The 118,816-nt window shown below is 41.1% G+C and overlaps 2 long non-coding RNA genes across 2 annotated transcripts; both read right to left on the bottom strand.

Moving 5' to 3' along the window:
• Positions 1 to 10,901: 10,901 nt before the first annotated feature.
• LOC110088711 (uncharacterized) lies at positions 10,902 to 83,033 on the bottom strand. The gene is made up of 5 exons (XR_013543284.1): positions 69,357 to 83,033; positions 42,369 to 42,599; positions 21,683 to 23,466; positions 21,450 to 21,499; positions 10,902 to 11,027 (listed from the first exon to the last, which is right to left on the bottom strand). It is a non-coding gene; the product is annotated as an uncharacterized LOC110088711 (long non-coding RNA).
• Positions 24,052 to 33,341, bottom strand: LOC144587994 (uncharacterized). Its single transcript, XR_013543285.1, has 2 exons — positions 33,168 to 33,341; positions 24,052 to 28,347 (listed from the first exon to the last, which is right to left on the bottom strand). It is a non-coding gene; the product is annotated as an uncharacterized LOC144587994 (long non-coding RNA).
• Positions 83,034 to 118,816: the final 35,783 nt, after the last annotated feature.

The following is a 118,816-nucleotide window of genomic DNA, read 5'->3' as shown; positions in this document are numbered from 1 at the left end:
CGGCAATTCACATGCCCAGACAATAGGTGCACTACTTAAGAACACTGGAGATCACAAAAAAATTGGAAGAGGAATTAGCTTTAAATAAGATGATCCAGATGTCAAACTCATTAGGATACACAGAGAATTTAGATCATTTCCTCACAACCATGTTACTAAAACCATCACCTTTAATTCCATGCACTCACCCCAATTGAAGAATTAAGCCAGCATAAGCCTACCGCTGTAAATTCTAGCAGCAAATTGCTGCTAGTTAAAAAATTACAGTAGGCATTTGTTCTTATGCATCAAGTCATGAAACTGGTGTACAAGACACTATGCCTTCCCTGACTTCTTAACTAGCAGCAAATTACATCTGAGATTTATGCTGATGGACTAACATCAGCAGACAACAATAGAATTTTGGCCAGTCTGAAATACCTGGCATGCATTTTCTGTATGTGTAGCCATCGGTGATTTGATTATTATTATTTTAACAGCTGGGGTTCACCTTTACCTCAAAGAGGCACATGAAGATTCGCAACTCAAGTTGTCTGTCATAATTTTTTTTAACAGCAGCAACATTGCAGATACAAACCACAGTGGGCCACAAATATATCCCAGCTTGCTACTTGGCAAGTAATGCAGAAATGCCTTAGTCCCCATAGGAGCACAACCTCTCCTATTGCCAGCTGCCCTCAAAAAATACTCTGAGGTTACTGCTAGCACAAAGCCAAGCAGCCAGACTGGGCATTGAATCAGCCACACTGACTTCCAGTTTACTTCTGAGCTCAGTTTAAGATGCTGACTTTGATCTACAAAGCCCTAAATAGCTTGTATGTACTGTATATGATGGATGGAAGAACCTTCTGAATCTGTCTTCCTGGTATTTAAACTCCCCTATACCATGTCCCATCACACAAAACTAGGTTGGTCACTACACTACTGGTCAGTGGATCAGCAACAGCTTTTTCTGTAGCAGTGCCTTTATGATGGTACTCTCTTCGAAAAGATGTCAGACTGGTTGTATTCCAGCTGAGCTTCTAAGCAGGCAACCAAGTGTGTATTGATTTGCATGGTCTTTTGTATTCATCAACCCATTCTAGAAACTGTTTTAAGACTATTTTAAATCTGTTGTTAAGCAAAGTTTTAATCTCTATTCTAAATCATTTTTGTACCAACTGTACATCACTTTGGGAGCCCCGGTTGTCAGAAAGGTGGTAAATAAAATGAAACATGTTATCTCAAAAGATGAAGTGCTATGGTCATTGTGGCATCCACCCTTGTGCCCCTTTGCTTGACCTTCAAGCCTCAGAGCACACGAAGGCAAACACACTTCCCTTTTACACTTGCTGCCACCAGGTGATCTCTAAATCACCATTTACTTCAGAAAGATTCAGGTCCACAATTCAAGTCCTTTTAAATAAAACTTTAGTTTATTGATTACAGAGATTTATAAATATCTTCAGTAGCTAATCACTCCTAAATTTCCCAAACTACACATTCTATTACACACCCTGACTCTGCTCTCACTGACTCAATCTTAATCTCCACACACTGACTTGAACTCACTTAATCTCACACTCTGACTGAAATATTCTCTCAGGCTCCGCCTCTTATGGCATCTGTCTTGGCTCCACCTCTCTGCAACATTAATATTCATAAACCATTATATTATACAACAAGAACCATAGATCAACTAAATAGAGAACGCTACAGTCATGTTAACAAGTGACATTGCTTCATCGCTGTACTATGGCCACAGAAAGGTGAGGGATTCTGGTAATTGTAGCACTATTTCATAGGTGTGGTTTACAAAAAAAAAGAAGAATTGAGAAGTGTGCTACAATCGGATATGCAAATACTATGTCAATACAGTCATATCAGCCTATACATAACTTCCTTCACAGGACCACAGAGGTTTTAGAGCATAGGAAGTAACACCAGAAAAGAATTAGGTCAATGCCAGCTTTGATTGCATTAAAAACAAGCTTTATATCCAATATTTATGAGGCCACAGCAGTACGCTGCACACAGATAACACCTTATCTTGTTTTCTGCGCTTGAATACAAAGAAGAATATTGACACGCAAAAGGAGAAAAGGTAGAATGTTATGGAGACAATGAAGGGACTCCAACATTCACTGAAAGAGCCTCGTGGCGCAGTGGTTAAAACGCTGTACTGCAGCTAAAACTGTGCTCACGACCTGGGGTTCAAATCCCAGGTAGCCGGCTCAAGGTTGACTCAGCCTTCTATCCTTCCGAGGTCGGTAAAATGAGTACCCAGCTTGCTGGGGGGGGCAATGTGTAGCCTGTATAATTAAATTGTAAACCGCCCGGAGAGTGCTTGTAGCGCTATGGGGCGGTATATAAGTCCATATATAAATAAATAAATAAATAAAAGGGAAAAGCAACTAGTTTAAAACAACATATATTTTGGTTAAATTTAACTTAAACACATGCAAAAAGAGCTCCCTGATTTTCTAAGCATAAGTCTAATCATCTTGATATCTTAATTAATTTCAAGTTTACCAGTATTTCATATTTGTATATAATTTTAAATTCCGCAACACTCTGATACAAGTAAGTAAGTAAGTAAGTAAGTAAGTAAGTAAGTAAGTAAGTAAGTAAGTAAGTAAGTAAGTAAGTAAGTAAGTAAGTAAGTAAGTAAGTAAGTAAGTAAGTAAGTAAGTAAGTAAGTAAGTAAGAGTGAAAATTCTAAGGCATCTTGGAACAGAAGCAGTTCCCTATGGAGAGTATGTTCTTGTTGTTTAGTCGTTCAGTCATGTCCTACTCTTTGTGAACCCATGGACCAGAGCACGCCAGGTTCTCCTATCTTCCACTGCCTCCCGGAGTTGTGTCAAATTCATGTTGGTAGCTTCAATGACACTGTCCAACCATCTCGTTCTCTGTCATCCCCTTCTCCTCTTGCCTTCACTCTTTCCCAACATCAGGGGCTTTTCCAGGGAGTCTTCGCTTCTCATGCGATGGCCAAGGTATTGGAGCCTCAGCTTTAGGATCTGTCCTTCCAGTGAGCACTCAGGGTAGATTTCCTTCAGAATGAATAGGTTTGGTCTCCTTGCAGTCTCCTCCAGCACCACTATTCAAAAGCATCAATTCTTCAGTGGTTAGCCTTCTTTATGGTCCAGCTCTCATGGGGACCTTTGTGGGCAATGTGATGTGTCTGCTTTTTAAGATGCTGTTCAGGTTTGTCATCACTTTCATTCCAAGAAGCAGGCGTCTTTTAATTTCGTGTCTGCTGTCACCATCTGCAGTGATCATAGAGCCCAAGAAAGTAAAATTTGTCACTGCCTCCATATCTTCCCCTTCTATTTGCCAGGAGGTGATGGGACCAGTAGCCATGATCTTAGTTTTTTTGACATTGAGCTTTTTGCACTCTCCTCTTTCACCCTCATTAAGAGGTTCTTTAATTCCTCCTCACTTTCTGCTATCAGAGTGGCATATCGGAGGTTGTTGATATTTCTTCTGGCAGTCTTAATTCCAGCTTGGGATTCCTCCAGTCCAGCCTTTCGCATGATGTTTTCTGCATATAAGTTAAATCAGTAGGGAGACAATATACAGCCTTGTCGTACTCCTTTCTCAATTTGGAACCAATCAGTTGTTCCATATCCAGTTCTAACTGTTGCTTCCTGTCCTACATATAGATTTCTCAGGAGATAGATAAAGTGGTCAGGCACTGTCATTTCTTTAAGGACTTGCCATAGTCCACAAAGTCAAAGGCTTTTGCGTAGTCTATGAAGCAGAAGTAGATGTTTTTCTGGAACTCTCTGGCTTTCTCCATAATCCAGTGCATGCTAGCAGTTTAGTCTCTCGTTCCTCTGCCCCTTGAAATCCAGCTTGTACTTCTGGGAGTTCTTGGTCCACATACTGCTGAAGCCTACCTTGGAGGATTTTGAGCATAACCTTGCTAGTGTGTGAAATGAGTGCAATTTTACGGCATTTGGAGCATTCTTTGGAGGATCTTTTCCAATCCTCTGGCCACTGCTGAGTTTTCAAAACTTGCTGGCATATGGAGTGTAGCACCTTAACAATGTCATCTTTTAAGATTTTAAATAGTTCCACTGGAATGCCATCACCTCCACTGGCCTTGTTGTTAGCCATGCTTTCTAAGGTCCACTTGACTTCACTCTCCAGGATGTCTGGCTCAAGGTCAGCAGCCGCACTATCTGAGTTGTCCCAGACATCCAGATTTTTCTGGTATAATTCCTCTGTGTATTCTTGCCACCTCTTCTTGATGTCTTCTGCTTCTGTGAGGTCCCGGTCATATTTGTTCCTTTAATAACTCCAGTTTTCTTGAACAGCTCTCTGGTTTTTCGCTTTCTATTATTTTCCTCTATATCTTTGCACTGTTCATTTAAGAAGGCCCTCCTGTCTCTCCTTGCTATTCTTTGGAAGTCAGCATTCAGTTTTCTGTAAATTTCCCTATGGAGAGTATAGAATCTTTTATTTCAGTGAAAATGTATTAAAGAGCCATGTGGTCCTTGTACACAATATGAATGTAATGGTAGGTAATGCATTTATTAGATCACTAAAATATCACAAATGCAAATAGCAAATCCAATCAGAAAACACAAATCACACATGTCTGTGATTTTCTATTGGTCTAGTAAAGATACCAACCACCCTTGCTTTTGGATTTTCTTTCAGTGTTCCATAGAAGTACATGGAATGGATTCTTTCAGACAAATGATACTCTGAAGATAGGATTTGGAATATATTGGAATCTCCTATCACGAGTCTTCCTAAAAAAATCTTTTACTACAGAAGTGATTTTTGTACATGCAAGTCTTTCATCATTATTGGTCAAATTTGCATTCCAGCTGAATCTGTATCACACTCATGTATGTAGAGATTTGGTTTGGTTTGCAACATGGAATGCCTTATGTAGTGTACTGGGACACATTCAAAACTGCAAGGCTGTTCTTGAGTTCAAAGCACTGGGAGTGAAATGAACTCTCAGACACCCTGTTGGTGCTGAGTTAAGCCAGGCCTGTTCAATTGTTTACTTGAATAAAAGGGTCTTGTTCTGCAGCACCTTACTTGTTGTCATGGTGGGGGACCAGGATGCCTCCTACAGATATATTCAGAACTATTTGGCATTACTTGATGAATTCTGAATAATTCCAAATCTGAATGCATATCCCAAATATACAGCCATTTATCAAATTGTAATTCACTGCTACGAATTTGTGGAAGTTCCCCAGCTTGCTTTGTGCCTGAATACAGGCGCAAAGCAAAGGGCATACAGATTAGCCCCCACAACCTTTAGGAGGCATTCTGACATGCATTGTCCTGGGCTTTGGATATTATTTGTGTATTTCTGGTTCTCCATTATAAAAAAATTCTACCTATGGGTGAAGAACACAAATGGTTATAACTTGGAGAGATGAGTTGTGCAACATCCTAACTATGACCTACACTGTCAAAGACCATACTGCAGTAAACCTTCCACAATCACACACATACTCAGTCCTCAAGTTATAATATTTCAGGGGTAGAATGCGTAGGAAACTCAGCTGTGTGCGAAAAAGAATATCATCAAATGCAAAAAGGCTATCTAAACAGTGATATTAGTCTTTATCTTCACCCTACTGGTGGAGAAGCTGCAATGGTGTGTCTATACCACATGGTGATGTAAGTCTAAGCCCTTCCTAGTTTTTCAGTGGTTGGAGTGTCCAGGAGGGATTTGGGGCTTTATTAGATGTTTCTGCTGCCACTCATCTTCTTTAGTGCCAGCAGCTCAGTCTACTGTCCTAATTGCAGGTTCTTCTGTCCTCCATTCAAATTGCTAATTCTTTTTAAACCCTATAAATGCTCAGTGGGATACAAAAGCTCACTTGAGACCTTTCTCTGCCCTGTGATCATCCTGTAACAGCATAAATACTCATGATATGTAGTAGCTAGCACTGATAGGAGCTGCAGTTCAGTAATTTTGGGGGAGCCAAACATTGCCTGCCTTGCCTTAGACAGACTCAACAGAGGAGCTCATACCCTGACCCCTTTGCTGTTTCTCCTGCCTGAGATCCAGACCCAAAAGTTGCAAAGATTATAGTTTAGATAGTGAACAACATCATCTTTTTCTTCTGTGCCTCATTATAAGCACACCCTTTAAAACCTGAAGCAAGGAAAAGAATGGTGGGTCCACTGGATGAAGAGGACACAAGTCAAATGTTTTCCTCCTGCTCACCTTTTATTTTCTAATCCCCACCCAACTCAAAGACAGAATCTTGCAAGCAATTGCCAGCTTCAAAAAGCGGAACAAATTCATGTGGAGAGAAACATTTTGCATGGTTTCTTTCACCAGTTTATGCATTCCCTCCTGCAGGATTGCCTTGGGCCTGGATGTTGGAGTTAATATTTCATTTCCATACGACAGTAGGAAAGACCTGTGAAATTCACGGCTGGGCAAGAGTTAAGGCTCCAAATATACAGTACCGCAGGGGTCCATCTTGCTTCCTCCCAAGAGGTTTTTAAAGGAAAAGTAATCTCAGGGAAAGGCAGCTATGGGACGAAAGAGAACACAAATGGTAAAGTGGGGGAGGGAAGGAATTAAGCATACCCTTCTCTCACCACCACCATTCCCCAATGGAGATTTTTAATGACCTTCTTTTCCAGGGGCGGGGGCAGAAAGGATAGTGTTTTAAGCATCTCCCCATATAACTTTCTAGTTTGGTCCTATGTTTTTTCAGCAATTCAGGAAATGTATATGGGAAGAGATGGTGGGAGATAATGGCCCTGTCACTAGGCAGAATTAGGCAACTAACAGAATGAGGCAGTTTCTAACTTTGAGTATTAAAAACAGGTATCAGATTGCTATTTATTTATTTAATTTATTTACTTTTGACATATTTGTACTGGCAGGAAGAGGAATGTGTGTAAGATTTTCTGTCGTTGGTGTGCAAAGACTTGGTATTCACCCTGAGCCACACTACATGCCCTCCCTTGGAAGGGAAGTGCCGTTGTTGCCCTTCCTCGGGCAGTGAAGTGACTTAGGCCACCTCCACCTGCCAAAATCCTATGGCTGCATTTCTCCAGCTGTTATGAAAAGTAACATTCTAATACTATAGCAGTGTCATTCAAATGGAAGGAGTATCCAAGAAAGCTATATACCTGGCATAGAATACTCACATGCAGAGAGAAATACTTTAGCTATGTTCCCTGCTATCCACAGCTTTCTCCCACTTCTACACATGTGGGGAGTGGAGTGACAGACGGAGACCTCTGCTATCTTAGGGACCATGATTTGCCAAATATCCTAACAAAGGGTGTCCGTAGGAGGTTTTCTAGGAGAAGGAATTGCGTAGTGGTACATGGCCATCGTTTTGAGGCAAAATGTGTGACACTAGAATACACTACATCTCTCTGAGTACCACATTTTGACTAGGTGGGACTGAGGAAGTAGAGGGTAATATGACCTAACCTCTTCAGCAGAGCTTGGGAAAGTTTTGTAAATATGACTCCCTTGATAGCTGGCAGATTTGGAGAACCTTAACCCCAAAGAATAACTTTCCCATTTCTATGAAGGTATTGGTTTCTATTCAGGCACAGAAACTACCGCAGTCACTAAGCTGTATGTGTTCATTTATCAAGCCGCAGTGCTGTATGACGAGCTGGTAAGTGTTCATCACGCACTAAACAGCTGAGCCTGAGACTGCCACTGAGCTGAACAGCAGTGGATGTGGTTTCCAAATGTCACTTGCAAGTTATTTTAGCAGCTTTTCCTTCCTTTTAGAAACTCATATTCAGGGTGAAGCCACACTGTCACATTGTGGTAGAAAACCACTGCTTCTGCATTTCTTGTGCTGAAATACCCCAAACTGCTTGGTTTATATATACCTTTAAAGGCGTTTAGGGGTTTGGTTGCTTTATATATATATATTTATTATTTATTGAAGAAATACATAGCCAGCTCTTCTTCTCTGAAAAAGGAGTTTCTCAAAGCAGCTTTGTGGTATAAATGCATGGCATGCATACAGCAAGTGTAAAGCAGTTGCAAGAGGAACTGCGCCCCCTCAACCCAGGTAACCATCAGTCTGTACATTTCAGCAATAGCAGACCAGAATGATTCTTTTAAAAAGTAGTGTCTGGGTGGGACTGAGGAAGTAGAGGGTAATATGACCTAACCTCTTCAGCAGAGCTTGGGAAAGTTTTGTAAATATGACTCCCTTGATAGCTGGCAGATTTGGAGAACCTTAACCCCAAAGAATAACTTTCCCAAGCCCTGCTTTTGGGGTGGAAGGGTCCATATTTGGAGCTGTCACAAAGAACGCTGTCTGCACATTGCCAATTACAATTGAAAGTAGGGGTGTTCCTTCAAGCAGCAGTTGATTGATTAGTTTTTCTAATTATGTGCCCATTATTTGGCTAATTTTATTACAACAGAATTGTAATTAAGCAGGCAAAACATGCTGGTGTAGTGTAAATCTTACTTGCCTGGTGCGTCTTCGGAGAAACATGTGAATTCTGAGGTTTTGTGAGGAGAAACACCAGCAGAATCCTTGGCAGTTTCCTTAATTTCATTTAAATAAGGCTAAGGCTGTTATATATTTTTTTAAACAATACTTTTCAGCACTTCCCCACACCTGGTCCCTTTTAATTGCTTGTGAGATCAATGTCTTTTAGAAAGTTCAAGAATATTATAAAACTGTTAAGTCTTACATTTGATTGAAGTTGCAGGGAGGGCAGCATTACGCGACGTACTGTCAAGGAGAATTTATCTGGGACCAAAGGATGACTTAGGACAAAGGGTCCTCTAGTCCTGCATATATGGCAGTAGGTGTGTACTACCAGTTTGCCACAAGCTAGCAGTCAGCATGCAGCAGTTTCCTGCATGCTGACTGCCAGCACTGTCTGAATGCTCTCTGAGCTAGCCATCCAGATGAGGAGTGCTGCCTGTAAGTGGCTGGCTTCTGCAGGAGGTGGAGAAGGGAAGTCCGGGCTCTTGCCTGGACTGGAAGATCATGCAACGGGAAGGGACAGAGCTACTCATGCCAGCTGGTGAGTGGAAGTGCAGGCAAAAAGGATGGGGAAATGGAATGTGCAACAGCTATGCTGCCACACACACAACTTAGGACAAAAGGGCACAAAGTACTTCGTGCTCATTTCTACGCAGGACTTAGCTTTTGGCAGATAATAAAATGTGGTTTGCCAGAGGGTGCTGGTACTTACATGAAGTTTTGGATTCACATGGAGAGCCACGAAAGTGGATTTTCAGGGAGATATCTGCATCCTACAAGTCAGCTATTTTAGGAAATGTTGTGAGTTTTGAACTTCTGGAAGTGTCAATGCCATTCCACTAGATACAGGGCAGTTTTGAATCAGAAAGGGCATAGGAGACAAAAGAAGAGAGAACTGCTGATCTTTGGAATTGTTCATGGGCTGGCTTCCAGCAGAATTGTTGGTATGGATGTATATGCAATAGAGAAATAATGTACTTGCACCAATTTGTGCCCCCTCTTACCAATTATTTTTGTCCCCCTAAGGTTCCAATTGCTCTTCAAATGCCCTTGTCCATATAGGAATGCATCCTATTTCAGTGGATGCCGTTCTGTCCCTTCAGCGTTGCCTGGAGGCTGTACTGCAATGGATGCAGGAGAATGGGTTGAGGCTGAACCCGGACAAGACGGAGGTCCTGAGGGTGGGTGGCCCCTCCATTGGCAGCTTGAGAAACTCCCGCTCTTTTTGGGGGGGTGGCTCTTGCCGTGAAGCATGAGGTTCACATCTGGACCCAGCACTCACCATGGAAACCCAGGTGGCGTCAGTGGTCTGCTCCACCAATTACCATCTGTGGCGGTTTGCACAGCTGCCTCCCTATCTTGATGGTGGGGCCCTCACCACTCTGGTCCATGCGCTTGTAATCTCGAGATTAGACCACTGTAATGCGCTCTACGTGGGGCTACCTTTGAGATTGATGCGGAAGCTTCAAATGGTGCAGAATGCGGCAGTCAGATTACTGAGTGGAATGGGAAAATTCCAGCATATCTCTCCCATTCTGGCTGCTTTACTTTGGCAGCCCATTCGTTTCCGCATTGACTTCAAAGTGTTAATGATCACATACAAAGCCCTAAACGGTTCAGGACCTTGATACCTGGCAGAACATCTTCTCCCACCTAGATCTACTTGAGTCACTCAATATAGCCAGGAAAGACGGCTGAGGGGGCCTGACGCTGAGAGAGGCTCGGAAAGAAAGAACAAGAAACCAGGCCTTCTTAGCAGTGGCCCCTTGTCTTTGGAACAGCTTGCCGCCAGAGATCTGTCTGGCACTCTCGCTCTTCAGGTAGGCCTTCCCTCCTGCAAATACTTGATTTCCACTTTTCTTGTATTTTTTGTGTTGTTTTCTTCCCATCCTGAGTATATTATTATTGTAGATTTTAATTGTTGTTTTTAAATCCATTATGTGTACAATATATTGTGAGCCGCCCTGAGTAGACTCCTGTCTAGAAGGGCGGAATAAAAATCTAATAATAAATAAATAAATAAATAAATAAATAAATAAATAAATAAATAAATAAATAAATAAATAAATAAATAAATAAAATGCAAAAGGTGAGAAGGGATTCTTTCATCTCCGCCAACATTAATCCATACCTTTATGGTCATACCATAACCTTAAGAAAAACAAATCCTCAGACAACATTCCAAGAGTTAAGCTGCAGGAAATGGAACACTAGTGCTGCTGGTTTCTTCCAGTTCATATTGCCAATCTCAGCTTTTCCACTGGTCAGGCAAAAAGCAACCAATCAAACGTACAGAGCCAAAGCAACCAAACAAATAAGAACCACGTGGACAAAATAACGGAAAGATTTGAACAAGGTTCTGATCTTGGAAATGAATTGAATAGCAGCATAGCGCTAAGTGTTTTCCCACCTTCAAGATAATCCAGGAAAACAAACTCACCTTGCAGGAGGGACATTTCCCCATGGTTCCCGTCTCTTCTGCTTGTAATAGGTAAAACCTTTTGGAAAACATGTTTTGGAAAAAAAACCCGGAATGTCAGGGACCAGTCACGTAAATTTTGTGGAGTAATCCTAGGAGAAGAAAAGAGTAGTCAGAACTGGTTGGGAAGAGCCTGTTTGAGATATTGTGTTTATAAACACAATTTCAAAAGAACACTGTAGAAGAATTTTCAGTGAACAGTCAAACCACACCAGATCAATAAGCCAGAGTCTCAGCATTCACATTAACACATTTCATAACCAGCTCTGCTCTCTCTCTCTCTCTGCTTCTTTGATTATTATTTCAGCATGTAGCAGCTGCCTTACAAGTGTTATGGCCTGTAACACACCAAGGGACTTGGTTAAATGTAGATTATTGACCTGCGAGAACTCAAGAATGCACCTCAATATACCATCACAGACTCTGGCAAATCTATACCAAGGACGTTATTTTTTCCCAAAGGAATGATCCTTATCGGTTTTGAAAGCTATGAAGGATATTGCTCTTGCTCTTTCCACTTGGTGCAGCTACTGTCTCAATATGTCCAGTTTGAAATGTTCTTTCTCGCTTCTTCCAAACTTCATTATCCATGTGACACCCTTTCAATATTTCTAAATTCTGCATGACATTGTGCAAGGGTAGAGTAACCTATGGTAATGTGCCATTTGGAATATACTACATTTTGGTTGTTGATAATTCTGTAGTTGGTTCTTGCTCATAGGCTAGAAGGGTTTTTTTAAAAAAAAAAAATAACAGGAATGGTGGCTTGATACTATGTTACACAAAAATATTCTTATTGTAATGAAATTCAAGCCTAAAATACTGTTTTTAGTTTTGCTTCTCATTTGAGCCAGACAACAGCAATGTGAGTTCCTTTAGACTTTGGTCTCCATTGACTGGTACTGAAAGATATTGTTAATAAAGCTAGTCATACGCATCCTTCAGTCTCGAGAGACTATGGTAGCGTGCTCTGTATGGAGGACTTGGAACAGCGTCTAGTGTTTTGATGCTGTACGCAAAGCTGGAGTTTCCTCTCCAGAGCATGAAGCCTGGGTGAAATAATATGGAGGATAGGCTGTTACCCAACCAGCAAATCCCCCCTCTCCATGTCACTGAAATAGTCCAATGGGAAGGCAAGAGCCAATACAACTGGTTTCAGCAACGTTGCAGGAGTTGGCAGAATGACACAAACTGCCTCCGGGATTCCGGCTCCGGATTTTGCCTCAAGGTTAACTCCTGAAGCCTTTTCCATCAGTGGATATAGCCACAAGGCAGTGGAGGTTTGAAATCAGAGTTTTCCTTCTCTTAGATGGGCTGTCTTCCAGGGCTGAACCAGTCCCACCTACCCGGCCTGTTCCCTCACGGCATGGAGGACAATGGCGGCACCTCTGATCGTCTCCGCCGATCAATAAAGCTAGTATACTGGACTTAATCAAATGCAGGTAAAATATGGTTCCAGAAACTTCAACTGAATATGAATGCAGCCACATTTCTCTGAATTATGTTCCACTGAAATCAATAGAACTCATGCGTTAATCAGCTAACTCTTTACTTCTTTAGTTATACAATGATAAATTTACAGCATTTTGTCTCTTATCTTTTGCAATGTTCTCTTTGCTATCATTTTGGAAAGCTGAAGTGGAACAATATTTTACTCCACTCTGTTTTTATTCCAGGGATGGCATGGGATCCTTGCCTGAATATTTTCAGTATGTCTTTCTGGGGCAATGTTTCTAGTGAAAGAGAACAGCTCTGTGTTGCTTTGCTTATTGATACCATTGTTTCAAATATTTATGTTTTGGATTGCACTTGTATCCCCAGAATCTCTCAATCCACTGGGATTCGAAAAGTTGCAGCTCAAAAATGTGATATTCTCAGTTTTCAGGCTATTTATTAAATAGGTAACTGACTGGAAACAACCTATGTTCTATTTGGATGTTTTTTTAAAAAAAAGGTTGATTTGAAAGTATGAGGAAGGAACTCTCATGTAAGTTTGAAAGTTCTAATCCCACCTCCCGCTGGCCACTGTCTTCATAAGGAAAGGGAGTGTCTGAAAAGGAAAGCTTCTGCTACACATGGAATTTCTCTACATGGTTGGGAATGTGAAATATTAAGGTTCCCAATCATGCAGAGAGACCTCTTTGTGCACCAGACTATCTCCTTCTCAGACTGTCCATCTTCACATAGAGGCAGGAGGTTGATCTAGAACTTTTCCCCAACTCACACCTTCAAATTACCCCCCTCTTTGAGTGAATGACTAAGACTATAATTTCTGCTTATCTTCCCAAGGAGACAAAAGAACTGAACAGAGAAGGTTCTTAGTGGGGGAAATTTGGGGGCACCTCCTTGAGATCTCTTGGATTCCAGTAAGCTGATGGTTCCCCTCTTTTGATCAATCCCGTTCAACCCATGTTTACATCTTGAATGGAAGGAATCACCTTACCATTTGTGGCTGCTATAGTTTTTTAGAAGGAAATAATAGAAAAAATGATTTGCAGACATTGGGAGCAGTTGGAAATAGAGTCCATGGTTTGTATGAAGGTCCCTCACAAATAATTTTAGCTGTTATTTGCCATTCTTTGTTGACCTATATGCAGAGATGCAATTTCCCCTACCTGTGTCACCCACCACTGCCCCAACAATTTTCAACCCTTTCTCTTGGTCTCAAGGATCCCATTGTTACAAAGTATTAGGAAGGCTGATAGAAATCGGACCTGTATTTTGGAATTTTTCATCCATTCTTAGGAAAAGTTCAAATGTAGGTCATCCATGGGAGGAAGAATTGAGTTACTATCACTCACAGAATGAATAAAACTGTTGGAAAATTACACACAAGAAGGTGGTGCTGAGTTTTATCACTGTCTGCTCAAAACTTTCCTCCCAAGTTGATTTTCTTCACATGAGAAATGACTGTTTTGAAGGGAGACACGGTCAGTTATGAAGGGATTAAGCATATTTTTTCCATGCCATTGCAAGTTCTGCTCAAAAGCGCAGGTTCTCAAGCTAACTTTTCAGTCATAGCAATTGCGACTGGTATGCTGTAACTGTAAATGTGGAAGACATAGGCACAAATGGGAAAATTTACTTTCTTAAAATCACAACTTCCAGAAGTCTCTATGCTGTCTTCGGCATTCTAAACATTGCAGTCTCAAAACTTGTCATTTTGCTGTTGATGCTTCACATGTTCAGTCTACCACTAAGACAGATCCCTACAAATAATTTGGAACACATCATAAAGAGGGACTTTTAGACATCTGAGCTGACCCTTTATCTATATCCTTCCTTGATGTTTCACTGAAGGTACCTCCTTGCCCCTAAAGCAACAATTAAGAATACAACCAGTATGACATAAAAAGCCAGACAATCTTTCTAAGCTTGGAAATGTGGTCTTTTCAAAGAAGCTTTCTAATTTGATTTACAGAAAATAGAGTATTCTAGAATTCCCTACTGCAAAGAACACATGTCCTGTTTGAATGCCTCCTCCCATTTAGAATTCCAAAAGGCCTAAGTGGCTGTGAGAGGCCCCATAATGGTACAAGAAAAATACAGTATCCCAAGATTTCACCCACGGCTTTTTAATTTTGATTTTGGAAGGCTGAGTGTTTGTTTTCTCAGAGCCAGGGAATCTCAATGTTTGGTAGGATGTGACTTTCTCCCAGAGCCTGCTGGCTGCCTGCAAGACACTTTTCCAATTCATTGGAGACTGCTTTCTTCCTGCTGGTTTACACTTGCTCTCTCTTCTTTTTTTCACAGGGACAAAGCTGAGCTGCAGCGATTGTGCTGTGTGTGTGAGAAACCTTCCTCGCAACTCAGGAATGCGGCGGTGTTGTCCTGCTGAGCTGAGGCACCACAATTCAGCCTCACCTTAGCTCCGGATGATGTTCTCGACCTGTGTAACCAGAGCGTTATTATGAATCGTGAATGCGGCAATTTGGAAAGGCTCTGAGTAACAGAGCACTCTGTAAGTAGCTGGCCTCATAACACAGGAGGCTTAGAGTCAATATAATTACTTCAAATGTTATTTGCAATTTCAGTGCTCAGTAAAAATCAATTGCATAATGGCAGAGAAAGAATTTGCCAATATATATATATATATTGCTTAGCACATAGAGGTCCATAAATGCATTACATGTCTATAGATCCCAGAGAGTAGCTGCTAGATGAGATGTCCTATTATATTTTATCTCATCATTGAGCAATTTCCATTTCGAGTAGTAGTGACTACAAGAGATCATAGAAACACATGAAGCTGCCTGGTTCTGAGTCCGAGAGCAAGAAACGGCAGCATGATATTGCCAACTCTGACTGACAGCAGTGGCTCTCCAGGGTTTGTGGGCCATGTGGGAGGCGATCATTAACACTTCTTGGCTGCTGCTGGCCTGTTCTTCTCTCTGCTGCCGGCCAGCACTGTCTGCTTGCTGCCGGATTAATGCCAGCGAGTCGATTGACTGCGCTAATGTGCACGCAGGCAAACCGCCTGCAAGCAACACCACGGAGAGGTTGCCTTTTGCAGACAGGCAAGTGGTTGATTAGATTTGTCAGCTCTGAGAGCCGCTAAAGAGGAACAAGAAGCCTCCCCCACTGCCTTCCAACGAGGAAGCCCAAAGAAGCAGAGACAAAGTGTTCTCAGTCAGTCATTGGGTGGGAGAGGCAGTCTCTCACCAAAGACAGCACGTGGGGCTTGAAATGCTTAAAAGACTGGATAAGAGCAGAGTGGGGATGTGTGTGAAATCTCTCTGTTAAGATTTCTTTACTGATGGCCCCAGTCTGCATCTCCCACTGAAACGGACACACTTTGCTACTAAAACATCTACACACCACGATGCAGTCTGCAAAAGAGGGGGAAAGTGTTTGACAACATGAAGACATTTAAAATATGTCCTGACATATTTATAAAATCCTGGCAAACACACAATAGGGCATGTCTCCATGTGCAAAATGCACACACAAATATAAAGATTCCTCACCCCACCCTTTTCTTCTGTTCACACAGTGGCTAGCTGGAATTCCACAAGCAAAGCATACCTGAAAGAGCAAAATAACTGCTCATGTGTTCCTGCAACTGATTCTGAGAGGCGTATAGTCCCTGATACTGGGGGTGAGATGGAAGGGTTGCCATTGATGCCATTAACTCCCATGAAATTTTCTAGTCCCCTATTTAAACTAAAAGTTGGTAAGCATCATGATATCTTGGAGCAGTGAGTTCCACAGTTCATCCATGTAATATTTGAGTGATACTTCTTTTTTCCTGCCCAGAATCCCCAACCATTCAGCTTATCACCAGAGCGTGGGGAAAACGTCATGCTATTTTGTCTGCACCATGCATAATTTTAGAAAGCTACCCCACGTCTTCTTTTTCTCCCTTTTTATTTTACCCTCAGCAGAAAAGAGAGCAAATCCCTGTAATGAGTGTGCCCATATGGAACATGTTTAAAAACATTTTGACTAATTTAGAAATTTAGGTGTAAATCTTAAAACATATGCCATCTTTGATGTGCACCTGGGGAGAAAAAAAACCCAGTTAAATTGTGAATTAGTGCTATTTGTATCATTTCTCCTGAAACAGACATTAGAGTAAATAATTGATGATTAACTTAAAGTGCATGTGCAGAGTAATTATTTGGCCCTTTTAGCTTCCATTTTGCAAAAACGTGGTCTCAAAGCACCTAAAGGCAATGTTCAGCAAAATTTCCACATAAAGCTAAAATGGACAATATCTTCTGACCAAAAGTGGGGGTGCCACAAAAGGATCACACTTACATTATGTGGATCAATACTGTAAGTCTTTTAAGAGTATCTGTTCCATATAACCACATCATAGATGTTATTGTTTGAGAAGTAGTATATGGCTGTATTGTTTCTAACAATTGCTTTCAAGTTAAAGAAGTGGGTGTGGCCAACCATTCTCTTTCAAGATAAGCAAGACTGGCCTTTTCAATTTATTTGATCTGTTCTAAATCTGGGGATGTTTGAGGTGCTTGCTTCTGCATGGGGGGGAATACTTTTACCTTTAAAAAAATTCTAACTCAAAAACCCTTTGTCCAAACATCTCCAAATTTGATACAATGCAAGAGCAGACTAACTTCTACAGCTGTGCCATGTTTGGTGCTGATCCGAGGTCCAGTTTCAATGTTATAATTTTTTGTTTGGGCTTCTCCCACTTTTAGAATTGCCTTACAGAATATCGCTTTGATCTGAGGCATAATAACATAGTTGCACTACCATGCAGCTATAATCTAACATTTACACAAAATTGCCTGATATCCAAAAATCTTGAGGCAGTGGGGAAATATTGTAGACACCAGGAGTCCTGGTGCATTTTAGATGTGTTACAGTAATGCATAAACATGATTTTCATTTCTGAAAGCATCTTGTTCAGCTGCCGCTGGGGATTCTATGACAGTCCAACGCCACCTGGTGGACATTTCTCAGTTAATTATCTCTGCTATCATATTCTTAGAAAACTCTATAAAACCTAGACGTCCAATTTACACAATATACTGTATGTGGCATGTCAAACCAGGTTCTGTCCTAGTGAGAGCAATGTTTTGGGAGGTGCATAGTTGAATCATTCTACCCAAGTCCAGGTGGCCATTCATCAAATCTCTATTCAAAAGTTTTGTCAGATTGTCTTAATCCTGCACTCATGATGAAAAGCTGAAAGAGCTGCTTCTAATCTACTGGCCAGGCCTTCACAGTAATAAAGATTTTTTTTTTTGCACAATACAGACCATTAGAATTTTATTTGAGACTGGAGGTTATTTTAAAAAACAACTATTTCTATATCTCCCCTCATTTTAAAATTTCATTTATTTATTTAAAATATCTTCAGGGCATATGGGGGTTAATGTGTCTTCTGCTGCCCACACCTAGCATGGCTTCCAGAACATAAATTTAAAACAGAACATTTCAAAATCTACATAAGTTAAAACAAATGTTCTGTTTTACAACCGGTCATTCCAGAGTAATAATGGGCTCAAGTCACCGGAAGCAAGATTTCAAGTTAAATATCAGGAAACACTTCTTAATTGTTAGAGCAGTATGACAATGGAACCAATTACCTGGGGAGATGGTGAGTGCTCTAATGCTTGAGGCATGCAAGGGAGAATTAGACAATCATCTGTCAAATATACAGTGGTGCCCCGTATAGCGAGGTTAATCCGTTCCAGATTAACCCTCGCTATACGGAATCATCGCTAAACGGGTAGGGGAAAGGTATTGGAACGCATTAAACTTTGTTTAATGCGTTCCAATACCTTCGTTACTTACCCGTTCAGCGAGGATTCCAGGTGCTGGCAGCCATTTTCGCGCCTTCGCTAAGCGAGGGCAGGGCGCGAAAACGGCTGCCGGCAGCCATTTCCGGGCTTCCGGCGGCCATTTTGGAACCGCCGATCAGCTATTCGGCGGCTCCAAAATGGCCGCCGCAATACCCGATCTTCGCAATGCGGGTTTTCCCCATTGCAAAGATCGGGTATGTTTCCGTATAGCGATCCCGAAAAAGGGATTGCTATACGGAAACATCGCTATACGGTGCACTCGTTAAGCGAGGCACCACTGTACTTTTATTTGCATTCCTGCATGGAACAGAGAGTTGGACTAGAAGGCTTTATAGGCCCTTCCAACTCCATAATCCTATGAATCTATGATGGCTGAGGGATTCTGGGAGTTATAACCCTACACATCCCCTCCAGAGATAGCCCCATTAGTCTATTTCCGCATGAATAATAATGAAGCAAAACAAAGTGTGCTGCTTATCTTATTAAGCCCCATAGTTTTTAAATTACTCTCTGGACAGTTTACAATTATTATTCCTTTTTTAATAATGGAGTCTACATATTGTCCCCACCCCTAGCAAGCTGGGTACTCAATTTACCAACCTCGTAAGGTTGGAAGGCTGACACGGGGCATTTAGCATAATGTGCAAATTGGCATTCAGTCAAGCTGGAGAAACAGGGCCAGCCCCAGACATTCAGCAGCAGTTCCTGCCCCCAAAGGCAAGGTGCTTGGGTGATATTCTTTAAAGTCAAGTTAGTTCTTTTGTCATGGGAACCAAAAGGTCCTACAGCTGTCTCTTTCCAAATCTGACAGTAAAAACAAAATAGTCGCTTACTGAAGAAATGGGTAAGCATCAGATGACGCTTCACTCTGCCTAATGGTAGGACTGGTCTTGCGGAGAGGTAAACTTGGGAGTGAACTCCCATTTCAGCCGACAGTTTTCCTAGCCCTTTCACCCCTATGATGGTGAGAGTCTAAATGTCAGAGGAAAAAGTGTGTGTGTATGTGTGCGTGCATTTGTGTGCATGCACTGCAAAGGATACATATCCCCTTAGAAATTACAGCATTAATATGACCTACAATACCAGAGATCCACTGATTTACTTGATTCATTTTAATTATGTTGTAGCCCTGGGTTAGGAACATTATTCTTCCCATGGTTTAAATTTTGTCAGTGTCTCCTTGATTAAGCTATTCTCTTTTTCTCTGCATTTGCTGCAACCACAGATAGCTGACTTCCTATTCCTTTTTACAGCTTCCCTCATTAGTATGAGGGGGGCTGGCAGAAATACAAGGCTATGCCTCCAGCAGCACTGCCTGCACAAATGGACTGGCTTATAAATTAATTCATAAGTTGAAACTGGCCCATAATGAGAGCCGTATTGAGCAAAACTGGCTGCTAGCTGTCGACCACTTAGGAATCTGAACTCTCCATACGTTAAACGAAGCCGAGGAGAATGCTGAATGAATTGAGCAAAGCACTTAGCTTTGTTGCCGTTTACAGTGGAAATGCATGCTGACTCGCTTACACTAATACAGATGTGCTTAAAATCTTCCTTGTCTCTTGAGAAGTGCAGGGAAGCGTGTGCTTGCATAGGCACAGGAAAGACCAGACCGCATAGCTGATCTACATTGACAGCTTGATTGAGGCTGTACTCATTTCCACCCTTAGAAATGTTTTTTGTAATGCATTATTTTACCCAAAGGGTATTTGGAGCAGAGGATCAAAGGGCAGAGGCCATATTCACAGTGCTGATGTGAGATGCTGGAAATGAACACGTGTCAATATATTTGTATTAGACAATTGAAAACTCTTAGTATACCTGGTGCTGTTGAGGTAGAGATAAGCAATCTACGACTTGCTTTCAAAATGCCTTACTGCTAAAATCTTTTGGCACACAATGCCAAATCCACACAATGAGCAGTTCAAGAAGCCGGTGCCAGACTATTATATCTGTCTGGTTAAAAAATAACTTTACTGATACCGTAAACAAGTCAAAAACCAAGAAGTGTGGTGATAAAGTGTTAAGACAGGAGCTATGAGACTTGGGTTGACCACGAATCTCACTGGGTAACCTTTGATCAGTCAATGCTTTCTCAGTCTGACCTGCCTCATATGGTTATTTTGAGAATAAAGGGGAGTAGGAGAGCCATGTATGAACCTGCAAGTTCATTAAAGGAAAGGTGAGGTATAAATATAAACAGACAAGCAAACTTAGTCTTGGCTGGCTGTAAACAGCAAGTGACCATGTGACCTAATTTCAGGCCTGAACATGTGTCTAAATGCAGTTCTTGACCGCAGCATGCGGAAATGTTAGCACTCAGTGCCTAAAACTGAAAATAACAGGGCCGAAGCTCTCTACTTCTAGTTAAATCCTGCATTGCAAGAGATAGCAATAAAAACCCACTCTGCACTTTCTCAGAAGAAACTTTTGTATAGACACATCAATGGATTTTAAGAATATTTGCTGACAGGTTCTGAAGCAACCTCTGCAAAATCCTAGCTCAGTACAACTCCTAAATACTAACTCTTTGGCTAGAAATATGTACTAGGCCAATTTGGTGAGGCTGCTTTCTCATGTATTTCTGAGATTCTTGCGGTTCTTTTCCCATCTCTCTCTCTCTTTCTCCAGCTTCCTTTCTCTTTAGAACTTACTAGCCTATTCATTCTACATACTGTCATAGGCAAGTATTAAATATTTTCTCTAAAAATTGGCCTGGGAGATCCAAAAATGGGTTAATAACATCAGTGTAGAGCATATTGGCACCAGTATTCAGCTGGCATAATAGAAAGCTAAAAAGGCTTTTGAGCAGCATCTTTTTAAAATAGGGTTGAGGGGGAAAGGCTGCCAAAAGTGGAATGAAGAAAATAACTGTGTTGTATGTGTGTGTGAGAGAATTAATCACATATTACCTCATAATCTAGTTACATATCCGACATATCATAGAACACATACAAGTATATTCATCAGGGGTCTCACACTTTGGGGCCCAAATCTGATGGACAGGATTATCTCTACATAACGCTCTTTGTAATGCAGCCTATGATTAACTAAGGTGGGAGTAATAGTAAATCAGGGTGGCAAATCACAGCCTTAGTATGTGGCTGGATGGCAACTCCCAGCATTTCCCACTGTGTTGGCATGATGGGAGTTCCTGTCCCATAACATCAGAAGGGCCACACTTTAATCACCCCTGCTTTACAGTCTTTCATGGACCAATTGTGTTCTCACACTTACCAAGTCTTTTAGACAGAGTAGTGTGGAAGTTCCAGCATCAAAGAAATATCCTTGATAAAGAAAAAGAAAAAACACAGTGTGCTGCTTATATATCACCTTATAGCACTTAAAGCACTCTCTGAGCAGTTTACAAGTTAATTATGCAGGCTACACATTGATTCAGTCTGGTTTGCACATTTTCCTAAGACGATGCACAAATCTGATTTCACTACACACATGCATCATCTCTTTACCTTTTGCAGGACTTGTGACCACTGCACTCCCATGTCAGCCTATGAGATACCTCATAGGTATCTTGCCTCATTTCACTTTTCTGTCAGCTGAGACTCCTGTTTCCTTTTTCTCGCCCACATTTTGGAAAGCCTCGAATCCTGCAAAGAACAGAATCAACTATGTTTACTTTAGGGCATGGCTATATATCTGAAGTAGATGGGATCTCGGTTGTTTGGTTTTGCTGCAATGCTCTTTCTTTTTCCTAAATATCTGGGCAGTTGGCTCCCTGATGCAGCAAGTGATTTTTGTGCTGTGATTTTCCATTAAGTGATTTCCACACAGTTATTTCCCACTAAGTGGTTCCCTCACATGGCAGGAGCCAAAGATCAGCCATATATGCTTTCTTGTCCCTTTCAACAGCTCAGTTTCCGTTAAATGACTTGACCTCAGAGAGCAGTCAGTGACTGACTGCTTCACTCACTCTCTTACGCTCACCATCTCTACTACCTTGTTTCGGCGGCTGTCAGGCTTGCCTGTGCAGCCCTAGATAGAGATGGGCTGTCGTGCTCCTTGGCATTTAATTGCAGAGTGACAAAGCTGACTTCTGTAAAGCATCCATTTCAACTTGTCTATTGCCCTCTTGTTCTGTGTGAATACTGTGGGCTCCTTGTCATCCTGGAGGGCTGCTGAGCAGCACAATCAGCTAAATCATATGATGCAACCCCTGATGGATGGTACCACTTCAGTTAGCAGATGGGAGGATATGTGCTTTGAATGATCTCCTGTTGTTGTTGTCGCTGCTGCTGCTTGAAATCATAACATGTAGAAAGCTATTATGACAGGAAAATAATGACTATTTTAAAGTTTTCGAGGTCACTGTGTTAAGGCGTGATCACACTGGAAAATAGATCACATTTCAGACTGCTCATGGAGTGGCCTGGTGTAATCTGTTTCCCAATGATCACAAGGCATATGGGGGGATTGTGTTCCAGACCAATCCATGACCAAGCTGGACCTTTTTGGTTCAGCAATATAGCTTCTATTTTTGGAGGCTAGGTTGTAAGGCTGTTTTAAGAGAGACCACACCCTGCGAACTGCCCCTTTCTGGTGCAATGGGACATGTGCCTTTCCCATCATCTGATCACACCCTTCATTTTTTAGTCTTTTTAAAATTTTGATTTTGAGTGTTTTTGACTGACAGACTATTTACAAGTCTGAGTTCTGCATAACCTGGAGGCTATACAGCACAGCATGCCAAATATTTCACAAATCGGGAGGTGTCCATGGTGTTGAGAGCCATGTGTTTTGACAGGCCCACTCTCCACTCAACTCACTGCCTCAAAGTAGGGTGTCAAAGCCAGTTCTTTGTGGTTTTGTTTACCCAGGGCTTGATTTTTATTTTGCCTGAGATGCTTGAAATGGTGCACTCTGGAAACCACAGCCACCTATATAGTATAAAAGGGAACCAAACTTGTTGGAGAATGTGGCATTCTTCCTGTCTTCATTATGCATTTTCATTGCAATTTACACAAACATCCAATGCAGTTAGACAATCAGATTTATTCCCATAGTGCTGTATTTCTTCACAGGTAGCATACTGTAGTTGAATCTCATATTGCACATCATATTAATTCTGCCCATTTTGGTTCCATATTTTTTTTCTGGAACTGCCTAAGCAAAAATAAGGGGTGCTCCTGTAGTCCTCCAGGCATTGCTGCACTGCAACCCCTGTCTTTCCAAACCACTGATGGTATGCCACAGAGCTGGATTTCAACCATAGCTAGAAAGCCGCAGTTTCTCCATCCTGCAATAGATGAAAGCAGCAGCTGTCATGTTAGAAAAATTGATCTAGCACATCATATCCAGATGATCTTGTCTTAAGCTTTCAGCTGAGATAAAGCATGTTTCGCAAGTCTAGGAACTCTCAGGGCTTATGGCCTGTTCAACAGCTAGTCTGAAGGGTAGGAGACCATGCCGTTCTACTAATTTGGCATTTCTTCCAGCAGAGGGTAGCAGTTCTGCATTCTTAAGCCCAATAAGGTTTAAGATATAGCTGAGAATTGCATTTGGTCCTTTTTTCTCCACCTTGCATTTGGTCCTTTTTTCTCCACCTTTCATATAAGTACTTTCTAAACTGTGCATATGTAAGTATAAATTTGTCAGAAGGGAATTAAGATATCACTATCAGTCTCTTGATAGATAGATAGATAGATAGATAGATAGATAGATAGATAGATAGATAGATAGATAGATAGATAGATAGATAGATAGATAGATAGATAGATAGATAGATAGATAGATAGATAGGTAGGTAGGTAGGTAGGTAGGTAGGTAGGTAGGTAGGTAGGTAGGTAGGTAGGTAGGTAGGTAGGTAGGTAGGTAGGTAGTATTTTATCTTTTGGATGTAAAGCTGAGAAGCCCAAATGTCATGGTTGTGTTGCCAGTCCGGACACATTATGAATGATCCTTTCAGTCTCCTATGTGCAGGGTTTACAAGCTGGATCCAGTGCCTCGTGAATAGGGTAAGTCAGAGCTTCAAAGAGTCGTATTTTGGAATTACAGTTCCCAGCGTATCCCAGCCAGTTATAGGAGTTATAGTTCAAAAATGTACTTTATTATAAGTGCTCACATCTTTCTGAAAGAAAATATATGTGTCTCTGCACCCATTGAGTTCTGCTTTCCTGGATGGAACTGCTCGCGCAGCATCTGGAAATGTAGAGAGCCTCTGGGCAATGCAAGACATTTACTTATAAGATATGGGGCAGAGGAGAGAAAATACCATGACAATCTCTTAGCAACCAGGCTATTTCCTGTCATTTAGAGACACTTAAACAAGTCAGCAGAATCTGCCATTGCCCCAAACCATGGCCGGAGAAAGAATGCAGAGTGTAGGAAAATTTTGAGGTTCGATGGTTTGCAAACAAGCCCGAGGTTACAATTACTTCTCAGCCTTCTTGCCATTCTGTATGAGATTATATATATATATGCACACACGAGAAAGCCTGTCTTAAATACAAAAATAGCTCTACTCTGCCCCCAGGACTGGTAGATTTACTATGAGGAAATTGCACTTGCTGTGAAAGGTAAAGGCTACTCAGACAACACAACAGCAAATAATAGAAGACTCTTAATGTACTTCCACAGGAGTGGGACAGGGGTGAACCCATGCAACAGTGCCGCCTGGGCTAGACCTGGGAAGACTATTTGTGTCTGTGGCGAACGGTGGCCTCAGGTTCTGGATTGGCTTGACTGGTGTTCCAGGCCAGTGAAATGGCTGCCTGCCAAGTACTTGTTAAAAGCACATGTACTCTAGCAGTCGGGGGAGAGAATAGCAAGTTGCAGTTCTGTCATTTTACACTGTTATAAATGTTAAATAAAAACACAGTCATCATTCATTCATTCATTTATACCCCTCACCATCTAGCAACCAGGCCACTCTGGGCGGCTAACAATAAGATAAACAGCACAATATCAAAGCAGGATAAAAATAATAATAATAATAATAATACGTACATACATTCTACAAATATAATAACCAGCAGGATAAATTAAAACTGATGGCAATGAAGGTGGTAAAAAGGATGATGAAAAGGATGGCAAAAAGGATGGTAAAAGGGAGGCCAAGATCTCAAAAACCTAATGCTCAGGGAAAGCCTGGCGGAAGAGCCAAGTCTTCAATGCTCATTTGAACCCATCCAGTGAGGGTGCCAGGCGGATCTCAATGGGAAGGTTGTTCCACAGGTGGGGAGCCACCACCGAGAAGACCTGGTTTCTTGTTCTTTCCCTCCAGGTCTCCTTCGGGGTCAAGGCCCTGAATAGCCCTGCCTGTGAAGAGTGGGTATTACGGAAAGATCTGGCTGGGAGCAGACATCCTGATAGGTACTGTGGTCCTAAACTGTTTAGAGCTTTAAATGTTATAATCATAACCTTGAAGTCGATGTGAACCACTAGCCAATGAAGGGCAGCCAGAGTGGGGGAGATGTGCTGGAATTTCTTCACCCCAGTTATTAATCTGGCCGCCAAATTTTGGACCAGTTGAAGTCTACCCTCAAGGTTAGCCCCATGTAGAGAGCACTGCAGTAGTCTATTCCTGAGATTGAGAGGGCATGAATCAGTGTTGTGAGCACCCCTGTGTCTAGATAGGGTCACAGCTTGGCAATCCTCCGAAGACAGAAATGGGCTGTCTGGACCACAGATGTCACCTGGGTTTCCATGGTGAGATCCGGATCTAGTCAGATGCCCAAGCTATGAACCTCGTTCTTCGTGGGAAGAGTCACTCCCCCAAAGGAAAGGGAATTTCCCAACCCACTGATGCCACGTGCAAGATTTCCGTCTTTTCCGAATTCAGCCTCAGTCCTTTTGCCCTCATCCACCCCAGGACGGTCCCCAAGCAGGGTTCAAGGGCCAGAACTACATCCCCTGCATTTTGAAAAAAAGTAGAGGTAGATCTGGGTGTCATCAGTGTGCTGATGGCACTGGGCCCCACCACTCCGGACGACCTCACCCAGTAGCCTCATATACTGTAGATATTAAATAGCATTGGCAAGATGATTGACCCCCCCCTGCGGAACCCCACAATTGAGGATCAATGGGGTGGAAGTCATCTCACCAAGCTGCACTCTCTGGGGAGGGTCCTCCAAGAAGGAACGGAGCCATGCCAAAGCAAGACCACTGATCCTGAACTTAGAGAGCTGCCCCAAGAGGATACCATGATCGATGGTATCAAAGGCCACTGAGATATTAAGGAGGACCAACAAGGATATATTGCCCCTGTCAACCTCCATCAGGAGGTCATCTTGCAGGGCAACCAATGCTGTTTCTGTACCATGCCATGGCCTGAAGACCAAAACTCTATTAGCCTTTGCCCTGCTTCATTTTGAACTCCTAGGTCAAACTTCCCTATTGTTCCTTTTATCTCTTGACTCCCTGCTTTAGCATTCCAGTCCCCTATAATGAGAAGAACATCTTTCTTTGGTGTCAGTTCTAGAAGGTGTTGTAAGTCTTCATAAAATTGGTCAATTTCAGTCTCCTCAGCAGTGGTGGTTGGTGCATAAACTTGGATTACTGTGCCATCTGTTATTACAGAAGTGTTTGAAGGAACAAAAGAGCCATTAAGTTGTTTACACAGGAAGATTCATTTAGTTTGTGCAAGACTATTATGCAGCTGAAGACTGTGTTCTTGAGGCAGCTGCAAAGACTCATTGGAGTAATCTGTGGAGGCTTTAGCCTTGCTAGCAGATCAATTAAGAGCCTTGTTTCTACAACCCAGCCTGTTGAAACATTGCCATCCTGTTGACTGGAATAATCTTGCAAGGTGGTTGCTGTAGGTTTTTCAGGCTGTTTGGCCATGTTCTGGAGGTTTTCCTTCCTAACGTTTCACCAGTCTCTGTGGCCGGCATCTTCAGAGGACAGGAGCTAGAACTCTGTGTTCTGATGTAGTGTGGGGGATTGTTGAGTATCTGTACCTGTGGGATCAGGTTTTTGTCATTCTCAGGAGAATGGGTGATTATTGTGATCAGGGTGTTTTTTGTTATTTGTGTTTTGTTGTGATAAGGGGGGAGATGATCTGTCACTGTGGTTGATGGGTGTTGTTAGCTAGTACAAAATGGCCTCCCGCTGTGTTTTCAGGACGGATTCCCCGCTTTACAGGCAGCAAAAACGGCTGCCCCTATGGAGGATCTTCGCTGGACGGTGAGTTTTCAGCCCATTGGAACGCATTGAACCAGTTTCAGTGCATTTCAATGGGCTTTTTCGTTTCGCAAGATGACTGTTTTCGTAAGAGAGCGATTTTCACTGAATGAATTAACATTGTCTTGTGAGGCACCACTGTACTTTGGTCAGCATATCTGAATTTTGGTTTAGCCCAGTATATCTGCCAGGGCATCACCCTGTCAACAAAAGCATTGTGTAATGTGCCTCTGATCGTCCAGGAAATGCCCTTATGTAAGGGTTAACAAGGACTTCTCAAATGTCAGAATAAAAAACACAATGAAGTAATGCATGGGAGACAGATTCAATCTCACCAGAGTTACAGGGACATATACGCAGAGTGTAAGGGGTGTTGTTATACTTCGCTTCCTGGACTGCTGATGGAAGTGCATTGAAGCAGGCCAGAGTAAGAACTTTGTGTTGTTTAGGTGTTAAGGGTAAGTAGAGATATTTAGCCAGTTTGAGTGGGAGCAGTGTGTTGTCAAGTATAAACCTATTTCTGGTAATACCAAGGTCCTGCTTCCTTTCTGTCTCAATAATACGCTGCCTAAGATTACTCTTGGCCTTAACATATCCCATTTGTTGGATACTTTCTACTGAATAGCTGTATCTGTTCATTTTATGGTATATTGCTCTCTTCCAAGGTGACTGATGGTTATCCTGTAATACCATCCTGTAATATCCCATAGTATGCACCAATTTCCCTACCTATCCTCTAAATTTGTCATCTCCTGCACCATTGTCTTCTCTCAAGCCTTTGTGTTTGTAGCAGGCTCTGTTTACTTAGCAGTGCTGCACCTAAGGCTCAACAAAGCTTTGAGCAGAAGAAATAGAATTCAAGGAAGCTGCCACTCTTAGGAAGACTTTAATAGGATTCAACTCACTTCTGCCACGTTTGCTGAGCATGCTGTAATGGTGGCTCTCTTGTGACCACCTCTGAGAGAGAGATTGTGGCTCTGGTTTCACATGGCAGCACCTGCAATGTTGATAATGTCTTTTTAACAGCATTCTGTGGTTCAGCAACACCTTTTCTCTGAGGTTGACAAGAAACTTCAGTCAATTAATTAATTGAGCTACCAAGTACTTCTTCAAGGAAAGGAAAGCACATGCATATCATGCCATTACAATCTGACATTTGACACTATTGAAACAATAAAGAAAAGGAAGGCATGGGGAAAGAGCAAAACAGTGTACTGTGGTTTCAGTTGCATATTCACAGTCCTCTTTATGGACTAAATCAATAGCCTTGGGAAAATTTGCCCAGATCTAAGCATTAAAAGACTCAAAATAATATAGTTTGTTACACATGAGTTCCAGTAATACTAGCAAAAACTGTGAATTGCCCATAGAACTGGTCTCCTGCCCAGGCCTCAATAGCCCCACTAAGCTATTTAACATTAAGTACTGGCATGGAGGAGAGGGGCACAACTGTGTGAATCAGTCTGTCTAGTGTAAGGAAGGAATTAGTGGATGCATCTCTCACTGTACGTGGGGGCGCCAGGGACAGAACAAGCTGGTAAAACAACCACATACTATTTACCTGTTGCAGGTGTACCTGGAGACAAAGCCAAATGGAAGAGTCATTGAGCGGGCAGTGGACTTTTGACTTGCCTTGAGATGGTAAGTCTGAGTGAGTGAAAGTCATGGGACAGGATTTTATCACCGTGGTTTCTGCATACGTAATATACGTTTACACATTTTCTCCCATCTTCTAAATGGGGCATAACCAGACCTCTCCCTTCTCCCTCCCTCCAAGGAAGGATGATAAAATACAGGTGTGTGTGTGTGTGGGGGGGGGAAATTAAACAGACTACAATCTGCTTATGAGGGAGATAAAGAGGCAGAGGGGAGGAGTCTGGGCTGTGTAAATGTAAGGTCATTTGTGGCTGTTGGCTAGTGGTCTCATGGAACTCCTGTGTTTCTGTGAATCAAGATAGAGAGGCAAGGTGAGGGGTGCTGCAGAAGGAGAAAGTTGGATTATTTGGGTGTGAAGTGAGTTTAAAGCCCTTACCACTCCTAACTAGCTACCATTATAATTTTTAGTAGTTCAGTTCAAAAATGCTTGTGTATGTTTTGAACAATATACTGTATTGGCATACCAAAAAACCAAGATTAAGGGGACAGGAACAGGGAGAGTGCTGATGGGTGCAGGCAGTTGGGTCTATACTGCCACTTGGAGCAAGGCAAGGAGCTGAGCACCAGTATCAGGACTCACCAGCTTTCTTGTTTCAGAAGACTTGCCAGGAACAGCCTATAGGGCCTTGAGAAAAGAAGTCCTGTAAGCTGGCAGTGAGCTTTCTGCAAGTCCCACCAGCAGTGTAGGGCCTGGAAAAACTCCCCATATGTCTTACGTGCTGAAAGTATTGCCACACAAAACCTGGCAACCCTCTTACTATATACCAGCATAATATTTGGATGCTTAGTTAAATGTAACACCAAGGGTGGGTAATACCTTTATTGGAAAACTAAATTATTACAGAACAGTCTAAGAGGACCCTTCTTCAGGATGTCTGTTGCAGAATTTTGGGGATCAGGGAGAGAAACAGAAAAGCCCATAAATCATCCTCACCATGTCTTTTATTGCCAGGATCCAAATCAAAGTACCGTAATCTCCCAAGTTGCAGTCTGCAGACCAGCTGAATGAGGCTAAATGTCAGTTCTCACTTCAGGCAAATGTAAGATCACTGTAGGATTACTGCAGTGTCAGGATCTGTGTTAAAAGTACTTTGCAGCACAATTTACATGTGAGACATGCCCAAGGCAATGGGCAGATCTTCAGGGGCCACAGCCAGGCTTCTGTCCTCCTGACTAAAGACAGAAGAGGCTGGAAACTGATACAGTACTTCAACACCTTTGTGATAAAATTAATTACCACCTATTGTCTGTTAATGATTTTCTTCACCCAGGATTGAAACACTCCATTGTTGTCTTCCCCTGATACATTATCTTTGCCAACAGTTTTAAACTTCCCTCCTCCCCAGAGAACAGCCATTCCATTCATTTGAAGAAGTGTGCTTGGACACACAAAAGCTTATGAAAAATACAAACCAATTAGTCCTAAAGGTGCTATAAGATTTCTGGCCCCTCTTAACACCCTAGCTTTATACTGACTCTGCAATCTCCGTATTGCTTTGCTAGCAATTTGGCTTCAAAAACCAAATCCATTACATTTGGCCTGATTTTTATGGACTTTTGTCTGTCCTCCAACCATTTCATAACATATGTGTATGAAGAAGCATTCTGGAGAAACCAAAAGCTTTACTTATTTGTAAGCTTTCAGTGGTTCAGTGAAGGTATGACCAAACTCAAGTCAAAAAATAAAAATAAAAATTAGTGCACATAACTAAAAAGAACACACATCCTTAGTAACTGCTGTTCAATTAGCAGAAGTCCACCTGAGGAAAAACTCCATCACTGCTAGCGATCTTTGCTGGCCCTTCTTGTGAGCAAAAAGACAGCAGAAAAGAGGTCAGCTTAGCCTCCCTTGGTAGGAAGTTCCAAAAACTGGGGGTAGCCACCAAGAGAGCCCTTTTATATCTCTGTTTAGGGAGCCTTCCCTTGCAGATTTTAAAGCTTCCCCTCTGCAGATTTGAAAGCTTGGGCACAACTGTATGGGAAAACATGGTCCTTCAGGTACCCTGAAGCCAAAACCTAAGAGGCTTTATAGGTTATAACTAAACCATAATGTTGTGCTACATTTCTCCCTTGTTCTGTAGTACTCTGACTGATAAGAAAAAAAATGCAGAAGACGGACTCCTTAGAGATACAGTTCTGTCTTTTTCTTCTCCTCCATGGACCCTGCAATGCTGATGCAATCTTTCCTGTTCCAGATTACATGCAAAGTTAAAGATTTCTTGTATTAGAATGAATGTAAAGATTTCCCCATTTGCTCGACAGTTTTGCCACTTGTTGTTTTCCCACACACCTTTTTCCACACATTCACCTGCATTCATTCATGTAGTCCCAAATCTCTGCATTAATAATCCATTTGCATTCAACACACAAGGAAAGGCTGTATAGATGCAAATTGTACCACCAAGAGAGGGCGTTGAGGCACTGCCAGTAGAAACTCTGGAAAGAAGATTGCTCAAGGGAATATAGAAGGGGGTCAGGAAGAGCAGCAGCCACTGACTTCAAGACCAGCCCTTCTTTAGTTAACCATAAGTGAGTGTTTTGTGCAGGATTGCTGAGCTCTTTCACGTCAGGCATGCTGCAGAAAGACAGTGTTAACCTTTCTGCAGACGGAACACCTTCTGCTTGTGATATGCTAAGCACTGGTACTAACTGTTCTAAGTCGAGATGGAAAGAAAAAGGAGCAACTGTGAGGTTGTCCAGAGTTGTCATATAATCAGCTGCAATCCAATTATCAAATTGCAAACAAGTCACCCTATGGAAAATAGTGGGCATTAGTTTCAGTTAATATTCCTAGGACTGCACTATGCAACGGTGGAACACAGGGTGCTCCTTTACACTGAATTTGGGTGTTGGTCCCATTAGCCATGGCTGCAATTATAAACTGAATCACATAACTTTTGGAGGCACATGCCCTCATGTTAAAGAATCACCATAGACATCATCTGTCATATACTGGATGAAATCCTGTTCCATAAGTTTCATCGCATAAAGCTGACAGTATCATCCCTGTAGTCATTTTTCAGAAATAAAGCTGTTCTGATTTCCCCCCCAATAGACTTGAAACTTCAATGTGATCTCTTTCATTGTGAGGGAGCCACTGGATGGGGGTGATTCTTTAATTTCCAAAAATCATTGCCGGAAGAATATAGAGCTTTGGGACCTTCAGGGAAGAATTGGAAATGCTTTCAGAAAAAAATAGCTGCAGTTCATGATGCCATCAACCTTATGCAGTGTAACTTATGGAACAGGATTTCAGCCACTGAGTCATATAGCTCAACATTTATTTATTTATTTATTTATTGGATTTATATACCGCCCCATAGTGCTACAAGCACTCTCCGGGCGGTTTACAATTTTAATTATAAAGGCTACACATTGCCCCCCCAGCAAGCTGGGTACTCATTTTACCGACCTCGGAAGGATGGAAGGCTGAGTCAACCTTGAGCCGGCTACCTGGGATTTGAACCCCAGGTCGTGAGCACAGTTTTAGCTGCAGTACATACAAATAATGTCCATGGCAAATTCTTAATTTCAGATTATTCGCCTTCAGAAGCTACTCCATTTATGCTATGTCAATACAGAATCTAAATAAGGGATTGTTTTGTTTGTTTGTTTAACTGAGTTAAATATAACTCTACATACAATCAAATGACACAATAAAAATGAAGTAAAAGCTTCCACATTGTATAAAACAATTAAGACAGAAATAAACACATTCAATACAATAAAAGTAGACAATGACACTAAAGTACGATATAAAGCATCATATGTCATTAAAGACTCAACAGAACAGGAAAATCTTCCGTACAGGCCTAAATATAAATAGAAAAGAAAACTACTGTACTGGGACTTTCTAGGGGAAACGGCCAGTTTAAGATATTTTGCTACCTGGAGCAAAACTGCAAAAGGTATCGCCCACTCACACAAATCAAAGAATAATTTATGAAATGTAGTCAAGTTACTCTGGCCCATGAGGCAGATCTTACAAATATCTTTCCCTTTATCTAGTACTGAACACACAACAGCAACAATTTAAATATATGAAGATTTGCCACCCTTGACAAATGGTAGGGAGGGAATTCCATTACCATGGTGCTGCTGAATCAAACCATACTAGTGATGTCAGGTATGTATTTTGTGGTGTCTTTCGGCATGCACTACCTGTAAGAGTCTTCCTCTGATGATAAAAGCCAGGATGCCATGCCTCAGCTGAAGAGACTGGAGTTGGATGAAGAACATAATAACCCAGCTAGTAGCTTGTTGCCACTGAACAGAGCCTGAATCAGAGTTGAGAACCTTCTGAAAAGATCCACCCACTCAGGTGAAGAAGGAACCTGTAGGGGGAAATGACCTGGGGAGAGAATGTATTTCAAGATTCAGCAGAAATGGGGGTGGCAAGGAGGCCCTGCAAGGCTATGACAGAAGACACCTTAGGTGTAGGGTTTTGCCAGAGAAGCTGCAGGTATGGGAGGGAGCCACCCAAGCCACAGATGCATAAGTATGCACTCACTTCAGTTTCTGAGATCAACCCTCCAATTTTGCCTGGTTTGCTCCTGCTCTCAATGGTCCTTCTATTCCTGTTTGATTGACTGCTTGGCAAGTTGGCCTTCATGCTCTAGTGACTACTTTTCTGGATACTCTTTCTTTGTACTGATGACAGTAGGCCCCTGATTTTCTTGTACAACCACCACTTGTACTCTCATTACCCTTTCTCCTGCCTGCTTGCACTGTCTGCTCTAACCTCGCTTATGTACTGACATGGCCTTGCTTTTGAAATTTCTTTACCCCCTTCCGAGAGAGACTGAGCTCTTGAAAGGTGTGCTCCTTGTCTGGTTGGGCACTTACGGCCAAACAGCAGGGCAGCTTTCTGAGTCTGACATCCTACCTGTAACCTCAATCTTGCCCTGAATGATGTAATGCATGTAGCAATAGGGTATAGAGAACCAGCATAGTGTCGTGGTTAGAGTGTTGGGCTAGGACTTGGAAGACCTGGGTTCAACCCCAACAAACCACGAAACACGCTAGAGGATGTTGTGCGTTTGCCTTACCTCGAGGAGTTGTTGTGAGCAAGGTTCCTGTTAAGATGTGCGACTGTGCGCTCACAATTTTATCAATATAATAAATAAATGCAGACATTGGTAGTGTAAACGGGGGCCATATGGCCCCCTGAGAAGCCCTTGCATATTTGACAGGGGCCACAAAGTGGAAGCAATTTTTCACACACCGCCTTATAATATTTGTTATGTGACTTACACAATTCTCATTCAACCTATTTTTTTAATATTGTGCTTATGGTTGTGGACAAAACAACAACAGCAGCATTGAGAATGGCTGGTCTTCAAGTGCTCACCATGAGATAAGTTGCCAAGATGTCATTTGCATTACAGCTGCTGCAATTGCAAAATCACCTCCTTGCATGAAAGCTGACTTCCAAAAGGATCAAAATGCTTGATTAAAGGTTAGAAACGTAGGCGCATCAACAAGGATAAGTCATGACTGGCACAGAAGAGGCAATTGTGGCCTCTATTCCTTGCCATATGGCCCCACACTAATCTCATACAACCCTGCCTTTGCTTGGACTCTAGCTGCATTTTCACAGGCCAGTAGGCCACTATCGGCTAAAGGTGACAGAGCCCTGATTCAGAGGCATCCCATGAGTAAGCAGTAGGGTGACTATGTGCTCTGCTTTACCAGGGGCAGCCCTCTCTTTGAGGGTGTCGTCTGCATGAAAAGCTGTCCAATTCAGACCCAGTTCATAGATGAAGAATGACAAGAATGGAGAGCAAAAAAGTATCTTCAGCTTGCCCATCAAATGTAAGCATCTGGACGGTAGACCAGTGTGACGGACAGGTCAGTAACCACTCCTGTCCATCACAATGGAACCCTGATCCAGGAGCCAATGGTTGTACAGAAAAGGCGGGACTAAGGAAATATAAGGCGAATGGAAGTCAGTTAGAGTTTCAGTTAGGGATGAGTTAGGGATATGAGTTGAAGAAAAACAGTTTAGGCAGTTAGGGCCAGTCTTGTGTTAAAGAAGAACAGAGAGATAGAGAAGAAGATAAGAAATGAATAAATACCTTGATTAACATGATTATATATAAGCAAATATAAATGTTACCAAAGCACAATTTCTTGAATGAATAAAATAAGACCATCCATGATTTACTTTACATGATTTACTTATGAACACTTAAATAAACATTGTTTAATTGAATAACACTGATTTAAGAGTCATATTTGATAGAGTGAGGAGAAATCCTCTGGTGGCAGCGGAAAGGGTTTAAAAGTAAATGTCATACCCGAAAGTGAACCTGGGTTGTGTGGAAGAACAAACAGGGGAACTGGGTGTGTGTGACAACCAGCAAGCTAACTTAGAGTACTCGACACAACAATAAGAGGTTTTTCTATTTAAAGTACAGCTATTACTCTGAATGTCCATTGATAACTATGAATTAATGTATGCATACTTAATGCACATTTGTAGTGTGTCTTGTTCTACAGGGGTAGGTGAAGCATTTCTTTGCAGGGTTTTGCATGCGTAAAAGGCAAGGCAATTCTTGGTGTCTTGGTATTGTGGAAGGAGAGGCAGAAAGAGATACATAGGCCTTGAAAATGGTAGAATGCTTAATATCCAGGAACTCCCTCCAGCTGGGAACCTCCCAGCCTCTGACTCCACAGTCAGATACCTGACTCACTGAGTTTAGGTGGTTTAGTTATCCAGCTGTGGATGCAGAGGTTGGAAGTTCGATTCCTCACTGCGCCTCCTGCGAGTACAGCCAGCCTGTGCAGTCTTGGGCAAGCTGCACTGAACCAGGACATCCTCAGAGGAAGAATATGGTGAGCTATTTCTGAATATTCTCTACCTGGAAAACCCTGAAAAGGGTTGCCATGGGTTGGAATTGACTTGACGACGCACAATTATTACAGAGGAGATGTTTCTCCTTTCTTCCCTCCTGTTCCACCTCTTCTCTTAAGACAAAGACTTTTGGCAGCTTCTGCTATTTTCCCAGAACCAAAAAGCAGAAATGGAGCAACAGCTTCAGACTTGTGTGAGGCCACTCACAGGAAATAAGAAATGGAAGAGTACAGAGTAGAAAATAAACATCTTGCTCACCTCTCCAAAAGCCCGAAGATTAATTGGAAATAGAAGAAGGAAATGTTACGTACACCAGCTGGTTCAGTCTCTTGCCATTCTTAACCCTTCCAGGCATGTGGCCATGTGTCCTCCTTTATATAGGACTTGAGCTGCTAGAAGACAGTTCTCTCTCTCTGAAGTATACAGTATTTTATTTAAAATCTGGATTAAGAGGGGGGTGGAACCTGAAGAAGGACATCACAGTGGGACACTGGAATTGCTCATCCTCAGTTGGCTCGCGAACAACAATATTCAGGAGGTGAACAAGTCACCTGGACACAATCTTCTCCATGATAGTGTTGCTTTCCTATTTACATTATTGGGGCTATTTCAAAATGTTCATCTTTACACAGGAATTAACATATAAACATATTCTGCAGACTCATGAGTCCCAGTTTTTGATGTAGATGTGTAGATGGGTAGCATATCTCCCAGCTGTATGTATCAGTTGCTTTGTGTTCTGAAAGGACTAGGCTTTATGTCCTTACCCCCCGCTCTCAGTGTACAGAGCAGGGGGCTGCCATGCACCTAATTAAAGTTGATACTGCATTCCTTTGAACTAAAAACATGTTTGTTTCTTGACAAAAAAGGCAAAGCAAACAAGTCATTGATACTAGGAAAATAAAATAATAGCTCAACTCATTATGAATCAGCAAATGATGGACTCAGTGAGTGATGGATAGTTGGAGTGCCTCTCTAATTAAAGGCAATTAGGAAAAATAGCAAATTAAAGTGACCATCTGCAACTAATTACCTAAGCAAAAATGAGAACATGGTCGGTGCAAACGACAAGAACCACACAGTGCTGCATATGCTTACCTGGCACAAGGGACCAGCATATTTAACTGATCTAAAGATGATGGTACACCATGGCCAAAACTCAGTAATAAGTTGCAACAAAAATAGGCCCACTGAATCAGTGGAATATACAGAGGAGTTGACTCACCAAATCCCCACTAATTTGATGGACCTACTCTAGATGCAGCTTAATACTGGATTTTAGCAAAATATTACACAATGAAATCTAGTCAAAATGAAGCTGCTGTGATTTGTGCACTCAGCAGTCAAATTAGCACTGGACTACAATTTACGTTAGCAGAGCAAGCAGCTCAGGGAGTGAGGTACTGCTGACTTGACAACCTGATCTGGTTTTGGCATTCATCCTGACATACTGTATAATACCTACACTTCTACCAACAGGTCCAGATCTACTCTTTTCCCAACTTTGGTTTCAAAAATTGTATTTGTTTTCCTTTTAGCTCTGCACACCTTTGCTCTGCAAATATATCCCAACACACCTAGAAGGCAGATCTTGGTAACATTGTTTCATTAGCTTTCGAATTCATCACTGCATCTCCACAGTTTTCCAGAGGTTGCTGAAAGGTCTTCCATATGAGATCACAGAGGTTAGGTTTTACACAGTTTAAATTAAACAGTTAATCAACTAGCATTGATTAAATGTTTAATTTTTGAATAAATTGTGAGATTTAGAGAGGATGGCATGTGGATCATCATGGTTGGACCCCTAGTGGCATATTTCTTATTGGCTCTTTCAAATGTTTTTATGTCTCTTTGAAATTGCCTTTTCCCAGATAGACAACAAATCTCCCTGTACAGTTTTGATCGTGCAGTCCAAAACGTGTGGAAAATGTCAGGTTTGGGAATGCTGTCTGATCATAATCTTACAACTTGTTGAACTTTGTCTTATCAATGATTCACTTATTTTGCACACACAAAGACATGTACATACACACATAGACTCACATGCACACATATGCACAAACAAAATAAAAGGACTATTGACAAGACATAGTTGGACTATTGACAAGACACACACACACACGCGCACACACACACACACACACACACACAATAAGACATCATTAACAATAACAAAAGAAAAAAACCTAGAAATACGTGCTTGCACGATGTATTTACCAGAGCTGTCCACTAAAGGGCACCAGAGACCACACTATTCTTGTTGTTGAAAAATACATAGCATGGTTTCTTGCTCCCTCTAAGGGCCAGTTCTGGTAATACATGGTGAAATACTTTTTTATGGATTTTTTCTTTTACCATACTATGTGTAGTATTCACTATTATCTGGAGTTTTCAGCAACTGTGGGGAGGCTTGGAAACAATCCCCTATGTGTTTACTGCATAACACACACACACACACACACACACACACACACACACACACACACACACACACACACACACACACACACACACACACACACACACACAAACCATATACATAAAAATTAAAAAGGGACATTATTTTATTCTATACTAATAAGCAAATGGAAAAATTCCTCTTACTAGGATTGCAATTGATAATTTTTAGGCGTTAAAGGCTCCCCCTATCTAGTCATGAGGCACCCAAAGGCTTAGCCAGGTCAGAAAGGATCCTGAGGAGCCTCAGAACCTAGGGGAGGAATATGAAACAGTCAATGAACAATAAAAGGCTGTGGCTGATGACATTATCAACTTTTGCAGGCATAAATTTAATCAATATAATTTCAGTTTTAAATATAATACCACATACTGGAATTGCTCTTAACAAATAGGAAGCAGAATGTGGAAACAAACACAATTTTTTCTCTTTAAAAGTACATTTAAAATTCATAAACTAACCTAGAGTAATCATGAACTAAAATGAACAAGTTTCTTATAATTATCTCAACAGGGGGGGACAACCTGATGGCAAAGTTAATAATTAATCACAGACAAGTGTTCTGTCTTTGGACAAACATGCAAAAATGGACAGAATCACGAGTATTTGTTCCACAGTGAAGTGTCTATGAGAAAAAGCAAAGAGCTGTTCTTAACCCCACCCCACCCCCAAGGTAGAGCAACAGCTCAATGGGTATTTATTTCATTTGGCATCTGTAGGGTTAAAATGGTCCATGAAGAATACACAGTACTGGTATACTTAGTTCCTGCTGTTGAAGTAAAAGCTGAATGCTCTCAATGAAGTCCAAGAGTCACCCTGCATATTCCACAGAGGTATTAGGGAGGGCTCAGATGAAACTCCTGGGCACTAAATGCTCTTGCAGCCATGGTGCCAGCTGGTTCATAGAGCTATACAGAGGGCTTAGATGAGATCATTATGTGCTAAGTATTCCCTTGCAGCCATTTTTGCAGAACTGTAGGGCCAAGTGAAAGCCTTGCATTTTTTGCTTAGATAGCCTTTTTGCATTCTGGACTGTCCTCACCTTTCTCCTTTCATTCAGCTTCGTTTACTAAGCTTCATAGAAATATTATTACGCCATTAGAAGTCCGTGTGTGAGTAATTTTGGAATAATTGCTGTACAGGCTTTGATTGGATAGGTCAAGCAATTTGAGCATCAGGATCCTTTCTTTTTTCACTTTTTGCTGTGGGGATGCAAATAACAATCACTGCCTGCTGGGATTCTGGCCACACTGTTAAAGTGGATCGTCTCATCAAAATGGATGGCTTAACTTGGCCTCTCTAGGTCACAGCTATTTACAATTCTACCCTGTCAATGATGATGTGTTTTGTTTCTGTTTTTTTAAAATGGAGAAGTAGAAACAAACACAGAGTGCAGATGGAAGAGATGGAATGGATCAAAACACCTCTTAGAGCACTGGTTCTTAACCTTGGGTTACTCGGGAGTTTTGGACTGCAACTCCCAGAAGCCTTCACCACCAGCTGTCCTGACTGGGGTTTCTGGGAGTTGCAGTTCAAAAGCATCCGAGTAACAAAGGTTAAGAACCACTGTCTTAGAGGATAAAAAGTAGGTTGTAATGCCCAATATTCATGCACAGAGCAGGTGAGAGGGCCTTCTGTACCTTTCTAGTGAATGACATTCTAAAATGAATCTGCACTTTGCATACACACCGAAGCAGTGTCTCCCTTTGTTATCACACACATTGATGTGTTTTATAAACTCCATACATCTCCTGATTTAAAAAAAAAATGGCTAGTAGGATGTGTAAAGGCTACCTGTGTGTTGTGCCTTATGTTCCATCAAGTTGGAACTGAGTTATAGTGTCACATACAGGGATTTCAAGGTAGGTGAGATATTTAAGGAGGGGTTTAACCAGTTCCACACCCCCAGTGAGTTTCCATGGTGGTCAACTGGGGATCTGAACCTAGATCTTCTGTGTTCTAGTCTATTACAAGGTACCTACAAGACCTAAAAACATATTCTGCTGTATCAACTGGAAAAATGAGCCTACTCAAAATGAAGGCATCCAACATCCTATATCCACTTGGTCCAAAGACCCACTGAACTCAGTGGGATTTGCTTTCAAGTACGTTTGCATATTAATATGCTACATTTCAGAGGGTTTTTTAAATTGACAGAACAAGGGAGGATAGAGCATCTGTTGTATCCCTTTCCTTCAAAATCATATATTACTATAAAGCCACTGGGGACGGTATTTGAAATAATAAGTAGAGGTCAGTATTACAGTCCATAGTAAGCAGATGGACTTTTACCCACCAATTAAGTTTTTCAATTGCTGTTTGACTTTCTTCAATCCTGGATTGGAATAAGTCAATCCCCACCACTCCCCACCTCTCTTTTAATTAAATGCCAGAGGAATTACCATGTCTAATGATCTTTAACAATAAAGGGGAATCTGCCCAGCTTGTGGCCTCTTAGGCAGAGGGCACAATAATGATGAAAAAGGAATAATGTGAGAACCTTGCTAATGCTACGCAGAGAACATTAAATTAGGTTTAAATGCTTAATTGCTGCCATTATGCTTTTGTTGGGTTAAAAAAAAAAGAGACTTACATTTTAGCCATATAAAATCAATAAATTATTTACAGGTTCTGAAGCAAACTGGCAAAGGGATGGCGTTCAGACTGCAGCTTCTCGTGCTCTCACCCTTTACCACTGCAATGGTAAAAAGCCTTGGCTCTGAGGAAGGACAGACTTCCATATGGAAGACGTTTCCTGTGCTGTATAACAACACTGAGTCTTGGTGGGAGATGTGCAGCTGAATAAGCCTCCTCCTTCTCCTCCTCTGGCCCCGGGTTTGACTAACATGCACAGGTGGCCTTGCTTGAGTGTGCTGCCTGCCTTCACTCATCATTCCGGTCACCACTTGCCTTTTCTTCAAAGCAACCACCTTTTCCTGTTCCTCTTCTCTGTCTTTGTCACGGAGAGTGAGGAGACCTGGATGTGAGGTGAATGGAAGAGCGAGGCTGTCCTGCCCCCAATGAAGTGGCCAGGGCGGGGGGCAGAGGCAGGAGAAGGTGAAGAAAAGACGAGGCAGCAGCCATGGACATTCTTATTTACTTGTCGTCCCCCCTGTCTTTATCAAGTAGCACATGTATAGCAGCACTGTTCCCCTCACATCTACGTTTGCTTATGAAGGAGCGGTGCACTCACCACAACCAATGCTTAATCACCTGAGGTGACCACCTCACCCAGCCTAATGGCAGGGCCAGCCACACACTTGATTGTTTCCCCTGCATTCTGCTTATCTTTTGATTTGTTTTTCAGTGATGTTTAGCTTGTTTCTTAACCCTGCCTGTGGTTACTACTGCTCTGTCCCATGATTCTGGATTCCCTGCTTAACTCAACATGCAGTTCATGACCCAGCCTTAACTGTTAGATTGTCTGATGAACTCAAAACCATCTGAGTGATTTCTGGCCTGCCTGGTTTCCTCAGCAGTCCTTATCTGTGCAGGTGGCCACATATTCCTTGTCCCTTGAAAAAAAGGGGGGGCAGTAATGCTTGAAGGCCTGTTTATCTTTTCCAGTGAAAGAAGAGTTGTTTGTGTCACTGCCCTGTGACATAGCATTTCTGCACGGTTACCTGTATAGGAAATTTAATCAGATATATGACAATATGTACTTCACATACATGTTCAAGGTGAAGCCAAGGCCAACCTGATTCTTGGAAGGAGATCTTGACATTCATCGAAATATGAAATATTTTCTGGCTGCCTTCGTGTGAAATACTGTGTTCCCTTGCTGGTGCATCAATAAATTTTGTTAGCATGTTATAAATGTACTTTTCAAAGGCAGTTAAAAGACTGGTGGAAGGGAATGGCTTTAGAGCCTTTTAGTGGCTTAGGAACAATCAATGTCATTGCACTTTTAATGGAGAAATATTGCACAAGTTAAAACATAGCTATGGTTCTTCCAAAAGTATTTGCTCTCAGCCATGCAACTATTACTCATTAAAAAGATACAGCTTCAATACTTCTGAAAAGTGAGCCGTCTGATATATATACGTACCCTGTTTCACCAGATGTTTTTTCTTCTGATGCTGGCTCAGGCTATGTTTTCTGTGTCATTGTGCTCAACCATTTCCATCTTCAGGGCGAGTCCTCTCATTAGGCAGAATAACTAGGGCCCTGTTGTTGCTGCTGCTTTGATCACTTCATCACTGTCTAGGCCACCCTGCCATCACCTTGCTGCCGAGCCTCTTCCTCTCTTCTTCTTGCTCACTTGCCAGCTGCCACACCTCTGTGTAAGGAAGCACAAGCAGCTCAAAGCATCTTTACACATCTTTACCCTTTTTGAAAGAGCAAGGGCTAAATGAGATGTAGTAAAGGAGGCAATGAGTGGGCTGATGGGTGATGAATGGTTGCACATACTGTGGTACTGGAAACGGTTCTTCCTCCCTCTAAGGTGTTGGGATATTATGGGCTGCTGTTAGCTATCTGCAAAGTAAAACTAAATGATGATTTTCCATTTATTTTGACTGACTCTTAGTGAGAGGAGACTACCCCCCCGCAAGATTAGTAAGTATATGATAAAAATATGGTGATTTTAATACTTCCACATTTTGTAATGTTTAATGCTGCTTGTGTGTTGTTTTAATTCCAGTCTCTTTTAAGGAGCACAACAATACACCCACAACAAGACACGCTAATCACCCATCTACAGAAAAAGACAAAAGCCTATCTCACAGCCACAAATACTGCACTCTCAAGCCAACTACACCAGAGCACAGAGTGCTGTCCTCTGAAGATGCCGGCCACAGAGACTGGTGAAATGTTAGGAAGAACAACCTTCAGAACATGGCCAAAGAGCCCGAAAAACCCACAACAACCATTAAATCCTGGCCGTGAAAGCCTTCACGAATACATCAAATCCACAATATTTCCCCTGAAATATTATGGTCACAATCACAGAGCATATGACATCCCATTACATCCTGAGGTCATCATCTGGAAAGCTCTCCTCTAAACTGCCTTGTTAACCTTTCTTGAAGCACCTGCTGCTTCATCAGTTACAGCAGGAAAGGGGTTCTCCCTTTCTACTCTCCTTTACACCTGGTGTTTCACTATGGCTGTGATTAACATGCCAAGAGTCCTAAGAAATGTAGTTTCCCCTTGGCATCCATCCTGTGAACATCATAACATAGGAGTCATAATGCCCACAATGACCTTCCCAATGTTCATATTCCTGTCTAAGAAATTACAGTTTTCTATGATGCAGTCACTGAAACTCTATTAAGCATTCATGAGTTCTGAAAATTTCTGTGGACAGTAAGGTGATAATTACCCGTTCTCTCAGCAATAAATGGAGCAATAAATTTTATTATGCCAGTGTGATTCCAATTTCAATGCATCTTGGTTTTGATTCAGACCTTGCTGGATTCCATGGGAAGTATTCCCATCCTGTTCATTAGTCATAATGAAGTCATAATGAGGCAGCCACACCCTGAGCTTAAACTTGGATGAGCTCTTTGGCACAAAACTGATGTAATTATGAGGACAACCTACTTGTTTTTATGGGATGAGTTCTTGGAGTATCATGCTGCTTCTGCCCCCAAAGACAAGATGCATGCATTGTCATGGTAGATTTCTCCAGCTAGTGATTTTCAAATGGTGTTATCATTAACAGCCCTGATCAGGTCTTACCAACCCAAGACCATGATTACTTTATTGAGTCAATACACAAGGTTAAAGTAGAGAATAACAGTCTGGACATCCTGTTTTGAACAAAGTAACATTTTCAAATTGTCTCTGGGGGCAGACCTACATCTGACAAGTTGAAATAATTCAGTGCAGATAATGCAAGATAACTATTGCAAGGCTATCTCTGGATTCTAGGAGGACCTACGCTCTGGATGTAAGAAAGCTGATTTCACCCATCTTCCAGAACTGCTGGGTGACACCCTATGGTGAGTAATATTCATCAGAGGCCAGAGTTCAGGGGAATTGGGCACATATGAGAGGCACACTTGCAAAAAATTCCAACAAAGAAAAGTGTGAGAGATTTGAAGAAACTAGGCTGTCTGCCTGAGGAGCTTTCAAATGTACTGAAATTTAAAACAGGCAATCATAAGAAATGGAAGCACAAATCACCAAGGTAGAGTACAAATTAGTCGGAAGAGGGTCAGGAGGGTTACAGCTCAGAGATCCAGCTTGAAAGAGAAGTTGAAAGTAATAAAGCAGTTTTCTCCTTGGCTGTATTCATAGCTAGATGAAGAAGATGGAGAAATGCCGATGGATGACAGTAAGAATGTGGAACAGGAATATTTCGCTGCTTTAGATTAATTCTCCAAAGACAGATGACCTGCGTTGGACACCTTGCCCAGAGGATATAGGCTTGCTTAGAGTTTGGCATCCCCAAAGAAGAGGCAAGGCTTCTCCAAAAACCAAAGGACACCAATTTCCATAAAATGAGCCTATGGTAATTTTCTATGTAGGGATATCCAGAATACTTGCTCTGTAACATTATTTATTATTTATCAGCCATTATTTGCTAATTATTTACAACAATTTTAAAATTTGTTATTTAGACTATTAAATGCCAGTGACATGGATGGACTATGTAATGATTAACTTGTTATGTAAATGTGCTTAGATTTGTCCCCATTGAGGGTCATTGCTTTTAGTAACACTAATTCTTTTCTTTTAAAAAAATGAAACTAAGATGTTATGAGCGTTGTTGTTTACTCGTTAAGTCATGTCCGACTCTTCATGACCCCATGGACAAGAGCACGCCAGGCCCTCCTGTCTTCCACTGCCTCCCGGAGTTGGGTCAAATTCATGTTTGTAGCTTTGATGACACTGTCCATCCATCTCATCCTCTGTCGTCCCCATCTCCTCTTGCCTTCACACTTTCCCAACATCAGTGTCTTTTCCAGAGAATCTTCTCTTCTCATGAGATGGCCAAAGTATTGAAGCCTCAGCTTCAGGAGCTGTCCTTCCAGTGAGCACTCAGGGTTGATTTCCTTCAGAATTGATAGGTTTGTTCTCCTTGCAGTCCAGGGGACTCTCAAGAGTCTCCTCCAGCACCACAATTTAAAAGCATCAATTCTTTAGTGGTCAGCCTTCTTTATGGTCCAGCTCTCACTTCCATACATCGCTACTGGAAAAACCATAGCTTTGACTATGTGGACCTTTGTGGGCAATGTGATGCGTCTGCTTTTTAAGATGCTGTCTAAGTTTGTCATCACTTTCCTCCCAAGAAGCAGGCATCTTTTAATTTTGTTGCTGCTGTCACCATCTGCAGTGATCGTAGAGTCCAAGAAGGTAAAATCTGTCATTGCCTCCATATCTTCCCCTTCTATTTGCCCAGAGGTGATGGGATAGTTTTTTTGATGTTGAGCTTCAGACCACTTTTTCCATTCTCTGTCACCCTCGTTAAGAGGTTCCTTAATTCCTCCTCACTTTCTGCCATCAGAGTGGTATCATCTGTATATCTGAGGTTGTTGGTATTTCTTCTGGCAATCTTACTTCCAGCTTGGGATTTATCCAGTCCTGCCTTTCGCATAATATATTTTGAATATAAGTTAAATAAGCAGGGAGACGATATACAGCTCTGTTGTACTCCTTTCCCCATTTTGAACCAATCAGTTGTTCCATATCCAGTTCTAACTGTTGCTTCCTGTCCCACGTATAGATTTCTCAGGAGGCTGATGAGGTGGTCAGGCACTCCCATTTCTTTAAGGACTTGCCATAATTTGCTGCAGTCCACACAGTCAGAGTCAACTTACTTAACAACATGGATTAATTTCAGATTTTTCACCAAAACAGTTAACACCAGTGATCTTATTCCAGCATTCAAGGTAGGTGTGACAAATTAACTCGAGTGCTAACTTTTCCAAGTTCTGACTGGGAAGATGGCTCAAGTGGACAGAGCCTCTTCCCCTCTCTAATTGTTTCTTGTCGTACCTGTAGAATTCATTTTAGAGTGACTTCATTTTATTTCTGTGTGATGAAGCAAAAGTATTTTGAGTTGCATTTGTTGATTTTCTTTGGCTCTCTTGTACGAGAAATTTCTTTAAGAATAAAGCATAAAAAGGAGTGTTTGTGGGTCCCAAAGGGGATATGGCTTTTCTCACACGGCAAGCTAATAATAAGTATGCAGCTTATTTAGACTTGCAAATGATAGGAGAGGAAGTCAGTAAACAGAGGAAGCAGCAATCAGCTCCCTGGCTGAAAGTCAAGAACATTAAAGGATAGCATTAGCCATGGCTTGAATTAAAGTAACAGCCACTGGATTTGCATCAGTGATAAAACCCCAAGAAAATAAACCAGAGGCAAAGTTGCACAACTTTGCAAACATTTAAGAGTCTCAGTTCATTAAAATCAAATCAGAAATAAACTATAGATATAATATAACACGTATAGCAATATACACATGGCTGCACAAAAACATTAGTTTTAGAAAATGTTTTAAGTCTTGCTTTACAAACTGGTTCTTACATAGCACGCAGTTAGAATGCCTTCTGAGATAATGATGACAGGTTGTGTTTGAATCTGGTAGCAAAGAATTATTCTGGGTGCCTATAATAGATGTTTACAATAATTTTACCCAACCTGTCCCATGCAGGAGACATACATAGCCAGTTAAGAGAATATTTATTCATTTATTTGCTTATTTCTTTAATATGTATGTACATAAAGCCCAGATAAAACCCACCAGTTCAGTTCAGTCTTTATTGTTTTGACCACTTTGGTCATCCAAATTCCACCAATTTAAAACATAAGTACAATAATAATATATACACAAGCACGGTGCCAGCTGAGCAGACATAATGCTAGCAGATTAAAAAGTACAAATATAATACATTCTCTAGAATGCTGGGTTAAAAACAAAATACAAAATACAAAAAGATTAAAATATAGTTTCAGTATTAAGAATCAAGTCATTTCATGTGGGTCTTCAGATGAAGTATGAGGTATTCCCATGACATAAAAGTTTATTATAACTACTGGCCATTGAACATATACATATACATTAACATGCACAATAAAATGATATAACAATAGTAAGGTTTTACATGTGATAAACTATATAGGCTTTAATCAGCATTATATACTATACCACACACAGTATCTAGTTCTTCCTATTCTATCCTTGTTATTTAGCCAGTTATCCCATAGTTTTATCACCAGCCAGCCAAATTTGGCCACTCTGTTTGTTACCTCTTTATTCTTATCCACCAAAAGCTTCTGTAGGCACTCCTTTCTATCTCTGCCATCTAAGGAAGGAATACTAGGTTTAATGAGCCATTCCTGAATCTGCTCATAAATTTTACACTATAAGATAACATGACTCAGTGTCCGTATATTCCCCTCACCACATACACACAACCGACTCTTGTAGGAGGTATTATTGTATCTTCCCAGCAACACTGCAGATGGCAACAGATGGCAACACTAATAAAACCCATCAGTATTTTACTGGTATTGCAAGGACCAGGTCTGTGGCTGAAAGAGTACATGTTACAACAGTGTTGCAAAGTAGCCCAACTGAGGTAGAACAGTGTATGATGCCCCTGAGAGGTAGGCCAGTACTATCCTGGCATCTGAATTTGATTGTAACAGGATAGCAACTTTAACTGAGAGGTTGGAGTGAGTCTGGGAAATAAGAAGAAGGTTTCAGCTAATGGTGGAAAGATGTCTGTGAGGGTTCTGTCTTCCTATCAGTTCTTTTCCTTTATCTTTGGGAGTTTCCTCCAATAAAGGCATGTTCTCAAGATTCAATTTAAAGGTAAAGGTAAAGGTTCCCCTTGACAATTTTTGTCCAGTCGTGTTCGACTCTAGGGGGCGGTGCTCATCCCCGTTTCCAAGCCATAGAGCCAGCGTTTTGTCCGAAGACAATCTTCCATGGTCACATGGCCAGTGCGACTTAGACACGGAACGCTGTTACCTTCCCACCGAGGTGGTCCCTATTGATCTACTTGCATTTGCATGCTTTCGAACCACTAGGTTGGTGGGAGCTGGGACAAGCGACGGGCGCTCACTCCGTCGCGTGGATTCGATCTTACAACTGCTGGTCTTCGGACCCTGCAGCACAGGCTTCTGTGGTTTAGCCCGCAGCGCCACCACGTCCCAAGATTCAAGTTAACAACATTTATTTCAGATAATTCCAAAAAGCTATTAAAATTAACTCATATAAAATATATAAAATTAACTCATAGCCGCCTAGAGTGGTCTTAACCGACTAGATAGGTGGGATATTAAATAAACAAACAAACAAACAAACAAACAAACAAACAAACAAATAAATAAATAAACTGTCTCTCTTCCTCATGCAGTGGCATGTGAAAAGGGTTGATGTCTTGTTCTACAAACGGGTAAACAACGTCAGATTCTTGACTGTCCAAACTAGACAGTTAAGAGTTCGTGGGTCATCGATGACCCAGGAATTGCCCCCCAGTGGCCAACAAACCACGAATCAATTTGTTGGTTTTCCGGGTCTCTCTCTCTCTCTTTTTTTTTTTTTAGAGAGACAGCCCATGGGGCTATCTAGCTATATAAAAAAAACATGGCCCCCACAGCCTTCCTATTCCATGCAGGGGCTGGGGGATCACTTTGATCCTGCTTTAATCCCTTCCTCCTCTTCCTTTGCCACAGGTGCATAGGAACAGTAGGGAAAGGGGAACCAAGTGATTCCCCGGTGCTGCTGCCTTTGCAAAGACAGCAGGGCTGGGGGATCGCTTTGATCCCTTTGAGGGCATAGGAAGAGGAGGGATCCCATGGGGGCATAGGAAGAGGAGGTAAAGGATCAAAGTGGGATCAAAGTGATCCCCCCAGCCACCTGTCGTTGCAAAGGTTGGGGGATCGCTTGGGTTCCTCTTCCCTCCTCTTCCTATGCCCGCTTGGGCATAGGAAGAGGGGGGAAGCCTGATAGATGAAGGGACAAATATAAAAGGGTTATATTTGTTGCTTCATATTCGTCAGGGTCTCTGGACCTCAAGAATACAAAGCAATGAATATCTGATGAGTCAGTGATATCCGTTGAATATTGCAATTCGTTTTATATTCTTCCCCAAGTCTAGTTCAAACCCTAGAGGGGGTTTGAATGGTATCGGCAACTTGGGCATTCTGGGGTTTCTGGGTGTCTTGAGCATGCTGGAGTCCTCTCTCACATCCGAGTACCTCCAAGGTCCATTCTGGTATCCCTCTTGATATACAGGCCCCTCTGCCATCCTGTCTTCCCTCACCTCTCTCTGGCCAGTTTGGCCTCTTCCTTCCTTATCCTCGACCCCACTCTCTTGCTTCCTTTTTGCCCCAATAAGAGGGTTTGACTGGCTTAACCCCTCGCCGCCTCCTCTCGGCCTCTGCCTTAGGCACCATCAACTACTCCAAATTGATGAGCCCAGGGGTTTTCCAACCAGATATATTCTGATCCTGGGTGTAGCATTTTAGGTCATTTCTTGGAATCTGCTTTCCCAGCTTTTACCACTCCCTCTGATCTGTCCCCTTTATATATTACCTCTTTCTCCTCCCCTTTCTGCTGTTCCTTCTCCCCTCCTCCCACTCTTTCTAACAGTCTTGCCCTGACTCCTACTTCTGTTTGTGCCTTTTCTGATAGACCTGTCATCTTTCTCATCTTCACTTTGGCCTTCTCTAACTGTCCTGTCACCTCATTTATCTTTCTTCTTGCTTCACTCTAAGATCTTGACTCTTCCCTTTTGCCCACAGGTGTCATTACCCTCCATTCTATTTTGGCCCTTCCAGGCTTGGTTTCTTCACCTGGCCTAAGAGGAAGGGATGGTGCTTGGATAGAGATGTGGATGGATCTGCCTTCAGTCTCACAATGTCATTTAGGTGTTGGTTTATCTATTGATGGACAGCAAGTCTAATTACTGAGAAACAACAGAAGATCTTTTATGCATGTTTCTTGGACTCCACCTATGCTTAGCTCAGTAGATATGAAACCTCACTGCTTTGCTTCTAGATCTATCTGTTCTGAATGTAGATAAACTTGTATGAATACTGGTGGGCTTTATCTCAAGTGGTATTGATATTCTTAATTGTTTAGAAACTCAGGGGAGAAAAACATTTGAAGAAATGGAATAAGGCCTCATTTAGACAGTTCACAAACTCTTGTCTTGTTGCTACCTTTTGCTCTTAGGTAGACATGTTACAGGCTAGTCTCAAGCATGTTAAAATTCTGGATTTCTGAATACTTTTCAGTGGGCAACAATCTTGGAGATTACAGGTATTTTCACAGGATCTAGATCAGGGGTTTTAAACTCAATTTACCTGGGGGCCGCTAGAGGTAGAGTCTGGGTGAGGCTGGGCTGCATCAGATTTTCCGCCAAGTGGTGCAAGAGCCCGAGGAAGCCGCCCAGGAGTTTCCTTAGCCGACAGACAGGTGGGCTGGCTGGCAGGCTGCAGTTCTGGATGGAGGGTGCAATAGGTGCTGTCTTGGGAGAGAGCCGGCGAGCGAGGCAAGGCTTTTTTTTTTTACTCTTGACAGCAGAGGATGTGTGGGCGCTTTGGGGGGGCAGGCAAGGCGAGGGCCACAAACTATGATCTGGGGGGCCACAAATGTTTGAGACCCCTGATCTAGATCATTATTTCCTAGCCCAATTCCCTTGGAATGTTTGGTACTACAACGTCCATGAACTCCAGCCAGTATGGACAATAGATCTTAGTAATATGTGACTATTTTAGTAGTTTTAGCAAGATAAACAGCCTGTTTGTGTCACAACGTTGACTGGATTTGAAAGATCAAAGAACACATATGTTTACACATTTGTAAAAATGACATTTTGAAACATGTTGTCATTACTGTCCTGCAGAATAGCTTTGGTTCAAATTATGTTAGGGCAAGCACAATAGAAACAACTTGGGAGATGGGATCTGGTAGCTAAGGAAAGTTGCTTTCACACTACAGTTCTCAGAACATCCAAACCAGGATGGCCACAGAGATAACATTCCAAGCTGCCTTTTTTTTCACCAGAGACCCTAGTATCACCACTACCCTGACAACTGTAGATTCCTTTATTGGATTAACCAGTCTCATTTTAGCTCTTTCTCAACTGCACCCTGCACCACATTTTCAAAAAAATATTATATTTTCTGGTCAGTTCTATATCCTCCTTTTATGTGCATGGTAGGGTAGCCATTTGCTCTAGTGAGAGTTCTGGCTTGGCTTGACTGAGCACCTGCTTTTCTGCCTTTCCGGCTGTCTGTGGGTGCTTTCTTACAACACCACCTTTCAAATGAGTTGATTTTTGTTCCTGACTTTCTTCACTGTCTTTCTTTTACACAGTATTAATGTTTTTGACCTCAGTTTTCAATGACAATCTGCTAACTCCCATGTCTCATCTATTTTATATACTGTATTTCTAATGGTGAAAGGATATCTTTTGGAAAACATGCACACGTGTTCATAGAGCTTTTGATCCATTACAGCTATCTTTCTCAGGTTTCCTGCCCAAATATTTATCATTCACACTTTCAAAAAACGGTCATGGCAATTGCCTTTGTGTTTAGGTGAGAAGTGGTTAACAGATTAAAAAGGAGTCCCCCTTCTGGGATTTTCCCCTGGTTGGTGTCACTTTGTGAATAGTGGCAAGCAGAAGAGGGTATCTTATAGACCATCTTGACTACTGCCATTGGTGTTGTCAACATTTAGGCTGCTCCTTACTATATAAGTTTGGGATCCTTTTTCCTCATGGCAACGGGGCACAATATTGTGCACCAATATTGGGCCATTTCCTGGCATTTTGAATTGTGGATATAGGAATACAATATCCCACATTCATGAACCAGAGACTTTTTTTAAAAAGGTAGAAAAGACTCAAGGTGGGTACATGCAGCAATGCTTTGGTGGATAGAATGTGACAGTGCACGTTCCACACACTCCATACCCTGGAGGAGAATGGAAAGTTCCAGTTTCTGGCTAATCCAACATAGTTTAATGTAACAAATTGTGGGTATTGCTAGATTTATGGTTTTGCATATAAATATATGGAACCTGATATTCTTATAGTTTAACACTCTTGAACTAAAATGAAGCAACAAGCATTGAGATTTTATTTCTTTTCTCCAAAACAACTTATTCCCTCCCTATTCACATTTTTAATGTGCACTTCTATCATTTAAAAAACAAAACAAACCACTAGATTTCAAATTAAAGGTGCTTTTATTTTAAGACCAAAAGTAACTGTTTACTAGCCTGGGATAGTTTTCATAAGATGGCAATTTATCAGTGTAGCCTGAGGCACATCCCACAGGTGGGAGAAAGCTTTTAAATAATCATGAAATAAAGATTTGAAGGTAAGAAATGTTCCTCATTTCTAATAAAGGTAACTATTACCTCCATAATTCAGACAGCCTTTTGCTTATATAGGAAAACCTGTGAATAACACTTGAATTTGGGGGAGTGTGCGCACGCGCGTGCGTGGGTGCGTGCGCGCGTGCGTGGGTGCGCGCGCGCGCGCACACACACACACACACACACACACACACACACACACACACCAGTTTTTAGTAGAGAACTGGAACAAAGGATTTGGCTAACCTGCCCTACCATTGGGCAAAGTGAAAAGACTGGCTCAGGCAGCACATGTTGAGAGTCAATCTTGATGGCATCTCACCTATACCTGGTGGACTCCCCTGCTGTTTTTCTCTGCCAGGGAGGTCAGAGCTTTTATGCCACCAATTGGCCTGCTCACAGAGCCTGAAAAAGTTGTTGTTGGACTACAGCTCCAAAAATTCTTATATTAGTACAACCAATGGCTCAGGAATTCCGGGAGTAATCATCCAAAAGTAATTTCTCCAAGGTTGTTGCTGTTTCAGCATGAGGAGGACTCTATCCCATTGACAGTATGAAGTCTGACTCTATTGCTATTTTAAAACATATTGCACATGCAATAGGGAAGGAGCATCACCTTGTACCCTTCCATAGGCAGTGGATATAGGAATACAATATCCCAGTGAAATCTCTTGGAACTCTTCTTGAAGTGAGAAGGAGAGAGAGTCTTGCAGAACAGGACGTCAGCACAGGTACCTGGAACCCTGTTCAGCAGAATGAGTTGGAGAGTCCTCAAGCTCAGAAGGTGACATTTTTCCAGCAATTAGAAAACCTTATACCTCCAAAGTCTTTGAGACTGCCATGTTTGCATAATCAAGGTGAAAATGGGAGCCACTGTTTTCCTCCTGATGACCAATCACCAAACAAAAGCTAGGTGATTTCCGGTTTTGAGACCTGCAAGATCTTGTTGGAGAATAGCAAAATGCCCTTTGCTTCTTCTTCATTCCTAATTATGAAACTGCCATCTTGCTTAGTTCAACCCCACTACTTTAGCACACTTTGAAGCAGAAAGATGTATGGAGCTAACAACTTAATTCAGAACCAAATATGACTAGTAGGCTTGTAGATTCCATCAAGAGCCTCTTTGTTTTGTTCTTTTCATTCAAGCATCACCCAGTCCCATCTCCCTTCCACAGGACCAGTGTAGTCATTTCTTTTGTTCACCCTTCTCTTGAAGGGTATGACCTGTACTTGTAACTCCTTATAACCTTCCTGTAAGGTTCTTACTTCTTTCCATTGAGACAACAGGGAAACAACCTTTTCCCTCCCTGTGGGAGATCTCTGCTAAGAGAAACCTGTATAGCAAAGGGTTGCACAGAGCAATGCCCACATTTTGTTTATCTGTTTCTTTCGCATCCCTCAGTTGGCCATGAGGGGGGAGATTTCCATTTATGAAACCAGACAGTTCCTCAAGTCCTGCGGGTACAGCAGCTGCTTGTTGCTCACAGAAAATGAAAACATATTAAAGTTAAAAACTGCTGCTGTAGTCATTTTTCAATTCCCCTCTCGGAGAACTGGCTTCCCTGGAAAATAGGTCACTTACATAAAAGGCACCTTATTACAACATTGCAGTGTTGAGGTTAGAGCAATGGCTCAGGAGACGCTTTCATTCTGAACCCCTGTTTTCAGCCACTGCAAAATGCCTGAAAAATTGACCCTCTGGGCTGCAATTTCTCATCCTCATTTTCAGCACAAAAACGTGAAAGCCATAGCCAGCAACCCTGCCTCTCTTGTTTCTGATCTAGCTGGCTGTGGAGTAATGTATTCTAGACTTTAACCCTTGGGTGGACTTTCCCCCCATGAAGATAATTGTGTAGAAAGGTTGCAGGGAGACCTCCTCCTCCTCTCTGTATGCCCTGTCTTGCTATCCTCTAGGGCAGTGATCCCCAACCTTGGGCCTTCAGAGGTTCTTGGACTACAACTCCCAGAAGCCTTCACTACCACCTCTTCTGGTCAGGATTTCTGGGAGCTGAAGTCCAAGAACATCTGGAGGCCCAGGGTTGGGGACCTCTGCTCTAGGGCACTGGTTCTTAACCTTGGGTTACTCAGGAGTTTTGGACTGCAACTCCCAGAAGCCTTCACCACCAGCTGTCCTGAGTGGGGTTTCTGGGAGTTGCAGTTCAAAAGCATCCAAGTAACAAAGGTTAAGAACCACTGCTCTAGGGAACAGGAATACTTGTTTATGTGCCCATTTGATCCTTAAGATCAATTGCAGAGGCCCTCCTGGTGGTGTCACATGTTCTTCAGGTCTGCTGCGTGGTAGTTCAGAGCAGGGCATTCAGTGCTGTGGTGCTCCCTGTGGGGAATGCCCTTATGGACTCCTACACTTTCTAGTTTCAAGTGCCAGTTGATAATATTTCTGTTTATGCAAACTTTTCCTGCCATGTCCAACCTTACCTCTCTCTCACGGAGCACATGTTTTGCATTTTTGTATTTGTCTACTATGAACTGTGATTAGTGTACTGTGCATATATGTTAATTTTGTACAATTCTTTGAAATTTTTGAACTTAAGTGTTCTATAAATACTCATGCATCAACAGATCAGAAACAGAATCTCCTTCTCACCAGAAAGAGGCACCAGTTGCTTCAGTCCAGTTGTTCCCATTTTTACTGTGGAGTCAAAACACACATTAAGAGAAATTAACATTATTATTTTTTTGCTTCTTGGCATGAAGATCTTTGAAAGACTTCTGCCCGAGCAATCAGAATGAAAACCAAAATGAAGGGACAAAGGCATGAGAGGTGGCTATAAATGGGCTCGTGATCAGATACCAGAGAGGAGAGGTTTGGCTGCACAGCTAATTCTTCGGAATAACAAACCAATATTTGAACAAAGCTTGCACAGAGCCAGCCAAAGCTCTCATAGGTTATGCAGGCCCAGCCAAGAAAATAAATTGCAATATGTTCCCTGGCAGATGCAAACACTTTGGTTCCTATCAGAATTTATTATATGCTAGCCTTACTTTCTATGCTAGTCTTATTTCTCCTTTCTTGCTTCTCCTTTTTCCTTCCCCCCTTCCTCTTTGGTCATGCTGACATAAAGTCTATCGTTTACACTCTGGTATGTTAAGGGACTCTGTGGATTATATGCAAGACTGCCAGGGCCTTCTCTGTCTCATGTGCCACAGGACACACTCACCTCCTTTATGGAGGTGCTTGCTGAGGGCTGTTGTGATAATTCTTGATAATATCATGCTCTCTTACCATCGTGTTGACATGTCAACATACCAACAGGGAATGTACACTATGAATCAAATACATATGAAGTCAGAAGTGGCATTAGGAGCTCATGCTACTATGCCAAGGGTTGATTGTGGTTTTCATGTTGTTGTAACAGTATGCACTGTCAATGCCAAGCTGACAGAATAAGAGTACATTTCTAATGTAGATGGATTCAGACTAAGCATGAAACAGCAGCATTTAGCTTATTAGGCAGAAACAGAAGAAAAATAAAAAAAAATAAAGAAGAGAAGAACATTGTGGCACCTTAAAGACTAAGTATTATATGTCAATGTCAGCTTTCATGGACAAGTCCACTTCTTCAATCTGATTTGGACCAATGTATAAATATTTGTCATGTAGTCCCACTCTTATGTCTGAGGAAGTGGACTAGTCCATGAAAGCACACATTAAAACATGGCAGTTAATTTTTAAGGTGCCACCATGTTTTTGTCTTCTTCTTTTTTCTTTTGTTCCTGCCTGATATGCTGGCACACACTAACACGGCAATCTCTTCTAAAACAGTATTTAACTGTGGCATGAAACCAATGTTCAGCATAAGCCAATAGCAGAGTAGGGGAATGGCTAGGAAGATTAGAAGTACAAATGATCCAGCAGAATATTGAAACATGTCATTAACCCTACCAAGATAGTTCATCATGTTATTTTTTGCTGGTTTAAAGTGGGGGTAACAAACTAGGGCTCTTTGTGAGACATAAATTTAAATAAGGAATATGTTGTATTTCTAAAATGGCATTTTATGTTGGGTTGCTGCTGCACATTTTTCCATAATGGAAAGAAATATTTGATTAAATAGGCAAACATTTTGTCATGATTAGTCATCTCTACAGATAACTAGACACTTTGGAATCATGCAGTGAATTTAAATTATGCACTTCTAACTAGTAAGATCAGTGGTCCATTGCATACACAACTAAGTGTGGGGAAAAACATTCCCTTCATAAGCACCTGCAGAGCTGCCCCATGTCCAGGAGTCTTGTACTGACTTCTTAACCGTTAGAGCTGTACGACAACGGAACCCATTACTTCAAGTGAGCACTTAAAAGCTGGAGGCATTCAAGAGAACGTTAGACAGCCATCTGTTGGATATAGTTTGATTTGGATTTTTGCCTTGAGCAGGAGGTAGGACTCAATGGCCTCATGACCCCTTCCAACTCTATTATTCTATGATACTATGATTGTTGTTCTTTTGCTGTCTAAAGACAGAATCATAACCTTATTCCAAAATGTAGGAAATATTAAGAAATTGAAATGTTGTTGTTTGTTGTTGTTGTTGTTGTTGTATGCCATCAGGTTGCCTCAGACTCACAACACTTATGAATGAGCAGTATCCGAAAGGTCCTGTCTTCAACTGCCATGCTGAGGTCTTGCAAACTCAAGCCTATGGCTTCCTTTAGGGAATCAATCCATCTTGTATCAGGTCATCCTCTTTTCCTGCTGCCTTAAACCTTTCCCAGCACAATTGTCTTTTCCAGACAATCCTGCCTTCTCAAGATGTACTCAAAGTAAGACAGCCCCAGCTTTAGCATTTTTACCTCCAGAGTTCATTTGATCTAGGATCCACCTGTTTGTCTTTCTGGCAGTCCAGGGTATCTGCAAAGCTCTCATCTGACACCATATTTCAAATGAATCATTTCCCCCCAGCTTTCTTTACTGTCCAGCTTTCATTCTTGACTGGAAATACAAGAACGTGGATGATCTTGGTCTTGGTCTCCAGTGACACATCCTTACACTTGGTGATCTTTTCTCATCCCTTAATTGTTGCCCTTTCTAGTCTCAGTTTTCTGATTTCCTGGCTGCAGTCTCCATTAGGATTGATTATTAAACCAAGGTATACAAAATCTATGAACTATTTCAGTTTCTTCATTGTAAATGCTAAAGTTTGTAGTTCTTCTTTAGTCATGATTTTTGTCTTCTTAACAGTCTTGCTTTGCCACTTTCTTCTTTCACATTCACTAAAAGTCATTTCAAGTCATTGCTGCTGTCAGTAAAATCACTGAATAATTGAGTTGGAAGGGGCCTATAAGGCCATTGTGTCCAGTAGGATGGTGTCATCTGCATATCTTAAATTATTGATGTTTCTTCCACCAATTTTAACTCTTTCATCTGACTGTAGGCTTTCCATACAATATGTTCTGCATACAAATTGAACAGATAAGGGGATAAAATATACCCTTGTCAGACATCAATGCCTATAGGAAACCATTCAGACTCTTCATATCCTGTCCTAACTGCAGGTTCTTGTTCACAATACAAGTCATGCATCAAGAAAATAAAGGGCTGAAGCTTACCCAATTCTTTCATTAAAATCCATAGTTTCTAATAATCTACAAGGTCAAAGACTTTGCTATAGTCTATAAGGCATAGACTGATCAGAAATTCTTTGGTGCTGTTCAGTAGCCAATGGATATTTGCAAAGTGATCTTGAGTGCCTCTTACTTTAGGAATCCAGCTCAAACATCAGGCGTTTCTTGCTCCAGATAAGATGAAGGCTTTTGTTGCAGCACGCTGAATATCATTTTGCTTGTTATGAGACATCAAAGCAGTGGTTCTATTGTTATTGCACTCTTTGCATCTCCTTTCTTTGGATTGGAATGTACATTGAATGTTTCCAGTCTGTGGCCCATTGTGTTGTTTTCTATATTTGTTAGTATATTCTTGTTAGGATTTTGACAGATTTGGTCTCTGCGGCTTGAAACGGTTCTATTAGTATCCTGTATACTCCTAATTTATTTCTTCCCTATGCTTTCAGAGAAGCTTTCACTTCACTTTCTAGAACTGCATGATAGGATTCCTTCTCAAAGGAGTCTGCCATCCTTTTATCCCTTCTGCACTGGTCTGCACTAAACTGTTTCCATATTCTCTTTATTTTCTGCTGGTCAGATAGCATGTTTCCCCATTGTTCATTCAGCATTTCTAATCTAGGCTTGCATTTCCCTCTGATTTCTTTGATCTTTTGGAAGAGATCTTTTCCCCACCTTCTGTTGTTGACTTCTGTTTCTTTGCACTGGATGTTGTAGTAGTTTTCTTTGTCTCTATGTGACAGTTACTGAAAAACTGCATTCAGCCATCTGACCCTATGTCTTTCACCTTTTACTTTTATTTTATTCCCTGTCCTTGCAATTTTAAGTTTTGAATTTTAAGAAACACAATAGCCAGCAAAAAATATCCCAGGTGGGCAGGGAGTTTCCTCCCAGGTAGATACCCCTTCCAGCAGGTTTTAGGTTTATCTAAGCTCTTACTCAATAGCTGAAACAACAGATAATTGAGCTTTAAGCAAACATCTGATGATGATTTCCACTGCCTGTTGGCTGCACCCTGAACAGCCAAATTCAAGCTTTTGTCAGTCACAATGGGCCTGACCTACTATAACATTCCTTTCAATATCAATGAAAAAGTCAGTGCAATGAGAAACTGGTTTGAAAACGTATTAGCAATTTCTTCAGCAAGTGAGCATAATTTACATAGCAAGAGCTGGGAGATAGATGGCTCTTTAAACTAGATCTGTCACTCTCAGCTCTTCCTCAGTACTTTGATGTTCCTCTTTGAAGAACTCTGCATTTGCTTTGCCTCTCTCCCTTGGCGCAGCTCTGTTTCTCTGCTCCACCGCCACCCACTCCCTTCCCTCTCTTTTCACTGCTACACACTGTTACTTCTGCCCCTCAGCGGGAGGTACTTTGCCAGCCTGCACCCCTTGAGGTAGCTGAAGCAACAGCTTAAAAAGGGTGGGGGGAACCCTCCACTAGGTTCAGTGACATGAGTTCAATGACAAATCTGGCACAGTTTCAAAGAGTATCCTATAAAATAGTTATAATCGTATGGAGCATAGCTATCTCACTTTCCCCAGTTCTTCTTCTTTTCTCTGCATGATTGGAGTGTTGGAAGTAAATACAATACTTGTGTTACAAGTGCAGGCTGCAAAAGAACCAAGCCTAGTCTTTATGAGTGCTCTCTTTCCCTTGCTCTTCCCAGATTTGGCTCTGGACCACCAAGCAGAAGAACAAAATGGTGGCGTTCTGTGTGTGTGGATGGAAGGATGGCTGTAAAAAAGGAATCCTATATAGTACTATGGTATGCTGCAATATTAAAAATCCCTTGAAACAGAAGAATGGGACGGCAATGCACAAAAGCCTCGTCTTGCTTTAACTACTGACAGGGTTTTAAAAAGAAAAATGTTGGGGAAAATTAGTGACAGTCCAAAATGGTGTTGTAACCTTATGGACAATAGGTTGTAAGAATCTGTTCTAATTCTGTTTTACTGTGAAGCATGTTTCCCACTGCATGTGGCGTTCTCCCTTATTATGTTAAATAGTCATGCATTATTCATGTTGCAGGCTAATTTTGTTGAGAGGTGGAGCCAAGAGATAGGTAAAAAAGGTGGAGCCTGAGAGTAAACAGTCAGTCAGAGTGGGAGAGAGTGTGGAGTCAGGAGAGATAGAGTGATATTTGGGAGATCTGAGGTGTGATTAGTCAGAAGAGTGTATAGTAACTGTAAGATCAAATAGAAGATTGTTATTGTTGATTTAGAAACCTGAAGAAGATACGTGTGAATTATTATCAAAACATCTGTAATAAATAAACCTGTTTTATTTAAAAGACAGTGATGAATGGACCTTCATGTTTCTTTAGAAAAGAATGCTGATTTAGTAATCAACTGGTGGCAGTGTGTGGCGTGTGAAGAGGAGTTTGGGTTGCCTTCAAATGCTCTGTGGTGGGAAGATAACCAGGGCTAAGTAGGGGCAATCGCCACACCGCACTTCTGCTACCTTTGTCATGACATGAGGTTTACACAGAACTGAAGTGAATGAATAATCCAGCTTTTGATACCTGCCAAATCTGTGCTAGAAAGGAAACAAATGACTTCCATAAAATTTAATTCCATGTGTGCCCTGCAGGGAGTGGGAGAAGCCATCAGATGTCTCAGAAAAATTACCTCATACTGGAACAAAAATTATTGTGTTAAAACACCATAAAACAGGCCAACTCCTATAGGAGAAATACATTAGAGGAAATTGTGACAAAAGAAGCTGATGAGATTCAGGAACTTTCCAGTCATAGCCACAGGTCTGATGCCCTTTGTGTCATAGATGGAAGTTTATGCCATGTATTCTAGTTATATTGAAGAACACTGTTTAAGTTCACCATGCTTGTACTTTATTGAGCTTTAGTCAGAAAGACCAGCTCTGGAATGTCTCCACAAGAGGCATTTATTTTACTTCATAGAATTATAGAATAATTGAGTTGGAAGAAACCTATAAGGCCATTGAGTCCAACCCCCTGCTCAATGCAGGAATCCAAATCCAAGCAGATCTGATAGATAGTTGTCCAGTTTTCTCATTAACGCCTCCAGCGTTGGAGTGCTCAATACTTCCCGCAGTAATTGGTTCAATTCGGGCACATACAGTATCACATAGCTTCCCACACCAGTGAGTGTGTTTCTTACTCTCCTTGTGAGTTAGAACAAAGGCAATAAATGTTGATCCGTGAAGAAATTTGTTTGTTAACAAACTTGAGGGAGCATATTTATTAACCAAACAAAGTTATACAAGGAAACTTGAGAATTTGTGACTTTTGGAGAATCAAAAGGAATTTAGATTTTGTTACTCTGTGACTTATTTCACTATAGTAAGAGGCAGTAAGAGTGGACCCATTTGAATCAATGGAACTTACAGAGGAGGTCACTCACTAAATCCTCAGTGATTCAAAGGGCATGCTCCAGTGAAAATTACACAATACTAAGCAACAGGATTTTCACTTAGGTTAGGTATTAATCATTATTGTTATTTTCAAAGTGTTGCATTGGGTGTCTTTTTTTTAAGAGTGAGGCATTCCTAGCGTTTACTAACATGTTACATTTTAGTTATTAAAAAAACAATCCAGGTATTTTCTAAAAATGTGAAAGCCTCCAAATACCTCCCAAATAACTCTCTAATCCAATGTTTTGGAAACAAGTAAATATTATTTATTACAATTAAAAAGTAACAATGTTACCAGTCATTACATTACCGTACTCTAAACAATTGCTTTATTATGTCTTTATTACCTCCAAGGTAACGTGTTAATGGTCAAACTGTTACTTATGTTGCTTCCAAGCTTTGATATTAGAAGTCCTCAGTGCTATCTCAAGCACGTGCATGAGCAATCAGGGTCACTGGGAGCAGTGAAAGCTATATGCCCCGTGGTCCTATTGGCCTTAGATTCTGCAGCAGCAACTTGCAAGAGCGTGTAGGGATTCAAATCCTGATACAACAGCTGAAATCTTTTTGGTAGAGTAAGCACAAGCATAACTTTCCATATCTTCCTGTCTGGCAAATAAACCAAGGCTGCTGTACGCCTTGGGGTGCGTGCACACGTGCACATACACACACACCAGCCAATGTGCACCCTCCAAGAATTGTGGCAGGGGAGTTGTTTACTGGGGAGCTATAGACGGAATGTTACACTTTCATTTGTGCTCTGAATAGGATTTTAGACAAGATGTAGAAGAGACAGAAATAGAAGAGGCAGTTCTTAGCAGAGTGAGTCAATGGACAGTAGAGACTCCATATTGACTTGGGACTGGTCAAATATAAAACTGAATAAATGTTCAAATATTTGGTGGATATTCTGTTCTAATTCCCATCCTGGACAACTCACACTGAGGGAAATCAGGTGAGCCACAGAACGTGACTTCAGTGCTGGACTTCGCTGGTTCAAATTCTCATTTGACCCAGTTGGAAAGTTAGGCTTAAATTCACTTGGTTCTGATGTTCAATAAAAAGTCATACACAAATTATCTTTTATCATTTAGACTTATATACTTCACAGTGGTATCAGACTTAGTAGCTACTTCATACTTCTCAGAGGAAAAGTGACAGCTGCATCCAGGGGTGGATTAACCATTAAGCACAATAAACACATGCTTAGGGGCATCAAGGGAAGAGGGAGCACCACAGAAATTTTCCATCGCTGAATTTACCATGGGCCATATGGTGCAGTACTGCAAACGGTGCAGCCATGAAAAAAATTACATACAGATATATACAGTAATAATAAGAGCACTCAGAGAGTGTAGACCTCTGCCAAGGGTCATGAAATCAAAGGGGGGGAATCCCCCCTCCATAAATGAAAGCAGGGGAAACTTTGTATGCAGTCTGTGAAATTTGTGTACAATCTGTACAATGTCAGTAGAAAACACACACACACACATACTCCAACAAAAACATAACCTCCTCGGTGGACGTAAAAATAATAATAGTAATGATAGAGGTTAATGATAGACATTAATCTTGGGAATACAACAAAATTAGAATCTGGTAAATTTAACTGCCCCACGGTCCACGGAGGCTCACGTGATTGTTTCCACATCAACCCCAGCTGACCACATTCCTCTCTTTTTTCATTCCCCTCTTCTTCTTTTCCCTCTTTTCCTCCATCTGCTCTGGGATTAGTCAGTGTCATGTGTTTTTTTTAGAGTTATTGCTGTTTTAATATTTCTATTTTTATTTTTGTTTTCTGTTTTACGAGATGTAACCCACCCAGAATAGTGCTGTGACACAAATAGGAGTGGGATATAAAACAAAGTAACTTTTTAAAACTTTATTGAACAATTTTGGGGATAAAGGACGGTTCAGTTGGTTGTAGCACAATAGTCTTGGTGTAGCGTGAAAGAGTGAATATAACTGCCATCCGATGCATACCTTACAATTCTTAAAGAGTAATCAAGGATTGCCAAGCTGTGTTGGGTATGGCTGCAGTAGTTAGACCACTAGGGGAACCCATCAGCATTCCTGGGGTCAGGGCTGTGGCAACTCCCCTGAACAGGGCATGCCCCTTCCAGCCCCCGCCTCCAACTTCACGATTCCATCCAGGAATCTACAACTTTGGATAGGACCACAGCCCATCTTCTTCACCTGGTATCCACTTCTATGTGCAACCACCACCTCCTTTCAATTAATTTGGCCATTGAATTGGCCCCACTGCACATAAGGGAAGTAGCCTAGCTTAGGTGGGGTGGGTAGATGATGCTTTCGTCATTCTTCTTGCTGTCTCACCCATTTCTTTCTCCTCCATACTCTTGTAGAGAAGTTCTAATCCACTGACAGTTTTAGTCATTATTTTGGTGTGAGAAATCTCTCTCTCTTATTCAATCACACACACACACAAAATACACAAAATACATAAAAATGAGTATATGAAGCATGACAAGTCCACATTAAATATAAAGCATGGAAGCATCCCTTGGAGACTCTGTTTTTAACCTGGAAAATGAATAGCTTCATTTAAAAATCTATCTTCTTCAACTTGAGATTACTTTGGCCAGTGTTCATCAACACTTCTTATGGCAACATGTTTCATAAGTTAATTACACATTGCATAAAGAAATGCTTCTTTCTGGTTCTCTGCATATTCAATCTTGCTTGTTTTAGTGGTTGGCCTTCCCATATTGGCACGTTGTATGTAGTACTCTTTCTGCAATCCATTCCATTCATAATGTTATTAACTGTTTCATATGGAATCTCCTTTTAGCCATCTATGCTTTGAACAAACAAGTTCCAACCCCTGATGTCTTTCCTCAAGCCCATAGAGCTTACAGCTTGCAGTTCATGTTAGTTATCCCTTCTCTATATTTTGCCCTTGGAAATAATGAGTTACAAATAATGAGTTGCTTGTAACTGATTCTTTTTTACAATAACTGAGGAGAATGTTTGTAAAATAGTGGATTATAACTTCACTCCTAGTGCAGTGTAACTACACAACTTTACTTTGGTAATCAAACAGAGAATGCAGCCTTCCCACTTAAGTGTGTGTTTCACCACAGGTCTACATCTTAAAGCATTTTTTTTTGGTAAAAGTAGCTTAAAGTAAACATTTTACTTACTTCTAATTAAGACGTTGTAGCGAACACGGGTTCGAAAACACACGTGTAAGCTTGGACAGAGAGCAATCAGGAGTTTGCACATGCTAAAATGAGCTGAAAGAGTCCAATTCAGCCAGCCATGCTACAACACTCCTTCTCACAGGTCTGCCCACATAAGAACACCCTGGTACTCTCAGATATTATTGTGAAAAGGTCAAGTGGGCTTTGTAGTCCTTAGACTTAACTTGCACCACTGACAGGACTCTAAGTAAGCTAGGCCGAGGCAGCACTCTCAGATGACCCTATGACAAGTGTACTGTTCAGGAAACCAAATGAGTTTTATAATCTTTATTTTATTAAAGAAAAAGCATGTTACTAAGCCAAATTAAACCAAGACAAATAAACTAGCATTGTGCTGTTTAGTTACACAGATGTAGTGAGGCAAAGAAAACATGAAAAATAGAAAAGTATTCAAAAACCTTATTAAAAATACAAAAAGACATTAAAAAGAATCAAATCAGTTCCAGTCCAGGAAATCATTAGTAAAAACAAGTTAATCCAAGTAGGTTATGAAAAGGCTATAGTCCTCAGTGATCCTATAGAATAAAAACCCCTAAACAAAAGTAAAAATCCATTATATGTCCCATAGTCCTTAGAAAAGAAAAATCCAGTAAATATACCATAGTCCTTACAAAATTACAAGAGCATAGTCCATATGGAGTATTCCAAGAAAAGAAGTCCATAAAGAATATTCCATAGAACAGTCCATAGAAAATAGTCCATGCATAGTCCTTAGGAAAAATCCCATAAGTCTAAAAGTAATCCAGCAAAGCATAGAAACCAGTCCATGCAGGTAGTCCCAAATGGCTGAAGAATAGGTCACGAATCACTGAAAGGTCGGTCTTGGAAAGACAAAGTCCATAGAGAAAAAGTTCCTTTTTTCAAGAGTAACTGGCAAGGGCTTAATGCACCTTCCCACGATGTCATCCAATCAGAGTTCGTTACTAGGCAAACAGTCCTGTTACATCACATGAATTCTTTCTCATACACAGCAGATGTTATTTGGGTTAACTGTGGTTTCTCAAAGAGTCACAACAATTCCCATCTATCTAATCACACCGAGTCCTTCTCAGGCTTTCAGAATAACATTCTGTCGGCTCGTCTGGAAAACACTTGTCAGCATAGCAAAGATACTTTATACAAAGAAACAAGATGGAACCTCTCTGGCTTATTTCTTAATTACAAAACCCATATGCCTTAAAAAGATTTTAACTCAAAAACCCTTCTCATCACAGACGTCACTTTTAAAATGGGCAAAAGATTAATATACAATTACTTGGGGAGACTTTCAGGCTATAACAGTAAATAATTAATTTAAAAATAACTTTCTAAGCTCTGATTGTACTGTCATGGTCATATTTTTTCTGAGATGAGACCATATGTTTTATAAAATTGGACTGTCAGAACTATGTTGTTGTTTAGTCATTAAGTCGTGTCCGACTTTTCGTGACCCCATGGACCAGAGTACGCAAGGCCCTCCTGTCTTCCACTGCCTCCCGGAGTTGGGTCAAATTTATGTTGGTAGCTTCAATGACACTGTCCAACCATCTTGTCCTCTGTCATCTCTTTCTCCTCTTGCCTTCACACTTTCCCAACATCAGCGTCTTTTCCAGGGAGTCTTCTCATGAGATGGTCAAAGTATTGGAACCTCAGCTTCAGGATCTGCCCTTCCAGTTAGCACTCAAGTTTGATTTCCTTTAGAAATCCTTTAAGGTTTGTTCCCCTTACAGTCCAGGGGACTCTCAAGACTCCTCCAGCACCACAATTCAAAAGCATCAATTCTTCGGCAGTCAGCCTTCTTTGCGGTCCAGCTCTCACTTTTATACATTGCAATTGGAAAAACCATAGCTTTGACTATGCGTACCTTTATTGGCAAGGTGAGGTCTCTACTTTTTAAGATGCTGTCTAGGTTTCTCATTGCTTTCCTCCCAGGAAGCAGGAGTCTTTTAATTTCGTCACTGCTGTCACCCTCTGCAGTGATCATGGAGCCCAAGAAAGTAAAATCTGTCACTGCCTCCATATTTTCCCCTTCTATTTGCCAGGAGGTGATGGGACCAGTGGCCATGACATTAGGTTTTTTTGATGTTGAGCTTCAGACCATTTTTCAGACCTCTTTCAAACTCATTAAGAGGTTCTTTAATTCCTCCTCACTTTCTGCCATCAGAGTGGTATCATCTGTATATCTGAGGTTTTTGGTATTTCTTCTGGCAGTCTTAATTCCAGCTTGGATTTCATCCAATCCTAACTTTTGCACGATGTATTCTGCATATAAGTTAAATAAGTAGGGGAACAATATATAGTCTTGTCATACTCCTTTCCCAATTTTAAACCAATCAGTTGTTCCATATCCAGTTCTAACTGTTGCTTCCTGACACACACACACACACACACACACACACACACACACACACACACACACACACACACACACACACACAATGCTAAATGTGACCACTGTGCTCATTTGTAAAATGGAATTATTATGCTTGCCAGTTTATTTCCAATCACTTCCCTCTTTTCCTAATATTAAATTGATTATTGTGCCCCTCGCCACTGTTGCACCTCACTGAGCTGATATTTTCAGTTAGCCACCCACTACAGCCCCAATATTTCTTTCCTAATTAGGTACAGCCAATTTAGACTTCACTGCCGTATATGTCAGGTTAGGCATTTCTGCGCCCTCGCCAATGCCTCACTTGGTGCTTACTTATTGTGGAGCTCATTTGCTGTTCTGTTGCCCATCACCCCATTTAGACAGCGACAGTGTGCATGGAGTTTTTACCATCATGAATAAATGCAATATCCCTGCAGTGGAAGTGGCACCTTGAGCAAAGCTCACTCTCCTGGAACCATAAATTACTACTCCACATGTACCATGCAGTATTGATATGATAATAGTAACCCTCTGGGACACCAGGCTTCAGGAGAAGTAGGAAAAATCCATGACCTTCAGTATCTGACCGAACAACCATGGCAGGGGTTTTTCCTTATCACCTGCATTACAACAACCTTACAGCCATTCCTAATCGTCTCCTCTATTCAGTTGTCCAGATAAAAGCTGTATTTATGTTTTAGTAACAAACACAGCAAACACTTTCCTTATGAAAACAGCAGACTGCAGTGCAATATCTCATTAGGTTTCAGTGTAAGAACCAAATATCAGCATAATGAGAAATCAATTGTAATCTTATGACTGACCAGCAGGTCTCCTTGTACTGAAGTAATTATGCTATGTAAACTTTACAAGAAGTTTCTTTTTTTTATCAAGGAGCTCCAATAATGTTTGCTTATTGATGATATGTCTTCAGCAATAAACAATGCATTTAAGTCTCCCTGGTTGAGCTCTGGGGAAGTATAGCTGTTTTGCTAATGGAGGAAATGTCTAACAACTTCCTAAATCAATTAACTTGAAAGGCACAGATATAGAAGCATGAGGGTAAAAGCACGGACACACAGTCTTATACCATGTAATACTTGCTAGAATACACATGAGGGATAGCATTCCAAGACATTCATTACAACCCTTTTCGTGTGCAATTTGGCTGATTCCCTACATATACGAATGCTACTTCCATAAACATTTTATGGGGCCTGCAACCTAATGTTGCAGTATAGAGTGCTAGTGTTCAGGATTTGAAGTATTTTGTTCCATACTAAGACTAAGACCACAGTTTTCCTGGACTGACAGAAAGCCTCATCTAGACTATGAACGGAGACTGTTAGAATCTGAAACCTGCATAAAATCATCCACATAAAAAAGGACAAGGGAAGGATTCTAATTAGGACTCAAGGGAGACCATCAGTCTATCTGGTTCAGTATTGTCAATACCATCCTACTACCGGGAGTATCCAGTCACTGAGCCTGAGATTTTCTTCCACACAAAATGAATGCTCCATCATGGTGCTGTAGCTGTGCTTCAGCTGCATTAGATTTGGGGCGTTTTTGGTACTTTAATTGCTTTTTTTAAATGGATGAATTCCTGACATAGTTGTGGCTTGGATTAGCAGAAAGAGGTATGATTCAAAGGGGGAAAATAGAAGAGGGGTGTGTGTGTGTGTGTGAGAGAGAGAGAGAGAGAGAGACAGAGAGAGAGAGAGAGAGAGAGAGAGAGAGAAGGATGAACCAGTTGCCTTTGAATATTTCCTGGGAGTATATTCAGTGTTTGAAAAGTAGAATCAAGATAAATTATTCAGCAAAACTATTATATTTAAGAGTAAGATGGGTCTCTTAAAGCAATGTGGGAAACTGGGTTACAGCAAACTGGAGACAGGAATTTCATCCACTGGAGTCAGATCTAAAGAAGAATAAAGTCTGTGTAAAAAAAAAAAGATGGACAGTGTTGAGGAGGCAATAGAAAGAAAGTGGGGGACAGAGCAATATTTGTAGACTAAAATGATGGGGGGAAATCATAGACTAACATGAAACACACAGTAGGCAAAATCCTGTTGATTAAAGTCACACTAGCATAAACTGGATCTGCTGCTGGAAATATTTAATTTAAAAAAACCTGAAGGCTTCCTATCCCTGTCCCTCCCCCTTTCAGGTTCTGGGGCTCTCTCTTACCTTGGGAAAGCTTTTGGGAACCTTGGAAAGTGAGTTGGGGGAGCCTTTTCCAAAAATTCCACAAGCTCGCCAGTGGCAGTCCCAGATAGCTCAGTGGTTTAGGTCTCTGGCTATAGAGCCAGAGGTTAGGAGTTCGATTCCTCACTGGGCCACCTTGACAGGGGTGGACTTTAAGATCCATTGGGTCCCTTCCAGGTCTTCAATATCATTATTAAATGCCATATGCTGGAGTTGCTCAATGCACAGGTTGCTTGGAAAGAAAGAAAGAATTTCGCAAAAACGCAGCTTCTCTTGTCAGGATGCTGAAAATCACATGAGGAAGGAAGTTGTCAAGGCTCGTATTGTCCCCGCTTCACAGCCATTAAAAGCACAAAGTGTCTAGCAACCCAAATAGAACAAGTGTAACTCCCATGGTTTATTTTGTGCAGCCCAGTGGGCAGGGAAGTCTTTAGAAAGGAGCGGTGAGTGTAAAATGTTCAGTTCAGAAAGAGAAAGAGATGGAAAGGAAAGGAGCGTCTGTTCCCTTAGGAACAGGAATTCGGCCTTTATCACTTTGATTTATGTAGTAAAATTTCAGTGCCTGTGTGCCAGCAGGAGCAATGAAAGAAAAGTCCTTGGAGTGATGATGTATTTATATGTTCGGGCCTTAAAGATTTTACCTCTACAACTGCATTTTTTTAAAAAGCCTTGGATTCTCATACCTATACTGTATAGTTTGAGATACTGTACAGTGATGTTCTAAGATTTAATTCCTGATACATTTTGGATTAAAGAGATGATATAGGACTTTTATTTTTCTTCAGGCAGTTCCTGATGCATGAAACTCAGAGGCATATATTTTTGCTGCATCCGAGTTTGCCTAAGTTCATACTATTGTTGCTGCTGCTTTTGTTACCGGATTTAAAACTTAAGATTTCTGCAAAGTTCATTGTGTTTGCAATATTTGTTTTAAAAGACCACCCCATAGAATGAAGCGGGCTGTACTCAAGGATGGGGTAGCACACCAGCAGTAGACGACAGACTACGTACAAGATTAATCCTCCAACTCTGCCACATCTCTTTTTTGCATAGGTTCTCTCAGCTTGTCATATCTGTCCTTGGAATGGATAGTAAGTTGCAGGGTCTATGGCATACAGAAGAAATAATTAGATTAAAAAAATAAATAATAAGAATGATAGTGACAAATTCATTACAATGCATTCTGCCAAGCTGAGAAATATCTTAAGAACAGAATGAGGAAATCATCATTTCTTCATATCTGGCTTTTACCTGAAAGAGGAAGCCCAAGGCAGCTAACAACATGATAGAAAAGCAAATACCAGTCCCCAAACAAGACATAATTTGTTGTAAACTGTGATAAATTATTGCTTTTCCATTTTCAGAATTTCAAAATATATCTATTTGTTACTCAGTGTTCTCCTGACAGCAAAAAAGCTCAACAGGATGCTGGTCTAGTGTTCGTTTAAAATTTATGTTACTGGAACATGTAATATTTAAGACAGGAGATGAAATGGTCTAAGCATGTCTCAAAGTGATGGGCTTGGGGCATCTTCTAAATTTGGCATAGCTTGTTAAATGTGTCCTAAGTTTTGTCATCATTTTTAAAAGTATTTATGACAACCTCAAGAGGTGGAAGATTCTCATATCTATGACCAAAAATAAAACCATTAAGGCAGAACATTGCAGTTCTCCAACCCTCTTCTGGTATACAGTGGGATGATGAAACAGTTTTATTCTCCTGTGAGACCCTCAACATGTCTATTTCTGCCTATTAGCTACTGATAGAATTTTAAATTCACAGTAAAACAGAAATGCACAGTATTTCTCAAAAATTCATATTTAGTTGCATTTCAGAATCCCAGTGTTTCTAAGGTTCCAATCATCTGCAAATATTTTACAATATAACATTTATAGAATAATTCTTAAAAGAAAACCGAGGGCAGATCTTAAATGCTGAAACATGTTAATATAATTTGATATAAAATAATAATTTGTTATTATTATAACAATTATGTTGGCAATCATTTGCCCACTTCCCTCATATTAGCCCTACTAGATTCAGTGAGACTTACTCTGCAGACTATCATCATCATAGGCATCCTTCAGCCTTGAGAGACTATGGTAACATGCTCTTATCGAGAAGTGTCCTCTCCAGAGCATGAAGCCTGGGTAAAGTGGTATGGAGGATAGGCTGTTACCCAAGCAGCAAATCCCCCCTCTCCACATTGCTGAAATGGTCCATGGAAAGGCAAGAGCCAATACAACTGGTTCCAGAAACGTCGCAGGAGATGGCAGAAACTGCCTTCAGGACTCCAGCTCCAGATTTTCAAGGTTAACTCCTGAAGCCTTTTCCATCAGTGGATATAGCCACAAGGCAGTGGAAGTTTGAAATTGGAGTTTTCCTTCTCCTAGATGGGCTGCCTTCCATGGCTGACAAGCCCCACTTACCCAGCCTCTGCAGAGTATAATTGCACTGTTATTATTATAGTTTATTTCTGCGTACCTTGACATTGGCTATGTTTAGCTCTTGTTTGCTTTTAAATTTTGGTTTGGCAGTTGATGGTTCTCAGCCTCTGGTGTCTTCTTCGAATCCAGCAGTCACTCTGTGTCTGACCATAACAGAAACAAAAGCTCACTTTCTCCTTAAAGAAAATAAAAAGGATGGTAGGTTTAGTGCCATTCCGTCATATAGGCTGGTGGGCAGCAGGAGCAGGGGAATAGGATTAGGCAGGTAAGTAGGTCAATTGACAATGACACAGACAAATTCCAGAAGCTATGTTGAAACATTCCATTTCTTTCTTTACAGTTTCCAGTCTACCTTGATTCATACTTCTCACATTCCATGTTCCAGTTGTGTGTTGCACAGCATCAGACTTTCCTTTCACATCTGTGCATGTTAATCACTAGAGACCCTTTCAACTTTAATTAGCAGTGTCATTAGCAACTATGTGATTCGTACTTGTTGTTTGTTCTTCCCCAGTAGCTGACTGAATACTTTTAGATATGGGAGCCTCATCTTCCAAAACTATCTCCTTTTTCATTTTAGACTTTGTCATCACAGGATTTTCAAGATAAGAAAGGTTTAGCAGTGGTTTATCATTGCCTTCTTCTCTGCTATACTAACAAAAGTTAACCTGAGTGTCACTTGCTGTTGTCTGTGAAAGATCATCTGCCAGCATCACCTTCAGCTACTGCTACCTCCCAGTAGTTGCCCTCCAGATGTTTCTCCATTGCAACTGTCAATTCTCTTCTGCTGATGTGGTCTTCATTACTCCTGAAGAGGGCGGATGCATCAGAGGTGAATGTTTCAGCATGGGTCACCCTGTTAGGAGTTCAGGCTTGTAAGGAAGTCTAGTCTCCTGGTGGCATTGTTGTCAACTTCTCTAACACACTCAAACCCTCTCACCACATGAAGTTGTGTCTCCAAGAAGGGTAAACTACTCTTTGACTATTTCATACCTGGAAAACCCTCTTCAAGTTCCCACTGGTCAAAAGTGACTTGATGGCACATTTTTAGGCATCCTTCAGTCTTGAGAGACTATGGTAACGTGCTCTGTATGGAGGATTTGGAACAGCGTCTAGTGTGGCTGAGAAGGCTGATTCGAGAGTGACAAACCCCTCCACACTGAAGACAAATACAATCTGTCCTCTGTCCAGCTCCCTGATTTTGCTGGTTTCGGGACCGCCTCTTTGCCTTGGCCTGCTGGACAAGTGTCTCTTCAAAATGGGAGAGGCCATGCTGCACTGCCTGCCTCCAGGCTGAACGCTCAGATGTCAAGGTTTCCCATCTGTGCTTAAAATAGCATTCATCTTTTTCTTTTTCATTATTCTGTAAAAGCTTCTACTGTGCAATAGATTGTTATTTTCATTTGTTTAATACAGGTTTCCACACCTATTTTGTGGTATTTCTTTGTTAATTCACATTATAGATAAATATAACTCAAGCCACAAAATAAAAATACACTCCATTTTTTTTCTGTTGTCTCTCTGTTTCACATAACATAAGCTTATTGTATTGTTTGCTTTTTCACTACAAAAGCTGACACAAAATTGAATAAGCTGCTTCTGCCATGTTATCTCATCAGTTACTTGTACCAAAACAATTAGCTGTTTTGTTAAAAAAAAACAGCTGTAGTTTTTCAATAATACTTTCACTTTTAATACACCTTTCTGAGGCATCTTTTAAAAGACTGTTTTCATTTTAGGGCAACACCTCTGCACTGCATAAATTCAATTATTAGAACTCTAACAGAGAATTACATATTGAGCTGGGGTCTATTGTATTATAATATGAGAAACTGATAAACTAGGTTACTGAGTGGCCAAGATCCTGCATTGACCAATCAGCCATCTGCCATAAACACCACCAGAAAAGCTATAGGGATAATATACCTAAAATGACTGGGTTTCCAAATATATAATTGTTAAACTCGACATAGCACTCAGGAAGCAAAAAAGACTTCAGGGGCAAAATATTGCAATTGGAGGTTTTGTTCTTCATTCTTTTTTGTAGGGAAAATGTATGTCATGATTTTTTTAGGGGAGCTGAAAAACAAGGTGAGGACATGTATAAGTAAACTTTCCAAAGAAATGTCAGCAAGATGGGAAAATGATTCTTTTTCCTTAGAGGTCTGCTTACTCATGTATTAATAACTCCGAAGTTATCAGCAAATTGCCACAACCTATTTTAAAAGGTTTTAGAATCAATTCATTAATCATGTGGGGAGAAATATATTTTTTCTTCCCAAAATACCTATCACAGCCTAAATATGCATGAATGTTTGCTTACAAAATTAGTGAATTTACTAAATTATCACAAGCGACACTTCAGATGCGTAATGTGGAAGAAATCCATTTTCTTCTCCCCAAACCACTTATTAAAACCTAAATGTTCAGTAATGTTAGCTTATCGAATTAGTGAATTCAGTAATTTATCTGAGCAACATTGTTCTTTGCATTTAAATGATGCAGCATAACTGCTTTATAGTTCTATGTAGCTCCATGGAGAATTGTAGTTCTGTCACAGTAAACTTTGTGAATGTATTATTCTTTAACCATATATGTTATCAATGTTTATTTCATTGACTCATGCTCAGACACAATTTCAGAGAGCAATGGTGCCTTCTCTTTTAGCAGAACCTGCAAAGTACTTGAAGAAATCATCTCTCAGTAATTGTAGTTCTATGACACCAGTGGGAACAGTGAAATGGAAGCAACCTATGTTAAGGGATTAGATGAAAGCTGGAACAGAACCAAATAACATGGAATGGGGACACCTTCATAAAAATCAATGGCAAAAATAATGGCATGCGATGAACAAACATCAGAACAGTGTTTTAGACCTCAAAACCATCAAAGATTTCTTTCATCAACCCTTAACTGTCTAAAAATGGCTCTAAAAAGAATATTTCAATACCCATACTGGGCAGAGAATCAATATTGTGGATAAAAAAAAACCTTGGAACCGCAGTTTTGGAGTAGGTTAGTTTAACAAAATTCATCTGTCACATCCAAGTGGAGAATGCTAATGCAACCAGCCAAAAAGCATCCCCATGGACAAAATTCCAGTATCAGTTCTGGGCAGAAAATGGTTATTTTAAGACACAGGCTGTAACAAAAACTTCCAAGTAGAACAGTGCAACAAAAAATAATACAGGGCAGAAGACAAACGAAACAAAGCACTAAACATATTTAAGCCACAGAACACCAACCTATGTCCTTGCGGTCTCGAGGCTAAGCCATAGTGATGGGCTTGGGAAGGCTGGCAGAAAGCATATAGTTTCAACCTGTGTTCCTCTGTGTGGACTGTGATTCCTGTAAGGTTGGTGGTTTGGCGTATTTCTCCTATCTAGTCATAAATGACTGGTGAACTAGTTGCTATCACCAGCTCAGAAGCTGGTATTCGTGGACTTTTTCAAAAATATGAACCTTAGACACAAAACCAGGTATGGAATATGGCTCCATATATTATACAGTGACTGGTTGCATCTGTCCTCTCTGACTGGCTTACAACACAGTATTTAAACTGCAGTACGGCAGTGAAGGCTGTGCTCACAACCTGAATTCAATCCCAGGCTCAGGGATCTAGCTTGAGGTTGAGTCAACCTGCCATCTGTCCAAGATTGGTAAATAGAGTACCCAGCTTGCTGAGGGGGGGGAGACAATGTGTAGCCTGCATAATTAAACTGTACACCACCCAGAGAGAGCTTTAAGCACTATGGAACAGTATATAAGCAGCACACTTTGCTTTGCTTTACAATGGGACAGGTGTAATTTGGAACGCTATCCTACCTGTAAATAGCTGTTCAAGGCTGTTTTGCATAATGTTGATTTGCGGCCTCTGTAAGTACTAGAATATGCTTCTTGAAAATGTTTTGCAACTTCATACCCCTCTCATCTGATATGACATGTGAGCATCACTCTTTTGAACAATTTTGTGCAATACGGATTTTGTGACTGGAATGGAAAGAGGTCTTTGGGACTAATTTGTGACTGGCAGCATCATTCACCTCCTCAAGTGGGACCGGTTAATTCAGCTGGGCTGTATTACCCGGAAGTCACCATAACGGGCTGTTTTTCATAATACTGATGTTCTGCCCAATACTGGAATGTTGCTCTCTGGGGCATTTTGTGGCTGGTTGCATCACTCTCCTCTAGACAGTTAGGACGGATGAATTTGGTTGGACTGTCCCACTCAGAAATCACTGTTCTGAGTTGTTCTTTAAAAATTTCAATTTTCTGCTAAGAACAGGTACTGGAATGTTGTTCCTACAAATGATTTATAGCTTGCTATATCTGTCTCATCTAGTCATATATGTGCTGTGAATTTGGTTGGGTAACCCTACTCAGAGGTGGCTGTCCCAGGCCATTGTGTTCCATCCCAGTGGGTTCCGGTTCTGTCACATTCCATTCTGGCTTTTATCTAGTCCTATATCTTAAGGCCGTGACTTTAGAGAATAATAAAACACATTGCAGCAGTAAAATAAGATTTGGATTTGTTGTTCAGCAGACTTTCTTCACTGCAAATCTGTTTTGGTTTGCAATTTTAGGCTACAGTCCAGTGTACAGGTTTATCCACACTAAGCTCTCTTTATACCCATTATATCTATACATGTCCTGGTGTCCACAAGAATGAAACTACTTTGGTTGTCATACAACAGTCTTTCTCCAATTTCATTCTGCCTTCCTTCCCCATATTAATTTGGAACTGATCAGAAGCATGAATACTTCCCCATTTGTAATAGCACCTCCATATCAATGATTGCTTCGTTTGTCTTTCTCTTTTTTGAATAAATTTTGCATTTAGACACCTAATGCCAAGACTGATATTTCAACACATCAAGACATGGTATTTTCGTTCCTCATTTTTGGAACCCAAATAAAGGCTTTGTAATGGCCTCCTTTTATGAATGTTTTATGAGCACACAAGGCTGGTAACTGAAGCCAAGATCATCTCCCTTTGTAATGACAGGAGGGATCAACAACACACACACCCTTTTAAAATAATTTATACAATGTTTTCCATGGAAGGAACAGTGTGAGGCAGTAGTAATGATACTGAATGCAGGGAAAGCATTGCATACTGATCAATCAGTATAGCCTAAGAGGGGGGTGAAAATTAAAAATGCAACATACTGTGATGCAGTAAAACAGGCAGTTCAGTCAAAATTGGAAAATTTCTGTATACTGCAATAATGAAGGTGTGTTATAGATGAACTGTGAGCAGATAAACCATGAGGATGATGATGATGATGAATGGAATAGAGTAAATAAGGGTGAAGCAAAATGCTGTGGTGCAATTCAAGATTTGTGTGAATGAGTTATATAGGTATCTACAAGTACATCCAGCAACTGTTTCCCTCATAATCCTGGTTGGAAATACTGGGATGACCAATTCAAAGCAATGCAAATCAACAAGGGGGAAAAAAGACTTAAGAAAGCACTAAAATGACTAGAAGTGATGTATGGAAGTGAGAGCTGGACCATAAAGAAAGCTGACCGCTGAAGAATTGGTGCCTTTGAATTGTGGTGTTGGAGGAGGCTCTTAAGAGTCCCCTGGACTGCAAGGAGAATAAACTTATCCATTCTAAAGGAAATCAACCCTGAGTGCTCACTGGAAGGACAGATCCTGAAGCTGAGGCTCCAGTACTTTGGCCATATCATGAGAAGAGAAGACTCCTTGGAAAAGACCTTGATGTTGGGAAAGTGTGAAGGCAAGAGGAGAAGGGATGACAGAGGATGAGATGGTTAGACAGTGTCATCGAAGCAACCAACATGAATTTGACACAACTACGGGAGGCAGTGGAAGATAGAAGGGCCTGGTTTGCTCTGGTCCATGGGGTCACGAAGAGTCGGACATGACTGAATGACTAAACAATGACGAAAATGACTGGAAACAACACCACTGTATGGATGAGATTTAATTGTACTTTAAAATGGGAGCAGGTCTAACTCCCAAGAAAGTATTCATATAATCAGGCCACAAATTATCTAAATGCAGTAGTTATTAGAAGACTGCATTACATGTTTGCATTCAAAGGCAAGAGAGAGAAAAAGAGATTTTGCTTCACAATATTTTTCTGTGAAATTTAGTTTTCTAAGTGGCAACCCTGTCTGAAAGTGCAGTTCTATTACAGAATTTTCATGATGCTCCTTCTCCTATTAAATGTCTGATATTTACAGCAGTTATTATTGTTTGCATGTTATTTGTTGAGATTGTGAACCCATCAATTTTCAGAGTGCAAGCAACATAAGTGTGCTCAGTGAGCTTCCTTTTTTTTTTTTTTAAGGAGGCATTTCCTGGAAATTTTACAATGTATCTGGTTTATTTCACAGGGGACACAAAACTGAAAAAGTGTCAAACCTGTAGCTGTCAAGACTTTAGCTTAAGACCAATTAGCTAAGAATACCTGCCACTGGGAAAACCACCTGGCAGTGCAGAGAACATCAAATGTTTTTGTACTCAAGTCTGTAGCATTGTTCAGTTGCATGGTTTAATTTTATCCAGGAAGATTTGAGGCATTCTGATGCTGAAGAGAAGCAAGCTGTCCTGTTCTGCAGGGGTGAAAGGCCACCCAAAACCAGCATGTGCTGCCACTGACCTCTCTTGCAACCTACACAGAGGTAGCAGAAGAACAGGGTGAGAACAGCTAAACTAACAAGCGAATCCCTATTCCCACAGCCAAGAGACTCAGGAGGAAGCAGCTTCACTGCTGTGCTTGAATGTCAAGCCCTGTTTATAGAAACACAGGCATGGGCAAGAGCAGCTGTCGGGCCCTGACCGGAAAGAGCAATGCTTTGGGGACAGCTAAAGGCTACTTGCAAACTCTGAAGGCAAGGATCAGTGAAAGTGAAAATGAGAAGGGTAAAAGAAACTCTTTGGAGTATTAATTAAAAGGCAGCGAATGTTACCAAACCAGTTGTTTATTGCCTAGATCAGGATGGAGAAGATTTGAGTCCCCCTAATATTTTGGTCTATATTTTCCAACAATCATACACAGTATGGCCAATGGCAAGAGACTGTGAGAATTACAATCCAAAAATATCTGGAGGGCCAAAGGTTTCCACTCCTATGTTGTACAAGCTCAGAATTTGTAGCACCAATTTATACAGAGCGAAATCCAATTGTTAGTCCCAAACTACGTGAACAGACCCACTGAATCAGTGTGAGTTAGAGAGCTGTGACTACACAGCAAAGGAAATGTAAATTAACTTGCCTTCTCTTGCTGCAGAATCACGCAGGGGGATTTTGTACATTCCAATACATCTGGCACAGAAGCCAGAGGGGCAAAAGCCCAGTATTTGCAGTCCCATTAGAAGCACCTGTAGGTGGCGCAGTTCAAAGGAACTGCCTTAAGAAGGCTTTCCTTCCTCCTTACCTTGTTCTCTTGCCAGCCAGAGTTCCTGAAGCTGTTTTTTTAAAAAAGAATAAAAACAGGACTGTGGGGGAGCTGTTAAAAAAAGAAGTGGCAGCTTAGGGGAGCAGAGGCATTGCAAAGAGGTGAGTACTGGCACTGTGTGTGTGTGTGTGTGTGTATATCCATGCTCTTTCCCCCATTGCCCCCTTTCCCCTCACACAAACATACTACTCTCCACTCTCATTCACTGTCCCTTCTCTTGGGCTCCCTCTCTTTTATTCCAGCTAGCGCCTCTCCTTCCACTCTTCCCCTCTCCTCCTCTACAGAAAAGCCACTCTCCTATCCACAGAGGAAAAAGCCCTATCAAATCTTTCTAGCAAGAAAAACTAGTAAGCTCTTCCCTGGTGAGATAAAATCTGGATTGCAAGCCAAAAAGGCTGGATTGATTCGATTTAGCTTTTGCATCATGCAGCATGAAAAATTACTTCGATTTCACTCATTTAATAAATGGAGCAAATCTCCAGGTATTTGATGGTGTAGTCACAGACTCGAGTCCCATTGATTCAAAGGATCTGCTCTGGGGCTGGTGACTGGGGCTAATTGCAGTGATTTTCCAGCTTAAAATTATTCCCAAGGCCAAGAGTTCATATCCCCACTGTGCCTTCCAGGAGAGGGGCCAGCTAAGATTACTCAGGGCATGTGTGGTTCATACACACCCCACCATGGGCAAGCAATGGCCATGGGCAAGCAATATGGTCCCACAGCACCTCCAGAAAGAGGAGCTGTTAATCCACTTCTAAGCATATCTGGGAAACCCTGAGAGGGTTGCAATAACTCAGAATTTTGTTGGCAGTATACAATGACTGTTATTAATTCTATTCAGCATTTTTAATTGAACAGATAATTGGGATTGTTTTAGCCGAGACCAGGGATTGTTTTAGCCGAGACCAGGTTTTTAGATAATAGTTTTCTGTTGCAAAAAGGAATATAAAAGCATCAGAATTTTAGCTAGTTGAAGACCTTACAGAAAAGATGTGACTTTTAGACTGGTTGGCTTCCCTTTGAAGTATATACTATGACCTCTCTGGGGCAGAATATCTCTTTTATTGTGCAGCTTACATTTTTAGCAACCACTGGTGACTTAGTAATATCCTTGGCATTAAAATGAAGATGTGTTTTGCCTCCATCCTTGATTTAACTTTTGATGTGCTCATTATCAACACAGATGTCACCCAGAAAAACCAGCTCTTGATGTTGAGTAGGCCTTTGGGTTGGGTTGTAATGCATATAATAAACAATCATAAAAGATCACAATCAATGCATGCAGGTTTTGTAGACTTCCCAGGCCAGCCATCCTGAGTTTCAAATTGCACAGGTTATGCAGAAGAGTGCAAGCATTAACACTCCAGCTGTCACAAAGTCGACCAATTAGCTGCTGTTGCAGGCTCTTGTGAGCAGCAAATCCATCTAGGGGTCCAAACAGCACAACACATGATTCTTCATGTACGTGAAACATTGTGCTCTATGGCTACAAGACAATAAAATTCTCACCAATCCATCAGCAATCTGAAGACAGTGAACAATCCTTCAGTATTAAAGTAAGCGGAAATCTAGAGGGGATAACAGATAATGTTCTCTGCCCTTTAATCACCTCAGAGAAATCCTAGGGAACAGATGACATGCCACAAGACTGGAAACATACACAAATCATTGAGAAAAGTATATAATAAATTCCTTTCTCTTCATTAAGTAGCTATAGCCAGCAGGTACATGTTTTGTTTCCTATCAGACTTGTGATTTTCTTATTAAATGTCCATTTTCATTTAAGGCAGTTGTTGAGATAGCCTGATGTGGAAGTTGGTTATTTGGAATCAGTGGCCAGAATCCTGTCGTGTTCACATAAGTTGTCTGTAACTTGCCGTAGCTAATTGCGGCTATGTGAGAAAATTTCATGGCTCATCTCAAGCACACACTTGCTAATGCACCCAACTACACAACTGACATGTGCCATGGCACTTGATCAGTTAGTCACAAGTAGCTGCAGCAAGTTACATGATTCTGATCAGTATTTAAAAGCCAGCATCCATCAAATCTAACAGGATCGCCTAGGAGTAAGCAGTAGCACAGGTGGGAAACTTGGACCCCCTCCACCTCCACCACAAGCCACAGTTCTTGTCTAGGCAACTGAAAACCAACCACATTCTCAAGGTCACATGCCTTATGTGCCTAGGGTGTTTTTGTGGGTAGGAGCAATGCTACCCAATCAAAATCTCTGCTTCCTGGCAGAGTGTGGGGGGGTACTTTTAGACCGATAGCTCATAGAATGTCCAGTGGAGGATTCTGGGTGCTACAGTCCAAAAAGTGACTTATCGAAACTCTGTTTTTGGGTGGGGAGAGGAGGTAACAATTGAGATTATCTCTGTCTTCTTTAGATGAAAATTCATTTTTTTTTTTAGCCCTCAGAAAATTCATTCCCAGCCTGAGATGTTGATTTACAACAATGACAGCTTTCTTACAGTACAATGAGAAAGAAAGAAACGTATCTGTATCATCCATATGTGGATGACAGCACGCTCTAAATCTCCAAATAATGTGTCCCAGAAGTTTCTTGCAAATGTTAAATAGCATGTAACTGAATTTGTCTAACAACATTTAACTAGACAGTGCTCTGGATAAGGGACAGGGCTTCCTTGTGCAGGCATAGTAGAATCTGGATTGTTCTTTCTTTATTCTATTTATTCTCACAGTACAGTGTATGGAAGGTTACAGTGCAATGCTTTTGGAAGTGAAGGATTTGCTGGCTGTATGCCTTTGCCCAGGGGACACCCAAGTGTACTCACAATGCTTTTCTAGTCCTAAGGGAGACTCCTATGTCTGTCTGGATAGCTGGAAATGTGATCGATGTTCTCTTTTGGAAGTCCAATGGGCCATCTTTTTTTTCTGAACATCCATGTGACAGCAAAGGTAAAGAAAGTCTTGGATTGCACAAAATGTTTCCAGTGGATAGCACAGAGAGCTTGCAGTGGAATTAATAAGTGACACATTTTCACCACCATTGTGACTACTCAAGGTGTCCCGTGGGACCCTTAGATGATCACAAGGCTTGCCCTACTAGTACATGAGGTGAAGCATTCACCTTACTGAATTGTATTATAAAAGACAACAACATTTTATTTATTTAAATTTATATTATTGCAGCTTTCTGCCAAATAGGGGAAAGAGGTAGTTGTGAGATTTTCTACCTCAAGTGACAAAATAATTTGACTTGCTTTGGTTATTCTGCACTTGACACGTGTTGTGGTGGTGAGAGCAGGGTGCCATTAACTGTTCTGTTTTAGGCCAGTCCTAGAGGGCTGATCAAGGAAAGCAGAAAAGTTTGGCTTTAATGCTGCCCAGCCACTGTCCTCCTGCCTGTCACAACATTGCCTGTCACTTTCTACCAGGCCCATGTCTCTGTCACCATAGTTGTCTGTCAGCCCATGATGGAAGTACTGCTTCCCAAGCTTTTGCTGGGTCAGCATGATTGCTAGTTGTTGTTGATTGCTACCACAAAACAGGTAATGGTGGGAGGGATCTCCTGTGGCCCTGCATTATGCATCCTGACAAAGAGATGCTTCCTCAGAATGCAGCATTGTAGGTGTGCTGGTCAAAACAGTGATTGTGCTTATTCTTTCCATGACATTGACACATTTTGCTTAAACATTATTTTAAACAATATTTGCTGCAGTTGTGGCAAAGCTATAGTAGTGTCGGTGTTTTCTGAAATCACCTTACCCATAAAGACCACCACCTCAGAACTTACCACTAAATAGGTGGGAGGCCCATGGAAAGACTAGGGCTATCTGCCTTTCTGCTAATGGAGCAGTAAAATAATTTTAAAAGGCTATCTAAAGTGTGTGTGTGTGTGTGTGTGTGTGTGTGTGTGTGTGTGTGTGTGTGTGTGTGTGTGTGTGTGTGTGTGTGTGTGTGTGTGTGTGTGTGTGTGTGTGTGTGAGAGAGAGAGAGAGAGAGAGAGAGAGAGAGAGAGAGAGAGAGAGAGAGAGAGAGAGAGAGAGGTATTCCTTTTCCACCAGTCAGAAGAACTGTCTTTAGCAAAACCATGCTATTAGAAAGAATGCCCCTTCTACATAGTCTGCAAGGAATGAAGACCTTGTCATGAGAATCCAGACACTTTAAACTAAGGCGGAATATAAAGTTAACCTGCCAAAAACACAGCTGACAGCTTAGGTCTTTGTTGAGCTTATGTATACTGATCAAACATTAAGAACATACTTTCTAAGAGACCATCACCTTTGGACTTTATTCCTTTGCACAACCGGCCTTCATGTTTCCTAAGAGTCATTAGCTGCAACTAAACATAGTGAACCAAGGACACACATCAAAGACCTAACTGCTAAAAACAAAGGTCATATAATGTTTCATCCCACAATTTGGAGCAATTTAAGTGGTTTAGAGATTTTCCTGGTTGAGCTCATCAGTCTCTAAGCTTCCAAGCATACAATTACTCTTATACTTTTTAACAACCTAAGTATTTTGGCCTCTCAGTCCGATGTTGCATTATTCTGGGGCTCCCAGAAGTTTCTTATTCTGAAAACAATGTCTGTTCTACAAAATCATGCAACCAAAGGGTAAACAGGCATGTCCCACATAAAGCTATCCAGATCCAAATGAATTTCAGAAAGGAAGAAATTCAGCCACAGAGTGTCAGATTTTCCAAGCACAGTGTCATACAAACAGGTTCTGAGATGTGGAAGAAGACACAGTGACTCTTGCTCAAAATAATTGTTGAAGCCAAATGTCTATTTAGATATAACACTATTTAGATTGTTAAACAACAGCAGCATTTGGAGTTAGGAAGAAAGGCAAGGATAGATTGCGTAGCACATGCTGTCTCCCAAGTCTATGGTTGTCAAGTCGGCAGCTTTCCATTCCATTCCATTCACGACTCAAACTGGAGAACATGGGCATGTCCTTGTGATGCCACAGGAGGTAAACTAACCTTTGTGTAACAACAGTTGTAAAATTATAAGAGTGTGTGCACATGTGTATGAGGTTGTCTTAATCTCATGATATCTGCATGTGTTTTGCACACATGATGTTTGTTTAGGCATAGTTGGCCTGCTACAATCTAAACAAATATAATGCATGGGTATATACCTTCATGTGAGCTAATAAAATCTGGTGCCAGTATTTTGGCCTCTCAAGATTGGTCATCTCAAGCTTTGTCTCTTTGAATGGAGACCCAGAGAAACATAGCAATTCTCTGAGATTTCAGCTGACACCTTGAGACCTAGCAACTCAATCCTGGCCTACTGGACATACTGCAATGACTGGCACAGAACTGTGAATTAATGCTAAGGGCATCTACTCCAACAACACAAGAGGTGACTCTACACATGGACATTCCCAGATAGACAATACAGAAATCAGATTGATTATGTTCTCTGCAGCCAAAGACGGAGAAGCTCAATAGAGTCAGCAAAAACAAGACCTGGAGTTGATAGGTAAAGGTAAAGGTTCCCCTTGACAATTTTTTGTCCAGTCGTGTTCGACTCTAGGGGGCGGTGCTCATCCCCGTTTCCAAGCCATAGAGCCAGCGTTTTGTCCGAAGACAATCTTCCGTGGTCACATGGCCAGTGCGACTTAGACACGGAATGCTGTTACCTTCCCACCGAGGTGGTCCCTATTTATCTACTTGCATTTGCATGCTTTCGAACCGCTAGGTTGGCGGGAGCTGGGACAAGCGACGGGAGCTCACTCCATCGTGTGGATTCGATCTTACGACTGCTTGGTCTTCTGACCTTGCAGCACAGGCTTCTGCGGTTTAGCCCACAGCGCCACCACGTCCCTTTTTGGAGTTGATAGTGGCTCTGATTATCAGCTTCTTATAGCAAAATTCAAGCTTAAACTGAAGAAAGTAGGAAAAAGCACTGGGCTAGTCAGGTATAATCTAAACCAAATCCCTTATGAATACACAGTGGAAGTGAAGAACAGATTTAAGGAATTAGATGTGGTGGACAGAGTGCCTGAAGAACTATGGATGGAGGCTCGTAACATTGTACAGGAAGCAGTAACAAAAACCATCCCCCCAAAAAGGAAATGAAAGAAAGCAAAGTGGCTGTCTAATGAGGCCTTACAAATAGCAGAGAAGAGAAGGGAAGCAAAATGCAAGGGAGATAGGGAAAGTTACAGAAAATTGAAGGCAGACTTCCAAAGAATAACAAGGAGAGACAAGAGGGCATTCTTAAATGAACAGTGCAAAGATATAGAGGAAAATAATAGAAAGGGAAAAACCAGAGATCTGTTCAGGAAAATTCGAGATATTAAAGGAATCTTTTGTGCAAAGATGGAAATGATAACGGACAAAAATGGTAGGGCTCTTACAGAAGCAGAAGACATCAAGAAGAGATGGCAAGAATACACAGAGGAATTATACCAGAAACATCTGGATGTCTCAGACAACCCAGATAGTGTAGTTGCTGACCTTGAGCCAGACATCCTGGAGAGTAAAGTCAAGTGGGCCTTAGAAAGCATGGGTAACAACAAGGCCAGTGGAGATGATGGCATTCCAGTTGAACTATTTACAATCTTAAAAGATGACATTGTTAAGGTGTTACACTCAATATGCCAGCAAGTTTGGAAAAATCAGCAGTGGCCAGAGGATTGGAAAAGATGAGTCTACATCCCACTCCCAAAGAAGGGCAGTGCCAAAGAATGCTCCAATTACCGTACAATTGCACTCATTTCACACGCTAGCAAGGTTATGCTCAAAATCTTCCAAGGTAGGCTTTAGCAGTATGTGGACCGAAAACTCCCAGAAGTACAAGCTGGATTTCGAATAGGCAGAGGAACTAGAGACCAAATTGCTAACATGCACTGGACTATGGAGAAAGCCAGAGAGTTCCAGAAAAACACCTACTTCTAATTCATTGACTACGCAAAAGCCTTTGACTGTGTAGACCACAGCAAACTATGGCAACTCCTTAAAGAAATGTGAGTGCCTGACCACCTTAACTATCTCCTGAGAAATCTATATGTGGGACAGGAAGCAACAATTAGAACTGGATATGGAACAACTGATTGGTTCAAAATTGAGAAAGGAGTATGACAAGGCTATATATTGTCTCCCTGCTTATTTAACTTGTATGCAGAATACATTGTGCAAAAGGCAGGACTGGATGAATCCCAAGCCGGAATTAAGATTGCCGGAAGAAATATCAACAACCTCCGATATGCAGATGATACCACTCTAATGGCAGAAAATGAGGAGGAATTAAAGAACCTCTTGAGGGTGAAAGAGGAGAGTGCAAAAAAATGGTCTGAAGTTCAACATTAAAAAAAAACTAAGATCACGGCCACTGATCCCTGGCAAATAGAAGGGGAAAATATGGAGGCAGTGACAGATTTTACTTTCTTGGGCTCCATTTTACTTTCTTGGGCTCACTGCAGATGGGGACAGCAGCCACTAAATTAAAAGACACCTGCTTCTGGGGAGAAAAGTGACGACAAACCTTGACAGCATCTTAAAAATCAGAGACATCACCTTGCCGACAAAGGTCTGCATAGTCAAAGCTATGGTTTTTCCAGTAGCAGTGTATGGAAGTGAGAGCTGGACCATGAAGAAGGCTTACCGCTAAAGAATTGATGCTTTTGAATTGTGGTGCTGGAGGAGGCTCTTGAGAGTCCCCTGGACTGCACGGAGAACAAACCTATCAATTCGGAAGGAAATCAACCCTGTGTGCTCACTTGAAGGACAGATTCTGAAGCTGAGGCTCCAATACTTTGGCCATCTCATGAGAAGAGAAGACTCCCTGAAAAGACCCTGATGTTGGGAAAGTGGGAGGGCAAGAGGAGAAGGAGACGACAGAGGATGAGATAGTTGGACAGTGTCACTGAAACTACCAACATGAATTTGACTAAACAACAACAAGGGCATCTATATCTTTTATATTCATTCTTTGAAGACATAGGTTTTCTTGAACAAAGCTGACTTAATTCTGAATAAACATATTTATGATTGAAGTTCACTGTAATCTCAGCTCAGGGAAAGAGAAGATGGAGGAAACCTTATTTAGATACAATCTTTTGATCTTAATCAAGTTTACACAAAACTTTATTTGAAGCACTTTTATAAGAGGTATTTTTCTGGGGACCAAGCCCTAAGAAAATATGCTGTCAAACATCTGAAGATATGGTAGCTGCTGTTTCCTTAGACCCCGTAGGTGAAATCTAGATTGAATTAGCTGAATTAGCTGAACTTTGTTCCTACTGAAATCAATGAGATTAGCTCCAACTCATTTTATTCTACTCAAGGTCTTCAAGCAATAGCTGAGCAGTTTTCTCTTAGAGATGTTGTAATTCTAGAGGGTTTGGACTAGATGTCCTAAAACCGCTTCTACAGCTCTGTGATTCTGTCATGTTATGGATACCCTTAAAGAAAATGATATGGTCAACCATAAGCAATCATATGAAATTGCATTATTGCAACAGAGGATACAGAGACTAAGAACAGAAAATGGCTTAAAGGAGCAAAGCAGTTGGGGAGGAGAAGGCACCAAAAAAGAATGTCTACTAACCCTACCCATAATGCATTTCAAAGCTGATGTCAAAACTAGTAACTTATGGTTGAATCTAGCCTAATTTAGCAGACTTTTGTTCCCTCTTAAATCAGTGAGACTTCCTTAAAGGTAAAATACTGAAGGCATCATTCGAAACAATTCGAAGTTCACTGCATGAAAAGGATGAGAAAATGCCAATGATTTTGAGTTTCATTTGTAAACTGCCCAGAGTTGTGTATTCACTAAAGAGGTAGTATAAAAATCAAATCAAATTAATGAAATTAAAAAGCCCTGTGAGGAACAGTTAAGGAAGATGGATGTGTTTAGAAAAGGAAAGGAAATATGATAGCTATTGTCCTATATTTGAAGGATTGACACAAAGAAGATAGAGCAAGCAAGCAAAGGATAGGATCCAAAATAAGAATTCAAATTAAAAGAAAAGAGATTACAACTAATCATTAGAAAGAACTTCCAGAAAGTAAGAGATGTGCAAAAGTGGAATGGCCCACAGAAGAAGGTATTGGAGTTTTCTTCATTCATAATAAGAACTGTGTGCCAACAAGTCAATTCTGACTTAATGACAACCCTTTCTAAAGTTTTCTAGGTATATAGAGTACTCAGAAGTGGTTTACCACTTCCTTCTTCTGGGACTGTATAGATTTCCCCAAGGCTACACAGGCTGGGTCTTGTCTAGGGGAGAACTGAAATCATAATCTCTGGCTTCATAGTCAGGTACCCAACTCACTGACCTCTCCAGGAAGTAATAATAATTATGTCCCATTGAATCAATTCACTGAAGGTGTATAAATCATGGTTGGGTGGTCATCAGCCGTGGATTTCCTGTTTTGACATGCCGTTAGACTTAGTGACATTTTCTATGTCTTCCAGCTTCACAATCCTATGATTTTGTGATGCTAAAGGCAACTGGCATCCACATTTGCATGACAGTTACTTCCATTCAAATAAATGGAATTTATTTCCAAGTAAAAAATGAAATAAACGTGCTTGACACTGGGCTGCGGAACCGACAAATCTGCCTCCCTTCTTCCTGTTAGCAGTGCTTCAAATGTGTCAGTCCTATAATTACAGAAGAGCAAATCATGATGAAGCTCCACAGCTGTGTACTAAATGACTGAGTGAAGAACGTTCTGCTTTGTGGGAGAGTTATTTTCAGAGCTTGTTCCTCACAACACAAGTGAAGCTACGTCTCTGGCTGCCCTTCTCTCCCTCAACAGAAGAGGGACTGAGAGGTAGAACCTGCCTCAAAAGCAGAAGGATGTCAGCTGAGAAAAGTGGCAGAATCAGTGGCACCTCTCCTGGGCAACTCAGAAAAGTAATGGGCTTCTAGGAGCTTGATTGGCCACAAAATGTCTCCATGACAGAGAACACAGCAATCTGCTCTTGTTGCAGACTGCCCAAACCAGCCACTTTCATCTCAGTTTCAAAGTTGTTTAATAGTCTGGCTGGGTAGTGGGGGAGAGAATCTGTCAGCCATTGAGAATCTCATGGGGCTCGTATCCTTGTTTTTCTTCTCTGTAACATTACATAATGGGAAGTAGAAAATGTTTGTACAGTAGCTGTATTGGTCCTTCGGGCAAGGGGGAAGGGAAAGAAGTAGATAATTTGAGTCTGTTTATTAGACCAATAAATCATTTATAACACTCCAGCTTTCAAGCTGGTCCCTTATTGCTCATGCCAGCCATGATATGTTACTGGGTGATGGAATGTAACAGAACATATTGAAAATTGGCTTAATTTGTTTTTTAACCATAATTTCTCCAAAGTCAAACAAGGAGGATCCTGATGAGCACAGCCTATGTGAGTTCTGAAATTCCAGAAGACTAGGTTGTCACTGAAAACTAATGGAAAAGATCTGTTGTCACTGAACTGAAACATAAGGAACAGAAAAAGAAACTGATGCTGGAACAAAGCAGAAATCAAAGATTCCCATCTCTTGATATTTGGAACAAAACCAGTCCATTCTGCCGAGTTCCAAGGGTCAAGTTCAAAATATGTTGTCATTTAATGCAAGAATGGCATTGGCCCTCTAGAACTTTTGGACTCCCAACTCCTTACCTTAAGCCACTGGCTATGCTAAGTGAGGTTGATGTCTCATGGCACAGTAGTTAAACTGCAGTACTGCAGCCAAACCTCTACAACAACTGGAGTTTGATCCCAACAGGTTCAGGCAGCCAATCATCATCTTAGAACTGCAAAGCTGGAAGGGACCCTATGGATCACTGAGTCCAGCTCCTGTCAACAAGGCACAGTGGGGAATCGAACCCCCAGCCTCTGGCTCTGCAGCCAGATACTTAAACTACTGGACTATCAAGGCTGAGTCAGCCTTCCATCCTTCTAAGGTCAGTAAACTGAGTACCCAGCTTGTGGGAGGGGGCAATGACTAGCCTGCATAATTACATTGTAGACCACCCACGAGCTGGGTAATCAATTTACTGACTTTGGAAGGATGGAAGGCTGATTCAGCACAAGTTTTTCAATATTAACTTCTTACTCTTGCTGAAATGCTTATTGACTGCTGAGTATTATATAAATGGACCAACTGACCAATTGGTGGGTGCCTTCTATATCTAGCAGGTTGTCTTAATGATATCTTGCAAATGTTTCTCGGGACAAAGATTAACTTTCCCAAGTTCTTCTGCACTACATAAGCTCCATCTTTTGGGTAAGGGCCACATGTGGCTGTAGTGGGGAAGAAAATTCACCCAACGATCTGTTCCAATGGCACTTTCAGTGTTAAGATATTCACAACACTATTTATTATTAATACTATCAATATTAATATCAATATTATTAATATTAATATTAATATTAACATTATTATTCTCTTGTGGCTTGCACCATGAATAATGGAATGAGAATACTGAATTACTTATACTTTGCCCCTGCTTTAAAATTTAAATTAATTCAACATTACAATTTAAATTTCATGAAACAATAATACAATCAGTTATATAATGTGGGGAAACCTTATGAGATTGACAGCCCATAGATTGATTCCAGTACATAATAAATGGTTGCCATTTCCTCTGAAACTTGTTAATACACATTTTTCTTCAGCACCACCTTCCAAGAAAGATCAGTGTGATGAATTCAACCAAAGATCATATTTAAAGAAACAGGTCATATTTTAAGATATTTCAGAAATCTTCAGTTCCAATATTTAGTGTCATATCTGCACAAATCTTTTAAGGATCTTGGAAGGCTAATAACCAGAGGTCGTGTTCTTGAGTCCTGAACCGCTAGCAGGACAGAAGTGATAGAGGAGCCATGTTTACTCTAGTACACACACCTACATGCATTCTTATGGTACACAAAGAGGCCAGAAAGCAAGCATTCACACATATATATACAACACACAAATAGGAGAAGAAAAATACAGTGTGTTACCAAATTGGAAATATTTCAACCTGCTGCTACCCTTTGTGTCTGGTTGTGTAGCTGGACAATTGGCTTATTCACTTACATTCATTCTCACATCTTTCTCTTTCCAGCACTTTGTTTTAAGACTGGTCTAGAGATTTCTCCTTGTTGAAGGTGTGGTCCAAGTGATGGGGGTTTGAATCCTGTAGATCCAAAGTCTTTCCAACTTCCTCTTTCTCTGCCCACACCATGCCACTGATCCTCCCTGTCCATCAAGAAAAATAAAAGACAACAATTCATTTATTTAAAAGGGGTGTGAGGTCAAAATCAGATCTCTTCCTCTGGAATGATCTGCTTCTTAACTAATAAGCCACCACCATAAGAAACTTCCCAAGGAACCCCAGGATGACAGGATGTAGGATCCACCGTTATGAAAACTGCTGTGTGGTACCAATGCCACTTGGAGTAAAGTAGGTTCCGATAGCCTTCACCACATGATCCCTTAAAGAGGTTCCCCAAAGAGATTGGAGAAGAGCACTTGGGTCTTTCCCCACAAATTGGGTCTGGCCCAACGCCCAGTGAGGTGGTGAAAAATAATGCCTGGCAGGGCACTACCTTCCTGGAACCTAAAAGATGGACACTGATGTAGAGAGAAATCGCAGCAATAGGGCATGGGTTTGTTAAGTTCTTACCAGATGGAACTGAGAGGAAAACATATCTCTCAGGTCTACCTGAAAATGCTTGCTCCCTGAATCAAAGCAAGGGAACTTCTGACTGAGGGGGAGACAGAGGTGCAAGGACAACATGTGGGCACCATGTTGCTTTGGAGCCACTCAACAAATGCTGTCTCTTACATTGCTCTGAGGACATCCCCCTGTCTCGCCCCCCCCCGATGGTCAGGTCGTAAACTTGAGTCTTTCAGGTACTGCTAGATTATTTGTTCCTTTTCCTATAACAGGGGTCCTCAAACTTTTTAAACAGGGGGCCAGTTCATTGTCCCTCAGACTGTTTGAAAAAAATATATGAACAAATTGATCAAGTAAAAAAAAGGACCCAGGTCCTTTTTTTTACTTGATAGGAGTGAATTAATTATTTGAATGAGTTTTTAAGTGAAGAAAGTAGGATATGTTTTAAAATTTGTAGGAGGGAATTGGAATGTATTTTTAAGTTTTTATTAATAAAATATATTTTAGCTAATTATTTGTCTATATTTGAATATTTTCTTCTGAGTCCATTTTTTTACTTGATCCAAACTAATTCCTATGCACACTGCACATATCTTATTTGTAGCGCAAAAAAAAAAACCAAGGCAAAAACAATACAATATTTAAAATGAAGAACAATTTTAATCAACATAAGCTTATTAATATTTGGCTAATGAGATGGTCAATGTCCAGCTCCATATTTGGGACTGCTAGATGTAACAAGTGATGCAAGTGTGTATCCGTTAGGCTGGATCTGGTTGGAGATTTCAGATGTTCCATTTAAGAAAAAGTCTGTTCACAGACATAGGTGCTGCCATAGATGGTTGCCATTTTGAGTGCATGGTTCGTGAGATTAAGATATGTCTCAGAGGAGAGAGATGCATAGAAATTAGTAAGGCTGACTTGAATGGTTCTTTCGGAGAGTCACAGTTTTGTAGTCCAGCCAGTCCACTGGTAAATTGGATCAACAGTTTCAATGTCAACAGAAAATGGCTTCCAGAAAATCTGTATGTACTGTTCATGGAGATGAAGCTCTTTAAATCTACTTTAAAACTGCTTTCGCAAAAATTTGCAGTGAATCCACACATGTTTTGTTTGGGAATACAACTGCTGGTTTTTCTGCCAACAGTTTCTAAGTTGTGAGGAGATGGCAGAACTTTTCCTCCTTCACTTGTTTAATGAGGATGTATAATTTTACTTCAGATGTTTTCACATGTGAACACATATCACAAATGAGCTTCCCCTTTCCTTGAATTTGCATGTTGAAACTGTTGAGTAGCTCTGTTACATCTGTCAGAAAGGTAAGGTGCCATTTCCATTCAGCATCTTTGAGCTCTGGTACTTCTTTGTTTTTTGAAAGCAGAAAAGCAGAAACCTCCTACTAAATAAATCATCCTTCAGATAGGATGGGGCATTGGGCTGAAAGCAACAGAATGAAATTCAACAGGGATAAGTGCAAAGTACTGCACCTTGGGAAAAGAAACAAATTGCACAGTTACAAGATGGGAGATATCTGGCTCAGGAAAACTATGAGCGAGAAGGATCTTGGCATTGTAGTAGATCACAAGCTAAATATGAGCCAACAGTGTGATGTGGCTACAAGAAAGGTAAATGCTATTTTAGGCTGCATTAATAGTTTCCAAATCCTGTGAGGTGCTAGTTCCCCTCTATTGAGCACTGGTTAGGCCTCACCTTGAATATTATGTCCAGTTCTGGACACCACACTTCAAGAAGGATTCTAACGAACTGGAACAAGAGGAGGAGAGCAAAAAGGATGATCAGGAGGCTGGAAAACCAAGTCTTATGAGGAAAGGATGAAAGAACTGTGCATGTTTAGCCTTGAGAAAATAAGACTGAGGGGTGATATGATAGCATTTTTCAAATATTTAAAAGGCTGTCATACAGAGGAGGGGCAAGATCTGTTCTCAATCATCCCAAAGTGCAGGACACGCAACAATGGGCTCAAGTTAAAGGAAGCCAGATTTCAGATGAATATCAGGAACAACTTCCTAACTGTTAGAGCAGTAAGACAGTGGAACCAGTTACCTCAGGAGTTGGTGAGTGCTCCAACAGTGGAGGCATTCAAGAAAAACTTGTGGGAGTGGTGGTGGAGGCAGGGGATGGAAAAGGAAGGGAGAAGGCTGGTTTCTCCTTTGTTGCCAACAATCATTTGATGACAGGGGGTGTGTAATATGGAGTAGCTGCACACAACCTTAGGCCAGAGCACATAATCTTCATATCTTGCTTTAGACCTCTGAAAAAACTGGACCACACATGCAACCCAGCTGGTCAGTTGGTTGCTGGAGTGGAGCAGAGGGATACTGCTCCCTTGCTTCCATGTTAACTGTTTATTTATTATTTATTTATTTTAAATATTTTTACCCCACCTTTCTCCTTAAAAAGGACCCAAAGCAGCTGACATCATTAAAAGATAGTATGTGAAGCTATCAGTAATAAGTATACAAATACTAAAAGAATCAAACAAACACTGCACTAAAAAAGGTAAGCAAAAGCAACACCAAAACACATTCAAAGCAGTGAGGTTCAACAATCCATTTACAAATCCCACTTAGGCAGCCAGATACTAAGGGAAAGCCAGCCTGAAGAGAAAGGTCTTTGCCTGCTTGCAGAAGGACAGCAAAGATGGGGCCAACTTGGCTGTCCATGGGAGGGAGTTACTCATCATTCCACATTCAGCTGAGAGTGTATGGAAGGAGCACTGATTATATGTTTGGATGAAAATAGTGAAGACTTGAGAGGTTTTGAACAGTGTACTGTATGTATGCGAGCATTTGTGGTTCTGCATTGTGTATGTCTGTGATGAAAGTGTGGCTCCATAACCAGCCAGGGTTTCAACCTTTAAGGCTGAACAGGCTTGCCTTGCTTCAACACATGGAAAACCTTTCTGGTTAGTTGATAATCTATGGCTCTAACTCCCTAGTAGACTCATGATGCCTAGAATAATAGTCTGTTATCCTTACATGAATCACACCACTATACAGCCACTTTCTACAATATATTCTTGCATACATGGGAAAATAATCCCTACATATTAAAAAAAAGTAGCATTTTAAGCCATGAACAGATGCTGCACTGCTATTGCCTTAGTCTTTTGTCTCAGTAAGGACATTTGCAAAAGCTGTTCCCTATATGCAGATTATCAACTGGCTCCAAACAGATGCGTGTCGATGGGGGTGAATCAGAAACCAAGCCAACCTTCCTGTTTCTTTCTTTTCCCCACCCCACGAGTTTTAATAGCAGCAGTGAGATAGCTGGGAGGTCCCTGCCTTTCAGTGTCCAAGTTAGCTCATGCTGCTTCCATTAGACTGGTTGGCAGTGTTGCCAGCCTGAGCTGCTGCTTGCACTGATAGAGCTTAGTGCTGTAACCTGATGCTATGCTATATCATGCCAGGACACTACTGTCTTGCTGGGCCAAGTCCGCTTTGCCACTGTAGAGATGGAGATATTCTTGTTTCTTGAGATGCTAAATGGATTTGCAGCATGAAGTTTTGTCCATCTCCAATTCAAATCAGGAAAGGGAAGACGTAGAAACTATCGTCCTTTCTACATGACAATTCTTAATATATTTATTTTACTGGAGAAAATTGGAGAAGGACAGTGAAGAGAGGCCAGGAATAAGAGATGAGGAAGAGGGAAGGCATCCAGGCAATTCTCAGCCAATGCCTGTAAGTCTTAAGGATTACACAATTATGATCAGAAGCTGCACTGCAAGTAAGGTGTATTGCTGCTATGGCAACAAGATGCCTAAGGCTGGAAGAGAAGATGCTGCCATAGCAGGAAAAAACCTATGTTATGTTGAAAAAAAGTAAGAAAGAAAAGGAATATGTTTCCTAGCAACTGGGCACATCAGGCCAGCTGAATAACTGAATATTGGGAAACAATGCAGGCTGGAAGAACAAGACTAAGCAAGAAAAAGAGTACTTGAAAGAGATGTTATGGCTAAAAGATAAAAAGTAAATGGGCCATCATAAAAATCCATATTTCACATTTACACTGTGGGTGATTGTCATTACCTCTAACCCATGTTCTTCAATACCTGTTTTTTTTCCCAATATAGTTTTTTGCAAAGTACTTTCTGTACTGAAATTTTGTTCTTTTTTTCTTTTTGCCCACATCAAGAGTCTAACCTTGGTGTTATGCTCCTTGGAAAATGAGACAAGCCATTGTAGATTCTCATAAAAGGCATATCTGGCAAACTACTGGATGTGCAAATGGTGTTGTACAATACCTTGTGCATTTTCCTATGTCACGGGAGACATGATTTTGTTCTGCAGAAAATAAAATGATGTGGTTGAAGTTTATTATCCCTGTCCCCAAGACAAGACATTATATGTATAAAACATTCCAAGTGACAGCTTCCATCGTTTCCCTTGAAAATTGCCCAGGAAAAGATTCTTTTGACTTATATGACAGAAACCAAGAAGCAAAATACAAATCATGTCCAGTCACAGCTTCAAAAAGTTATTTTCAGGATTGCAGTATCCAGAATCCTTTAACCATGCAGGCTAAGGGGATCTGAAAGTTCTAGCCCAAAAAAGAAAATGTTGTTAAATGCATAACATTTGGATGCAGCTCTTACATTTGCTTTACTGATAAGTAACTATGGGAGCCATTCATGTTGGAGAGTTTTGAATTTTTGGTTAAATTCCTCTAGCTGGCAGAAGAAGTGCAGGGATTAACAGAGCCAAATTACCTTCAAGTTCCCCAAAGTAGCCCATCCCCTTTTCTCTAGTGCTTACTGTCTCAATAACTCACTCTGAGACCTAAATAAGAGAAAGAAGAACAGGTTCGTTTACTTACAGTTAAACAGACCTATATCAAACTGAACAAACATGACTGGTTGATTTTCAGCAACAGGCCTCAATAGACTGACTGCTTCTGACTGACTGACTCCAACAGACAAAGGAGAGGGGAAAAGACTTATACTGAGCAAAGAAGCATGAACAAACGATGGCATCCTTCAGTCTCTAAAGACTATGGTATCGTGCTCTGTATCGAGGACTTGGAACAGCATCTAGTGTGGCTGAGAAGGCCAATTCGAGAGTAACAATCCCTTCCACACTGAAGACAAATACAATCTGTCCCCTGTCCAGCTCCCTGATTTTGCTGCTTTCGGGACTGCCTCTTTGCCTCGGCCTGCTGGACAAGGGTCTCTTCAAATTGGGAGAGGCCATGCGCCTGCCTCCAGGCTGAACACTCAGATGTCAAGATGTCCCATCTGTTGAGATCCATTCCTAAGGTCTTCAGATCCCGCTTGCAGATGTCCTTGTATCGAAGCTGTGGTCTCCCTCTGGGGCGATTTCCCTGCACTAATTCTCCATACAGGAGATCTTTTGGAATCCGAACATCAGCCATTCTCACGACGTGCCCAAGCCAACGTAGGCGTCGCTGCTTCAGTAGTGTATACATGCTAAAAATTCCAGCTCGATCTAGGACTACTCTATTTGGAACTTTGTCCTACCAGGTGATACCAAAAATACGTCGGTGGCAACGCATATGGAAGGTGTTCAGCTTCCTTTCCTGCCGTGCACAAAGGGTCCAGGACTCACTGCAGTACAGGAGTGTGCTCAGGACACAGGCTCTATGTACCTGGATCTTGGTATATGTTGTCAGCTTCTTATTGAGCCATACTCTCTTTGTGAGTCTTGAGAACATGGTAGCTGCTCTCCCGATGCGTTTATCCAGCTTGACATCTAGAGAGAGGGTGTCAGAGATTGTTGAGCCAAGACACACAAAGTCATGAACAACCTCCAATTCTTGTGTAGAGATGGTAATAGAGGGAGGTGAGTCCACGCCCTGGCCCATGACTTGTGTTTTCTTCAGGCTGATTGTTAGTCCAAAGTCTTGACAGGCCTTGCTAAAACGATTCATGAGTTGTTAGAGGTCTTTAGCAGAATGGGCAACAATGGCTGCATCATCTGCGAAGAGGAAGTCCCGTATGCATTTCAGTTGGACTTTGGTCCTCACTCTCAATCTAGAGAGATTAAAGAGCTTTCCGTTTGATCTAGTCCGGAGATAGACACCTTCTGTTGCAGTTCCAAAGGCATGCTTCAGCATGACAGCAAAAAAGATCCCAAAAAGGGTTGGTGCGAGGACACAGCCCTGTTTCACTCCGCTTCGGATGTCAAAGGGATCTGATGTTGAGCCATCAAAAACTACAGTGCCTTTCATTTCCTCATGGAAGGACCTGCTGATGTTAAGGAGTCGAGGTGGACATCCAATCTTGGGAAGGATTTTAAAAAGGCCATCCCTGCTAACCAAATCAAAGGCCTTTGTGAGGTCTATGAAGGCCACAAAGAGCGGCTGTTGTTGTTCCCTGCATTTCTCCTGCAACTGTCTGAGGAAGAATACCATGTCAGTGGTGGATCTATTGGCTCGAGATATATATATATATATATATATACACACACACACACACACACACACACACACACACACACACACACACACACACACACACACACACACACACACACACACACACACACACACACACACACACACACACACACACACACACACACACACACACACACACACACACACACACACACACACCCTTTGAGAAGGCTCTAAAACAAGAAAAAATCTCCATTAATATCAATGGGGGAATTTTAACCTTTTTTCTCCATTCATGATGGCCTTAGACCACATCAGGGGTTCACAAACTTACTTGCAAATGAAGAACACCTGTAAAGGCAGCAGTTTGGATCAAGGTTTATCAGTATTATAAATTCATTATGGTTATGGTTATGGAGATGTGGTGGCGCTGCAGGTTAAACTGCTGAAGCCTCTGTGCTGCAAGGTCAGAAGACCTGCAGTCATAAGATCGAATCCACACAACGGAGTGAGCCCCCGTCGCTTGTCCCAGCTCCCGCCAACCTAACGGTTCGAAGGCATGCAAAATGCAAAAATGCAAGTAGATAAATAGGGACCACCTCAGTGGGAAGGTAAATGGTGTTCCATGTCTAGTCACGCTGGCCACATGACCACGGAGGATTGTCTGCGGACAAACGCTGGCTCTATGGGTTGGAAATGGAGATGAGCACCACTGCCTAGAGTTGGACACGACTGGACAAATTGTCAAGGGGAACCTTTACCTATGGAGAACATCAGGTGGCTGTAATTCATGAAAATGTAGACCAAATAAAATTGGTTAAAAGTGACTTAAGATCCTTTCACATAATTTTAGCACATGAGGCAGGAAGTCCCACAAGGACTTCTCCCCATCACTGGCAATGAAAACAGAATAATAATAAAACTAATTACTAACAATTTGGTATGGCCCAGATCTGCTGTCTGAGAGGGCATCTTTCTCTGATCTAGAAGGGCTCTTGTTATCTTCGTATTACCGTCATGTATTTTAAGCCCTTCCTTTCCCTCTCTGTCTTTGGATATGATGTATGTGCTCTCTCCAGTAACAATTTTGGTGCCATCAACATCTATTGATGAGGCTACACAGATGGGAGCTTGGAGTTGCTGTTTTTGTAATGAAGCATAAGTTCTTCCATGAATGCCATTACCGGCTCCTTTTTTTGCGGAGGGGAAACATCTTTTGGTTTGGCTTGTGAGAGCAAACCCTTATACATGAGAAGTGGTTGTAGGAAGAGCATATTTCAGTTTGACTAAGAACATTTTCAATGTTTTTAAAAAGATTGATTGGTTCCATTCAATCAGCAAACCAAGATCAGCTGCTTTCCACCCCCATTTATGGCTTCCAATCTTCTCTTCAAGTTCAAGTGCCAAGACACAAGGTGTTTGTTTTATTAACACTCTCTGGCCAATATTAATACTAAGCAATATGACATGTTAGGGTTTCTCAACCTGCTAAGCAAAGCATACTCTCCTCCTTTTTAAATTAATGCCCACCCACACCCCTAAAATGTAGTGCTAGAACTAGAATAGTGAACCTTTTGATTGCATACACTCTGTACTCCCTTGATGTTATAAATTGTCTTCAAAGAATACTGTGCCGGCAACAACTGCATTCATAGAGGTACGGTGATCAATTGGAAGGTGAGAGAATAAAGTATCAGCACTAAAAAGAATATTGTGCCAAATAAATAGTCAAAATCAGCACATCTTTCCTAGATACTTTTACAGTGTGCTGTTATTAAGATGGCTGTAATTCTTTTTTTCTCCCTCTGTCTCTTTCTCTCTCTCTCTTTCTGGGTATGTGTAATCCTAAATCTCATTTTGTTAAACATTCCTCTAGCTTACTGGATCTCAGGAATCAAGCCACTATTGCAAGTGACTATGCCTTTGCTCTAACTGGAAACAACAGTTCCATGTGCCCAACCAACTGGATCTTCACTGCATTATGCATTAGTCTTGTATCTGCTGCTAACTACTCTCTAGTCCAGATGCTCCTGAAGTACATGCTTCTTTCATTAAGTTTTCAAAGCTAACTAATGTTTGATAGACCTGGCCATCTATATGGGACAGTCTCTCTCTTTTTTCCATCAAAAGTTACTGGTTATCACCACATCTCGTGTATTTAAATTCTGGAAGGTATGTAAGTTTTCTGTGAGGACTACAACTCCCCAAAAAACCCCAGCTGGCATGGATCATGGATAAAGAACATTCCGAGCCCTTCATCCACAAAATTATGGTGTATGTCCCAACATGAACTGAACTCGTTGAAATCTTTATAGTGCTGTGCCAGATTATTCTCTTTGTGGGTCTTATATCCAGAATCCCGGTCCAACATCCTCTTCACTACATTACACAGTCTCTTACTTGCACACAATTCTGTAGGCAAGAACAAATTAGTAGACCGGCCTTCAGGGTGCCAGAGTAACTTTCATGTACGTATACCACAAATTCCATATTTCAAGTCAGACTATCCCTAACATACTCTCCAAATTTAGAGAACAGCTATCTAACTGTTTTAGAGAAATAAACTGGGAGGGACACAGTAGTAGCCGCCCAGAGTAGACTTCAGTCTAGATGGGTGGGGTATAAATTTAATTAATAAATAAAATAAATAGTATACCATGTAGGGTTTTTTGTTTGTTTGTTTGTTTGTTTGTTTGTTTTTAAGTCAGACCAGCCCAAACTGGCTCTCCAAATTTGGTGAAAGTCTTTCCAGCTATTTTTATGCAATGGGGTAAAAGAAATAAAATCTTTCTCTTATTTAGAGAGATACAAAGGAGGAGATAGAGCAGGTCTGAGGAGCAGAGACACTGTTCATATGTATGAACAACAGGGCACTACTACTCTTGGCCATGGAAAGCTTTTGTTGGTGTGTGGGTGGGTGTGGATGTGTGTGGGTGTACACACTCCTCCATACATATAAGGCCCTCCTTTTCCAAGTCTTTTAAAGAGTTCAATGCAAGCAGCAATGAAGCTTTTGGCCTCCCCTGTTTCCTTCCCTTTTTTTACCACAGGAGGTTTGTTTTACAAAATTATATCAATTATAAAAGTTCATTTGGCAATGTTACTGCCTGTATGAAAATGAAATGAGTAAGTCTCTATTAACGTGTGGGAAGTTTCCTTTTGAGGTTGGATCTTAATGCACAGGAAGCTCTGTAAAAATAGACATACAGTATCACTTGAATGAAAAGATGTGCCCTCGCCTAAAAGATCTTCAATGACACTTGGAACATCACGTTGGATAATGCCATGTATATATGAAAACTGCCAGCAGCACCTCACTATATTGGGATGATTTCAATACGGCAGTTGCTCTGACTGAGGAAAGCTCCAAGCAAGGAGGAAAAAAGTGGGGTGGGAAGGAAAAGGGCAGCCAACTCTGTAGCTGCTTTATCTTTTGAAATTTCAGGAGATTTGAAGGGATCTAAACAGAAGGCAGCAGGAAAAGAAGAAGACCAAATATGAGATGGACTGATTATCTGAAGGAAACCACAGGCTTCAGTTTGCAAGAGCTGAGAAGGGCAGGACATTTTAGGGTCACCATAAGTTGGAAGTGACTTGATGGCGGAAAACAACAACTAAAATATTCACTCTCCAGCTTTCATTCTAGCAACCTCATTTGGGCCTGCTTCGTCATCATAATCACTGTGCCACACATCCATTCCCATATTACTTAGATCTTATTTGCTCTACAGGCAAATGACCTACTAACTGGGATATCCAGCTAGCTAATCAGACTAATTGCAAGGTTTTTGAACATCACAACCTGGAGATGTTCATGGACAGTGTTGTGTGTTATATTGGGAACTGCATAGATAATGTCACAGTGAACAAACGGTCCCTAGTCTACCCCAACCAGAAGCCCTGGATGGCTAGGGAAGTACAGCAGCTGTTAAAGGAAAGGAACATTGCCTTCAGGTCTGGTGACAGGGCCCTTTATAGTATGGCCTGAGCAAACCTGAGGAGAGACATCAGTGGCCAAGTTAGACTATGAAAAGAGGATTGAGCACCATCTGGACAGCAGTAATGGCAGGCAAGTGTGGCAAGGAATCCAGCATCTTACCAACTATAAGACCAACACTGGAGCTATTGTGAGTGATGCAGCATCGGCAGAGGAACTGAACATCCTTTTTTGCCCAGTTTGAGGTGGAATCATCAACGAGGGCTGTTTTACAGTCCCCTGCTCATAGCAATTTCATCCATAAAGTGGAAGAGCATGAGGTGAGACATGTGTTGATAGTTGTCAATCCAAGGGAGGCTGCTGGACCTGATGGCATCCCTGGATGAGTGTTGAAGGACTGTGTGAACCAATTGGACGGAGTCTTCACTAGAATCCATAACCAGTCATTGCTACAATCAAGTGTTCCATCTTGTCTGAAGTGCTCCACTATTGTTCCTGTGCCCAAGGAATCTCACATTTCCAGTCCAAATGATTACCAACTGGTTGCACTTACTTCAGTCGTGATGGAATGTTTTGAAAAACTGGTTCAGAGTCATAATACATCATTTCTCTCCCAGAGTTTTGATACCCACCAGTTTGCGTATAGAGCAAATAGATCAACAAAGAAGGATGCTGTAGCTACAGTCCTTCATACTGCATTGTCACATGTGGAGCAGCAGTGGAACTATTTACTGCTGCTTTTTGTGGAGTTTAGCTTGGCATTTAATACCATCCTCCCTCGGAGGCTGGTGGTTAAACTAAGGGACTTGGGACTTCCATATTCCATTTGTATATGGATAGACAGTTTTTTGTCTGAACACAGTCAGAGGCTTAGAGTAGGTCAATATACATCTACAGTTCTCAGCCTTAGTACTGGTTCACCACAAGGCTGTGTGATGAGTCCCCTGCTCTATACCTTCTATACATATGATTGCATTTCTCCTTATAACAGCAATCCCATTGTTAAGTTTTCAGATGATACCGCAGTAGTGGGGCTCATCTCAGAGGAGAATGAGTCTGCTTATAGGGACAAGGTGGAATGATTGGTAAAATGGTGTAGCGAGAATAACTTGCTTCTAAATACTTCAAAAACTAAGGAGCTTGTAATAGATTATAGGAAGAAGGGGGTGGATATTCCACCATTACTCATCAGTAGAGACTGGGTAGAAAGGGTGAGGGTTTTTCATTTTTGTCCATATTGAGGAGAACATGACTTGGAGCGTAAATACCTCAGAGGTATTGAAAAAGGCTCAACAGAAATTGCATTTTCTAAGGATGCTTAGGAGGGATAACATCACTCAGAGGCTGTTCATGTCTTTTTATTAATGCTCAATAGAAAGTGTATTGTCATACTTCATGTGCATGTGGTATGCGGGTTGTACAGTGGCCCAGAGAAAATCAGTCCAGAGGGTGATTAATACAGCACAGAAGATTGTTGGGTGTCCCCTCCCCACCTTGGAGGAACTGTACAGGTCCCGCTGTCTTCAAAACACAAAATATTATAAAAGACACCTCCCACCCGGGACACTCTTTGCTTGAACTAGTGCCATTAGGAAGACAATACGGTAGATCTTTTAAAACAAGGACAAATAGATTTAAAAACAGTTTTTATCAAAGGATGACGACTTTGCTAAACTCAGTTAAGATCTAGTCTGACTTATTGTAGGGTTGCATGTGAATGTATTTTGTTGCCGTTGTATTATGTTGGAATTTTGTGAGGCATTTATATGGAGTTTTAGCTGAATGAGCGATGCAGTGTCTGGATAGCACTCTGGTGTTTTTATTGCATATGCAATGACAATAAAGTGTTATTCTACTCTAACCTATTCTATTCTATTCCAATACGAACGTGGTGTCAGGTCAACCCTGACTTATGACAACCCTTGCCAGGGTTGTTCTCCTGGCAAGCACCGTGGGGAATCAAACTCCCAACCTTTACCTCCACAGCTACATACCTAATTCACTGAACTATCCAGGCAGATTCCCAGTATCTTTACCCAGAACTAACTTGATCATGTGATCACAGGCACAGCACAGGAAATTTTTGTGAGATACCCTAGTAAACGTGGAGAACAGAACAAAGTGCTGATCTTAACACACTGCTAAATGTAGCACTTAGGATTTCAGGATCCAGAACCTTCAAAACTTTTGAAACCTTTACAGAAGCCTTGCTTGAATTTAAGTTTAGTAACTTTAACTGATAAAGCTAGACAGTTTATGAATTTCGGCTTAGTTCAAGATACACAAAAGCCCACCACTCTTCACTTTTTCAAGCAATTTTTATGCTGAAAATAATCTAGCTCCTTGGGAACCACCAAATCTTGTACTGGGGTTGCCATGGAGTCCTAATAAAAATACCAACAGTTTTGTTGATGCTGTTTTGTCATTCACAGTAGCAAAGACTCCATTTTTGGATGAGAACAAAATCAGTCATGTGAGGCTTGTTAACTATTTGCAACAAAGTTAAGTTTGACTACATTCTTTCTAATACGGCTGTGCATTTATAAAGAGAAACTAAGCAAGCCAGAATTGTGTAGTAAATAGAGGATCTGATCAGGACTTAGGAGACCTGGGTTCAAATTCCTGCTCAGCCATGGAAACTCACTGAGCAGGAAGTGGCAGAGGTAAAGCCATTCCTTAAATTTCTCATGTACCTTGGAAACGATACTAGGGTCATCATAAGATGGAATAGACTTGACAGCCCCTAACTAAAGAAGGAAAGGAATAGAAGCTAATGAATATTGTCCCACTTCAATGTCTACTTAGAAGTAAGTCTTGTCAAAAATGAGTTGCTCCCATGTATGTGTATAAAGGACTGAAGCATTAAAAAAATCACAGATCACATCTTTTGGAAAAATGAAACCCCAAAATAAAGATGTCATATGAATATTGTGGAGGTAGAGTAGGTCAGTCAGCAGCAGGCTTGTCTTTAAACATATGTCTGCCCTATTCATAGATAAAATTGGGACTGATTTTAAGAGCATAGGGACTGGGAATCTGTGGGTTAGGACACTGAAACTATCTTCTGTGCCCAATTTACCTTTTCACACCCTTAATTCTGTGGATGTTTATGCCTCAAGCCAACATATAACAGGTAGTTTGGAATAAGGAATTTCTTAAGAATATCTGACTGCCGTAACAGAAACTTTTCATACCTGTTGAATTTGCAAGTAGGGTTGCTTTGTTTTGTGCTCAGCCTTCCAATCCAAACATGGTTTTGTTTGCAAGGATGATAGCTAAACCTTGCAGGAATTGTGGAGCTAAACTCCCACAGTCCCCTTCCTTAGGCCACAGTGACTGGAACTGGAAGGTGCTGTAGGCTAAAAAGATCTAGAGGACTAAAAGGTTGTTGTGGGTTTTTCAGGCTCTTTGGCCGTGTTCTGAAGGTTGTTCTTCCTAACGTTTCGCCAGTCTCTGTGGCCGGCATCTTCAGAGGACAGCACTCTGTGCTCTGGTGTAGTTTGCTTGGGAGTGCAGCATTTATGGCTGTGAGATAGACTTTTGTCTTTTTCTGTAGATGGGTGATTAGCGTCACTGTGGTTTATGGGTGTCATTAGCTAGTCTTTTGTGTGTAGTGATCTCTGGTCCTTGCAGCTGGGTAGAGTTCATTGAAGCCTTCGGGGAAAACTAAAAGGTTCTCCACCCCTATTATGGAAAGACAAAAGATCTCTGGTTTTCCTCTGTAGTTTGAAGGACACACGGCTCCTTCTATTCTAAAGTGGCCTGCTTACTCAAAGCCAGTCATTGGAAGAAAACAGCAGGGTGATTTTTTTGGGTTGCTTTATTATTATTATTATTTTGGGGTTGCAGACTGGCATTTAAAAGACATTCAATGCTGTTCTTCCCCCAACTCAAAAGGAAAAAGCTGACAAGTCCCTGTCAGGAGATGGCTCCCTATTTCCCCTCCCCTCCCCCTGATAATTTCCTTCATAAAACTGCACTGCAGCAGAATCAGACAGTGACACAAACCAAGAGGGAACGGTGATGGCTTTCTTCTTCCTCTTCAAATGAGCATCTCTATCAGGAGCCGCATACACACCCTCCAAAAACCTTCAGAGTTCAAAGAATATTTTAAACATTAAAACTCAACCTTAAGAGCGCCCATATCTGACTAAGAGACAACAAAGGCCCAGAGACGCTTCTAGCTTGAATTCTATTATGAAGATGCCAGGACTGAAGGGAAGAATTCTGTCTCATGTTTTTCTTTGGATTACTGTGGAGAAAGTTTTGGGGTTTCTTTCTTCCCCCCCCCCTTACTCTTCTCTCCTCTCCCTCCCCTCCCCTTTATTTTATGCCACAGTGAACAGGAAAAGAATGCCTTCGTTGGAGGGTGCTACGCTGAGTGGGAGGAGGACAGATGAAATTTTAAGAGGAGGTGGTCATGTTTGCTGAGGGATTCGGAGGGGGGGTGCAATCAGAAAAGAGTGGCTTTCCAGGCTCTGTCTGGAGGTACACTCCAAATGAACCCAGGATACAGCATGAAAGGCAGAGATGATGCCATTTATTTCCGCTCACTAGCAAAAAGGCTGCTGGCTTGTTGGAAGTGTCAAAATCCTCTGATTTTTTTCCATGCAAGGCAACATTTGATTACTGTGAAATTGTGGACTGCACTGGCTCTGAATATCATTGCTTTCATCTTGTGAAAGCACTGCAGCACATGCTCAACTTCAAGCAAATTAATAATCACAGTGGTATTACTATTTGGTAGTTAAAGCTAGGCACATGCTTAAGAGCTTTCCCGGATCAGGGTTAGAGCATTCTGTGTCTGGCAGTGTCAATCCCTTAGTGAAAAGCAACACATGAGAGATGACAGCCAACTTTTTAAAGATGTGGCCAAAAAGGGAAAAATCTCCGACCTAGGTCATGCAGCAGAAATGCATCCTACTCTTCTGTACAGCATTGTGTGGCTTGATCAGCCTCCTCCTTCGTATTTCACAGTGTGCCTGCCTTTCTCTTATTTTCACTCTGCTCCAAATCCACTGTAATCAGTGTCTTTCTTAACGCCATTAACATTCCTGGAAAATAATTTATATTTGGTTAAAGAGTTCTAAATAAAAACTTTGGCTCAGATTTATTTTGACATGTTCCTGTGGTTTCATGTATGCTTCTCAGCCAAGAACAATCAAACAGGAATTAAAATGTTGTGCGTTGTACAGGTTGCAGCAACAGATGTGAATGTATTGTTTATAGTTAAGGAGATGAGGCACAAAGTTGATGTGAACTTCTCTATACCACACCCTGGAATTTAAGTCACTGTCACCATTCACATGGAAATGTTTAATTATCCAAGGCAGGTACATTTCAAGTGTCCAGACATCACGTAAGCCCATCTTCCCCCTCACCCTTTCCTTCCATTATCACCACCCTTTTTGCCACCATTCAATTCCATTCGTGTTTTATTTAATATTATAGGACTGAACTGACAAGACACGGTACCCATTTGAACTAGTGCTGTATAGCACTAAGCTAGGAGAAAAATACAGTAATTTTTTAAAAATATAATTTACAAATTGAATTGCACTTCTCCTTAGCAGTTGAGGAGAAGGCAAGGAAAAGGACTATAGCCCACTCCTACACTACACACCACTGTGCATAACCAATGATGCCATGTGGATATGCCCAGCAACTGCCCCAAGGGACCAATATGGGTAATCACACATGCCAAAAGTAAGACAAAATAATGCCATGTGATGGCATTTCAGTTCTAAGGGCTCCTGGATTATGCTGATTACCTAGATCTATTTCAGTCTGACTTTAGGCCTAGTTATGGACAGACAGCTTTGGTTGCCTTGGTCGATGACATATTCTGGGAACTTGAGAGGGGGAGTATGTTCCTAGACTTCTCCATGGCTTTTGATGCCATCATCCATAATATGATTCTGGCCCTCTGTTGTGATGGGTTTAGAAGTACAGTTTTACAGGGGTTCTGATCCTTTCTGGATAGCTGCACTCAGAAAGTGGTATTGGGAGAATCCTGTTTAACACTCTGTCCATTGGTTTGTGATGTCCCCCCCACATGGGGGGCATGCAGTCATGCCCCCCATGCTAGTCATCATCTATATTAAATGACTGGGATAGGTTGTCTGGAATTGTGGGATACAGTGCCATCAGTATGCTGATGACACCCAACTCTGTCATCTGATTCCAAGGAAGTTGATCTGGTCTAGACCAGAGTCTGTTGTTAATAGTGGTCTGGATGAGGGCAAACAAAACTGAAACTTATTCCAGACAAGACAGATATGCTTCTGGTCAGTCAAAAGGTACATTAGGGATTAGAGATTCAAACTTTACAAGAGGAGACTACAGTCCCCTCCAAAAAATTAAGTTATTATCTTGAGTGTTCTCCTGGATTCAACCCTGAGCCTGGATGCACAGGTGGCCAGAGGTGCATTTGCACAGTTAAAATCAGTGCACCAGCTGCATTTGTACCTTAAGATGTCCCATCTGGCCATGGTGCCACATGCCTTAGTCATATCTTGTTTCATTTAATGTGATGCACTGTACATGAGGCTGCCTTTAAAGGGTGCTCAGAAACGTCTGCTGGTTAAAAATGCTGTGGCCAGACTGCTGGCTGGCACTAGATGCAGGGCGCATATAACTCCCTTACTACCCCAGCTGACAAGCTGTTTCTGGTCCCTTTTCAAACTGCTAGTTATGATTTATATAGCCATAGATGACTTAGGTCCAGGTTATATGAAGGATCTTATTACTCCATATAGGTCTTCTTGGCTTTTGAAATCTTCTGGGGCGATCCTTCTCTCAGTGCCACCTACCCTCCCAGGCCTCCATCATCAGGCAAAGGCTTTCTTTTTGAGGCAGGCTTTTAATCAATATGTCAGGGTTTTAGGAATGCTGTATTCATTGAATTTAGAGGTTTTTAAATGGTTTTGAAATTGCTTTTAATGGTGTTTTTAATATTGATAGATGTTTAATTGTTTATTATTGCAGTTTCTTAAAGTCTTTTTAACTAGGATTATTGTACAGTTTTAATTGTTTGGGAGCCAGCTTAGGTAGAGAAGAAAGACAGCACATGAATAAAATAAATAATTACACTCACTCATTTATTCAGTAGGTTTAGCTTTAGACTTAAGTATAAACATTAGTCAATTGTGCAACAAAAATGAGCATAAAATAAATTTTATCAGAACTTATATTGATGGTACTGTTTTTTTAAAAAAAATAAAAATAAAAAATCAGAACCTTAGAATATTGGTTGGTTGGTTGGTTGGTTGGTTGGTTGGTTGGTTGGTTGGCTGGCTGGCTGGCTGGCTGGCTGGCTGACTGACTGACTGACTGACTGACTACATTCCCCGGAATTGTCCAGGCAGTGTGGAAACACAAGCAGGTTCAGAGCCTAAATGGAGCAGAGCCTCACTCAAGCTCATTTTTGACGTTTGTTTTTAAATCCCAAGCCTCTATTATAATGGAAAGGGAAGAGCTTCTGAGCACATGGAGAGTGCATTTCTCTCACTTGTGAAGAACTGGCCTGCTTTCCAGACTGTTTTGATTCCTAAGTCAGAAAGAAACTGAATGTACTTTGTAAATGTGTGTCAGATTATTGCTTGATATTCTGGATGTCTCAGTGATGGAGGGATCCAGGAAGACTTTTCTGTTTTGTTCTGTTCTCGTAGCAAGCATTTGTTTTGAGTGACTTTATATTGTACATGTCTAGACAGATGAGTTGAGAGCAAAAGATCAGACTTCCTTTGGAAGGATCTGTTTGTCACTTCAGTGACAAATGACATGAAGAGTGGCGGGTAGAGCAGAAGCCTAGGTCTTTATTTCTCGCGTGTGTGTGTGTATGTGTGTGTGTGTGTGTGTGTGTGTGTGTGTGTGTGTTGAGTCACAGAGCAATTATTTCACATGTCCAAATAAATCTGTAAAACTAGTGTGCTAGTATGTATTCACCAAATATTGGTTGAAACTAGTTGAATTACATGTTGTCCTTTTAAAGCTTTCATAGAATCATATAATAATGAAGTTGGAAGGAGCCTATAAGGCCATCAAGTCCAATTCCCTACTTAGTGCAGGAATCCAAATCAAAGTAGATCTGACAGATGATTGTCAATTTTTCTGTTTCTTCAGCCTACTGTCTCCTAGAGGTGATAGGTCACAGCTCCTGGGATGATACAGTCAAGTGGGCATTGTCGTCCAGCACAGCAAGAGGGTCCCAAGGTGGGGTGTGTGGCTGTTGTAAGAAACACAAATAGGACCCAGGAGCAGTGGGAGGCAGAGTTACTCCTTGCATCATATTGCCTGAAACTGTTTGAAGGCTACATTTGCATAACTTCTGGGTTTTCTCTCATTCATTTGCTTTCAGTTTTTCCTTCCTTCCCCTCCCCATTATCCAGCTGCACTTGGTAATGAACCTGACAGCATTAAAAAAACTCACTAGAAGTAACCCAGCTGCCTCAAAGTGAGTTCATAGGGAGAGCGACTTTGTAGCTCCTCTCAGTCAGTCCATTAATTGCACATAATGAGGCATTTAGTGACAGAGGGATGGTTGATGAGCCTTAGCTGAAATAACAAGGGCTTGCCAAGAGCTGCATTTTCACTCTTGAGAAAGAAACAGCAGACTCCTGAAGGCAGCAGCGGCAGTAAAAAGAGCAGAGTTGTTGAGTCAGAAGGCCATATGCTAACCTCTTGCAACATGTACTGCTCCATACATCATAGAGTACAAACTAGGACTTTTTTAGAGTGCTCTCCCATCACACAATGGGGACTGTTGTGAGCCTGTGGTGACACCAAGTGATTCCAGGAGCTTAGAAAATGGTCATGCTTGCTGTTCTCAGCAAGTTGGTATGCTCTCTGTAAAAGTGAGGCAGAGACCACTGTGTGCTCCATTGCATACCAAAAGCAGTGCCTAGATCAGAAATGAAGAATGTGTGGTCCTCTAGATCAGTTGTTCTCAATGGGATGGTGAAGGGCACTGATGAACACACAGGAAGATTCCTCTAGCAAAACAGTTAAACTCAGTTGTATTATGTAAGTAACTACAGTGGTGCCCCGCATGGCGACGTTAATCCGTTCCGGATTAATCGTCGCTATGCAAAAACATCGCTAAACTGATCGAAAAAACCCATAGGAACGCATTAAACTTTGATTCATGCGTTCCTATGGGGCCCAAACTCACCGTTCAGTGAAGTTCCTCCATAGCGCTGCCATTTTTGCGCCCTTGGTAAGCGAGGGCAGGGCGCGAAAACACTTGTGGTGGCCATTTTGGGCACCCGGCAGCCATTTTGGAACTGCTCATCAGCTGTTTAAAAAACATCGCAATGTGAAGATCAGTAATCGAAACGCTTACTGATCATCGCAATGTGATGTTTTACCCATTAAAACATCGCAATGCGATCGCATTAGCGATCTACAAAATTAGATCGCTATGCGGATTCATCATTAAACGGTGCGCTCGTTAAGCTAGGCACCACTGTACAAGTCCTGGGTGAGGTGTGGCACTTTATCTTCCTCATTTGGACTTGGGCTGGAAAAACCAGGGCAAAATGTGGGTATCTGGAGTAAGCAAGAAAAATCTGTGCCTTTGCACACCATCCTTCCTTTTTAATTATGATTATGATTATGATTATGATTATGATTATGATTATGATTAATAATAATAATAAGAAGAAGAAGAAGTTACAATCTTCTAGTCACATATCAAAAAAGAAAAAAGTAATAATTACCTATAAATACAGTTACACGTCCAATACTTTTCTTACTTATAGTATGCTAATAATATTTAAACATTTATATATGCTCTACTTCTAACCCTACAGTTATTCAAACTAACCAGCATTTCAGCCCATTTTCCAATTGGTCTCCTGCACCAGAGGCCAACAAGGGATTCCATACTTTCATAAATTTTTATTTTATTTATTTTATTGTTTATGTTTTATTTCACCTCTATAGAGTTTAATGCGATAGATCAGTTTTTCCATCGGAGCCAGTCTCCATATTCTATTCTGAAATATTTGCAAGGACAAGTCCTGAGCGTCCTTCCAATGTCGGGCAATTTCATAATGGGCTCCTCCTAATAGAATCACAATTAATTCTTTATTCACAATGTTTTCATTCTTTCCCCTAATGAAAAAAGTAGCAAAGTTTCATTTGAGATTATTTTTTATTTTGTTATACTTTCCAAGCATTTAATTACCTCAGACCAGAAAATGTCCACTCTTGCGCATGGTAACCACATATGTTCCAAAGTTCCTCCAACACATGTCTGATATTTATTTATTTTATTTACTTGTCCAGGTTAAAAGTGCCATCTGTGCACTACTTTTAACACTGTTTCTTTAGCTTGAGATGAAATTGATTTGTAAGGTTGAGAGGTCCATATTCTTTTTCATGTGTTTTCTAATATGTCAGTTTTTAAATTTGTCTCCCAAATTGTTCATCTGTAATACTTTTATAAATTGCTGAAATTAACCCTGTTTTCCTTGTACTCCCTATCTCTATATATTATTTCTCCACTTCTGTTAATGGTCTATTTGAGCCCGGTGTTTTATTTAGCTGAATTGCCAAATTTCTGATTTGGGTTATCTAATACCAATTAGTTGCTACATACCTAGTTTTCTCCTGATCCCTGAACATGTCTTTCAAGAAACAAGCCCTAGCTTTTGATTTCCTCACTTTGTGAAACTTGAGTCTACATGAAATAGCCTGAACTCTGGTCTGAAACTGGCAGATCAGTAAAATAATTGAATAATAGGATGCCAATGCCAGCCTTGGTGAGAAAGATAAAGTCTGATTTTTCACATATTCTGGTCTAGAGGAGGACAATGATTGAGTAAGACAATAGGTGCCCAGTCTATAATTATCCTTGTTTAGGGATAGCAAAATGTGACTATTATCAAAGACTTCTGGAAAATTCATTTGGTTCAAACTTCTGCTGTAAAATTATTAACAGGACCAGGTTTTTGTGAAATAAATTGTACTGGTGCATTGCCGAACACAATACAGAATGTTGGTATTTTCCCATAACATCCTAAATAGCTTGGCATACGTTTTTTCCTAGTAAACTGCCCATTCCCATTCAAAGCGGCCCATACCTTACGTTTATCTTGAGTAGCAAATTTCTTCACCAATTGATATTGGATGAATAGTAACCAGATAATAGACAGGGTCTTCCTAGTAGTAGCACTACACCATCTTTGGAATGCCCTCCACAGACCTGAAGCCATGGATCTCCTCTTCTAAGCATTACATGCCAGATAAAACTGGTTTCATTTGTCAAGGGTTTCTAAGGTTGTTATTTTACAGACTGCTGCTTTTGAAGCTTATAGTACTTACTACCGGATTATTTTATCCATTCTTCTGCTTTGATGTATCTTTTAATGCTTTCTTGTTTTTATCTTTGGTTGTGTTTGTTGATTGTTTTGACATTTTATGTATTTGTTCTATGAATATATAGAAAACTCTCTTGATGTGACAGGATATAAATAAAATTAGTAAAACGGAAATGTCAGGCCTCCATTAACTGGGCTGCCACTTCTGAGTTTTATAAACAGATAGGTGTTCTGTTCCACGCCCACGTGCTTTCCCCCACTTGATGGGGCAATTATGTGTTTTATATTCAGATATGCACACCCCCAAGCACAATTAGTAATGTGAGAACTGACACCCCTTATATTTGAGTATCTCCCAAGTGTATCTTCAAGAATAAAACCCATTACTGATTGCAAGTGCTACACTAAATGCATAAATGGGTTTGAAATTGCTCACATTAGAGCCCATCATTTTCATGTCGGAGAGAAGTCTTTGGTAAAACAAAAGCGTGAACATATTTTGAAACATTTAGCCTTGCACCCAAGCATGTGTGTGCACTTGGAGCCATTTATACATTACCTTTCTATTTACCTAGACCTGCAAATGGGCCTGAAGTGAAGCATTCTACTGAACGAATTTAGACCAGGAAAATATAAAATACAGAAAATACTTGTAAAATGACCTGAACTAGGAACGAGGGGGTGGGGGAGTAGGTGGTTGCATCTCAGGGAATTGCTGTGCAGGAAGCTGGCCTGTTTCCACAATCAGCTGGATCCAAATTAGTTCCAGTCCTGCATCTCTTCAGCAAGTGCAAAAAGATACAAGTTCAACACCAGACCTCAGGTTTGGGCCCTGAATTTCAGCAGCTGGTGGTGGGGAGTGAGCTGTCAACCCTTGGGCATCCAGTCTCTTATTGTCTTTCTTAGGTTGTCATTTAGTGGAATGTAAATTGTCGTATTTTTATCTTCTCTAGGAAGTCAGTGCTAACAGAATTCTGTAACCAAGCTGAGAGAATGACAGAGGATGTGCGTGTATGAAATTCATTTTCTGATGCAGTAAGTTTAAATATGCTATTTTTACCTAAATACAAGTTAAACCAGGGTGGTTATTTCTATTTGATAGCCATAAAACGGGATACGTAGAATAGTGTAGTAGACAGAGTGATGGACTAAGACTTAGGAGACCTAGGTTTGAATCCCTGCTCAGCCATGGAAACCCACTGGAGGGTGTACTCAAATAAAAAAAAACACACTCATTAAATATCGCACTTACCTTGAAAACCCTATTAGGGTCTGCCCAAACTGACAACACAAAACCCACACAGTGTCATAAATTCAGCATTAGCTCCACTCTACTCATATAAACAGCAAATACTCTTACCAAAAGGGGGAATATGCAAGAGAATAAGAGGCGATTTCTCTTGATGAGAAAAAAATATTTCCAATGACAAGCAGCCAAGATCTCTAAAATCTTTTAAAAGCGAAAGGAAGCATGGAAAGTCATTGTAAACATCCTGACTGACGCTTGCTTGCACTTGACCTGTTGTGTTTATTCATCAGCTACTGCACTTCTCATATTCTACACAAATAAATCCAGGAACATTTTGGCCATGTGGACTTCAACTGCCTGAATCCACAGCCACGTATTGTTAGATGCGATGATGGGAGGGCAGTACACCACATATAGAGGTAGATTAGGGAACACCATACTAGATCAAGAAACTACAAAAGAATCCAATTTCCAAAGAAATTGTCTGTTTCAGCAAGTTGGGGAAGTTAAAGGAAATAAGCAGGGAGGCAAGGCACCGAGCAAAATTAGAATAGTTTCAGTGTAAGCTTTCATGGATCAAAATCCATTTCTCAAGACACATGTACTCTTTATATTATGCCATCTTTGTTGATACAAATCCCTGGAGGTGGAAAGGCATGACAATGTGAAGATACAGCCAATAGAGTGCCAATACATTGTTAACACAAGAATGGCATTATCAAAATGTTAATTACTTAAAATTACAGTACATAGGGTGATTAAACATCTGTGAGGTAGGTTTGACTGTCATAGAAATGCTGAGTTGTTTCTAGGGCAGAGTTTATATACATAAGATGTGACAGAAACTGATCCACAGATGCTCACACTAAAACAAACCTGTCAGTTTTTAAGATGCCACAACTTAATGCCCTTTGCATTTTCTTTTTTCCCCTTCCTCCCCATTTTGCCTTTAATTTGATCAGCATACAAAAGAAGCCAATTAATATTTCATTAGTAATCACATTCTGAGGAGAACTTCCTATACTCTGATCATGCAAAACTGGGCGGTGGATCTAGATATCCTTTTTCAGCTTCCTAAGCACATCTGCTTGATGTCATCTGGTTGATGCTTCAAGGCATCTGGGTTGGAGGACTGCTGACTAATTTGCCAACACATTTTCACATTCTAAAGGCTTGGAGGTATCCATAGTACTCATTATCACAATGGAACAAGCCTAAATGTTCTTCTAAACAGCTGCTCTTCTTGACACCCTGAAGGCAGATGCCCAGACCGGATGCATCATCTGCTCTGGCAACAACATTCATTGTATTTCCAGAGTTCCATGGACCTAGTGAAAGCCTCCTGATCCAGATGCCCAGAAGTAACTGAAAACAGCATTGATAGGGCACTATTAGTGCAGTCACATTATCATCCCAGCTTAGAGATCTATTGCTTTTTAAGCATTACAATGTTCCAGGGTAATGCTCAGGTATTTCAAAACCATAAGTACAAAAAAATGGCTAAACCATTGCTTTCATTAAAAGTATTGTGTTTTGGTGCTGGGTTTTTCTTTTTCTGTTAGTTACATGTGCCTAAACAGAAATAATTTTCCTTAAGAAGTGAAGAGAAGAGTGTTTGACATTTTGACATTATTGTAATGATTAATTATATACTGTCAAGTTATTCTAAGTTATGATGATTCTTGCCAGGGTCAAAAGGACTCAGAAATGGTTTACTATTTCCTTCTCAAGGAAGTGGTTGCCCAAGACTGCACAGGCTATCTCTTTTCCAGGGTGGCACAGTGGGGAATCGAACTGCTAGCCTCGGCAGCAAGACGCTTGACTCACTGAGCTTTCTAGCCAACTATTGTAATTATAATGGTGCACAAAAAAGAAAAAAAAAGTGGCATCTATGTTTTTAAAACTGCATGCCTTCTTTATATTTTAGGGTGCAAGCCTGGGCATGACTACTCAGAAGCAAGTCCCATTGAATTAAATGGAACATACCTTCAAGTTCTTTTGCATGTTTGCTTAGAATTAGGTCCCACTAAGTTCAACTGAATTTACTTCCTGTCCCAGGGAAGTCTAAATAGGACTGGAACCTATATTGATCATATATTAATAACTCGGTATATTGAATATGTTAATACATGTCTTGAATATATCTAAGAGGCTTTTAAATTGTACATCTACTTGCCACCATCTGAATGGGGCATCTGCTGTAGTTAATTTAATATGCTCCCATTTAAACCAATAATCAGACTTTCCCGAATCCCAGTAGTTAAGAGTTGCTAGCATTTTGAAATGAAATATATATTCTGGCCATTACAGCTTCTGCTAATCTCACTAATTAACAGATGCTGTCCTCTAATCTCAGATGCATGAGATTCCTCATTTGTAAGGGAAATGTGCTTACAGATGCTCTGAACCTCTCTCCTCTGCACAAAGCCTGCAGGTGCAAAGCAAAGCAACATCAACAAATAAGAGAAGGTCTGGGAGGTTCAGTTTTCAACACCCAATTCCAAGATCCAAAAAAAGAGATGCAGGGGTCCAGTGCCTGCACAGATGAAACGTGGCATCCGTTTCTTGTCTTGCAGCTAAAGTACATCCAATTCTGTCACCGCATCAGAAAACTAGTGACACAACTAAGGGGGGGGAAATGAAAAAAGAGGGGGGAAAACACAAAGGCAAAAAGTTGTGGTACCTTAGAAACTAAGAGATTTCTTGCAGGTGGAACGTTGGGAATCAAAATCCTGTGCTTGAGAAAGTACACACAAGCTTGAACAGACACAGACCTGTTAGTCCTAAAGTGGCACAGCATGTAATCCTGTGGTTTTGCCTTCTTTTTTCAACGTTTGTCCCTTTAATTTTTTGCAACATGCTGAGGCAGACTAACATGGCTATCTCTGCAGAATCAGTAAACCAGAACTATTTTGAAGAACTGGAGAGCCAGGTACAAAGACGTATCTGTATGGAGTATATTTTTTGTTCCCACTTTTATACACATGTTTTTTTTTAAAAAGAGCTGCAGTGTCTAGAATAAAATTATGCTTCCTTAGTAGGAGACAGCAATACATCTGCAATAATAGGCTCAAGTCCCACATTCTGGTATCAGGAATGGGCTCCGTGACAGCATCATGGCACAAACCCTGTCTGTTTTGAACGATGTGACTCATTATAAAACAAGTGCAAGCTGAATAGATGTGTACAGCATGGCAGGCATGCTGTGAAGTGAAGTGAACAAGAAACATCCGCATAAGTGTTTTGTGCTTCTTTTTCCTCCACAACATGTTGCTGGATGAACATTAAAACATACCGATTTCACATCTCTGTAATTTAGGAGATATCTGGGGGAGCTCCCCAGATCAAGAATTGTGGATCTTGCCAGCAACAGAAGCACAATAGAACATTTGTGCAGAAATGTGTCTGGTTTTTCTACCCTGCATTAATACTTTTGCTTTGAAATGTGTTGTAACTTTTTTCTTTTAAAATATAACAAAATGTATGTTCTTCTAAAATATTATCCAACCTGTCTTACCACCTATCTGTTTGGTTCATATAATAGAAAGCTCCCCATTTAAGGAGGAGAAAACGAGTTGGAGGGTCTTCCTCTTCCTCACCCCACCTTTTGTGTGTTGCATTTCCCAGGTTGAGAGAAGACAACAGATTCAACAAGAAGAATTCCTGCCATCTGTAGGGAAAGCAGGGCTTCCATTCATCTCCAGTGGATGAACCAGGGGGAAGTGGTGGCAAGTACTAATTCAGGGTGATATACCAGTAAGCCCCCACCATTATCAGCTTCTGTTACAGGATAGCCAAAGAATAGGATTTATACTATCTTAAGTCATTTGAGGTTCTGATGAAAGTTCAGGGTCGATTTAATCTAGCACTCACTTGACTTTCTGGTTGGTTGTGTATGTGATCCGTAAAACTCCCCTTCATTTAGAACGAACCATTTTTTTTTTTTTGGCAGCTTTCTTTTTTGGCTGGCTTTCTCCACCATATATTGTAATTGGGAATACCACAGTATAGATCACTGGTTCTTAACCTTTGGTTACTCAGGAGTTTTGGACTGCAACTCCCAGAAGCCTTCACCACTAGCTGTCCTGAC

Source organism: Pogona vitticeps, chromosome 3, assembly GCF_051106095.1.
Source record: "Pogona vitticeps strain Pit_001003342236 chromosome 3, PviZW2.1, whole genome shotgun sequence".
In the NCBI taxonomy this organism is placed as follows: Eukaryota; Metazoa; Chordata; class Lepidosauria; order Squamata; family Agamidae; genus Pogona; species Pogona vitticeps.
The sequence above is the reverse complement of the archived record's forward strand: the minus strand, read 5'-3'. Positions and strand labels throughout refer to the sequence as shown.